The sequence below is a fragment of the Ranitomeya variabilis genome, chromosome 4, assembly GCF_051348905.1.
Source record: "Ranitomeya variabilis isolate aRanVar5 chromosome 4, aRanVar5.hap1, whole genome shotgun sequence".
In the NCBI taxonomy this organism is placed as follows: Eukaryota; Metazoa; Chordata; class Amphibia; order Anura; family Dendrobatidae; genus Ranitomeya; species Ranitomeya variabilis.
The window spans coordinates 696,278,352-696,422,530 of record NC_135235.1 but is presented as its reverse complement, the minus strand read 5'-3'; the positions used below and the strand labels follow the sequence as shown (position 1 = coordinate 696,422,530).

At 43.7% G+C, this 144,179-nt stretch overlaps 2 protein-coding genes and 1 long non-coding RNA gene across 4 annotated transcripts in view; all 3 read left to right on the top strand.

Moving 5' to 3' along the window:
• LOC143766411 (uncharacterized) overlaps nt 1 on the top strand; it is a 57,813-nt gene extending 57,812 nt beyond the window's left edge. For both annotated transcript variants that reach the window (XM_077254081.1, XM_077254080.1), the window contains exon 11: nt 1. This exon is cut by the window's left edge. The gene's annotated coding sequence lies outside the window, so the exon portion shown is untranslated.
• A 55,632-nt stretch (nt 2–55,633) lies between these two features.
• Nucleotides 55,634–103,168, top strand: LOC143766410 (uncharacterized). Its single transcript, XM_077254079.1, has 7 exons — nt 55,634–55,741; nt 69,100–69,246; nt 69,376–69,555; nt 69,639–69,762; nt 69,845–69,942; nt 70,113–70,203; nt 101,373–103,168. The coding sequence occupies exons 2-7, from the start codon at nt 69,169–69,171 to the stop codon at nt 103,166–103,168; spliced, it is 2,367 nt and encodes a 788-aa protein (XP_077110194.1). The 5' UTR covers nt 55,634–55,741; nt 69,100–69,168.
• Nucleotides 103,169–143,259: 40,091 nt separating this feature from the next.
• The window catches only part of LOC143769310 (uncharacterized), a 19,634-nt gene continuing 18,714 nt past the window's right edge, over nt 143,260–144,179 (top strand). Inside the window, exons 1-2 of the long non-coding RNA XR_013214339.1 lie at nt 143,260–143,490; nt 143,725–144,114. This is a non-coding gene — a long non-coding RNA (uncharacterized LOC143769310). The remainder of the gene's footprint in view (nt 143,491–143,724; nt 144,115–144,179) is intronic.

Here is a 144,179-nt window from a genome sequence, read left to right as displayed (position 1 = left end):
ACATATGGGAAAAGCCTTCTTTATGTTCATAATTTTGGAATAGTTTTAACCAAAATTGGATCTTCTTTAATGGGTTGTCTCTTCTCATTCCTCATGTTTGCTGACAAAAGGATAAAACTAAGCTTTATTAATTTCAAATGTAAAAGTATACCGATAATTCACCCCCTGAAGGTTACTAACGTCAGTAGGTGACTAATAGAAAAAACATGTACCCCACAGTTCAGTATATAGGGTGAGGTGACGTATACACCCTCTCCAAGCCTCTAATTTCTACGGGTTTCATCGTCCTCACCAAAAGCGACTCATCAGGAGGCTATTTAATATTGATCTATATTCAAGCGAGACTAGAAAAAAAAACTAAAATCATGTATCATGTTATCCGAAACAGTCAGAAAACCATCCACATATTGGCAGATCCCAGACCTCAAACTATATACTTAGTAAGTTTATAAGCCACTCCAGTGTCAGGAATAGATAGTATGTGACAATGCAATATAATTAGATAGTATGTGACAATACAGAATAATTCTTGTGATTTTCTCCTATAGAGACTGCCCTAGTTATTGTAACAACTGTTAAATAGTAGTGCAGACAAATTGTCCTACTCTAAACTCCGTTTTCAAATGGCCCAATATGTACCACTCAGGGAAAACTTACCTGCTCCAAAGATCAATAGCAGCTTCTAATTAATGGCCATGCTGCAGTCTGTCAAGGAATGAGTGCAATATCGTTATAAAGACTAGGGATGTGTGCAACCATAATGTCTGGAAGATCTGTGCCATTATTTAGTATGAATATGGAGATTATCTCTGGAAGTTAAGTGTTCCCTGAGCGGTATATACGGTGTTTTCACATACTATCTATTCCTGACACTGAAGTGGCGCATAAACTTACAAAGTATATAGTTTGAGGTCTGGGGTCTGCCAAAATGTGGCTGGTTTTCTGACTGTTTCGGATAACATGATACATGATTTTAGGGTTTTCCTTGTCTAGTCTCGCTTGAAAATAGTTCAATATTAAATAGTCTCCTGATGAATAAATCCAATGAATATTCATTTCTCTTAAGTATTGGCACACGTGACCGCCAGCAGCAGCAGGAAACCGGTGGCTGGCACTGCACACTACTGAAGAGCACTGAATACTCACTGATCTCTGTGCTCACAGTCCTGGCGAGTACTCCAACACCTGTGCTCTGCTTGTGACGTCCCTGCCATGAGCAGGATGCTGGGAGGGAGTGCCAGGTAGGTAAATATAATGTTTTGTTTGGTGCAGATACGATCTTTTGATCACCCATTACTGCATTATAATGCAATGTTGCGGGGACCAAAAAATGTAATTCTGGCGTTTTTACTTGCATTGCGCCGTTTAGCGATTGGATTAATTATTTTCTTATACTGATAGATCAAGCGATTCTGAACGCGGCGATACCAAATATGTGGATGTATGATTTTTTTTTGTTTTATTTTGAATGGAGAGAAAGGGGGTGATTTGAACTTTTATTTTTTTTATTCTTTTAATATTAAAAACTTTTTACTTTTGGCAATGTGAAGACATACAGCAGTGTATCTTAATTAACCAGACGACGATTTTTTGCAAACAAAGAATAATAGAATGACAATAGTAAAAATAATGAAGTAATGCTACTTGATCTCATCTCCATTCTTACCCTTTATGTAAATACTGAATGAGAGACATTTGTTAAGTCTAAAAATAGATTACATGCCTCTGTATAAAGAGACTCAGAGAGAGAAACAGCCAGAGAGATTCTGCCAAGACATCCATACATCTCACAAGGACCAGAGACGACAGGACAGCAGCCATTTTACATCATGACTCCATTAAGAGAGACACGGATCTATCATTCTATAAGAAACAACCTAGGGGTTTTCAGCCTCGGTTGGAAGAATACAGATCTGCTCCATTTACAATCGCTGAACCATGGATATGTTTGGAGAAGCCAGGTTGTGATCCTCAGATCAATTGGCCTTGTACCTTGTATGGACTCAATGGACTGTCATCTTCCTATACTTGTTACCTCCTCTCTGTATGCATGCCACAGGTGGAGTAACCAACCCTGGAACATGAAGCCAAGTTGTGATCCTCAAACCAACTAGCCTTGTATGGACTGTCATCTTCCTACGCTTGTCATTACCTCTTCTCTGTGTGCGTGCCACAGGTGTAGTAAACGACCCTGGAAGATCTAAATACAACAACCACTGATGCATGTCATTTGCAAAGCTCCTACCAGGAATACGCCCCGCAATGGACATGAGGGATAACAGGGAAACTCCACTAATGCACAAATCCTATAAAACAACTACGGAGTATAGATACCCATTAAGTCATAAGTAAAAAATGACAACTTTTATTAAGCGTAATCAAGTCACATAAATTACAAACATTACAGACAAAGTGCACGTATAATGCATGTGCGGCGGACAAACAACACTGCAGATATCACCTGGGGTATAGAAAAGGCAGAAATTGCTGACTACTCTGGGCCTGCTAGTTAATCAGTAGAGCATATTTATAAATTTAAAGGGGACGTCCCCCCGAGGAAGCCTACGCGAAACGCGCGTCGGGGCCGCCGGACACACACTGATACCAACGACATTTGGGTAAGATTGGCAGTTTTATATGATTAGCACTTATATCTATTGTGGGCTATGGAGCAGTGATATAGATGGAAGGACCAGGCACATGCTGGTTCCTAAGGAGCACTATGCACTTTAAATTTATAAATATGCTCTACTGATTAACTAGTAGGCCCAGAGTAGTCAGCAATTTCTGCCTTTTCTATACCCCAGGTGATATCTGCAGTGTTGTTTGTCCGCCGCACATGCATTATACGTAAACTTTGTCTGTAATGTTTGTAATTTATGTGACTTGATTACGCTTAATAAAAGTTGTCATTTTTTACTTATGACTTAATGGGTATCTATACTCCGTAGTTGTTTTATAGGATTTGTGACCCTGGAAGATCTGTAGTCACAGATGCTATTATCCTGGCGAGTCAGCGGAAGGGTGAGACTCTGTAATGTGCCCCATCTTGGGTACTGTGCTGGGACTGTTCTATGTGTTATCTGCCTGTTTTGTGGTACAATAAAGCTTTTCCACACTGTTTTGCCCTCACCCTGTGTTGCCTGAGTAGCATTTTGCCTATGTTAAAAGGAGAGCAGGAGTTCAGTGAGACGATCCCTGGTCCATGCGTTTTTGGCTAGCGGGCGGCGCTTATAGCAATCCGGCAGTGATAACCATAGCCTTCTGCTGGAGATCTCTGGTTGTCACACTGACCCATCGGTGACCCGCGATCATGTGACAGGGTCACTGATGGGTGGGATTTCCGGCGTGCTTGCTGACATGTGTCAGAAAAGATGTGGCTCAGCGCTGGAGCCCACATCAAAGGGAGGAAGTTCGACATCGGTGTACATTAATGCCTGATGTCGTAAAGGGGTGTAAGGGGATTGTTTTTACAGAGACAGAAGTGGTAATCAATCATGTATACATATATGTATGTATCAACAGTTCAATAGAAAAAAGCTGACGGCACCGCTTATGCGGCAGAGTCTTTGCATCTCAAGTGTTGAAGGCATTAACAGGCTATTAGTGATGAGTGAATATACTCGTTACTCGAGATTTCTCAAACACGCTCGGGGGTCCTTTGACTATTTTTTAGTACTCAGAGATTTAGTTTTTCTTGCCGCAGCTGAATGATTTACATCTGTTAGCCAGCATAAGTACATGTGGGGGTTGCCTGGTTGCTAGGGTATCCCCACATGTACTTATGCTGGCTAACAGATGTAAATCATTCAGCTGCAGCAAGAATAACTAAATCTCCAAGTACTAAAAAAATACTTGGAGGACTCCCGAACGTGCTTGAGAAATCTTGAGTAACAAGTATCATCACTATAGGCTATACCTTTGGATTCCGGGTGTTCTTCCAGAAAAAACATCATAGTGAATATGAGAGGTCAGCACTGGCTCGCACACTCCTTAACCCATGCTCTTGGTCATGATATTTTAAATGTTTTAATAAAGTATGGAATTTTACAAGGATCGGTGAGTGCTATCCATCTTCTCATTTCTTTATATTCACATATATGTATGTGTGTATGAAACCACGCCCACTCCACATAGCCCCGCCCACTCTGCATAGCCACATTGACCCCACATGCAAATCCCCATATAATAAATATCTAATATATCTATTTCATAGGCACATCTTCTTGACGACAACAGCTTACACTGCCTGTGTTGCCCATAGCAACCAATCACTAAGCATCTTTCAATTCACCAGAGCTGTTTAAAAGATGAAAGCCAAGCTGTGATTGGTCGCTGTGAGCAACAGTTTTCCTTGTAGACAGTTGTAACTGAGGCCTATTATTCTTCTGATTTCTATGGTGTTATCGTCCTTCTGTAAAGCTGGAAATAACACAATTTATTACCGTGCCGACACAGACCACACTCTGCCACAGACTGCAGGGGGCCCAGAATCAAGAAATTCTCTTTGTCTGGCAGGAAGCATCTGATTAAGGCTGCTTTCACACTAGCATCATACGACGAACGTCGCAATGCGTAGTTTTGGAGAAAAAACGCATCCTGCAAAATTGCCTGCAGGATGCGTTTTTTCTCCATACACTTGCATTAGCGACGCATTGACACACGTTGCATCCGTCGTGCGACGGATGCGTTGTGTTGTGGCGGACCGTCGGCACAAAAAAAGTTACATGTAACTTTTTTTGTGCGTCGTGTCCACCATTTCCGACCGCGCATGCGCGGCCGGAACTCCGCCCCCGCCTCCCCGGACATCACAATGGGGCAGCGGATGCATTGTAAAACTGCATCCGCTGCCCCCGTTGTGTTTTTTTTGCACAGTATGCGTAGGTATGTCGCATTGTGACGTGCGTCGTACGACGCTAGTGTGAAACTAGCCTAACTTCAAACACAGATTAAAGAAAGAAATACAAGATGGATTTCTCCAACCCAGGAACCATTTTACTCGGTGTAACAACGCCAACCTGACAATGCCGGGTTCACTTTATATCTATTTACAGTATACAGCTACAACTAATGCCGCTCTACATGACTCCTTCTATACAATGTCTAACTAAAAGGTATTACTGAAATGCTCTGTGCTGTGGGGACTTATCCTGCACCATGTACAGATGGGGGGAACCTGGAGACGACACAGGAATATACTATATACAGGGGAGATGACATAAAGGTATATACTATATACAGGGGAGATGCCACACAGGTATATACTACATACAGGGGAGAGGACATAGAGGTATATACTATATACAGGGGAGATAACACACAGGTATATACTATATACAGAGGAGATGACACAGGTATATACGATATACAGAAGAAGATGACATACAGGTATATACTATATACAGGGGAGAGGACAGGTATATACTATATACAGGGGAGATAATACACAAGTAAATACTATATGCAGGGGAGATACCACACAGGTATATACTATATACAGGGGAGATAACACAGGTATATACTAAATACAGGAGGAGAGGACAGGTATATACTATATACAGAAGAAGATGACATACAGGTATATACTATATACAGGGGAGATGACACAGGTATATACTATATACAGGGGAGATGACACACAGGTATATACTATATACAGGGGAGAGGACACACAGGTATATACTGTATACAGGGGAGAGGACACAGGTATATGCTATATACAGAAGGAGATGACATACAGGTACAGTATATACTATATACAGGGGAGATGACACACACAGGTATATACTATATATAGGGGAGATGACATACAGGTATATACTATATACAGGGGAGATGACACACAGGTATATACTATATACAGGGGAGAGGACACAGGTATATACTATATAAAGGGGAGATGACACACAGGTATATGCTATATACAGGGGATATGACATACAGGTATATACTATATACAGGGGAGAGGACACACAGGTGTATACTGTATACAGGTGAGATGACACAGGTGTATACTGTGTACAGGGGAGATGACACACGTATATACTATATACAGGGGAGAGGACACACACAGGTATATACTATATACAGGGGGAGAGGACACAGATATATACTATATACAGAAGGAGATGACATACAGGTATATACTATATACAGGGGAAATGACACACGTATATACTATATACAGGGGAGATGACACACACAGGTATATCCTATATACAGGGGAGAGGACACACAGGTATATGTTATGATCCGGTGGTAGGATCTCAAACTGACCTGACACATATACCCTGAATATATAGGACAAGTTCTGGGGATGTGGAAGCTATACTGACCGCAATCCTGATCCTATCCAAACACACTAAAGGCATCTGTGGAGCGTTACCTGAAAACCTAGATGCCTCGTCACAGCCTGAGAAACTGACTACCCCTAGAGAGAAAGCAAAGACCTCACTTGCCTCAGAGAAATATCCCCAAAGTTTTAGATAGCCCCCCACAAATAATAACGGTGAGTTAAGGGGAAAACACAAACGTAGAGAAGAAACACATTTAGCAAATGAGGCCCGCTAATACTAGATAGGCAGATAATAGATAGGTGTCTGTGCGGTCAGTACAAAAACTATCAAAAATAAACCACGCAGAGATTACAAGAACCCCCACACCGACTCACGATGTGAGGGGCGCACTCTGCACCCCAGAACTAACCAGCAAGTGAAAAATCACATAAAAGCAAGCTGGGCTGAACTCATAATATACTGAGAAACGTTTTCAAGGAAATAATGAGAAAATGAACAAGCAAACTTAGCTTCTCCTAGCAGGAGACTGGTCACAAGGAATATTCAGGAGAGCACAGAATCAGGACTTAATACACCGACAGCAGGCGACAAGTAAAGGTCCAGGTGAGTTAAATAGCCCAGCCTAGCAGGAAATGAAACAGCTGAGCCCAGCCAAGACCAGCCATATCGCTAAAGGCCACCAGAGGGAGCCCAAGAACAAACTCACACAGTACCACTCATGACCACAGGAGGGAGCCCGAGAACGGAATTCACAACAGGTATATACCGTATACAGGGGAGAGGACACACAGGTATATACTATATACAGGGGAGAGGACACACAGGTATATACTATATACAGGGGAGAGGACACAGGTATATACTATATACAGAAGGAGATGACAAACAGGTATATACTATATACAGGGGAGATGACACACAGGTATATACTGTATACAGGGGAGAGGACACAGGTATATACAATATACAGGGGAGAGGACACAGGTATATACTATATACAAGAGGAGATGACACACAGGTGTATACTATATACAAGTGAGATGACACAGGTGTATACTGTATACAGGGGAGATGACACACATATATACTATATACAGGGGAAATGACACACGTATATACTATATACAGGGGAGAGGACTCAGATATATACTATATACAGGGGAGAGGACACACAGGTATATACTATATACAGGGGAGAGGACACAGGTATATACTATATACAGGGGAGACGACACACAGGTATATACTATATACAGGGGGAGAGGACACAGGTGTATACTATACAGTATATAGGGGAGAATACACAGGTATATACTATATACAGGGGAGAGGAAACATAGGTATATACTGTATACAGGGGAGATGACACACAGGTGAAGAAGGCCGCAACGCGAAACGCGTGTCAGAGCTGCTATTTGTGCCTGGTCCGGTGTTCATCATCCTCCCTCATGGGTAAGAATTAATTAAACCTACCACGGCTGCTTTGCACTATTGCACTTTTTGCATTTGCACTTTTTTATGGCACTTGAGTGACCTTCTTTATAGCTAGCAGTGGATTGACGTTGACAGATATCCAGGGTCTTTTTTACCTGGTCTGTGATTTTCTGACGTCCGGACTTTGGTTTAATTGGCAGGTCCTGAGCCTTTACAATTGAGGTTACAATCTTATTACCTGCTTTTGGTAGTGATGCTCCAGTAATTACCGTGCACATTTCTCTTTTTGTTGTTCCTCTTCCTCATTTTGTACATTCGTCCATTAATTTACTTGGAATATAATTTTTGTACTGTATATGTGTGTGACGCTAATAAAATGTTGAATTTTGATTAAATTTAAAGCAGGCTGTCTCACTCAGTTTGTAAATTCATTGAACATTATCTGCATCCACTTGTGTAGACGCTGCCCTCCTATGTCAGAGACACGACGGACGTCCTGGGGAAAATTAGTGGTCTCTCCCTCGAACCAGATATGCTGCTAGCAGCGATTGACGTGGAATCGCTGTATACTAGCATAGGGCATGCGGACGGTTTGAAGGCTACTGCCTTCTATCTTCAAAACAGCAATTTGGATGCTGATTTGTGCTCCCTGATCCTGGAACTCCTGGAATTTGTACTTACACACAATTATTTCACCTTTAAAGATAGGTTTTTCATTCAACAGCGTGGCACTGCGATGGGCGCAGCCTGTGCGCCCTCGTACGCAAATCTCTTTCTCGGTTATTGGGAGAGGGAGATTTTTGGGGAGGGCGCGCGGGCCGCTTCCCAGGCGCAGTGCTGGTATCGCTACATCGACGATATTTTCGTCGCGTGGCAAGGTACTGAGCCTGGGTTTCATGGCCTCATCCGGGAGCTTAACTCTAATCCATATAACATCAAACTGACATACAAAATTGCCTCAAAGGAGATCAAATTTTTGGATATCAAGATCTTGGTAGATGTTGCGGGGAACATTCAGAGTGATGTTTACCGTAAGGAGACTTCGGTGAACTCACTGTTGCACGCTTCATCGGCACAATTGGCCTCAACAATAAAAGCGCTGCCAACTGGCCAATTTCTGAGGATGAAGAGAATTTGCTCCTCGGATGGGGCTTTTGAGGCCCAGACTCGTGATCTTTCCAGGAGATTCCGGGATCGGGGGTACAGTAATAGGAGTATCAAGAATGGATACTCTCATGCGAGCAGAGAACCACGGGATAAGTTGCTCTGTAGAATTCCGCCCAGAGTCAAGAAAGATCCACCTTTGAGATTTATCTCAACATATAATAATCAGTGGGATCTGATGCGACAAATACTTCAGAAACACTGGGCGGTTCTCAGAACAGAACCTACTTTGAGGCGTATTATCCCTGATCGACCACTGGTAACGGTTAGACGAGGGAGAAACCTAAAAGATATGCTGGTTAAGAGCCACTATGTGGCCAACCCTCCAAATTTCTTTGGGACCTCAAAGCAAAAATGGGGTTGTTATCCTTGTGGGTCTTGTTTGGCATGCCGCAATATTGACCGAGCCACGTCTTTTACAACAGCGGATGGAAGTAGGGACTATGTCCACTATATCTCATGTAGTACCACACATGTGGTGTACTACGCGGTGTGTTCCTGCAAATTGATCTATATATTGCCTTTCGCTGGCGTGTACTCCGGAGGACACAGAATGAACTTCAATCCAATATTGCGGCCAGCATGCAGCCAGCGGGTAAGGAAAGGGTGAATTAAACACCCGAAAACCCCACCCATATGACCCAAAACTGGTCCCGCCAAATTCAGGTGACAGGTTCCCTTTAAACCTTCCACGGCTGCTTTGCACTATTGCACTTTTTGCATTTGCACTTTTTTATGGCACTTGAGTAACCTTCTTTATAGCTAGCAGTGGATTGACGTTGACAGATATCCAGGGTCTTTTTCACCCGGTCAGTGATTTTCTGACGTCCGGACTTTGGTTTAATTGGCAGGTCCTGAGCCTTTACAATTGAGGTTACAATCTTATTACCTGCTTTTGGTGGTGATGCTCCAGTAATTACCGTGCACATTTCTCTTTTTGTTGCTCGTCTTCCTCATTTTGTACATTCGTCCATTAATTTACTTGGAACTTTTTGTACTGTATATGTGTGTGACGCTAATAAAATGTTGAATTTTGATTAAATTTAAAGCAGGCTGTCTCACTTAAATTATTGTATGAGTTTAGTGCTCCTTTTTCTTATGTAGGATATATGCTTCTTGGGAGATACTCATTTTGCTTAAATGCAATCTTGAGTTATTGATGTACAACCGCTATGTCAGGTGTTGTTAATTATAAACAGAAGGAGATGACATACAGGTATATACTATATACAGGGGAGATGACACACAGGTATATACTATATACAGGGGAGATGACACACACAGGTATATACTATATACAGGGGAGAGGTCACACAGGTATATACTGTATACAGGGGAGAGGACACACGTATATACTAAATACAGGGGAGATAACACACAGGTATATACTATATACAGGGGAGAGTGTTGTGAACTATACCTTTTGGCTCCCTCTTGTGGTCACTAGTGATTTGGCACTTGGATTGTCTTTTACCAGGTTGGTACTCACCTGCTTCGTTAGACCATGGGTGTTGCTATTTAAACTTCCTGGATTCTCAGTCCAGTGCCTGGCATCGTTGTAATCAGTTCACTTCTGTTTGCTCCTGTCTTTGCAAGATAAGCTAAGTCCTGCTTTCGTACTTTTGATCATTTGCATTGTTCTTATTTTTTGTCCAGCTTGTACAAAATGTGATTCCTGATATCGCTGGAAGCTCTAGGGGGCTGATATTCTCCCCCCACACCGTCAGTCGGTTTGGGGGTTCTTGGATATTCAGCGTGGATATTTTGCAGGGTTTTTTGCTGACCATATAAGTCTTCTTACTATATTCTGCTATTAGTCAGTGGGCCTCTCTTTGCTAAATCTAGTTCATTCTTACGTTTGTCTTTTCTTCTTACCTCACCGTTATTATTTGTTGGGGGCTTGTATTACTTTGGGGTCTTTTCTCTGGAGGCAAGAGAGGTCTTATTTTCCCTGATAGGGTTAGTTAGTTCTCCGGCTGGCGCGAGACGTCTAGAATCAACGTAGGCACGTTCCCCGGCTGCTGTTAGTGTTTGCGCTAGGATCAGGTATATGGTCAGCCTAGTTACCACTTCCCTATGAGCGAGTATTTATGTTTTGCAGACTTTGCGGTAATCTCTGAGGTCCCCTGCCATTGGGACCATAACAGGAGAGGACACAGGTGTATACTATATACAGAAGGAGATGACATACAGGTATATACTATATACAGGGGAGAGGAAACAGGTATATGCTATATACAGAAGGAGATGACATACAGGTATATACTATATACAGGGGAGATGACACACACAGGTATATACTATATACAGGGGAGATGACATACAGGTATATACTATACACAGGGGAGAGGACACAGGTGTACACTGTATACAGGGGAGATGACACACAGGTGTATACTGTATACAGGGGAGATGACACAGGTGTATACTGTATACAGGGGAAATGACACACAGGTATATACTATATACAGGGGAGATGACACACAGGTATATACTATATACAGGGGAGAGGACACAGGTATATACTATATACAGAAGGAGATGACATACAGGTATATACTATATACAGGGGAGATGACACACAGGTATAACCTATATACAGGGGAGAGGACACACAGGTATATACTGTATACAGGGGAGAGGACACACAGGTATATACAGGGGAGAGGACACACAGGTATATACTATATACAGAAGGAGATGACATACAGGTATATACTATATACAGGGGAGATGACACACACAGGTATATACTGTATACAGGGGAGAGGAAACAGGTATATACTGTATACAGGGGAGAGGACACACAGGTATATACTATATACAGGGGAGAGGACACACAGGTATATACTATATACAGGGGAGAGGACACAGGTATATACTATATACAGGGGAGAGGACACACCGGTATAAACTATATACAAGAGGAGATGACACACAGGTGTATACTGTATGCAGGGGAGATGACACACAGGTATATACTATATACAGGGGAGATGACACAGGTGTATACTGTATGCAGGGGAGATGACACATGTATATACTATATACAGGAGAAATGACACACGTATATACAGGGGAGAGGACGCACAGATATACAGTATACTATATGCAGGGGAGAGGACACGTATATATTTTATACAGGGGAGAGGACACAGGTATATACTATATACAGGGGAGACGACACACAGGTATATACTATATACAGGGGAGAGGACACAGGTGTATACTATATATAGGTAAGAGGACATACAGGTATATACTATATACAGGGGAGAGGACACAGGTGTATACTGTATACAGGGGAGAGGACACACAGGTATATACTATATACAGGAGGAGATGACACACAGGTGTATACTGTATACAGGGGAGATGACACAGGTGTATACTGTATACAGGGGAGAGGACACACGTATATACTATATACATGGGAGATAACACACAGGTAAATACTAAATACAGGGAAGAGGACACAGGTATACACTATATACAGAAGGAGATGACATACAGGTATATACTATACACAGGGGAAATTACACACTGGTATATACTATATACAGGGGAGAGGACACACAGGTATATGCTGTATACAGGGGAGAGGACACACAGGTGTATACTGTATACAGGGGAGATGACACAGGTGTATACTGTATACAGGGGAGAGGACACACGTATATACTATATACAGGGGAGAGAACACACGGGTATATTTTATGTACAGGGGAGAGGACACAGGTATATACTATATACAGGGGAGATGACACACAGGTATATACTATATACAGGGGAGAGGACACACAGGTATATACTTTATACAGGGGAGAGGACACACGTATATACTATATACAGGGGAGAGGACACACAGGTATATACTACATACAGAGGAGAGGACACAGGTATATACTATATACAAGGGAGATGACACACAGGTATATACTATATACAGGGGAGATGAGACAAACAGGTATATACTATATACAGGGGAGAGGAAACAGGTCTACACTATATACAGGGGAGGACACACAGGTATATACTTTATACAAGGGGAGAGGACACAAGTGTATACTATATACAGGGGAGAGGACACAGGTATATACTATATACAGTGGAGTGGACACACTGGTATATACTATATACAGGAGCAGATGACACACATATATACTATATACAGGGGAGATGACACACAGGTATATACTATATACAGAAGCAGATGACATACAGGTATATAATATATACAGGAGACGATGACACACATGTATATACAGAGGAGAGGACACAGGTATATACTATATATAGGGGAGAGGACACACAGGTATATACTATATACAGTGGAGATGACACACAGGTATATACTATATACAGGGGAAAGGACACACAGGTGTATACTATATACAGAGAAGACACACAGGTATATACTATGTACAGGGGAGAGGACACACAGGTGTATACTATATACAGAGGAGAAGACACACAGGTATATACTATATACAGGGGAGAAGACACACAGGTATATACTATATACCAGGGAGAGGACACACAGGTATATACTATATACCGGGGAGAGGACACACAGGTATATACTATATACAGTGGAGATAACACACAGGTATATACTATATACAGGGGAGAGGACACACAGGTGTATACTATATACAGAGGAGAAGACACACAGATATATACTATATACAGGGGAGAGGACAAACAAGTATATACTATATACAGGGGAGAGGACACACAGGTATATACTATATACAGGGGGAGAGGACACAGGTATATACTATATACAGAAGGAGATGACATACAGGTATATACTATATACAGGGGAGATGACACACACAGGTATATACTGTATACCGGGGAGAGGACACAGGTATATACTGTATACAGGGGAGAGGACACACAGGTATATACTATATACAGGGGGAGAGGACACAGATATATACTATATACAGAAGGAGATGACATACAGGTATATACAGGGGAGATGACACACACAGGTATATACTGTATACAGGGGAGAGGACACAGGTATATACTGTATACAGGGGAGAGGACACAGGTATATACTGTATACACGGGAGAGGACACACAGGTATATACTATATACAGGGGGAGAGGACACAGATATATACTATATACAGAAGGAGATGACATACAGGTATATACAGGGGAGATGACACACACAGGTATATACTGTATACAGGGGAGAGGACACAGGTATATACTATATACAGGAGGAGATGACACACAGGTGTATACTGTATACAGGGGAGATGACACAGGTGTATACTGTATACAGGGGAGAGGACACACGTATATACTATATACATGGGAGATAACACACAGGTAAATACTAAATACAGGGAAGAGGACACAGGTATATACTATATACAGAAGGAGATGACATACAGGTATATACTATACACAGGGGAAATTACACACTGGTATATACTATATACAGGGGAGAGGACACACAGGTATATGCTGTATACAGGGGAGAGGACACACAGGTGTATACTGTATATAGGGGAGATGACACAGGTGTATACTGTATACAGGGGAGATGAGACAAACAGGTATATACTATATACAGGGGAGAGGAAACAGGTCTACACTATATACAGGGGAGAGGACACACAGGTATATACTATATACAAGGGGAGAGGACACAAGTTTATACTATATACAGGGGAGAGGACACAGGTATATACTATATACAGTGGAGTGGACACACTGGTATATACTATATACAGGAGCAGATGACACACATATATACTATATACAGGGGAGATGACACACAGGTATATACTATATACAGAAGCAGATGACATACAGGTATATAATATATACAGGAGACGATGACACACATGTATATACAGAGGAGAGGACACAGGTATACACTATATATAGGGGAGAAGACACACAGGTATATACTATATACCAGGGAGAGGACACACAGGTATATACTATATACAGTGGAGATGACACACAGGTATATACTATATACAGGGGAGAGGACACACAGGTGTATACTATATACAGAGAAGACACACAGGTATATACTATGTACAGGGGAGAGGACACACAGGTGTATACTATATACAGAGGAGAAGACACACAGGTATATACTATATACAGGGGAGAAGACACACAGGTATATACTATATACCAGGGAGAGGACACACAGGTTTATACTATATACCGGGGAGAGGACACACAGGTATATACTATATACAGTGGAGATGACACACAGGTATATACTATATACAGGAGAGAGGACACACAGGTGTATACTATATACAGAGGAGAAGACACACAGATATATACTATATACAGGGGAGAGGACAAACAAGTATATACTATATACAGGGGAGAGGACACACAGGTATATACTATATACAGGGGGAGAGGACACAGGTATATACTATATACAGAAGGAGATGACATACAGGTATATACTATATACAGGGGAGATGACACACACAGGTATATACTGTATACAGGGGTGAGGACACAGGTATATACTGTATACAGGGGAGAGGACACACAGGTATATACTATATACAGGGGGAGAGGACACAGATATATACTATATACAGAAGGAGATGACATACAGGTATATACTATATACAAGGGAGATGACACACACAGGTATATACTATATGCAGGGGAGAGGACACGGCTATATACAGGGGAGAGGACACACAGGTATATACTATATATAGGAGCAGATGACACACGTATATACTATATACAGGGGAGATGACACATATATAATATATACAGGAGCAGATGACATACAGGTATATGCTATATACAGGAGGAGATGACACACACGTATTTACTATATACAGTGGAGATGACACACAAGTGTATACTATATACAGGGGAGATGACACAGGTGTATACTATATACAGTGTTATGCTGTAAGAATCAGGCTGCACTCAGATGTAATCCGGGTGCAGTCCAAATGTGAGTGTGACGATTCAAAGAGGGAAAACGGAAAGTGGACCCTCTAGACCGCGACGACGAACCCCTCACGGACGAGTTGACCAGATAGACCGTCCCTATACAGGGAGAGTTAGGGGCAGGCCCATGAGGGACTATCACCTTGGAAGCTGGAGGACCAGGACGGGAGAAGACCAAGAAGAGGCGGAGGTAGTAGGACCACAGGATAGGTGAGTACCTCAGAGACACAGGACTGGTGGGTAAACTGCAGCAGTGCAGAGACTGGCGGAGGAACTGAGGGAACACAGAGGCTAGCAGGATACAGGAAAGACAGGATAAACCCAAAGTGAGAGGGAAAACGAACTTCACAGAGACTAAGAGCGGCCAGGAACACCTGAAGGAACAAATGATAACCAGGCACAGAGGGACAGCAGGAAGCAGTTTAAATACCTAAAGGCAGGGTAGCACTTCCGGGTAACAGACCTCCAGAACCATAGAGAGGACAATAAGGAGGTCCAACTTCCGGGTACTAGTCCTCCAGGACCATAGAGGAGACGCCGACAGAAGATCAGAAGTGCACACGCGCAGCACTGAACCTGGTATGTGCTGGCGCACGAGAAGCAGAGGCCGGGAGCGAGCGAGGAGGCGGCAGCATAGGTATGATAGTACCCCCGTCTTTACATCCCTCCCTCCTCTTTAGGCCAGAAAGAAACTTAGCTAAAATTCGAGGAGCCTGAATGTTCTCCCGAGGCTCCCAGGATCTCTCCTCAGGACCGAAACCCTTCCAGTCGACCAAAAACAAAGTTCTACCTCTAATTTTTTTCAGGTCCAAAATGTCCTTAACCTCAAAAACATTGTCTGCGGAAACAGGCGAAGATGAAGAAAGAGTCGAGGTATGAAACCAATTAAAAACTACAGGCTTAAGGAGACATACATGAAAGGAATTAGGGATACGAAGAGAGGCAGGTAACTTAAGTTCGTAAGAAACGTTGTTAATACGTGCCAAAACCTCGAAAGGACCAATATAACGGGGACCCAGTTTATGTGAAGGGATTTTAAGGCGAATAAATCTAGAAGAAAGCCAGACCTTATCCCCCGGATGGAACACAGGAGAATCGAGACGCCTTTTATCTGCATGCCTCTTCATCCTATGCTGAGCTAGTTTGAGAGCAGACTTGGTCTCCTGCCAAACCCTGGAGAATTCTCTAGACAGAAGATCTGCCGCCGGCACAGTAGAGACAGGAGGAACTGGTAGAGGAAGACCAGGGTGTTGTCCGTAGACGACAAAAAATGGAGATTTGGTAGAAGCTTCTCTGGTGTGGTTATTATAAGAAAACTCTGCCCATGGTAGTAAGTCAGACCAATCATTTTGATGAGCGTTGGAGAAATGCCAGAGATAAGTAACCAGGATCTGATTGGTACGCTCCACTTGGCCGTTGGACTGTGGATGATAGTTACATAGTTACATAGTTATTAAGGTTGAAGGAAGACTAAGTCCATCTAGTTCAACCCATAGCCTAACCTAACATGCCCTAACATGTTGATCCAGAGGAAGGCAAAAAAAACCATGTGGCAAAGAGTAAGCTCCACATTGGGGAAAAAAATTCCTTCCCGACTCCACATACGGCAATCAGACTAATTCCCTGGATCAACGCCCTATCAAGGAATCTAGTGTATATACCCTGTAACATTATACTTTTCCAGAAAGGTATCCAGTCCCCTCTTAAATTTAAGTAACGAATCACTCATTACAACATCATACGGCAGAGAGTTCCATAGTCTCACTGCTCTTACAGTAAAGAATCCGCGTCTGTTATTATGCTTAAACCTTCTTTTCTCCAGACGTAGAGGATGCCCCCTTGACCCTGTCTCAGGTCTGTGATTAAAAAGATCATCAGAAAGGTCTTTGTACTGTCCCTTCATATATTTATACATTAAAGTAAGATCACCCCTTAGTCTTCGTTTTTCCAAACTAAATAGCCCCAAGTGTAATAATCTATCTTGGTATTGCAGACCCCCCAGTCCTCTAATAAGCTTGGTCGCTCTTCTCTGCACCCGCTCTAGTTCAGCTATGTCTTTCTTATACACCGTCATTAATAAATACGGTATGTTAAAAAGAAGAGGGCCCAATACTAACACCTGTGGTACCCCAATGCTAACCGCGACCCAGTCCGAGTGTGCTCCATTAATAACCACCCTTTGTTTCCTATCCCTGAGCCAGCTCTTAACTTACTTACACATATTTTCCCCTATCCCCATTATTCTCATTTTATGTATCAACCTTTTCTGTGGCACCGTATCAAAAGCTTTTGAAAAGTCCATATACACTACGTCCACTGGGTTCCCTTGGTCCAGTCCGGAACTTACCTCTTCATAGAAGCTTATCAGATTAGTCTGACAGGAATAGTCCCTAGTAAACCCGTGCTGATCTTGGGTCATGGGGTTATTCCTCCTCAGATACTCCAGTATAGCATCTCTTAGAAAACCCTCCAGGATTTTACCCATAGTAGAGGTGAAGCTTACTGGCCTATAATTTTTCCCATTTCTAATGTCCTAGAAATGAAAAAAATTTTAGGACTTACATTCGCTATGGGGCTTGTTAAAAAAAACGAGCATTTGGTCCTATTGGTTCAACCACCCTGTTCAAGCCACCCCAATGTTTTCTGCCGTTCTTCCTAGGACCCATTATGAAATGCTCATGAGATTTTGACATTTTAACGACAATTGTCGATGCCTGCCTAGAAATGCCCCAGAACATGACAGACTATTCAAAATCAGACCCATCATCGAAGACTTGACAGAAAAGTACTTAAAGCTCTACACCCCAACAGAAAACATTTCCATTGATGAGTCCCTTGTAAAATTCAAAGGAAGACTGCACCTCAAGCAATTTATTCCTTCTAAGAGGGCAAGTTTCGACATAAAGCTCTATAAAATGTGCGAGAGTGCAACCGGATGCACATCAGCTTTTCGTATTTATGAGGGGAAAAATAGCCAACTAAACCCACCAGGATGCCCTACTTATCTGGAGACATCTGGAAAAATCATTTGGGAGCTGATAACTCCATTTTTACAAAAAGGCTACAATCTGTATGACAACTACTACACCACCATACCCCTATTTAATCACTTAGCGACAGAGGCAATTTGGTACTTAATGACCGAGCCAATTTTTACAATTCTGACCACTGTCACTTTATGAGGTTATAACTCTGGAACACTTTAATGGATCCCACTGATTCTGAGATTGTTTTTTCGTGACATACTGTACTTCATGTAAGCGGTAACATTTCTTTGATATTACTTGCAATTATTTATGAAAAAAATGGAAATATGGCGAAAATGTTAAAAATTTTGCAATTTTCAAACTTTGAATTGTTATGCCCTTAAATCAGAGAGATATGCCACACAAAATAGTTAATGAATAACATTTCCACATGTCTACTTTACATCAGCACAATTTTGGAAACAACATTTGTTAGGAAGTTATAAGGGTTAAAAGTTGACCAGCGATTTCTCATTTTTACAACAAAATTTACAAAACCATTTTTTTAGGGACCACCTCACATTTAAAGTCACTTTGAGGAGTGTACATGACAGAAAATACCCATACTTGACTCCATTCTAAAAACTACACCCCTCACGGTGCTCAAAACCACATTCAAGACGTTTATTAGCCCTTTACATGCTTCACAGGAACTGAAACAATGTGGAAGAAAAAAATGAACATTTTACTTTTTTTGCAAACATTTTAATTCAGAACCAATTTTTTTATTTTCACAAGTGTAAAAAGAGAAAATGAACCACAAAATTTGTTGTGCAATGTCTCCTAAATACGCCGATACTCCATATGTCGGGGTAAACCACTGTTTGGGCGCACGGCAGGGCTTGTAAGAGAAGGAGCGCCGTTTGACTTTTTCAATGCTGAATTTGCTGAAATTGATATTGGACGCCATGTCGCGTTTGGAGAGCCCCTGTTGTGCCTAAACAGTGGAAACCCCTCACAAGTGACACCATTTTGGAAACTAGATCCCTTAAGGAACTTATCTAGATGTGTGGTGAGCACTTTGAACCCCCAAGTGCTTCACAGACGTTTATAACGTAGAGCCGTGAAAATAAAAAAATCACATTTTTTTACACAAAAATGATTTTTTCGCTCACAAATTCTTATTTTCCCAAGGGTAACAGGAGAAATGGGACCCCAAAATTTGTTGACCAGTTTGTCCTGAGTACACTGATACCCCATATGTGGGGGGACCACTGTTTGGGCACACATTGGGGCTCGGAAGGGAAGTAGTGATGTTTTAAAATGCAGACTTTGATAGAATGGTCTGCGGGTGTCATGTTGCATTTTCAGAGCCCCTGATGTACCTAAACAGTAGAAACCCCCACAAGTGACCCTATTTTGGAAACTAGACCCACAAAGGTACTTACAGTATCTAGATATGTGGTGAGCATTTTGAACGCCCAAGTGCTTCACAGAAGTTTGACGCAGAGCTGTGAAAATAAATCTTTTTTTTTCCACAAAAATTATTTTTTAGCCCCCAAGTTTTTTTATTTTTGCAAGGGTAACAGGAGAAACTAGACCCCAAAAGTTGTTGTCCAATTAGTCCTGAGTACGCTGATGCCCCATATGTGGGGGTAAACCACTGTTTGGCCGCACGGCAGACCTCAGAAGGGAGAGAGCACCATTTGACTTTTTGAGCGCAAAATTGGCTGTCACATTTGGAGACCCCCTGATCTACCTAAACAGTGGAAACCCCCCAATTCTAACTCCAACACACCCCTAACCCTAATCCCAATCCGATCCATAATCCTAATCACAACCCTAACCATAACCCTAATCACAACCCTAACCCCAAAACACCCCTAACCCTAATCACAACCCTAACCATAACCCTAATCAAAACCCTAAGCCCAACACACCCCTAATCATAATCTCAACCCAAAGCTCAAATTTAACCCTAATCCCAACCCTAATCCCAATACATCCCTAACTCTAATACCAACCCTCACCTTAACCCTAATCCCAAACCGAACCCTAATCCCAAACGTAACCCTAATGCCAACCCTAACCCTAATGCCAACCCTAACCCTAGTACCAACCGTAACCCTAATCCAAACCCTAATCCCAACTCTAGCCCTAACTTTAGCCTCAACCCTAACCATAGCCCTAACCCTAACTTTAGCACCAACCCTAACCCTAACTTTAGCCCTAACCCTAACCCTAACCCTAATTGGAAAATGGAAATACATACTTTTTTAATTTTATTGTTATTTTCCTAACTAAGGGGGTGAAAAGGGGGTGGAAGAAGCTGGTGGCCAGGAGGGAACACAGGAGGACTGAGGGACATCGGTAAGTATAACAGGGTCCCCAATCCCCCTATTTTTCTGTCCTCTGATGTGCGATCACATCAGAGGACAGAGAATGACAGACATCGCTTTTTTTTTTGGTCGCCGCTAAACGGTTAATTACCGGCGATCGCAAAACAGGGTTCGGTAAAAACTGACCCCGATCATGTTCTTTGGGGTCTCGGCTACCCCAAGCATCCGAGACCCCAAAGATCTGCCAGGTGCCGACCGCCATTTTTTCCTCGGAAGATGGCGGCGCCCATCGGGAGCCATGAGGAGCACCGGGGGACACGGGTAAGTATCGGGGGGCGATCGGGGACCCCATTTCTCAGTCCTCACATCGGAGGACAGTGAAATTAAATGGGAAATCAAGTTGTTTTTTTGCGGCCACTGGTAAACAGTTAATTACCGGCGATCGCAACCCGGGGGTCAGTAAAAACCGACCCGAATCATGTTCTCTGGGGTCTCGGCTATCCCCGGCAACCGAGACTCCAGAGAAAATCCAACTCTGGGGGGTGCTATACACTTTTTCCACAGCGCCGTGAAATAACGGCACTGTGGTTTAAGTACCTTTAACTGCCGCCGTTAAAAGTCATATCGGCGGTCGTTAAGGGGTTAAAGGTCTGGTTGAACATAACATGGGGGCTTGTGAGACCATTCGCTTTACACAATGGAGAGCTGCTTGCCCTTAAGTATAAGGATAAAAAAGATATTTTATACTGCTCTCGATCCACACAGATGCCACAAGGGCCACTGCAGACCAACAGGGATACACTACTCCAAAACCTGTGTCTGTCATTGACTAAATCAAATATATGGGCGGTGGATCTTGCAGATCAGGTTCTACAGCCATACCAGGCATCAAGAAAACCGTATACCTGGTATAAAAAGTTAGTCATTTATTTGTTTCAGGTGGCCACGTATAATTCTTTTGTGTTATGCAAAAAAGCCGGAAATGCAGATACTTTCCTTGATTATCAGGAAAAGGTTATTGAAAATCTTAAGTAAATAAAAAAGTATTTTACAGCTCACCTGTCTACTGTGTGTATGGCTGCCATCCCAGGAAAATCCAACAAGTAGTAAAAAATCCAGCACCTAGAGGTTGCACTCCAATAAGCTATATTGCAAAACCTTCATTAAAAGCATGGACATCCGACAATAGAAAAATGGCATAAAAAGCAGGGGTACCAGACACCGGTTTACGCTTTTCAGGGCCAAATATGCCCCTTGGTCATAACCTAGTGTTATACCAGTGAGTCAGGGTTTATATAAAACGCCCCATCACACGGTTCAGTTATTTCACACTCACAACATTAAAACTCTTTTACCAGTACAAAAATACAAACTTAAACCCAACAATATGCTGCTGTTGTTATACACAGTCAAAAGTTCAGTGAACAGTATTAATTAAACAATATTATATCTGTGCGCTTATTTTCACATTGATGGGACGGGCGGTCTCCATCATCAGGATCCAATGGGTTTCTCGGCCAATAAGTTTTTGTCACCAAGCTCTGCCCCTTCTGGGCTTGCTGACCCTTTCCATTCCGAAAAACTGGAAACCACTCAAATCGCCGCCGTGCACCTGATAAAATGTTTGGATACATTAGAGGGATTAGGTCTCTGGTCACTGATCCCTGAGGGGCTCACTGAGGCTGCCGGAGGTCTCGTGTTGTGCAGTCGAAATAGGAGAGATCACAGATACTGCAGGTAACCATGTATATGACATATGTACTACTGCAAGTCATAAAGTCACCAATTGTAACCATTGTTTCACGCCTCACTTAACCAATTGCTTGGTATTTCCTGCATATTTACATGCTCCACATCTGCCTCTGCAGCTGAAGAAACCTTTAGTAGACAGCCAGGACATTCTACCAGGACCATCCATTACCAGACTAAGGGGTCAGCAGATTAGGAAGGGTGGAAGCTCTCATTGTGGAGAATAAGTTCCTCCTGAAGAATACTCTCCTAAACAGGATCGCTTCTCAGCATTGGCACTGACGATTCTGATATTCCCAAATTAATGAGTTATCCGAACAATAATAACTGTAAGCTTTTTTTACCCACACCCATAATAAAACGAGCATCAGTGTTTTGGACTTATTGATCTCTGTGGATGACAGGAATAAGGTAAAATCTACTTCTCACCGCAAGGAAACTATGGGCAACACCATTCTGAGAGCTGATTCCTTTCATCCCAGACATGTGAGGGTTAATATTCCAAGAGGAGATTTGTATAGGTCTAAAAGAAACCGCAGTGACCATTAATCCTATATTCAACAGACAGGAGAAATCTGTGCACATTTAAGGGAAAGAGATCATCAGAATTCGGTTTTGGAACAAAGCAAAAAATAAAACTGTGGAAAAAATTCCCAGAACTGACCTGGTAAAATTCCATTAAAAAAAGACCAAAAAAACAGGAGGATCAAAAACCCACATGTGTCACCACCTATAGCAGAGAATACAACCAAAGATGATTATCAATAAATACTCGTCAAAGCTCAGAAGCGATCCTGCTCTGGAGAGTATTTTTCAGGAGGGGGTTTGTTTTCCACAAAGAGAGCTCCCACCCTTCTTAATCTGTTAACCCCTAGTCTGGTAATGGATAATTGGTCTTCACCCATCTCTGCTCTCTATCTAACTTCACCACCTCCCCCTCTATCCGACCACCATCTGCTCACTTGCTCATCCCTGTCCTCCTCACCGGTCACCCATGTCCCATATCCAACAACATGCGCACCCCTGCAGAAACCTTGCACACTTTGACACCCACACCCTCTCTAACTCTATCCTACCACTGGCATCCACATCCTAACTCCACGAGACAGACACTGCCACTGCTTTCTACAATACCACTGTCGGGACTCTGAACATTTTTTACCTTTTGTGCATTACTGCCCTTTTCTAAGATGGTGTCTTTGGTCTCATGTGCACTGTGTCTTCCTGCTATAAAACTCCACCCCAGCCTTCACTCTGTGCTAGAGTATTCTGCCTTGCATCCAGCTCCTGACCTCTGATTACTCCCTGGCCATATACCTGCTCCTGGGAACCTGTGTGGTGATCCTGCTACTCTGCTTTGAGTTCCTGCTGCATACACCAGTTTCCAGTAATCCTCCTTCATCTGCTGCTCGTGTTTACTTCCATCTCATTTGCTGGACATGTAAGCTGTTTCTGCTCTGCAAAAACCTGAGACTATTAACCAGGCCTCCCTGGTTGAGCTAATATATGATTTGAACTGCCTTACAAGCTTATCTATCTGTGTTTGGACTAAGACAAGGATTTATTCATGTCAAGTATCCTCAAGAATAACTGTGCTTCATAGACTTTCTGCTTGATTGCATTTTCCTCTGAAGTTTCCTATAGACTGCTAAGCTGCGTTTAATATTTACACCAAGTGTTGTGAACTTGAGTTTCTCTCTGCACCTGTTTGAATCACTGTGTGATAATATAGACTTTACCACTCATAAAACTGTGTCCTGTAGTTGTCTTGTTCCATGCAAAGAGTCTCCTGAGTTATCCCCTATAATTATTACAACCACTCTCACATCAGCTATAGATACGGTTGCCCCTCTCATTCATGGCAGAGTGCGACGTATCAATAGACAACCCTGGCACAATAACACCACTAAAAAGCTTTGGCAAGTGTCCAGGGTTGCAGAGCGACATTGGAAGAAAATACATTCGCAAGACGACTTCACTGCATTCAAACAGGCAACACTCGCTTTTAAATCTGCTCTCACCTCTGCTAAACAGGCCTACTTCACAACCCTAGTATCTTATCTATCCTACAACCCAAAACAGTTATTCAAAACCTATAACTCCCTCCTCCACCCCCCCTCTGCCCCCTCCAACCTCACTTATCTCTGCTGAGGACTTTGCCACACACTTTAAAAATAACATCAACCAAACAAGGCAAGTCTTCAGTGTTCATCCACCACAACCCCTTTGTATACCAGACCAATGCCCAAACCCCATAACCTCCCTATCCAACATCACACCTCACCACCTGTGCACTCGACCCCATCCCATCCCACCTCCTCCCCAACCTCACCGCCACTCTTATCCCATCCCTAACCCACCTCTTCAACCTATCACTAACTTCTGACACCTTCCCTTCTGCCTTCAAACATGCCACAATCACGCCTATCCTTAAAAAGCCAACCCTTGATCCAACTATGTCCAGCTATAGCCCAATATCACTGCTCCCATTCGCTTCCAAACTCCTGGAGCAGCACATCCACGCTGAACTTTCCTCCCACCTCTCATCTAACTTGCTCATTGACCATCTACAATCTGGTTTCCGCCCCATCACTCAACTGAGACAGCCCTGACCAAAATTACTAATGACCTACTTACAGCCAAAGCTAACGGAAAATATTCTGTACTCCTCCTTCTAGACCTGTCCTCTGCTTTCGACAGTTGACCACTGCCTCCTGCTACAGATTCTCTCCTCCTTTGGCAACAAAAAACCTTGCCCTATCCTGGATCTCCTCATACATTTCCGACCGCACATTCAGCGTCTCCCACTCCCACACTACCTCCTCATCCAACCCTCTCTCTGTTGGAGTCCCCCAAGGCTCTGTTCTAGGACCCCTACTCTTCTCAATCTATACACTTGGCCTGGGACAACTCATAAAGTCCTATGGATTCAAGTACCACCTTTATGCTGATGACACTCAGATCTACCTTTCTGGCCAGACGTCACCTCTCTGCTGTCCAGAATCCCGGAGTGTCTATTAGCCATATCCTCCTTCTCCTCTCGCTTCCTCAAACTCAATGTGGACAAATCTGAACACATCATCTTTGCTCCATCTCATAGATCTTCCTTACCTGACCTTTCTATCTCAATTAATGACATCACGCTTTCCCCCGTACCAGTAGTCCGCTGCCTCGGAGTAACCCTTGACTCTGCCCTGTCCTTCAAACCACACATCCAAGCTCTTTCCACCTCTTGTCACCTCCAGCTCAAAAATATCTCCAGAATCCGTCTTTTCCTCAACCGCCAATCTACTAAAATGCTTGTGCATGCCCTCATCATCTCCCGCCTTGACTACTGCAACATCCTTTTCTGTGGCCTCCCTGCTAACACCCTTGCACCACTCCAGTCCATCCTTAACTCTGCTGCCCGACTAATTCATCTCTCTCCTTGCTACTCTTCCACGTCCCCCTCTGCAAATCTCTTCACTGGCTCCCATTCCCTCAGGGTATCCAGTTCAAATTACTAATACTAACCTACAAAGCCATCCATAACCTGTTTCTCCAATATATCTCTGAACTAATCTCCAGATATCTTCCCTCACGTAATCTCCAGTCCTCCCATGACCTCATTCTCTCCTCCAATCTTATTCGCTCCTCCCCCAACCACCTCCAAGACTTCTCTCGAATATCCCCCATCCTCTGGAATTCTTTGCCCCAACACATCTGACTATCAACCACATTCGGATCCTTCAGACGGAACCTGAAAACCCACCTCTTCAGGAAAGCCTACAGCCTGCACTGCCCCCGCTGCCTCCTCACCACTACCAGAGCTACCGCCTCACCAACACCGGAGCTCCTGCAACCCTCAATCTATTGTCTCCTTCCCCACTATTCTGTCCTCGTCCCTCTGTATCAGTCTGTAATTGTTAGTTTGCTTACTGTAAGTAATATCTGTAATTTGTATTTAACCCCTTCTCATGTACAGCACCATGGAATCAATGGTGCTATATAAATTAATAATAATAATAATAATAATAATAATAATAATAATAATCCTGGTAGAATGTCCTGGTTGTCCACTAAAGGTTTTTCCAGCTGCGGAGGCAGATGTGCAGCATGTAAATATGTAGTAAATACTAAGCAATTTGTTAAGAAAGTGAGGTGTGAAACAATGGTTATTGGTGACTTTATGACTTGCAGTAGAACATATGTCATACACATGGTTACCTGCAGTATCTGTGATCTCTCCTATATCGGCTGCACAACACGAGACAGCCTCAGTGAGCCTCTCAGAGATCAGTGACCAGAGACCTAATCCCTCTAATGTACCCAAACATTTTATCAAGTGCACGGTGGTGATCTGAGTGGTTTCCAGTTTTTCAGAATGGAAAAGGTCAGCAAGCCCAGAAGGTGGCGGAGCTTGGCAACAAAAACTTCTTAGCCGAGAAACCCATTGGATCCTGATGATGGAGACTGCCCATCCCACCGGTTTATATAAGTACACTGATAGAATATGGTTTTATTAATATTGTTCACTGAACTTTTAACTGTGTATAACGACAGCAGCATATTGTTGGGTTTAAGTTTGTATTTTTGTACTGGTAAAAGGAGTTTTAATGTTGTGGGTATGAAATAACTGAACCATGTGATGGGGTGTTATTTTTTTTTTGGTATATAAACCCTGACTCACTGGTGTAACACTAGGTTATGACTAAGGGACATATTTGGCCCTGAAACACGTAAATCTGTGTCTGGGACCCCTGCTATTCATGCCATTTTTCTACTGTCGGTTGTCCATGCTTTTAATTAAGATTTTGCAATAAAGCTTATTGGAGGGCAGCCTCTTGGTATCTCATTGAAATTCTTGTTTTTGAAAATGTTGTCCCCACCAATCCTTTAGAATCTGAAGATGTCAGAAGGCTCACTGAGCGACATTTTATTGCAGTCATTCCAGCAACTGAAATAAGAAAGAACCCCAGAGAAGATGTCGTGTATGTTCCAAGAGAGGAATGAGGCATGATACCCGCTATTATTGCCCACAATGCCCATCATTGCCAGCCTTATGCCTCCATGACTGATTTACAATCTTCCACACAGAACTACATTTTTAAACTGTTTTGACATACAAGCATTATTATTATTATTATTTATTTATATAGCACCATTAATTCCATGGTGCTGTACATGAGAAAGGGGTTACATACAGAGTTAAACATTTGGTTTATTTAGTGACAGACACATCTGAGGAGACCTTGCTTAACAATTTCCAGGGGTAGGTGGAGAGATGGGCACAATATATTGGGCACTACAATTAAATTTTTGCAATTTTTGCTCTAAAACTTCCTCTACGTGTTTCTGGAAATCATCCATGCAGTGAAAATTGTCATAATATCCATAATAACCAGAGGGGTGTAATTTCCAAAATGGGGTCACTTCAGGGGGGATTCTGTTGTTCTGGCACTTAGTGGCTCTCCAAAGTGCCACAACTGCAGAATCCCCCTGAAGTGACCCCATTTTGGAAATTACACCCCTCTGCGAATTCATCTAAGGATGTAGTGACCATTTACCTATCTAGCTATTTTCCAATGTAAAACTGGGGTTAAAAACAACATTTTAGTGGTAAAAATGTGATTATTTTTTCTTCACTGCCCAATGGTATAATTTTCTATGGAACAGCTGTGGAGTCAGTATGCTCACTGCACCACTAGAAGAAATCATTCAGGGAAGTATTTTGTGAAATGCAGTCACTTTTGGGGCTTATGCTGTTCTGGCACCTCAGGGGCTCTGACAATGTGACATGTCACCCACAAACAATTCCAGCAAAATCTGCTCTCCAATAGGGCGCTCCTTCCATTCTGAGCTTTGCAATGCACCCAAACAGTGGTTTATCCCCACATATGGGATGTCAGCATACTCAGGACAAATTGCACAACAACTTTTGGGGTCCAATTTCTCCTGTTACCCTTGGGGTCCAACGTGGCCCCGGCGTACGCAAACCTGTACATGGACCACTTCGAGAGGGAGCATGTATATGCCAACCCCAATTTTCAACAACACGCATTAGTTTGGTATAGATTAGTGTTGAGCATTCCGATGCTGCAAGTATCGGGTATCGGCCGATACTTGCTGTATCGGAATTCCGATACCGGGATTCCGATACTCTTGTGGTATCGGGTATCGGGTATCGCAACAACATTAATGTTAAAATGTGTAAAAGAGAGAATTAAAATAAAAAATATCGCTATACTCACCTGTCCGACGCAGCCGGGACTTCAGCGAGGGAACCGGCAGCGTTGTTTGTTTAAAATTCGCGCTATTACTTGGTTACGTGAATTCCCGGCTTGTGATTGGTCAGGTCGGTCACGTTGCCGGGACGCGGACCAATCACAGCAAGCCGTGACGAAATTACGTCACGGCTTGCTGTGATTGGTCCGCGTCCCGGCAATATGGCCGCCCTGACCAATCACAAGCCGTGACGTCACGGGAGGCTGGACACGCGCCCATTTTAAAATGAGCGCGTCCAGCCTCCCGGCTTGTGATTGGTTGACCGCGGCGCAACCAATCACAAGCCGTGACGTCACGGGAGGCTGGACACGCGCCCATTTTAAAATGAGCGCGTCCAGCCTCCCGGCTTGTGATTGGTTGACCGCGGCGCAACCAATCACAAGCCGTGACGTCACGGGAGGCTGGACACGCGCCCATTTTAAAATGAGCGCGTCCACCCTCCCGGCTTGTGATTGGTTGACCGCGGCGCAACCAATCACAAGCCGTGACGTCACGGGAGGCTGGACACGCGCCCATTTTAAAATGAGCGCGTGTCCAGCCTCCCGTGACGTCACGGCTTGTGATTGGTCAGGGCGGCCATATTGCCGGGACGCGGACCAATCACAGCAAGCCGTGACGTAATTTCGTCACGGCTTGCTGTGATTGGTCCGCGTCCCGGCAACATGGCCGACCTGACCAATCACAAGCCGGGAATTCACGTAACCAAGTAATAGCGCGAATTTTAAACAAACAACGCTGCCGGTTCCCTCGCTGAAGTCCCGGCTGCGTCGGACAGGTGACTATAGCGATATTTTTTATTTTAATTCTTTCTTTTACACATTTATATGGTTCCCAGGGCCTGAAGGAGAGTTTCCTCTCCTTCAGACCCTGGGAACCATCAGGAATACCGTCCGATACATGAGTCCCATTGACTTGTATTGGTATCGGGTATCGGTATCGGATTGGATCCGATATTTTGCCGGTATCGGCCGATACTTTCCGATACCGATACTTTCAAGTATCGGACGGTATCGCTCAACACTAGTATAGATATATCGATGATATATTTTGTATATGGCAGGGGAACCACACCAGTCTTCAGGAATTCTATAACGACATCAATACCACCAGACCAGAACTTACTTTCACACTTTCATACCATGACAGTGAAGTCACCTTTTTGGACACCAAAGTCCTCAAAGACTCCCTGGGCAACTTGAATACGGACATATATTCTAAACCAACTGATTGTAATAGCCTTCTGCTCTACAACAGTTGTCATCCTAAGTCCACGAGAAACAGCCTCCCAAGGTCCCAGTTCAAGAGGGTATCAAGAATTGTTTCTGACCCAGACGTAAAAGCAACCAGGCTACAGGAAATGTCAGACAAATTTAGGGTCCGTAATTATCCCGCTGACCTTCTCAACACTGAGTCCACCAGGGTTATTAATGAGACGGGGAATGGAGTAATAAAATCCCAGAAGAACCCAAGACTTCCATTTGTACATAGTCACCATCCCACAATGCGTAAAGTGCACAACCTGATTCGGGCACACTGGCCACTTTTGAATAGGGCATATCCAACCATTCCCATATTCAAAGAACCCCCACTGATGTGTACCAGAAGGCCCAGGAATATAAGAGACAGGGTCGTCAGAGCGGACCTAGGTACGCAAAAAACGCTAGCAAACAGAACACTCTCGGGACACAAACAAACAGGGACCTTTCCTTGTTTGGGCTGTATGAGCTGCTCTAACGTGATTAAGGGCAGTGAAATAGTACACCCACGGACAGGCAAGTCATACAAAATTAAGGACTATTACACTTGTGAAACGAATTTTGTTGTCTACATTATAAAATGCCCTTGCGGGCTATTATATGTAGGGGAGACCACCCAAGTGGTTAGAGACCGTATATCTAACCACAAATCGACAATTCGATGTGGCAAGCTATGGCTCCCCCTCCCCCTGCATTTTAAAGAAGCCAACCACAATGTAGCACAACTAAGGTTCCAAGTTATAAAAAAGATTTCCCATCCCAGGCGAGGAGGCAATCATGTAAAATTACTAAAACAGCGTGAGACTTTCTGGATATACACGCTCGATACCCTACATCCACGTGGCTTGAACCGCGAGATAGATTGGCTTGGCTAACTTAATTTTATCTCCCATATAGATCCATTGACTTCTTGCACAAACAACCTCTGTGATATACGCACTCAAGCTGGTAAGATGAATACCCGACTAGTTCCTACTTAAGTTTAATTTTTACAGTTTTTTCATTTTTTGCATTTTTTTAAAATTTTTTTCAATTTATCATCAATTTATTTTTTTCTGCTGTTTATTTTGTCATTAGAATTTCTTATCAACATAATTTTTCCGTTTTTTCATTTTATTATTTTTCTCTTTTCCCCATTTTTTTCATTTTGTTCATTTTTTTCTTTTCTTTCTTTTTTTCTTTTCTTTTTTTCATTTTTTCAATTTTTTTCCCCGTTTTTTCTTTTTTTCTTTCTTTTCATTTGCTTCAGTTCATTTTCAGTTTTTTTCATTTCTTCATTCCGTTTCATTTCATCTTATTTCATTTTATTTCCAATTTTCTTTTACTTTATCTTCCTTTTTTCAGTTTGGACTCCTACCATTGTAATTGTTTATGCACTATAACATGATTTGTTGTATTTACTGTGGTCTTAGGGTTTTATTTTCAATTGCAGACTTATTACAGCTAGGGTCAGATCCTGCAGTATTGTACTGGGACATTGTACCTGTGGACAATCAGGCTATTCCCTTCCCCCCCCCTGTTCTCAGGCACAGTGCTGGCCTATTTGTATATACACAACATGTATAGGCACACTCAAACTTCTGTAGGCTCTTCTGAGTCAGTTACACTACGCCAGTACCGACCACTGAACATAGAGCGCAGGCGCCTATAACACAGCACCTTGTAATCCAGCGCGCAAGCGCCGATCACTGAGGGCATCAGACAAGCGCTCAGCTCAGTATCTAGTGCGCAGGCGCCGGTACTATGGTATACTCACACCGGTAATAACACACGTGCGCATGCGCCGGCGTTCCCCTGCTCATCCGGTCACATGACCGACCGGGGAGTCTCATATACGCCGGGAGCCATGACTCATATTAAGCCTATTCACCGCCGTGACACAGGATTGTGTCGGCTTCCTCCACTTCGCCACCAACGCTTGCCCCCTGCCTGCACAGGAGACAGAGACGTGAGGCTCCAGCACAGCATTCAGATAAGTGTATCACCACCCTGACTATTTGATTGAGCCTGCATTATCCTCTTCTTAACAGGGACGCTATTCCCAGCTCCACCTGCAGCACACTACACCAGACAGGTGGTTCACTATCGCAACTGTATCCCCAAATACGTCTGTGCCCCTGAATGGATAGGTGATACAGGTACCCACAGTAATTCAACTAGCATACATATTACTATCTATCATTTAAATACTTCTCCTGGGAGTTTCAGCCATATATCACCTTCTTGCCCACAGCATTATATTTCCATGTTCCCTCCGAGACATTCCAGAGAACGCAGAAAGGACACAGCCTGATTTGTATCTCTCATCCTACAACAACATATAGATGAGCGGGCGCCATCCACCTTATAATAAAATAAGGGGATCACCATATGCATACTCAATATAGTATACCAAACAAGAAAACGTGTATGCACACAAGTTGGGATCACCACAACAATATTGGAAAAATATAAACAATCTTTATTTTGAAATAGTACACACAAGAAATATTAAAAACATTTAAAAACCCATAACATAGTTATTGGGTACTGGGTCCACATCAAATAACAGATAAATATCCAAAATAAGTATAAATCACAAAAACAGCCAGATATTTAATATGGTACAAATGCACATAAGCAGATCACATATACCAGTCCATACAAAAAGGTTGCATATCTAATAGCCCTATGTGCCAATATAATTGGCAGGTACATAAATGCCACTGTATCCCAGACTCCTGCCTATAAGTACCTGCAGGGAAAAGAGGGGGGACGGACAAAAAGTGTCTGTCCTAGATACTGAAAATATACGGGCAAAATGCCTTCCACCCACTCCAACCCCTCAACAATAGGAGGGCTCTTACCTAACCTTCCAGGGTAAAAATACCCTGCAACCCTAAGATGTCTGGTCTATCCGATCAAGAAGGCTGCGTACATACAAAGACCCACGCGTATCGACGCTGCAAGCGTCTTCCTCAAGGTCAGTATTGTTAAAAGTGATACAATTCCAAGTTTAAATAGAAACAAAAAGTGTTATAACACATACCAGGTGTGTATAGCAATGGTGATACCGGTTCATCTTATCGGCGTATCCAGGATCTCTCTGCGCAGGCGTTAAAAAGTTTCCCCTGCTCCCGATTTAGACACAGTGCGCATGTGTTAAGCACCATTCAGGTTCTCCCCATGGAGCTGGTAAGTATCTACTTCCGCCCACACATACGGTATCCTCTTAGGTTCAGGAAGGGCGGTAACACACAGAGTCAGTGCGTGATTCTTATCCTGGAGACATCAGTCAGACATTCTGCGCAAGCGCTCATCACGCTTGCCCTGGCCAGGGCACACACCTCCAACGCATACACTCGCGCTTCAGATAGTCATTCGCTACGTATTCATATGCTATTGAGCTACAACAGGGGATTCTCCCATGGACCAAAAACTGTACCTACTAAACCCCGAGATAACCACAATGATAACATCAATTATTGTGACTTGCATATCGTAATAAAAAAAGGGGCAACATGTTGCTAGTAAGATATTATAAACATACACTCGAAACAGTGCTATTAAAAAGCACCTTCACCAGCTAATGTGTCCATACATTGTTGTAAATGCTGCAAATCAGGTAATAATCTTAAAGGCGCATAATGATAGGAATTCTCCTACATAATATTGGCAATCTAAATGTGCCTGTATTGTCCAGGGGATAGGACCTCTGAGACTCCCAGTAGATTTTCCGAGTAATTTTTTCGGATATTATTCTTCTCTTCGGATAGTCCAATCTTGCCCATCTTCCCGTAAAACTGCATGTTGTGAGTAGCAACCCGAATTTCCTCTAGGGGCTGTCTAGAATGTAAAAAGCAAGATAAGGGGCAAAATAGAACAAAATACCACAGTAACACACAAACTAAGGCAGTGCGAATTCCACCCTTATTATGCAGGTGGTGCTATACATGGTTATATTCATGGCCACCCCAAAAAGAACATAGGAACAATTGCCTAAAGCTTTTTGTAGAAGCCCGTGTATAGCAACTCCTCGTTCATGCCTCCCGGTGTCAAGCTTTTAAGTTCATATATTAAGCGAGACTCCCTTCTCAGTAGTTCATCTGTTATCCTACCCCCCCTAATGTTGGGTGTCACTCCTTCCAGGCCCATCACCCGAAGGGTCCTATGGCTACCATTATGGGATTCCAGAAAGTGGGCTGCTACGGACATAATCTGTTTCCCCTTTTCCTTGTCTGTTTTTGCTGTGGTAATGTTTGAGATATGTTGTTGTACCCTCCGGCGCAACTCCTGGGTAGTTTGCCCCACATAGATTTTCTGGCAACCACAGATAAGGGCATACACCAAATTCCGTGTGCGACAATTAAAGTACGCTTTTGATTTCACCTGAAAAGTCAAAGATGGAACAAAGGTCCCCAAACTAGCTAGCATGAATGGGCATACAGAACAGCTACCACATGGAAAGGAGCCAATAATAGTTTTACCTGAGCCTGTTCTTATAGTCGGCCGTCTGTAGTGACTCCTTGATAAACAGTCCTTCAAATTCATTGCTCTCCTGGCCACCACTCTCGACTTCTTCGAGATCATTGTCCTTAGTCTTGCATCACTTAATAAGATTCCCCAATTTGATTCCATAATGTGATGGATATCCCTCCATTGATTGTTGAATTTGGTCACAAGGCTTAGTTGATTTTTATTATTATTCCTCTCTTGTGTTTTCAGGACCTCCTCCCTCGTTCTCTGTCGTGAAAATTCAAACGCCCTCGAGATCACCCTCCGTGGGTATCCCCTTTCTTGGAAGCGATTTGTAAGTGATTTTGACTCCTCCTGAAAGTTTGTCATGGTGCTGCAATTTCTCCTGACCCGCAGGAACTGCCCCTTAGGGATGCTATTTCGTAGGTGATGTGGATGAAAACTGGAGTAGTGCAGGATATTGTTGGTAGCCGTTTTCTTGCGGAAAAGGGTAGTATTAATACGGTTATCTTCAATCATGACCTTCAGGTCCAAAAACTCCACAAAACTCCTGGAGTAACATGATGTTAACCGGATGTTGTAACAGTTAGTATTCAGTTCCTTAACAAAGTCCTCCAATGCTTCCGCCGTGCCTGTCCACAAGACAATGACATCGTCAATAAAACGGTACCACTTTAAAACATGTTCTTGAAAATAACGGTTCTTGATCACCTGAGTCTCCTCCCACCACCCCATAAAGAGGTTTGCATATGGGGGCGCACATCTGGCCCCCATAGCTTTTCCAGACACTTGCCTATAATAGACCCTATCAAAAATAAAATAGTTTTTTTCCAAAATAATTCTGAGAAGGTCCAAAATAAACGAGTCATTACCCCTATTACCGGTTGTATATTTGTCCAAGAAGTATCCCACCGCTGCAATACCTAGGTCATGGTTGATGTTGGTGTACAACGCCTCCACGTCAAATGTGGCCAGAATAGTGTCATCAGGTAACCTCAGGGGGTCCAGCTGTTGGATCAAGAAAGATGAATCCCGTATATAAGAGTCAAGTTTTAGGACCATGGGCTGCAGAAAAAAGTCCAAATAAATACATGATCTTTCATAGAGTCCCCCAATCCCCGACACTATGGGTCTGCCCGGTGGTTCCAACAACGACTTATGTATTTTTGGTAACATATAGAACGTTGGAACCACCGGGTGTTTCACTGTAACGAAATCCAGTTCCTTTTTGTTAATAATACCGTGCACAAAAGCCCCATCCAAGAGTCTATCCAAACTGGGAAATCCAGTTCCTTTTTGTTAATAATACCGTGCACAAAAGCCCCATCCAAGAGTCTATCCAAACTGGATTTAAATACTAGTGTCGGGTCCGAAGGTAGGGCAACATAGTGCTGCCGATTATCCAATTGCCTTCTGGCCTCTTTACAGTACATGTCCTTAGGCCACAGCACTATGTTGCCCCCCTTATCTGCCTCCTTTTCTTTCAAAACACTCATTGGATCTCAGCCCTTTAAGTGCTTGTCTTTCCTCTTTAGACAAATTATTCTGTCCAAGCCTGTCCAATCTGAGGTCCTGGATATCCCTGCTTGTCTTTTCAAAAAAAATTTGAATAGCGGGAAATAGGGTAAATGATGGAGTGGCCTGAGATGGTATCCTACCCATAAATTTACGCCTACCTTGGTAGTTCTCACTTTCCTCCAACAAGTCTGTTAGATCACGTAATAGTTGTCTATCCGTGTCCGTTAAATCATCCAATACTGAGGGATTTTGATACAATAGCCAAAAGGTTAATTGCCTGCAGAATAAATACAGATCTTTTGTTAATTCGAATTTATCAAGAGTGCTTGTTGGAGAGAAAGACAAACCCTTAGACAATAATTTCTTTTCTTTTTTTTTTTCAACTTCAGAGAGATTATATGAAGACAGATTAATCTGTCTTCATATAATCTCTCTGAAGTTGAAAAGAAATTATTGTCTAAGGGTTTGTCTTTCTCTCCAACAAGCACTCTTGATAAATTCGAATTAACAAAAGATCTGTATTTATTCTGCAGGCAATTAACCTTTCGGCTAATGTATCAAAATCCCTCAGTATTGGATGATTTAACGGACACGGATAGACAACTATTACGTGATCTAACAGACTTGTTGGAGGAAAGTGAGAACTACCAAGGTAGGCGTAAATTTATGGGTAGGATACCATCTCAGGCCACTCCATCATTTACCCTATTTCCCGCTATTCAAATTTTTTTTGAAAAGACAAGCAGGGATATCCAGGACCTCAGATTGGACAGGCTTGGACAGAATAATTTGTCTAAAGAGGAAAGACAAGCACTTAAAGGGCTGAGATCCAATGAGTGTTTTGAAAGAAAAGGAGGCAGATAAGGTGGGCAACATAGTGCTGTGGCCTAAGGACATGTACTGTAAAGAGGCCAGAAGGCAATTGGATAATCGGCAGCACTATGTTGCCCTACCTTCGGACCCGACACTAGTATTTAAATCCAGTTTGGATAGACTCTTGGATGGGGCTTTTGTGCACGGTATTATTAACAAAAAGGAACTGGATTTCCTTACAGTGAAACACCCGGTGGTTCCAACGTTCTATATGTTACCAAAAATACATAAGTCGTTGTTGGAACCACCGGGCAGACCCATAGTGTCGGGGATTGGGGGACTCTATGAAAGATCATGTATTTATTTGGACTTTTTTCTGCAGCCCATGGTCCTAAAACTTGACTCTTATATACGGGATTCATCTTTCTTGATCCAACAGCTGGACCCCCTGAGGTTACCTGATGACACTATTCTGGCCACATTTGACATGGAGGCGTTGTACACCAACATCAACCATGACCTAGGTATCGCAGCGGTGGGATACTTCTTGGACAAATATACAACCGGTAATAGGGGTCATGACTCGTTTATTTTGGACCTTCTCAGAATTATTTTGGAAAAAAACTATTTTATTTTTGATAGGGTCTATTATAGGCAAGTGTCTGGAACAGCTATGGGGGCCAGATGTGCGCCCCCATATGCAAACCTCTTTATGGGGTGGTGGGAGGAGACTCAGGTGATCAAGAACCGTTATTTTCAAGAACATGTTTTAAAGCGGTACCGTTTTATTGACGATGTCATTGTCTTGTGGACAGGCACGGCGGAAGCATTGGAGGACTTTGTTAAGGAACTGAATACTAACTGTTACAACATCCGGTTAACATCATGTTACTCCAGGAGTTTTGTGGAGTTTTTGGACCTGAAGGTCATGATTGAAGATAACCGTATTAATACTACCCTTTTCTGCAAGAAAATGGCTACCAACAATATCCTGCACTACTCCAGTTTTCATCCACATCACCTACGAAATAGCATCCCTAAGGGGCAGTTCCTGCGGGTCAGGAGAAATTGCAGCACCATGACAAACTTTCAGGAGGAGTCAAAATCACTTACAAATCGCTTCCAAGAAAGGGGATACCCACGGAGGGTGATCTCGAGGGCGTTTGAATTTTCACGACAGAGAACGAGGGAGGAGGTCCTGAAAACACAAGAGAGGAATAATAATAAAAATCAACTAAGCCTTGTGACCAAATTCAACAATCAATGGAGGGATATCCATCACATTATGGAATCAAATTGGGGAATCTTATTAAGTGATGCAAGACTAAGGACAATGATCTCGAAGAAGTCGAGAGTGGTGGCCAGGAGAGCAATGAATTTGAAGGACTGTTTATCAAGGAGTCACTACAGACGGCCGACTATAAGATCAGGCTCAGGTAAAACTATTATTGGCTCCTTTCCATGTGGTAGCTGTTCTGTATGCCCATTCATGCTAGCTAGTTTGGGGACCTTTGTTCCATCTTTGACTTTTCAGGTGAAATCAAAAGCGTACTTTAATTGTCGCACACGGAATTTGGTGTATGCCCTTATCTGTGGTTGCCAGAAAATCTATGTGGGGCAAACTACCCAGGAGTTGCGCCGGAGGGTACAACAACATATCTCAAACATTACCACAGCAAAAACAGACAAGGAAAAGGGGAAACAGATTACGTCCGTAGCAGCCCACTTTCTGGAATCCCATAATGGTAGCCATAGGACCCTTCGGGTGATGGGCCTGGAAGGAGTGACACCCAACATTAGGGGGGGTAGGATAACAGATGAACTACTGAGAAGGGAGTCTCGCTTAATATATGAACTTAAAAGCTTGACACCGGGAGGCATGAACGAGGAGTTGCTATACACGGGCTTCTACAAAAAGCTTTAGGCAATTGTTCCTATGTTCTTTTTGGGGTGGCCATGAATATAACCATGTATAGCACCACCTGCATAATAAGGGTGGAATTCGCACTGCCTTAGTTTGTGTGTTACTGTGGTATTTTGTTCTATTTTGCCCTTTATCTTGCCTTTTACATTCTAGACAGCCCCTAGAGGAAATTCGGGTTGCTACTCACAACATGCAGTTTTACGGGAAGATGGGCAAGATTAGACTATCCGAAGAGAAGAATAATATCCGAAAAAATTACTCGGAAAAACTACTGGGAGTCTCAGAGGTCCTATCCCCTGGACAATACAGGCACATTTAGATTGCCAATATTATGTAGGAGAATTCCTATCATTATGCGCCTTTAAGATTATTACCTGATTTGCAGCATTTACAACAATGTATGGACACATTAGCTGGTGAAGGTGCTTTTTAATAGCACTGTTTCGAGTGTATGTTTATAATATCTTACTAGCAACATGTTGCCCCTTTTTTTATTACGATATGCAAGTCACAATAATTGATGTTATCATTGTGGTTATCTCGGGGTTTAGTAGGTACAGTTTTTGGTCCATGGGAGAATCCCCTGTTGTAGCTCAATAGCATATGAATACGTAGCGAATGACTATCTGAAGCGCGAGTGTATGCGTTGGAGGTGTGTGCCCTGGCCAGGGCAAGCGTGATGAGCGCTTGCGCAGAATGTCTGACTGATGTCTCCAGGATGAGAATCACGCACTGACTCTGTGTGTTACCGCCCTTCCTGAACCTAAGAGGATACCGTATGTGTGGGCGGAAGTAGATACTTACCAGCTCCATGGGGAGAACCTGAATGGTGCTTAACACATGCGCACTGTGCCTAAATCGGGAGCAGGGGAAACTTTTTAACGCCTGCGCAGAGAGATCCTGGATACGCCGATAAGATGAACCGGTATCGCCATTGCTATACACACCTGGTATGTGTTATAACACTTTTTGTTTCTATTTAAACTTGGAATTGTATCACTTTTAACAATACTGACCTTGAGGAAGACGCTTGCAGCGTCGATACGCGTGGGTCTTTGTATGTACGCAGCCTTCTTGATCGGATAGACCAGACATCTTAGGGTTGCAGGGTATTTTTACCCTGGAAGGTTAGGTAAGAGCCCTCCTATTGTTGAGGGGTTGGAGTGGGTGGAAGGCATTTTGCCCGTATATTTTCAGTATCTAGGACAGACACTTTTTGTCCGTCCCCCCTCTTTTCCCTGCAGGTACTTATAGGCAGGAGTCTGGGATACAGTGGCATTTATGTACCTGCCAATTATATTGGCACATAGGGCTATTAGATATGCAACCTTTTTGTATGGACTGGTATATGTGATCTGCTTATGTGCATTTGTACCATATTAAATATCTGGCTGTTTTTGTGATTTATACTTATTTTGGATATTTATCTGTTATTTGATGTGGACCCAGTACCCAATAACTATGTTATGGGTTTTTAAATGTTTTTAATATTTCTTGTGTGTACTATTTCAAAATAAAGATTGTTTATATTTTTCCAATATTGTTGTGGTGATCCCAACTTGTGTGCATACACGTTTTCTTGTTTGGTATCTCTCATCCTACACGCAGGACAGGTATTCCAGCGACTCTATATGTTTCTTCAGTCAGGCTAATTCATATATTTCTTCCCTGATCCTCATATATATATAAACATGTATTTCAGCCACAAGTCTCTTCCCAGCCGGAACTACGGCTATAGTGCCTCGGCAAACGCTCTTTACGATTCCAATTTGGTCAGTACATTTATGGCATGTTATTCACCTCGTTGGTATTGATATATATATATATATATATGGATATAACCAGGCACATACAAGGGGGACTAAAGTAGACGTGTCCATGTGATTTTTTGCTCTAGCTCCAGTTTGTCTGGTGTGTTTTTATTTAATACTCTACCCTATGGGTAGATTGCTGCTGCATGGTCCTATGGGCATGATTCAGATCTCCAGTGGGATATATGTGTATATACAGTCTCAATCACATTCTTACGCTATATTGTTCCTTCCAGGGTATGCAACTACATCCCTTTATTTGACTCACCGATCACACAGGGTCCTTTCTTTACAAATAACAGAGTATCAACGGGGTATGTCCTTCTTTCCACATTTATCTGAATTATTCGTCATAACTTTCTCCTTTGAACTCCTTTCCATTTGTAACTTTTTGGGAACCTTACCCTTGTGGATGCAGTGTATAGTCTTTATCTTGATGAAGTATGTCCTAATATGGCAGCTAAATTCTCTTGACATGTATTCTTTTATGTAAATATGTAAATATGTATATACACCTGTCTGTTAGTAATATTATGTTGTCTTTTGCTTGTTACAGCGATTTTGTGATCAAGGCCACGGGTTGGCCGAAACGTCAAAATAATTTGCCAAGTACCTCTTTTCACTGAGTCAAGACTAATAAACTTTTGATAAATGCAATTTGAATATATATGAGTGCAGTGATTATTTATACTTTATGACTTGTGGGATCGAGTATCCCATTCACTGGCACCGTGAACCATATTGATTGAGTGCTAGCTTTCAATATTCTCCATAGCAACTATTTTCGTAAGTTATAAGCACCAATCGAATCCATGTCAGCCGAGACATACGTCTATGATGAATCTACAGGCTCTACCATCTTATCCAAGATAAAGACTAAGACTGACTTCCTTCATCTACCAAGTAAAGATGTAAAATCAAGAGATTGGGAGAAGGAGAGGAAGAAGCTCATCAGCTAAGATCTACATTGTGCAACATTGGGAGAATACCATCGACAGGCCAGAATACCTCGAGGTTTACGCTGTAACTTACGTCCAACATTATTTTCGGACAATGAGAAGTATTGTGCCACATTTTAAAAAATTTTGAATAAATTTTCTTTCGATATAATACTATTGACCATTGAATACCTACAAGAGGCTATAAAAAACACCAAAGAAACAATCGAGAGTATTGAAACGCAACTAACAGCTACTCTAAGTACTACCGAACTTTCTACGCTTAAAAGTAAAATAGACTCAAGCCTTGTTTCCTACCAACGGTCCCTAGAGGAAAGGAAACGTACAAAATTCCAGAGGGACACCGAGGACTATTTATCCAATAAAGTGTACCGATGGGAGGATACAGCTCCCCGCCGAGCAAGATCAAGATATCGACGCACACCAGGAGGGAACTACCCCTCAGGGGGCTCCTTGCCGGCCGGGGGCTCATCTGCAGGATCCGGCAGCGAGACTGGTGGGGCCCAAGCCACAGGACCGCGTTTTTTAGGACAAGCCGCGTGCCCACAAGGAGGGGAAGGAAGAAGAAACGGGGATCGCCACATGACATTGAGATCACAAGTAGGAATCCAAACTCTGTAGTAAACATCTCTGACTACACCCTTTCTCCTCTAGAGCTTAAAGTCTTGAATATGGGCCTATCTTTTTGCCCTACTCCCAAATGGGACTCGTTCCAACTAGAAAGAGATCTTCAACACTTCTATAGGAACATAAGACTAAAAGTACACTTTGAAGAACCCCCAAATTCAGTAGTCAATAGATTAGGCACAACACGGAGTCAGAGAGAGGATGCTAAAATCACCTTAGGGTCACTAGGCTTAAGAAATCCTAGCACTTTTGTCCCGCCTAAATCTAACCATGCGGTAGAAACTTTCATTACTCTCCTAGATAGAGACATCAAGGGGACCATACATGAACAGCGCCTTGGTCTCCTCCCAGTCCGCCATAACCTCAATCCTTTAGAAAAACAAGCACTAGACACATTGAGTGAAAACAGGAGCATTGTAATCAAACCAGCAGACAAGGGGGGAGCCATCGTCATTATGAATAAACACCATTACGTCACCGAAGTGAGGAAACAGTTATCTTATACAGAGACCTACAGAAAACTTCAAGGTGATCCCACATACTCCATAAAGCGGAAAATCAATACTGTGATTGACAAATATATGGGCTTAAGAACTATTGACAGTAAAACTAAAACCTATCTCATTAATCATCATCCAGTTACTCCAGTATTGTATATTCTCCCTAAAATACACAAAAATCTCCAGAATCCCCCTGGCCACCCCATTGTAGCCTCGACTGACTCAGTACTCAACCCCCTCTCCAAATTTTTGGAGAAAATACTCACACCATACACCCGGTTGACGAAATATTTTATATACCCAAGAGAGCAGGCCCCAACCACAGATCTCCGCGCTGAAGATCTGGCCAATTACTTCAAAGAAAAAATTGACCACATTCGACAGGAAATCATCTCCCAATCTCTTCATACCAGGCACTGTCCTCCCTCCCCCACTGCATCTAGTTCACTCTCTGACTTTGAACCAGTTACTGAAGAAGAAGTAAGCAGGCTCCTTGCATCTTCTCGCCCGACCACTTGCACCAGTGACCCCATTCCATCACATCTCCTCCAGTCCCTTTCCCCGGCTGTCACCTCTCACATAACAAAAATATTCAACCTTTCCCTCACTTCCGGTATTTTTCCCTCCTCATTTAAGCATGCCATCATACATCCATTACTTAAAAAACCCTCCCTCGACCAAAACTGTGCCGCTAATTATAGACCTGTCTCTAATCTTCCCTTCATCTCTAAACTCCTGGAACGCCTGGTCCACTCCCGTCTTACCCGCTATCTCTCAGATAACTCTCTTCTTGACCCTCTTCAATCTGGCTTCCGCTCTTTACACTCTACTGAAACTGCCCTCACTAAAGTCTCTAATGACCTACTAACAGCTAAATCTAATGGTCACTACTCCATGCTAATTCTATTGGATCTTTCCGCAGCATTCGACACTGTGGATCATCAGCTCCTCCTCACTATGCTCCGCTCCATCGGCATCAAGGACACCGTTCTCTCTTGGTTCTCCTCCTATCTCTCTGACCGATCCTTCACTGTATGTTTTGCTGGTTCCTCCTCCTCTCACCTTCCTCTTACTGTTGGGGTTCCTCAAGGATCAGTCCTAGGCCCCCTCCTCTTCTCTTTGTATACTGCCCCTATTGGACAAACAATCAGTAGATTTGGTTTCCAGTGCCATCTCTATGCTGACGACACCCAATTATACACCTCTTCTCCTGCTTTCACTCCGACCTTCTTAGAAAACACCAGTGATTGTCTTACCGCTGTCTCTAACATCATGTCCTCCCTCTATCTGAAACTGAACCTGTCAAAAACTGAACTCCTCGTGTTCTCTCCCTCTACTAACCTACCTTTGCCTGACATTGCCATCTCCGTGTGTGGTTCCACCATTACTCCAAAGCAACATGCCCGCTGCCTTGGGGTTATCCTTGATTCCGAGCTTTCATTCACCCCCCACATCCGATCACTGGCTCGCTCTTCTTATTTGCATCTCAAAAACATTTATAGAATTCGCCCTTTTCTTACTTTCGACTCTGCAAAAACTCTTACTGTTTCTCTTATTCATTCCCGTATGGACTATTGTAACTCTCTACTAATCGGCCTCCCTCTTACCAAACTCTCCCCGCTCCAATCTGTCCTGAATGCTGCTGCCAGGATCATATTCCTCACCAACCGTTACACCGATGCCTCTACCTTGTGCCAGTCATTACACTGGCTACCCATCCACTCCAGAATCCAGTACAAAACTACTACCCTCATCCACAAAGCACTCCATGGCTCAGCACCACCCTACATCTCCTCTCTGGTCTCAGTCTACCACCCTACCCGTGCCCTCCGCTCCGCTAATGACCTCAGGTTAGCATCCTCAATAATCAGAACCTCCCACTCCCGTCTCCAAGACTTTACACGTGCTGCGCCGATTCTTTGGAATGCACTACCTAGGTTAATACGATTAATCCCCAATCCCCACAGTTTTAAGCGTGCCCTAAAAACGCATTTGTTCAGACTGGCCTACCGCCTCAACGCATTAACCTAACTATCCCTGTGTGGCCTATTAAAAATAGAAAAAAAAACAAAAAAAAAAACAAAACAAAAAAACAAAACACATAATCAGGTTCCTTGCATCGTGTTCTCATACACCTTATGCAGTTAATAGCACTCTGTGTCTGTACTGCTACATACTTAGGCAGTTAACTGGTTCATGCAGCTTTACATGAACACCCGAGCCTTACACTATGGCTGGTCCAAATAACTAAAGCAATTGTTACCATCCACCTCTCGTGTCTCCCCTTTTCCTCATAGTTTGTAAGCTTGCGAGCAGGGCCCTCATTCCTCCTGGTATCTATTTTGAACTGTGATTTCTGTTATGCTGTAATGTCTATTGTCTGTACAAGTCCCCTCTATAAGTTGTAAAGCGCTGCGGAATATGTTGGCGCTATATAAATAAAAATTATTATTATTATTATTATATTGGACATCAGTGATTTTTTATCCAAACTCCATAATATCTCGAGCATCCCTCCTGACAGTCTTTTATGCACGTTGGACGTCAACAGTCTGTATACCTCTATTGTACACGATAGGGGGATTGCAGCTGTTTCACTCACATTACAGGAAGCAGAAATTTACATTAATACACACGACCTTTGTATAGACCTCTTGAACCTGGTGCTCAGGGAAAACTTCTTCCTCTTCGAGGATGACTTCTTTGTGCAGAAGTGCAACACCGCCATGGGGTCCAACGTGGCCCCGACGTACGCAAACCTGTACATGGACCACTTCGAGAGGGAGCATGTATATGCCAACCCCAATTTTCAACAACACGCATTAGTTTGGTATAGATATATCGATGATATATTTTGTATATGGCAGGGGAACCACACCAGTCTTCAGGAATTCTATAATGACATCAATACCGCCAGACCAGAACTTACTTTCACACTTTCATACCATGACAGTGAAGTCACCTTTTTGGACACCAAAGTCCTCAAAGACTCCCTGGGCAACTTGAATACGGACATATATTCTAAACCAACTGATTGTAATAGCTTTCTGCTCTACAACAGTTGTCATCCTAAGTCCATGAGAGACAGCCTCCCAAGGTCACAGGTCAAGAGGGTATCAAGAATTGTTTCTGACCCAGACGTAAAAGCAACCAGGCTACAGGAAATGTCAGACAAATTTAGGGTCCGTAATTATCCCGCTGACCTTCTCAACACTGAGTCCACCAGGGTTCTTAATGAGACGGGAAATGGAGTAATAAAATCCCAGAAGAACCCAAGACTTCCATTTATACATAGTCACCATCCCACAATGCGTAAAGTGCACAACTTGATTCGGGCACACTGGCCACTTTTGAATAGGGCATATCCAACCATTCCCATATTCAAAGAACCCCCACTGATGTGTACCAGAAGGCCCAGGAATATAAGAGACAGGGTAGTCAGAGCGGACCTAGGTACGCAAAAAACGCTAGCAAACAGAACACTCTCGGGACACAAACGAACAGGGACCTTTCCGTGTTTGGGCTGTATGAGCTGCTCTAACGTGATTAAGGGCAGTGAAATAGTACACCCACGGACAGGCAAGTCATACAAAATTAAGGACTATTACACTTGTGAAACAAATATTGTTGTCTACATTATAAAATGCCCTTGCGGGCTATTACCGTATTTTTCAGACTATAAGACGCACCGTACTATAAGATGCACCCCAAATTTGGGGTGAAAAATGCAGAAAAAAAGATTTTTTATAAGATGGGGGTCCGTCTTATTGTCCGAATTTAAGATCTCTTACCTGAGGGCAGGCAGTGGCAGAGCAGGGTCACAGGAGGCATGGTGGTGGCAGAGGTGAGGTGATGCTGAGGTGCGGTGGGCGGAACGGCGTGCACCTGAGCAGGGTCCCATCCTGCTTAGGTGGGCGACGCCATGGCCTGGTGTCCATAGGGAGGTTGCTGTGGCGATGGCAGACGTGCGGTCACTTCCTCAGGTGGCAGCGGCCAGGGTCCCTTCCACATTTGAGGTGACGCCACAGAAGTAGTGAAGGAGAGCAGCAGAGCTGGGTGGTTTTCCTGGTGGCGGCGGGCTTACCGGCATTGTGGTGGCGACAGAGGTGCGGGCATGATGTGGCACGGTGAGCTGTATGGCGTGAGCAGGTCCCATCCATATTTGAGGTGAATCCGCGGCCCGGTATTGATGGAGAGCAGCAGCGCTGGTGAGTTACAGTATTTTCCGGTGGCGGCGGCCATCTTGCTGAAGCCGCGCGTGCGCAGATTCACTACTCTGCGTCCCAGGGCTTCAGGAAAATGGCCGCCGCGATCTCCATCTGCGCACGCGCGGCCTCCTGTGGCCATTTTCTATCAGCCTTTCTATCAGCTCGAACCAGTCTGCCAATCCGACCCATGACACCTATGTGGCGTCATGGAATGATCGCGTCCCTGCAGATCGGGTGAAAGGGTTAACTCCAATTTCACCCAATCTGCAGGGACAGGGGGAGTAGTACTTCAGCCCATGGGGGGTGGCTTCACCCCCCCATGGCTACGATCGCTCTGATTGGCTGTTGAAAGTGAAACAGCCAATCAGAGCGATTTGTAATATTTCACCTAAAAAACTGGTGAAATATTACAATCCAGCCATGGCCGATGCTGATGCTACAATATCATCGGCCATGGCTGGAAACACTTATGTGACCCCCCCACCCCACCGATCGCCCCCCCAAGCCACCGATCTGTGCTCCGCTCCCCTCCGTCTTGTGCTCCGATCCCACGTCCTCCTGTCCGCTCCCCCCGTGCACCTATGCCACCCCCCCGTGCTCCAACGCCCCCCCCCGTGCCCCGATCTCCCCCCCTTATACTTACCGAGGCTCCCGGTGTGCATCCGTCTTCTCCATGGGCGCCGCCATCTTCCAGCCGGCAGATTCGTTGCAAGTACATTTTGATCGCTGTAATAGGTTCTATCACAGCGATCAAAATAAAAAAATAATAATAAACCCCCCCCTTTATCACCCCCATAGGTAGGGACAATAATAAAATAAAGAAAATATTTTGTTTTCTTTTTCCAGTTTGTTAGGGTTAGAACTAGGGTTAGAACTAGGGGTAGGGTTAGGGGTAGGGTTAGGGTTATGGCATGTGCACACAGTGCGGATTTGGCTGCGGATCCTCCGCGGATCCGCAGCGGATTGGCCGCGGATCCGAAGCGGATTGGCCGCGGATCCGCAGCGGATTGGCCGCTGCGAATTCGTAGCAGTTTTCCATCAGGTTTACAGTACCATGTACACCTATGGAAAACCAAATCCGCTGTGCCCATGGTGCGGAAAATTCCGTGCAGAAACGCTGCGTTGTATTTTCCGCAGCATGTCAATTCTTTGTACGGATTCCGCAGCGTTTTACACCTGTTCCTCAATAGGAATCCGCAGGTGAAATCCGCACAAAAAAACACTGGAAATCCGCTGTAAATCCGCAGGTAAAACGCAGTGCCTTTTACCTGCAGATTTTTCAAAAATTGTGCGGAAAAATCTCACATAAATCCGCAACGTGGGCACATAGCCTTAGGGTTAGGGTTGGAATTAGAGTTAGGGTTGGAATTAGGGCTAGGGTTGGAAATAGTGTTAAGATTAGGCTTGTGGTTAGGGTTACGGATAGGGTTAGGGGTGTGTTGGAGTTACAGTTGTGGTTAGGGTTGGGATTAGGGTTACGGTTGGGATTAGGGTTAGGGTTGGAATTAGGGTTACGGGTGTGCTGGGGTTAGGGTTGTGGTTAGGGGTGTGTTGTGGTTAGGGTTGTGATTAGGGTTATGGCTACAGTTGGGATTAGGGGTGTGTTGGGGTTAGTGTTGAAGTTAGAATTGAGGGGTTTCCACTGTTTAGGCACATCAGGGGTCTCCAAACGCAACATGGCACCACCATTGATTCCAGCCAATCTTGCGTTCAAAAAGTCAAATGGTGCTCCCTCCCTTCCAAGCCCCAACGTGCGCCCAAACAGTGGTTTACCCCCACATATGGGGTACCAGCGTACTCAGGACAAACTGGGCAACAACTGTTGGGGTCCAATTTCTCCTGTTACCTTTGCAAAAATAAAAAATTACTTGCTAAAACATAATTTTTTGAGGAAAGAACAATTATTTTTTATTTTCACGGCTCTGCGTTATAAACTTCTGTGAAGCACTTGGGGGTTGAAAGTGCTCACCACACATCTAGATAAGTTCCTTGGGGGGTCTAGTTTCCAAAATGGAGTCACTTGTGGGGTGTTTCTACTGTTTAGGCACATCAGGGGCTCTGCAAATGCAACGTGATGCCCGCAGACCATTCCATCAAAGTCTGCATTTCAAATGTCACTACTTCCCTTCCGAGCCCTGACGTGCACCCAAACAGTGGTTTACCCCCACATATGGGGTACCAGCATACTCACAATAAACTGGGCAACAAATATTGGGGCCCAATTTCTCCTGTTACCCTTGTGAAAATAAAAAATTGCTTGCTAAAACATCTTTTTTGAGGAAAGAAAAATGATTTTTTATTTTCACGGCTCTGCGTTGTAAACATCTGTGAAGCACTTGGGGGTTGAACGTGCTCATCACACATCTAGATAAGTTCCTTGGGGGGTCTAGTTTCCAAAATGGGGTCACTTGTGGGGTGTTTCTACTGTTTAGGCACATCAGGGGCTCTGCAAATGCAATGTGACGCCCACAGACCATTCCATCAAAGTCTGCATTTCAAATGTCACTACTTCCCTTCCGAGCCCTGACGTGTGCCCAAACAGTGGTTTACCCCCACATATGGGGTATCAGCGTACTCACAACAAACTGGGCAACAAATATTTGGGTCCAATTTCTCCTGTTACCCTTGTGAAAATAAAAAATTGCTTGCTAAAACATCTTTTTTGAGGAAAGAAAAATGATTTTTTATTTTCACGGCTCTGCGTTGTAAACTTCTGTGAAGCACTTGGGGGTTGAACATGCTCACCACACATCTAGATAAGTTCCTTGGGGGGTCTAGTTTCCAAAATGGGGTCACTTGTGGGGGTTTCTACTGTTTAGGCATATCAGGGGCTCTGCAAACGTAACATGATGCCCGCAGACCATTCCATCAAAGTCTGCATTCCAAAATGTCACTACTTCCCTTCCGAGCCCCGGCATGTGCCCAAACAGTGGTTTACCCCCACATATGGGGTATCAGCGTACTCAGGAGAAACGGGACAACAACATTTGGGGTCAAATTTCTCCTGTTACCCTTGCAAAAATAAAAAATTCTGGGCTAAAAAAATATTTTTGAGGAAAGGAAACACATTTATTATTTTCACAGCTCTGCGTTATAAACTTCTGTGAAGCACTTGGGGGTTCAAAGTGCTCATCACACATCTAGATAAGTTCCCTTGGGGGTCTAGTTTCCAAAATGGAGTCACTTGTGGGGAGTTCCTACTGTTTAGGCACATCAGGGGCTCTGCAAACGCAACCTGACGCCCGCAGAGCATTCCATCAAAGTCTGCATTTCAAAACGTCACTACTTCCCTTCCGAACCCCGGCATGTGCCCAAACAGTGGTTTACCCCCACATATGGGTTATCAGCGTACTCAGGACAAACTGGACAACAAAATTTGGGGTCCAATTTCTCCTATTACCCTTGGAAAAATAAAAAATTCTGGGCTAAAAATCATTTTTGAGGAAAGAAAAATTATTTTTTATTTTCACGGCTCTGCGTTATAAACTTCTGTGAAGCACCTGGGGGTTATAAGTGCTCACTATGCATCTAGATAAGTTCCTTGGGGGGTCTAGTTTCCAAAATGGGGTCACTTTTAGGGGAGCTCCAATGTTTAGGCACACAGGGGCTCTCCAAACGCGACATGGTGTCCGCTAACGATTGGAGCTAATTTTCCATTCAAAAAGTCAAATGGCACGCCTTCCCTTCCGAGCCTTGCCCTGCACCCAAACAGTGGTTTACCCCCACATATGAGGTATCGGCGTACTAAGGAGAAATTGCCCAACAAATTTTAGGATCCATTTTATCCTGTTGCCCATGTGAAAATGAAAAAATTGAGGCTAAAATAAATTTTGTGTGAAAAAAACTACTTTTTCATTTTTACGGATCAATTTGTGAAGCACCTGAGGGTTTAAAGTGCTCACTATGCTTCAAGATAAGTTCCTTGGGGGGTCTAGTTTCCAAAATGGGGTCACTTGTGGGGGAGCTCCAATGTTTAGGCACACGGGGGCTCTCCAAACGCGACATGGTGTCCGCTAAAGATTGGAGCCAATTTTTCATTCAAAAAGTCAAATGGCGCTCCTTCCCTTCCGAGCCCTGCCGTGCGCCCAAACAGTGGTTTACCCCGACATATGAGGTATCAGCGTACTCAGGACAAATTGGACAACAACGTTTGTGGTCCAGTTTCTCCTTTTACCCTTGGGAAAATAAAAAAAGTGTTGCTAAAAGATCATTTTTGTGACTAAAAAGTTAAATGTTCATTTTTTACTTCCATGTTGCTTCTGCTGCTGTGAAACACCTGAAGGGTTAATAAACTTCTTGAATGTGGTTTTGAGCACTTTGAGGGGTGCAGTTTTTAGAATGGTGTCACTTTTGGGTATTTTCAGCCATATAGAACCCTCAAACTGACTTCAAATGTGAGGTGGTCCCTACAAAAAATGGTTTTGTAAATTTTGTTGTAAAAATGAGAAATCACTGGTCAAATTTTAACCCTTATAACTTCCTAGCAAAAAAAAAATTTGTTTCCAAAATTGTGTTGATGTAAAGTAGACATGTGGGAAATGTTATTTATTAACTATTTTGTGTCACATAACTCTCTGGTTTAACAGAATAAAAATTCAAAATGTGAAAATTGCGAAATTTTCAAAGTTTTTGCCAAATTTCAATTTTTTTCACAAATAAACTCAGAAATTATCGACCTAAATTTACCACTAACATGAAGCCCAATATGTCACGAAAAAACAATCTCAGAATCGCTAGGATCCGTTGAAGCGTTCCTGAGTTATTACCTCATAAAGGGACACTGGTCAGAATTGCAAAAACGGCAAGGTCATTAAGGCCAAAATAGGCTGGGTCATGAAGGGGTTAATACTTTACCCTATGGGTAGATTGCTGCTGCATGGTCCTATGGGCATGATTCAGATCTCCAGTGGGATATATGTGTATATACAGTCTCAATCACATTCTTACGCTATATTGTTCCTTCCAGGGTATGCAACTACATCCCTTTATTTGACTCACCGATCACACAGGGTCCTTTCTTTACAAATAACAGAGTACCAACGGGGTATGTCCTTCTTTCCACATTTATCTGAATTATTCGTCATAACTTTCTCCTTTGAACTCCTTTCCATTTGTAACTTTTTGGAACCTTACCCTTGTGGATGCAGTGTATAGTCTTTATCTTGATGAAGTATGTCCTAATATGGCAGCTAAATTCTCTTGACATGTATTCTTTTATGTAGATATGTAAATATGTATATACACCTGTCTGTTAGTAATATTATGTTGTCTTTTGCTTGTTACAGCGATTTTTTGATCAAGGCCACGGGTTGGCCGAAACGTCAAAATAATTCGCCAAGTACCTCTTTTCACTGAGTCAAGACTAATAAACTTTTGATAAATGCAATTTGAATATATATGAGTGCAGTGATTATTTATACTTTATGACTTGTGGGATCGAGTATCCCGTTCACTGGCACCGTGAACCATATTGATTGAGTGCTAGCTTTCAATATTCTCCATATTACCCACATCGTGCCCGTGCCCCGTTCCACCAGCCACAACACTTCCAGCGTTCCCGTGCCCCTTCCCACCAGCTACACTACCTGCGTCCCGCCCGTGCCCCTTCCCACCAATATGATGATCCCGACCCATACCACTTCCCATCCACTTCATCCGCGCCTCCTCTCCCTGGCCACTACCACCAGCCTGTTTCACCTCCTTCCCAACCCTCTTCTCCACCCATCACTGATTCTGCCTCCCAATCCTCCCAAAACATCACCTTCACCCCTCCATCCTACCAAATTCCTAACCCCAATCCCACTTTCCTGTCCACCCGCTCAATTGCCTTCTCCACTCCTTCACCACTACCTATTGATCCTTCCCCACCACCAACACATTCCTCTCTCCACACTCCCACTGTCGAAGTGTCCCTATTCGACAGCCCCTCCAGCACTATCTCCACCCCGACTTATTCAGATCTATAGTTCTGTGTTCAGCAGAATAAAGTTTATTTTTGTGTTGCAAAATAACATTATTTTTTTGTTAAAAAAAAAAATTGCAATAAAACTGTGTTGTTTAAAGCTATTTTGTATTTTCTTTATAAGGTATAGATAATACTTTGGTTAAAGAAGGTTTATTGGTCAGAGGTAAAATACTTTGGGTACAACCCAAACAGGCACACAACTTGGGTAAAAGGTAAAATCAAACAGGTACACAACTTCGGTAAAAGGTAAAACCAAACAGGTACACAACTTTGGTAAAAGGTAAAACCAAACAGGTACACACAACTTTGGTAAAAGGTAAAATCAAACAGGTACACAACTTGGGTAAAAGGTAAAATCAAACAGGTACACAACTTAGGTAAAAGGTAAAATACTTGCTTTACAAGGAAAAAGACAAATAGTTCAAACTCTCTCATCCTGCCAGTCTATTCTTCCTTCGGGTGAAATAAAATATTCTGCAAATTTATCTCGAGTTCGGGAAACAGTCACAGAACTTCTATACGTTTGGTTGCTATAATCAGCCAAGGTGGTTTGTTCAGACTGGTCCTCAATGGAAAGCTGTTCCTTGGATATTACATAATTGTGCAGGACAACACACGCTTTCACTACCTCATCCACAGTGTCTGTCTTCAAGTTCATAGCTGTCAGTAGAACTCTCCATTTGGCGATTAAGATCCCAAACGCACAATCCACCATTCTCCGTGCACGTGTGAGTCAGTAGTTGAAAATTCTTTTAGTATTGTTTAAACCATGGCTGGAGTAGGGTTTCAAAAGATGTTCTGAAAGCTGAAAGGCTTCATCCCCAACACAAACAAAAGGCATTGGTGGCTCAGAGGTTTGAGGCAGTGGTCTTGGGGGGGGGAGGGGGGAATTGAAAGTTTTTTTTCATACAAATGCCGCCCCATAGAAGACAGTTCAAAAACTTGCGAATCATTAGATGACCCATACGCCCCAATATCCACTGCTACAAATTTGAAATTTGTAATCCGCATTGGCGATGGCCATCAGCACGATGGAAAAGTACTTTTTATAATTAAAATATTCTGATCCAGAACCAGCCGGTTTCACGATATGGATGTGTTTCCCGTCCACCGCGCCCAAGCAGTTGGGAAACTGACACACTTCCTGGAATCTGTCTGCTACTTCCAACCAAGTCTGCATTGTGGGATGTGGAATAAAATCATCGTACAGAGAGTCCCAAAGTGCACGGCAAGTGTGCCTCACTATTCCAGATATGGTTGAAATTCCCAGTCTGAACTGGAAATGTAGTGAAGACAGGGATCCCCCAGTTGCTAGGAATCTGTGAACAAAAGCAAGGCAGAAATTACTGCAAATTCAAAATATCAATCAACGAAAGAGCCCTACAAGAGTACATCCAAAAAGAATGCTTACCGAAGAGTGACCATCAGACGCTCAGCCGGTATAATGGAGAATCTGCAATAGGTATCACTCCTTCTTATTAGATGTTCAACCTGCTCCACCAATATATCAAAGTTCTCCGCTTTCATCCGCACATAGCTAAAAAACTTCTCTGGGTCTCCTCGTAGCTCAATGTATAAAGTGGAAAAGACTTCCCGCGTCATTCTCTGTGCCGTGATGGGGTGGATCCACAAACGGCACAGACGCATGACACGCTGTCTCTCTCACTCCTTCTCAAGAACTATTGTTTTCAATCGATTCGCCTGCACGATGAAATCCACGTTGTTCTGCAGAATCTTCGCAATAATGCCGTCCATCTTGCTCTGTATCTTGCTCCTCTCAAACCTGTCACTGATGGGCTGTAGGAACACTGTACATATAGTTTTCAGGGGGCCAATCACATGTCAGGGGGCGTTTTTAAAAACCGGATCCGTCGAAAAACGGATGGAAAAATGGATGCCAACCGGATGGGACGGATCCGGTTTTATGCCGGATTCGGCTGAATACCGGATCTGTCCCATCTGGTTTTCACACAAAAAGCCAGATCCAGTGCTGCGACGCGACACCGGAACCGACATGCGGCGAAAAACCTGATGTGTGAAAGTAGCCAAAGCCTAAACTGGAGAGGTGGATGGCCGTATATGACCCTTAGCCGGACTCTTCTGAATATAGTCTGTGAAGCAGCCCTCCCTGGAAGGGGTTAAATAAATGAGATTTCGGCATTTTAGCTCCTGGTATGGAGTCGGTAGCACAATCATATGCCGCCATATAGTAGACGTCCGGTAACTGGTGATAATTCCCTCGTGTGGGGTCTATTTGTCTCCAGAGAAATCACACGTTACATCCCACACATAACACTGTGTAGAAAAGGCGGCGCGGGGTAATTGTGCCAGTAGTGAGGGGAAATAATGGCGGGAATGTCACTGACTGAGGAGAAGTTTCCATGTAGCGTCTGCACTGCGGATATCATTCCCTGAGGCCCCTGATCATGTGACCCCCTGACTCCTCCCCTCCTGTGACCTCATCACAGGTCCTGTGCGCACAGAGCAGCCATATATGTGGAGTGCGGCTCTGCAGGTGGAGGTAGGTGCTGGAGATTCCCCATTACTGGGCACAGGGGGACATTAACCCCTTCTGCACTGAGACTCTTGGGGGGGATTTGTTGCCACTTTATAAGAATCGTTGCATTTTTGTTCTGTTTCCTGTAATAGATACATAGGACCCAACTATGGGAGACAGGAAGTGAGGGAACGGATTGTTCTCCTAGTACAGGGCCCCTTTCTTGGCCCCACACAGTGTAATGCCCCCATTATGCCCCTTATGCAGTATATATGATGCCCCCACACAGTATAATGCTCCTGTTATCCCCCTGTAATCAGGTGACCGGATACAAAACACAGACAAACTGGAAGTAACAAATATAATTATTAATTTCCCTGATAATGGGAATTGTGATCACTATGGTAACAGTGAATAATGCAGAACATGGTGATTACGAGGTGAAATATGCAATATCAGATATACAATGAATTCTCTGGCTCACTCTCACTGTAAGGCTGCCGTCACACTATCAGTATTTGGTCAGTATTTGATATCAGTATTTGTAAGCCAAAACCAGGAGTGGGTGATAAATACAGAAGTGGTGCATATGTTTCTATTATACTTTTCCTCTAATTGCTCCACTCCTGGTTTTGGCTTACAAATACTGATGTAAAATACTGACCAAATACTGCTAGTGTGATGGCAGCCTCTAACCACGTTACGTTAGCTACTAAAAAGGGTGATTTTCCTGACAAATATAGTCGACAACACTGTCTCTTCTGCAAACACAGGCCATAGCGGGGTCTCCATCTCTTCCTGTTAAGTCATAAGTCTTAACCAAGTCTATCAAGGCTCGCTGGGCCGCCTTCACTTCAACTGACTTTTGCCTTGTCTGTTGTACTACCCTGGACCAACACCTGTACTGACATCACTGCTGGAAGCAATGACCAGTCTCACTCGCGCCTCCTGCTCTTCTCTGCAGTTGTATACTACTGAGCGGAATCTCCTCACAGATCTTTTGTACTTGACCAACTGCGGTTGTCTCTTGTACCAGAAGAAATAAGAGCTGTGACTCTGCTCTTGCCGTAGTTTGGACTCTGGGTCTTGACTGGTGCAGGTCTGGTTCTCAGGCCTTGGCAGGCATAGTCTGGACTCTGGGTCTTGACTGGCGCAGGTCTGGTTCTCAGGCATTGGCAGGCGTAGTCTGGACTCTGGGTCTTGACCGGCGCTGGTCAAGTTCTCAGGCCTTGGCAGGCATAGTCTGGACTCGGACTCGTCTGGTGCCGCCTGGGTACTGACACCACAACCAGCTGCCTCGGGCACTTTGCCATGGCCTGGTTCCTCAGATTCTTCCCGGGCACCCCATTGTTTTGCTTGGTGACATCAGTTCTGGCTTTGGAGCTATGACCTTTTATAATAACAGAAAACTGCGTCATCAAGGTCACCTCAACTGGTGGACCATTTAGACCCTTTCTTCATGAAACTCTCCCTTTTCCAATTTATTCCGTAGGGTCCCATCTGGACTGCAGATGGCAGTCTTTTTGTACAAATGCCACACAGCCCTGAGGATTCATTCTTATCACACTCCTTTTTACACTCCTTATGCAATATACACTCACCGGCCACTTTATTAGGTACACCATGCTAGTAACGGGTTGGACCCCCTTTTGCCTTCAGAACTGCCTCAATTCTTCGTGGCATAGATTCAACAAGGTGCTGGAAGCATTCCTCAGAGATTTTGGTCCATATTGACATGATGGCATCACACAGTTGCCGCAGATTTGTCGGCTGCACATCCCAAAGATGCTCCATACAAGGCAGGATGGATCCATGCTTTCATGTTGTTTACGCCAAATTCTGACCCTACCATCCGAATGTCGCAGCAGAAATCGAGACTCATCAGACCAAGCAACGTTTTTCCAATCTTCTACTGTCCAATTTCGATGAGCTTGTACAAATTGTAGCCTCAGTTTCCTGTTCTTAGCTGAAAGGAGTGGTACCCGGTGTGGTCTTCTGCTGCTGTAGCCCATCTGCCTCAAAGTTCGACGCACTGTGCGTTCAGAGATGCTCTTAGGCCTATCTTGGTTGTAACGGGTGGCGATTTGAGTCACTGTTGCCTTTCTATCAGCTCGAACCAGTCTGCCCATTCTCCTCTGACCTCTGGCATCAACAAGGCATTTCCGCCCACAGAACTGCCGCTCACTGGATTTTTTTTCTTTTTCGGACCATTCTCTGTAAACCCTAGAGATGGTTGTGCGTGAAAATCCCAGTAGATCAGCAGTTTCTGAAATACTCAGACCAGCCCTTCTGGCACCAACAACCATGCCACGTTCAAAGGCACTCAAATCACCTTTCTTCCCCATACTGATGCTCGGTTTGAACTGCAGGAGATTGTCTTGACCATGTCTACATGCCTAAATGCACTGAGTTGCCGCCATGTGATTGGCTGATTAGAAATTAAGTGTTAACAAGAAGTTGGACAGGTGTACCTAATAAAGTGGCCGGTGAGTGTATATGATGCCCCTCACACAGTATAAAGTTTCTACAGTACTGGCATCTCTCACACAAAAGATATTTCCACAGTATCACTATACCCCCACACATAGTATAATCTCACAGTAACGAAGTTCCCTCCACACACAGTATAATCTTCTCACAGTATCACCATCCTACCACACACGGAATAATCTCACAGTCCCACCATTCTCTCCACACAGTATAATGTTTCCATTGCACCATCATCCCACCACACACAGTGTAATGTTCCCACAGTACCACCATCCCCCTACATAGTATAATGTTCCCACAATAGCAGCTTGCCATACAAAAAGGATAAATGTTTACACTGGACTGGCATCCCCCTCACACACAGTATAATGTTCCAACAGTAATGCCTTCCCCCCACTTTCTAATATTCACACAGTACTGCCCCCTACTTGAACAATATGGTACCATCCACCCCACTGACAACCTCACAGGTAATTAAGAAATTCTCACTTAGCCTCATTCTTGGTGCAGATACTAATGAACCCAGGATCTATGAGATATTTACCATACAATAGTTGGATAGCAGGAGTGCATCATCCATAAAGGTAGCTCACTCGGTTGCTATGATGCCTATGAATTGAGAGGGCTGGTGGAGTTTAGTATTTGTCAACCTCTCCTTCCCATCATCACAATTTCAGAGATATCCACATTCCCATGACAGTGATATCATTGAATAGAGAAGTGAATCAGGGAGTCAAAAGCTCCTGATCCACCATTCAGCCTTCGCCTGTGAGTCTGAGACTCTGCGCCTTGCAGGCACAATGACGTCACTACATCACACCTGTAGTATGGAGCTTCAGTACTCACTTCACAGACTGGAGCAGCGCACCTCGGGAACTGGGTTGGGTAGGTAGTGTGTTTTTTTTAAATATCAGGAATTGTGGTGGCTAATATTAAGAGAAGAACTGTTGTGACTTATACTGAATGTGTGGATGGTAGGGGCCATTATACTGAGGGGTTGTGGTGGACTGTAAGGGACTTCATACTGACTGTGGGTTCTTATTTTCTGTGGCAGGTTGTGGTGGCCATAATACTGTGTGAGGTGATGTGGGGGCAGTCATACTGTGTGGGGGCCACCATACTGTGTGGGAGCCCTCATACTTAGCTACATGGGCACACAGGCGATCAAATTCCTTGTGATGAGTGAACTTTGGTCTTTCTGATTGCAGCCCTGAATTGATATAGTGTTGTGTGCCAGCATGGAGACATCAGATAGTACGTTCTGAAGGAAAGCAAACATATAATGGCAGCAGGAATTCAGATTCTAAGCATGTAGACTAACGGAGAAAAAGGGTGGGGCGAGGTCCTTAGCTTAGGTTTGCTGGACTGTTGTGGCTTGTAACAAAATTATGTACCACCACATGTAACCGGAAAGTTCCTGACTCTGCATAATGCAGAAGAAGCATTCATAAAGTGTTGTGCCAGGTATATGAAGTATATTCTTCTCATCAAGCTCTTGTTAAGTAAAGGAAAGTTTATTTTTGAACGTTTGGCCTCCCTCACTCATCTCCATACCATCTGGTCAGGGCTTGCCAATTACATCAGCATCATGCGATCTGCAGAGTCGGGAGATATGACTCAGCCATATCTATCTATCTATCTATCTATCTATCTATCTATCTATCTATCTATCTATCTATCTACACTGGTCAAAAAAATAAAGGGAACACTTAAACAACAGAATATAACTCCAACTAAATCAAACTTCTGTGAAATCAAACTGTCCACTTAGGAAGCAACACTGATTGACAATCAATTTCACATGCTGTTGTGCAAATGGAATAGACAACAGATGGAAATTATTGGTAATTATCAAGACACACTCAATAAAGGAGTGGTTCTGCAGGTGGGGACCACAGACCACATATCAGTACCAATGCTTTCTGGCTGATGGTTTTTTTTTTTAAATTCGTTTATTTTCAAACGCAAATAAAGCATAGCATACATGTTTGTCCTTATCATTAATCTGCATGGTTACATTTACAAAGAAAGGTAAAGACAGCACATACATATGCCAATCATTTCACAGGAGGAAAACATAATTGTATAATTATAAAACAATCAAAACATAAAGTTATAAACATAAAACTTTAAAACTACAACCAAACTAAGCCTCTGAAACTATTAAGCCGCCATTTAACGATAGCGGAATATTATTTTTTCCCTCCACTGCACAGTACTTGCAGTACAAAATCAGATAAACCACGTCTTTTTCTATTAGTCATGTCACAGGGTGAGATGAGAGGTGTTCCATCTATCCCAGATTTTGTTGAACTTACCCGGGCAACCCCTGTTTTGATAAAGAGTACGCTCATAAGGCACAACCACATTCACCAACTCGACCCAGGACCTAATGGAAGGGGGCGAGTTCCCCATCCATCGCAGAGCTAACAACTTCCGCGACAAAAACAGGGTTTCACGTAGAAAAATCCTCGTCCCATACTCCAAACAGGCAGACTAAAGGCTCAAGAGGAATCGGGATTGACAGTATGGAAGCCAATAGTGACGTTACCTCCCTCCAATAATTAAGAATAATGGGACACTGCCATACCATATGTACAAAGTCAGCGTCTGGTGAGTGGCAACGCAAACACTCCGACGTCGAGTATCGACCCATCCGAAAGAGTCTCAGTGGAGTCAAATATGACTGGTGGATTATATATAATTGGGTCACCCGATTATTGACCGACGGGGAGACTTTGAGAGGGGAGTCCAAAATATCCTCCCATTCCTCACTCTGCACATTAGTGATAAGCCCCTCCCATTTACCTCTTACTGAGTCTATAACAGAATTCGCTCCCGTTGATAGCAGATATGTGTATAGGGACGAGATAAGACCCTGAGGTCCCTGTGACTTAAGGATACCTATTAAGGGCAGAGATGAAATGTTCCGGTTTGTTCCCACACTCCTAACAAATGACTGAATGGCAGACCTGAGTTGCAGGTATCGGAAAAATTGAGATCTTGGAAGACCACATCCAACTTGTAGTTGCTCAAAGGATTTAAAGACCCCCTGATCATACAAATCCCCTATTGACAGGACTCCGTGGGAAACCCAGAAATTTGCAGACGGGTGATTCATCAGTGCAGGGAAATAACCATTATCCCATAGAGGCATCTCAGCTACAATGTCCCCAAACCCAATGACCTTTTTAATTTTCTTCCAAGTGGATCGCGCCAATCGTATCATGGGCAACAATCGGGGGGCATTTATTTTTTCCGACTCTAGAAGACCCAGTGGACACTTAGCCCCAACAGAATTAACCAGGTGGCTTTCAGAATTAGGGAGATAATTATGAGGCATCCATTTACAAAGTGCCCTGGCCTGTCCCGCCAGATAGTATAAAAGGAAATCCGGCAGTGCCGCTCCTCCTCCCTGCTTAGGCCTTTGCAAAGTCGTCAGTTTAAGTTTGGGTCTGCCCTTCCCCCACACGAATGAGGCAACATAAGAATTTAAGTTAGTTAAAAAGTATTTTGGTACAGTTACCGCGCTATGCTGAAGGCAATAGTTGAATTTAGGGAGCAGAATCATTTTTATGAAATTAATGCGGCCTGCTACAGACAGTGGAAGTTTACTCCAAGATGTGAATTTCGACTTAGCGTATTCCAGCAGGGGAAAGATATTAAGTTGTAGATCCGATCCGCTACATCGGGACATATAAATACCCAAGTATTTAAATTCAGACACTACAGGTAACAGGGAAAGAGTGTTGAGGTTAGATATTGGGGATTGGGTCAGAGGCAATAGGGCAGACTTATCCCAATTAATATATAGGCCTGAGAACCCACCAAATTTATCTATGATAGTGATTACCTTTGGCAACGTTTCCTCTACCTTATCCATGAATATTATTATATCATCAGCATATAGACCAATGATGTCGGTGCGATCCGCTATCGTAATACCATCAATATCGGGGGCAGAACGTAGACGTATAGCCAATGCCTCTATCGCTAGAGCAAACAAGGCTGGGGAGAGGGGACACCCCTGCCGGGTTCCCCTATGTAGTGAAAATGGCTCAGACATGGAGCCGTTTACGATTATGCGGGCTTTAGGTTTCAAGTATAATACGCCAACCCATTTCAAAAAATTTTCCCCAAAGCCATATTTCTGCAGACAAGCAGATAAAAAGGGCCACTCAAGAGAGTCGAACGCCTTAGCCGCATCCAGCGACGCCAGCGCCCAACTGTTATCTGGTAGTAAAGAGCTATACTGAATCACTGATTGAACCCGTCTAATGTTTATAGATGTACTCTTACCAGGCATGAAGCCTGTTTGATCTGGATGTATAATATCTAAAATAATGGAGTTCAACCTGGTCGCCAGTATTTTAGTAAAGATCTTATAATCCACGTTTACCAGCGATATGGGACGATAGGATCCGCATTCCAAAGGATCTTTCCCCTCCTTCTTAAGTACGATAATATGTGCCTCATAAAAAGTATCAGGTAGACATCCACCCTCCCATATCTCTTTAAATACTTTCAGCAAAAGCGGAGCCAGCGTCTCCCGGTATTTCCTGTACAGCTCTACAGGGAAGCCATCCGGTCCAGGGGCCTTCCCAGAAGCCATATCCGCTAAATCCTGCTCCACTTCCTCCAAAGTAAACTCAGCATCCATAAAGGCCTGCTGGGTGGGGCTCAGTGTGGGGAACGCTATATCGGACAAATAATCTAGACAATCGGAAACGCCAAAACCACTCTTAGATTCATACAATCCTCTATAGTAATTATAAAAACATTGAAGAATTTCCTCAGTAGTGGAATTTAATGAGTTATCTGGTGAGCGAATTTGTATTATCATATTAGATGCGTTGTGCTGACGCACCAAGTAGGCAAAAAATTTCCCCGACTAATTCCCCATTTCAAAATATGATTGCCGCGTAAAAAAAAGTTTACGCTTAGATTTAGTGTCCAAGTGTTGGGTATACAGTCTTTGTAAAGTCAGCCACTCAATCCTATTGCTGTTAGTCTGGTCAGCTGTATACGCGGCCTCAGCATCTCTCAAACGCTGCTCAACCTCATCGTCCTCCCGTGACGTTACCCTTTTAATATAAGAGATCGTAGAAGAGAGACAGCCCCTTAGATATGCCTTAAGTGCATCCCAAAATAAATTAATATTCTGAAGATCTGAATGGGATTGGATGTAGCAGTTCAACTGGTCAACCGTCCTATCATCTGAATCTATTAGTTTGAGCCAGAAGGGATTCAATTTCCATATTCTACCATTATTCATTCCCCCAAACACGAGTTTAAGTGAAATCGGGCTGTGGTCTGAGATTCCTCTATTACCGTGCTCCACACTATCCACCCACTGTACCAAGTTGTCTGATCCGAAAATATAGTCTATACGTGAGAGAGAACGTTTAGTGGATGAGTGGCAGGTATATCCCCTCTCCCCCTGGCGGCGCATCCTCCACAGGTCCACCCAGCCGCTATTTTCTATGAACAGGGCCAGCTGAGTCGGGGCTGAAGAAGGGGAGGAGGGCAAGGGTTCCCCAAGAGATTCATCTCCCAGTCTCATTCTATCAAGATCACTGTCCATAACTAGGTTGAGGTCACCCATACAAATAACATGCGCGTCTGGGTAATTTAACGCAAAGCTCATTGCCATCTTAAGTATTGAGGTACTGGCCGGAGGAGGGTTGTAGATACACAATATGACATATTCGCGGGAATTAATTAATGCATGGACAAAAACAAAACGTCCCTCCAAATCCCGCCGAGTCGTCTGGGCTTCCCATCGGACATCTCTATGTACTAATAATGACACCCCTCTCGAGTAGCTAGTGTGAAATGCGTGAGCATGCCATTGTACCCAAGGCTTCTCTACACAGCTGGCCGTATCTCTGGTCAGATGCGTCTCCACCAGGACCACAATATGAGGATGGTACCGCCTTATCTGAGAAAACACCTTAATTTTCTTCCGGGGTGTCTTAATTCCCCATATGTTCCATGCCATACATATTAGCTCAGACCCCATATCCACCTGTTAAAGACATGATATGCATTGATAGTAATAAAAATCCACAGATTACGCATAGAGGGTTGTAACCGTGTCGAAGGCGGCTTTTACCTAAATACCTACTGAGGCTAGTTAACTTTATCAAGGAAAAAAACAACAACTTAACAAGATCTGAATAATCCAGGAGCTTAATTCAACGCTCCCATCCTCAAGTAAACCTGGGGATACCCCCGCTGATTCCAGCGTCCGGTATTATTGGTATATCAAACGCTCGCAGGGAGAGCTCCAATTCAACAATTGAATAGTTGCAAATCAGCTGAGAACCTATCAGGGTTCTGCTCCATTAGACTTCCCTCGAGAACGCAGCCAGTCCGCTGCCTCTGACGGGTCAGTGAAGAACAGGGAAGAGCCATTGCTGACAACCCGCAGACGCGCCGGGTAGATCATGGAGTAGATAATGTTCTTATCTCTAAGTTGCTTCTTGACATCCACAAATCTTGCCCGCTGTTTCTGGAGCTCAACGGAGAAGTCTGGAAATATCGAGATTGTAGCACCGTCGAACTTAATGGGACTCTTTTGTCGTGCCAGCCGCAGGATACCGTCTCTGTCTTTACAGTTGAGGATACGTGCCAGGAAAGGTCTGGGCGGAGCTCCAGGAGGGAGGGACCTAGTGGGGACTCTATGGGCTCTTTCCACCGAGAACATTGGGGAAAATGCATCTCCCAACGAGGACTTAAGCCAATCCTCCAGGAATTTTTCAGGCAGCTGGCCTTCCGCACGTTCCGGGAGACCTATGATGCGAATGTTATTGCGACTCATTCTGTTCTCAAGATCGTCAGCCTTTTGTTTCCAGGCATTCGTGGAACCAGCAACTTTTGCCAATTTTGCCTCCATAGGTTTAATGGTGTCTTCTACCTGGGACACCCTTGTTTCCACTTCCGCCATACGTCCCTTCATAGCTTGCATGTCTTGTCTTAGATGTCCCACCTCAGTGTGCACATCCTCTATTTGCTCAGAAAGGGACGTTCTAGTCAGAGATATAGCTTGCATTAATTGTGCAGATGCTTGCGTAAGAGTCAGTTCATCTTGCTCAACCTCGTCAATATTATCAGAAGGACGGTTTTTCCCCCACTGGGCTTGTGAGGAGCTATTCCTAAGAGATCTTGCACTATCTTGGGCATCGCCCCTAGCAAACTCTCTTAGCTTGTCAGCTGCAGATGTATTCTTTGTACGCTGCATGATTGACAGGTGAGTGACACAGCAGGGTGTTCCAAATCAGAACCGCAGCAATATTTAGTGGCCACACCAAAGTTATTGTATATAATGTGCAGTGTTGCTCGGAGCCTTTATAACCAGGAGGCGCACTGATGTCTCATCAGGAGATGCAGGCTGAAAATCAATGGCAGTCCCTGCAATAGAGAAAGTCTAAGTAACGGTGATAGCGGTGAGAGGGGGGCCCCAAAAAGTCTCCAATTAGAAGTACAGCCGGCCGAGTTATTACTTATGGGAGAACGTGGGGCTCAATCTTTCAGAGCTCACACCACATTGTCCCTGAGTTTATGGAGAGCAGATATGTGCTGCTCAGCCGCGCTGTGGCAATGGAAGCTGCGCTGCACTCCTCTGCTGCCGGAGCGCGCGCTTTAATAATGGCCGCCACACACAGCCACCCCCGTCACCAGGATATCGTCCTCTTCGCTCCCGCCGGGCCAGGGACCCGCACCTCTCACCTGCAGGCGTCCGCCGCCCTCCAGAGGTTAAGGAGGATCTTCAGCCGCCGTTACCTGCAGCGCCGTGCCCTGTATCGGAGGAGCGTCCTCCTGGAAGATGGCCGCCGTCACATGCAGGTCTCACCGCACCGCCGACCTTCCTCTCTCACCGACGCTCTCCGGTCACCGCTTCAGCCCTCTCCAGGGGCCAGCAACCTCTGTACCTCCAGGGGTCTCAGCAGCGGTGGGGTATGTATTTATAAAGGGGTCCAATGTGCAGGATGGCAGCAGGATATTGAGGAGCTCTCCCTGAATGCGTCCTTCCTCACCTACTCCATAGCCACGCCTTTCTGGCTGATGTTTTGGTCACTTTTGAATGTTGGTTGTGCTTTCACACTCGTTGTAGCATGAGACTGACTCTACAACCCACACAAGTGGTTCAAGTAGTGCCTCTCATCCAGGATGGCACATCAATGCGAGCTGTGGCAAGAAGGTTTTCTGTGTCTGTCAGCATTGTGTCCAGAGGCTGGAGGCGCTACCAGGAGATAGGCCAGTACACCAGGAGACGTGGAGGGGGCCGTGGGAGAGCAACAACCCAGCAGCAGGACCCCTACCTTAGCCTTTGTGCAAGGAGGAACAGGAGCACTCCCAGAACCCTGCAGAATGACCTCCAGCAGGCCACAAATATGCATGTCTGCACAAAAGGTTAGAAATCAACTCCATGAGGATGGTCTGAGTGCCTGACGTCCACAGGTGGGGGCTGTGCTTACAGCCCAACACCGTGCAGGACACTTGGCATTTGCCCCAGAACACCAGGATTGGCAAATTCGCCACTGGTGCCCTGTGCTCTTGACAGATGAAAGCAGGTTCACACTGAGCACATGTTGCAGACCTGACAGAGTCTGGAGACACCATGGAGAGTGATCTGCTGCCTGCAACATCCTTCAGCATGACCGGTTTGGCAGTGGGTCAGTAATGGTGTGGGGTGGCATTTCTTTGGAGGGCCGCACAGCCCTCCATGTGCTCGCCAGAGGTAGCTTGACTGCCATTGGCCCTGGGTTCCTCCTTATGCAGAACAATGCCAGACATGGCTGGAGTGTGTCAGCAGTTCCTGCAAGATGAAGGCATTGAAGCTATGGACTGGCCCACCCATTCCCCAGACCTGAATCCGATTAAACACATCTGGGACATCATGTCTCGCTCCATCCACCATCGTCACGTTGCACCACAGACTGTCCAGGAGTTGGTGGATGCTTTAATCCAGGTCTGGGAGGAGATCCCTCAGGAGACCATCCGCCGCCTCATCAGGAGCATGCCCAGGCATTATAGGGAGGTCATACAGGCACGTGGAGGCCATGCACACTACTGAGCATCATTTTCTTGTCTTGAGGCATTTCCACTGAAGTTAGATCAGCCTGCAATTTTCCACTTTGATTTTGAGCATCATTCCAACTCCAGACCTCCATCGGAAATTAGTTGTGATTTACATTGATCATTTTTCGGTTTTACTGTTCTCAACGGATTCCACTATATAATGAATAAAGATTTACAACTGGAATATTTCATTCAGTGATATCTAGGATGTGGGATTTTAGTGTTACCTTTATTTTTTGAGCAGTGTATATATAATTTTATATATAAAATCAGAAAAATACAGGCAGCACTGCAAAAATCAAAGTGAAGAACCGTGTCTTTACTGGTCCATTAGCAGCAGCGTTCTGTCACATTTCTCTGCCTTTCTCAAGCCTTATACAGTATATACAACCCCTGGCAAAAATTATGAAATCACCGGCCTTGGAGGATGTTCATTCTGTTTTCCCTATAGTAATGGATATTTCTTGTTGCTAAAACTGTGATTTTTTTTTTTTCTTCACGTTTAACCATTTTTTAAACCCCTCCGATTAGTGCGATTACACAACATACAAGCCTCTGATGGCTCCGGTGATGCACTATACTACTGTAGTGCCGTGTATCATCACTGCCTGTCAGTGTAATACTAACGGCCCCATACACATGAGATAAGTGTTGGCTGAACAGTCATTTGGCAGACGGCCATCTCTCCCGACTTCCCCATACACACAAATATTCCAGTGGTCCGTATGAGAGAGTCGCCTCCAGACTCCTCTAGCGGAGGATTATCTACAGGAAGAGCAAATGGATTAGCCTCTGAAATTCAGGATGCCAGATCCTTCTCTGCCCTGATATCATCTGTCGAGAGGCCCCCAAATTTATTATATAGCCGCCTAAACTCCTGAAATCAGTGATTTCATGTAACTTTACTCTGTTTGGGGGCATTAAAAGGTAACTTATTGGACGCTGCCTCTGGCCCGGCCTAAGAGACCTTTGTACATAGCAGGCCCTTTTCTGGTGTTTTTTCTTGTAATATAGGAAAGCCTAAGGCAAGAAATAATCCCCATAAAACACTGTACATGGAGACTTTGGGATCAGATAATTTCTGATTGCGGTGTTTGTGCAAACAAAAAAGCTTTTATAAAAGCCTCGAATGTCTGTGTGTGAATCAGACCTGAGATCTAACGTGATAGAAGATTCCAGTGTGGGGAAGACGGGAAACCTTCATATAGATGGCCGGTGGGGATGGAGTCCGTGACGGACTCTGGAGAAATATGTTTCTAGAGCCGTAGTAGAAGATGAAGATGTCGTCCTCATCATGAATTAGTTATTTGTCCTGTCACGTGTAATGAATGTGTTGCTAATGTCGATTCCAGTGTCGGTAAATGAGACGAGAATTAGCGTTATGGAAGATGAGTCTATGAGAAACTTATTCAGCTGCCGACTCCGAGGAAGAAACTGCTTGTTGTCTGTGGCCTAAAATATATAGGTTTTACTAGTAGATGTCAAGAAGAAAACTAAATACTGTAAAATAATAAAAATACAACTGCTGCTTGGGTCCCCGCCTGTCTCTGTATTTTCTGGTCAGTCCCAACGATCTTGTGTTTCCTACAGCCAATCAGTTGACAAAGCAGTGAGTAACATAGCCAGTGATTGGGAAAATGGAGGAGATGTCTTAGTCAGCAATTCCAATTATGCTCCAGTCCATACAAGACTAGAAAATAGAACATCTACACATTCTATCTCCTGATGTTTCCCTTACTATCTCCAGTAATTGTATTATTACACAGGATTTTTGTGATGTTACATTGGCTCATCTTCTTCTCATTCAGGTCTCTACAATATCAGATCCTCTCAGTGAAAATCTATAGAAGAAAATTTTCTTGATTTACCCATTAAGGATGGATATGGACAGAGAAAAGATGGCGGAGAGGATATTACACCTCACCCTAGAGATCCTCTTTCGGCTTACTGGAGAGGTGAGAGATTCTGATGACGTCACATTACATCATTCTTATCTATGGGAATAACAGATGGACAGAACTGGAGAGGTTAGGACTCTGGAAATGTCTGTAGTGAGATTTATTATTGTGTCTCTCAATAACCAGGATTACACAGTAGTGAAGAAGACCTCTAGTGAGCACTGTCAGGACCCTGTGTCTGAGGGATGGGGAAGACCTCTGAGTCCAATCATGGGTCCTCCTCCTCACCCCTTAATAAATGAGGACATCAATGACCAGAAGATCCTAGAACTCGCCTACAAGATGATTGAGCTGCTGACTGGAGAGGTAACACTGCTGGGAATGCTGGGACATTATGCAGTAACACTTTGAAGGGATCATGGGGATGACTGTATTATTGTATGTGTCAGGTTCCTATAAGGTGTCAGGATGTCGCAGTCTATTTCTCCATGGAGGAGTTGGAGTATTTAGAAGGACACAAAGATGTATACAAAAACGTCAAGATGGAGGTTCCCCAGCCACTCACTTCTCCAGGTAATACAGGACTTAAATGCACACGGCCTATAATTATATGTATGTAAAGAATGAATTCAGTCACTGTATGTGTTTCCTCTAGATCATTCCAGTAAGAGGACAACACCAGAGAGATGTATCCGTCCTCTTCTTCCACAGGACTGTAAACAAGAAGATCCCAGTGTTCCTCAGGATCATCAGGTAGATGGAGAGAAGGTGTCATGAAATCTTTACAATGTGGCTGTGGAGGTCTTGCATTCAGTCTTGTTTTATCCTCCAGTATTATATTTTTTATACTTGTGTAATGAAAACGGTGGAGATGGCAGGATTAGAGCTGATCATAGATGTGATTTTTGCAATATTTGTTTCAGGGTGAAGATCTGACCCATATTAATACTACAGAAACATATGTGAGGGGTGATGAGTGGCGTAAAGAGGAGATTCCTATTTATGACTACCCAGGTGAGTAGTAACCACTAAATACAGAGAAGTCATAGATTCTTCTCAGGCATCGGCTGTGGCTGCTTTGTTGGTGGTGTAATCCATATCACAATCGTGAGAACACCACTTTGTCACTACACCATAACATTTTCCTCCACTCAAAACTATTCAAATAATTTTGGTCATTTGAAAGCCCTTTTCTATAGAACTTACAACTAGAGATGAGCGGTGTTCGAGTCAAACTGTTCGCCAATTTCAAATTCGAGCTGTTTTGGGCGGTGTTCGAGTCGTTCGACGAACTCGAACAATTTGCTTAAAATTCGGCTGTTCGAGTTTCTGTTCGATAACTGTTCGTTCACCAAAAGCCTAGCTTGATTTGCACATTAAAACTGTTTATCATTGTTAATGGACTGTTTCAGTGTATAGTGGTCGGGGGATAGATCTGTGCTGAAATAACGCCGATCTCCTTTTTTTTTTTTTTTTTTCTTTCCCGCATTTACAGAGGGGCGGTGCAGTCTCTCAGCCTATCAGCAGTGCGCACACACACAGCAATGTGCATGTGATGCACACAAGCAAGGGCATGTGTCATTGGCTGTGTATGTCACATGTCCTTGCCCTATAAGAACCAGCCATTTGCCCCGACGCCACCATTTCCTCGCTGCTGCCGTGGGCGCTATACAGACTAAGAGTATTTTTTTGGAGCAAATTCTTAGAGAGATAGGTTTAGGGAGTCGGGACTAGTTGTAATATCAACCCTTTTCAGGGTAGGTTACAGCAGTTCATAGCACTGTTTGCCAGGCAGGTCTCAGCCAGTGCTGTGCAAGTGTTAAGGCCCCGTCACACACAGCGACGCTGCAGCGATACAGACAACGATGCCGATCGCTGCAGCGTCGCTGTTTAGTCGCTGTGTGGTCGCTGGGGAGCTGTCACACAGAGCGCTCTCCAGCGACCAACGATGCCGAGGTCCCCTGGTAACCAGGGTAAACATCGGGTTACTAAGCGCAGGGCCGCGCTTAGTAACCCGATGTTTACCCTGGTTACCAGTGTAAAATGTAAAATAAAAAACACTACATACTTGCATTCGCGTCCCCCGGCGTCCGCTTCCTGCACTGACTGAGCGCCGGCCCTAACAGCAGAGCGGTGACGTCACCGCTGTGCTGTGCTTTCACTTTCACTTTACGGCGCTCAGTCAGTGTGGGAAGCGGACGCCGGGGGATGCGAAGGTGAGTATGTACTGTTTGTTTTTTTTACATTTTACACTGGTAACCAGGGTAAACATCGGGTTACTAAGCGCGGCCCTGCGCTTAGTAACCCGATGTTTACCCTGGTTACCAGTGAAGACATCGCTGAATCCGTGTCACACACACCGATTCAGCGATGTCAGCGGGACCTCAATGACCAAAAAAAGGTCCAGGCCATTCCGACACGACCAGCGATCTCGCAGCAGGGGCCTGGTCGCTAGTACGTGTCAAACATAGCGAGATCGCTACTGAGGTCGCTGTTGCGTCACAAAACTTGTGACTCAGCAGCGAACTCGCTAGCGATCTCGCTATGTGAGACGGGGCCTTTAGTCACAGCATTTGGTGTAATCTAGCTCAGCCAATCCTTTTGGGCTAGTAGCATTGTCTGATAGTCATCTGAGTAGCCCGCCTGTGAAGCTAGCTACACCGCCTGTGTATCTCAATTTTTACTGCATCTAACCCAGTTAATAGTTTTGGGGTTTTGGGCCTAGGAGAAGTGTCTGCACGTCAGCAGAGTAGCTCGCCTGTGAAACAAACTATACCGCCTGTGTATCTCAATTTTTACTGCATCTAATCCAGTTAATAGTTTTGGGCTTAGTAGCAGTGTTTGCACGTCAGCAGAGTAGCCCGCCTGTGAAGCTAGCTACACCGCCTGTGTATCTCAATTTTTACTGCATCTAATCCAGTTAATAGTTTTGGGGTTTTGGGCCTAGGAGCAGTGTCTGCACGTCAAGCAGAGTAGCCCGCCTGTGAAACAAACTATACCACCTGTGTATCTCAATTTTTACTGCATCTAATCCAGTTAATAGTTTTGGGCCTAGGAGCAGTGTCTGCACATCAGCAGAGTAGCCAGCCTGTGAAACAAACTATACTGCTTGTGGATCTCAATTTTTACTGCATCTAATCCAGTTAATAGTTTTGGGCCTAGGAGCAGTGTCTGCACTGTCCGACGAGCCCTGGTGCAATACGTTATGACGTATAGCCTGAGCCAACGAGCTCAAGAGATGGGGCAAATCATGCTGCAGGAGTGGTCTCAGATCAGGGACCTATGCACCCTTCTGCACAGTTTTGAAATGGCAACAAAGATGTTTAGTGCTGACGATGCCATTATCAGCATGACCATTCCGGTGATTTACATGCTGGAGCACACTTTACACAGTGTTCGGTCAGGTGGTGGAACGAGGAGGAGGAGGAACAGGAGGAGTCGTATGCGGAATGGACCACATCTCCAAGGTCAAGAAGGTTGGCAGCACCAAGGTGGCTGATATTGGAGGCTGGGGGAGAGGGATTACCGAGGGCCCATGGTAGCAGCCAAACTGTTGAGGAAGGTGCAGGAGGTGAGGAAGAAGTGGAGGACGAACTGGCGCTGGGCATGGAAGACTCATCAGATGAGGGAGACCTTGATCAAATTTCTGTTGTGCGAGATTGGGGGGAGAGGGCAGACGAAGGAAGCATGATTCTCACATCGCCACCACCAAGACAACAAGGACTTGGTCCTCCTGGATGCGCAAGACACATGAGTGCCTTTTTGCTGCACTACCTGCAACATGACCCTCGGATTGTCAGAATCCGAAGTAATGCCGACTACTGGGTTGCCACACTCTTTGATCCCTGATACAAAAGCAAATTTGGGGAAATAATTCCTGCCATAGAAAGGGATTCACGCATGCAGGAGTATAAGCAGAGACTGTTACAGAATCCAACATCTGCTTTTCCACAAAACACCAGTGGTGCACGTAGTCAATCTCTGAGTTCTAACTTGCCAACCATGGGACTATCGAGTCATCACTCTAACCGTAACAGTAACATCGTTTCTGGTGGTAACAGCAATTTTTTCCAATCGTTTCAAGATTTTTTTAGACCATCCTTTGCAAGGCCGCAGGAGACAAGAAGTCTGACGCACAGCCAACGCCTAGAAAGGATGGTACAAGAGTATCTCCAAGTTAACATCGATGCCATGACTGTGGAACTGGACCCTTGCTCATTTTGGGCTTCCAATCTTGAAAAATGGCCTGAGCTCGCCACTCACGCCTTGGAGATCTTGTCGTGCCCCGCAGCCAGCGTTCTCTCTGAACGTGTGTTCAGCGCTGCTGGTAGTGGACAGATAAGCGCACGCGGCTGTCCAGTGACAATGTAGACAGACTAACGTTCATCAAGATGAACAAATCCTGGATCCGCAAGGACTTTTCTACCCCTGTGTCATCTTGGGAAGACTAAAAGCTTGATGATTTTTGAAAATCACCTCACCAACCGTTTTAAAAAACTCTGGTGAAATTGATGCCACTTAACTGGTGTCTGTGGCTGAATGTTTTGAAAAAATGGAGACTCTTTTATTTAGTCCCCTTGCTGAGTTTTGCATGACGTTGCCATCATCAATTCCAGGTGGGTGGGGTCGTCTGCAGAGTTGTTTACTCATACTATGGCCTGGGATTCAGAGGTCTGCTCCAAAGCTTCAGTGGTCTGCTAGTCAGCAGAGTAGCCCAGCTACCCACCGCCTGTTTACCTAAGTACTATTTTTTTAATGGCATCTAGCCCAGGAAATCCTTTTGGGCTACTGTTTAGGCACATCAGGGGCTCTGCAAACACAACGTGACGCCCGCAGAGCATTCCATCAAAGTCTGCATTTCAAAACGTCACTACTTCCCTTCCGAACCCCGATGTTTACCCCCACATATGGGGTATCAGCGTACTCAGGAGAAACTGGACAACAACTCTTGGGGTCAAATTTCTCCTGTCACCCTTGGGAAAATAAAAAATTCCGGGCTAAAAAATGATTTTTGAGGGAATAAAAATTATTTTTTATTTTCAAGGATCTGCGTTATAAACTTCTGTAAAGCACCTGGGGGTTTAAAGTGCTCACTATGCATCTAGATAAGTTCCTTGGGGGGTCTAGTTTCCAAAATGGGGTCTTTTGTGGGGGAGCTCCAATGTTTAGGCACACAGGGGCTCTCCAAACACGACATGGTGTCTGCTAACGATTGGAGCTAATTTTCCATTCAAAAAGTCAAATGGCGCGCCTTCCCTTCCGAGCCTTGCCGTGCGCCCAAACAGTGGTTTACCCCCACATGTGAGGTATCGGCGTACTCAGGAGAAATTGCCCAACAAATTTTAGGATCCATTTTATGCTGTTGCCTATGTGAAAATGAAAAAATTGAGGGTAAAAGAATTTTTTTGTGAAAAAAAAGTACTTTTTCATTTTTACGGATCAATTTGTGAAGCACCTGGGGGCTTAAAGTGGTCACTATGCATCTAGATAAGTTCCTTGGGGCGTCTAGTTTCCAAAATGGGGTCACTTGTGGGGGAGCTCCAATATTAAGGCACACGGGGGCTCTCCAAACGCGACATGGAGTCCGCTAAAGATTGGAGCCAATTTTTCATTCAAAAAGTCAAATGGCGCTCCTTCCCTTCCGAGCCCTGCCGTGCGCCCAATCAGTGGTTTACCCCCACATATGAGGTATCAGCTTACTCAGGACAAACTGGACAACAACATTCGTGGTCCAGTTTCTCCTTTTACCCTTGGGAAAATAACAAAATTGTTGCTAAAAGATCATTTTTGTGATTAAAAAGTTAAATGTTCATTTTTTCCTTCCATGTTGCTTCTGCTGCTGTGAAACACCTGAAGGGTTAATAAACTTCTTGAATGTGGTTTTGAGCACCTTGATGGGTGCAGTTTTTAGAATGGTGTCACTTTTGGGTATTTTCAGCCAAATAGAACCCTCAAAATGACTTCAAATGTGAGGTGGTCCCTAAAAAAAATGGTTTTGTAAATGTTGTTGTAAAAATGAGAAATCACTGGTCAAATTTTAACCCTTATAACTTCCTAGCAAAAAAAAATTTGTTTCCAAAATTGTGCTGATGTAAAGTATACATGTGTGAAATGTTATTTATTAACTATTTTGTGTCACATAACTCTCTGGTTTAACAGAATAAAAATTCAAAATGTGAAAATTGCGAAATTTTCGCCAAATTTCCGTTTTTTTCACAAATAAACTCAGAAATTATCAACCTAAATTTACCACTAACATGAAGCCCAATATGTCACGAAAAAACAATCTCAGAATCGCTAGGATCCGTTGAAGTGTTCCTGAGTTATTACCTCATAAAGGGACACTGGTCAGAATTGCAAAAAATGGCCAGGTCATGAAGGGGTTAAAAAGCGGTCTCCATTGCGTCTTGCAAATCCCCAAGATCTAAATTTAAGACACCTCAGTTGGACACTATTATAAAAAGTTATTTTTGAATGTCTAATATTTCTCCTTGAAACTCATCTGATAGAAAATATTGTCCCTTGTTAAAGGACAGGGTTACCGCCACAATTACTAAAACTTATGGATACCAAATGGGGGAACCCTCCTGGCACCTCTATTGAGGTCTGATATTAACTATTATCACCAAACTTGACTATTAATAATTAATATCCACCTAATAATGCCTCAACGTTATCTTTTCCTTATACTATATACTGAGACAAAACAGTGTAACAATAAAGGATATTTATTACACACACACTGCAGTCTATAACATACATATATATTTATACCCAAACTGGCGACTATAAATAAATAAATAAATATATATATATATATATATATATATATATATATATATATATATATATATATATATATATATATATATATATAAAATATGTGTGTGTGTATATATATATATATATATATATATATATATATATATATGTGTATGTGTATATATATATATATATATATATATATATATATATATATATATTTACACACACACACACACACACACACACACACACACACACACACACACACACACACACACACTACAATTCTAATACGGTAATATCATTACAGTATACAGTGTTATCTCTACAATATCACACAGTAATAACCCACAATAACCAGTAGCATCACAACAATGTGACACAGTAAAAACCCACAATTAACTGTTCAAATCGCCCAAATCAGACATACAATATCAGCCCTCCCACCTATGGCTCATCTATCCCTAAGGCCTAGTAAGTAGAGTGTATAGTATATAGAGTCAGCCATGGCCATGTGTGTCCATCCCAGGAAGCAAGAGGTAAGAGAGGGCTCCAAGCACATGTGTTGTCCCTTTTATGTCCAGCCAAGAAGAGGTGTGTTTAGCCCCAGGTGTGTGGGGATGAGGTCACAAGTCTATTGTCCACTGGCAAAGGTACATCCCCTCAATCCTGATAGCAGCACATGGTGTATGGTGGAGGAGGGGCTGCTTCGCTTTGCTTCTACAATCCCCCTGTTGTCGAGAACATGACAATGACATTTCAGGGAAGTGTTGTACTGGGATTATTTGCCTACTCAACCCCATTTATAACTAGTGACAGTTCAGGATGGAATGAAGCATAATTCTGCACTTAGGTACCTAGACATCATCCACAAGGCCATCAGCTCTTCCCTGCCGTTCACCGTAACCCACATCTCTATCCACAGAGTACACCTTCTTCTTCTTGTCTGGAATCTTATTGCAGTCTTCAGTCCCTGTTCTGGTCTTTAATTGTCAATCTTCAGGTATCGACCTATCTCAAAGCCATCTTTCTCCAGTAGTGACTGGTCAGACTCTGGAACGGCTTCACCCTCACAGTCCATAGGTCAGTCAACATCATCCTGTTTGCACCTGTCACCTTGCCAGACGTCATGTTACTCTCCTATAGCTTGATTCAGCAGGATTTTGAGTATGTCTGGCATGATGAGACTGCTGGGTATCACAGGTTTTTTTTTTCTGGGCCTCGCGGCCTCAGGCCCTACAATCGACTGGACTCAGGCACTGGAATCGACTTTCATCAGACATGCATCAGACACGACTTCCATCAGGCACTTCTCCTGTAATCTTGATTGAAGATCATTGATGAGGTTCCTCTATGAATAGATATGCAGATCTTTACTAGGCAGGTCAGAATTTCTGAAGTAGGGAGTGAGGTCACAGTACGTAAGTTGACTGTGGGAGGAACACCGTCTAATTCTGACATTCAATCCATCCCTTACGAACTTCACCATTGCTAGGGTTAAAGTGGCAAATAACTTAGATGCTGTCCCTAGAGAACCTTGCTCTTTTTTTCCCATTCACACAAAACACAAATTACAATTACATAATGCATATAGAGACTTAAGCTAAAATAGCATGGCTGCTAATGATCCATAATGCACTTGCAGATCATTGATCCATGTACAGTTGGAGTTATCTACTGGCCTTAAATGCATGAACACCTTCACATGAACACACTTACTGAGTTGGTCCATGTACAGGTAGTCCTGCACTTACACCTAAAGTGTCTATATGCACACATATGGAATTACTACACAATAACACGACAATGAATATAACATCAATATATATATATATAAATATATATATATATATATATATATATATATATATATATATATATATACACTCACCGGCCACTTTATTAGGTACACCTGTCCAACTTCTTGTTAACACTTAATTTCTAATCAGCCAATCACATGGCAGCAACTCAGTGCATTTAGGCATGTAGACATGGTCAAGACAATCTCCTGCAGTTCAAACCGAGCATCAGTATGGGGAAGAAAGGTGATTTGAGTGCCTTTGAACGTGGCATGGTTGTTGGTGCCAGAAGGGCTGGTCTGAGTATTTCAGAAACTGCTGATCTACTGGGATTTTCACGCACAACCATCTCTAGGGTTTACAGAGAATGGTCCGAAAAAGAAAAAAAAATCCAGTGAGCGGCAGTTCTGTGGGCGGAAATGCCTTGTTGATGCCAGAGGTCAGAGGAGAATGGGCAGACTGGTTCGAGCTGATAGAAAGGCAACAGTGACTCAAATCGCCACCCGTTACAACCAAGGTAGGCCTAAGAGCATCTCTGAACGCACAGTGCGTCGAACTTTGAGGCAGTTGGGCTACAGCAGCAGAAGACCACACCGGGTACCACTCCTTTCAGCTAAGAACAGGAAACTGAGGCTACAATTTGTACAAGCTCATCGAAATTGGACAGTAGAAAATTGGAAAAACGTTGCTTGGTCTGATGAGTCTCGATTTCTGCTGCGACATTCGGATGGTAGGGTCAGAATTTGGCGTAAACAACATGAAAGCATGGATCCATCCTGCCTTGTATGGAGCATCTTTGGGATGTGCAGCCGACAAATCTGCGGCAACTGTGTGATGCCATCATGTCAATATGGACCAAAATCTCTGAGGAATGCTTCCAGCACCTTGTTGAATCTATGCCACGAAGAATTGAGGCAGTTCTGAAGGCAAAAGGGGGTCCAACCCGTTACTAGCATGGTGTACCTAATAAAGTGGCCGGTGAGTATGTATATATATATATATATAGGATTCAGGGTAAAGGACTGGATTTTTCTTATGTCCTTAACCCCCATCACCGGCTGACTTCCGTGCAGTTGGGTGTCCAGTCTTTTAGTCCTCCTGCAGATCATAATCAGTCCAATATATATAAAAAAATGACAGGACGAAGTGGCGTTAGGTTTTATTACAGTCTCATCCTCATGGCTGAAATCTGAGAGGAGATCACCCGTCTGAACTATCAGCGCTCTGAATGCACAGAATTACACAACAGTTCACCCTGTATCAATGTAATCTGGCCATGTCCCTCCGGCCTGATCAGTTCACAGACGATGACCAGAAATTCATACAGCAAAACATGGAAAACAAAATCTAAACAGTGGGCCTGTAGCTCGCCATTGTAAATGGACGGGGATTCCTCCACAAAATACTAAACTTATAGTTGCCAAAAGGGGGAACTCTCTCTAAACCTCTATTGAGGTCCGATATCAACTATTAAATTGACTACTAATAATTAATATCCACTTAATACCACAGCGTTATCTTTACCTTATACCATACACTAACTATTATCTATTTCTTATACTATATACTAACTGAGACAAGACCGTGTATCAATAAAGGGTACACACACACACACACACGTCTGCAGTTTATAACATACATATATATTTATACCCAAGCTGACGACTATAAAAAAAAAAATATATATATATATATATATATATATATATATATATATATATATATATATATGTGTATATATATATATATGTGTATATATATATATATATATATATACTGTGTATATATATATATATGTGTATATATATATATATATATATATACTGTGTATATATATACTGTGTATATATATGTATATATATACTGTGTATATATATGTATATATATATACTGTGTATATATATATATGTATATATATATATAAATATATATATATAATATATACTAGATGGTGGCCCGATTCTAATGCATAGTACTAGTACGTACTAGATCTAATGCATCGGGTATTCTAGAATATGCATGTCCACGTAGTATATTGCCCAGTGAGGTAGTATACAGCACAGAACCACATAGTATATTGCCCAGTGAGGTAGTATACAGCACAGAACCACATAGTATATTGCCCAGTTGCATAGTATATTGCCCAGTGACGTAGTATATTGCCCAGTGACGTAGTATATTGCCCAGCCACGTAGTATATTGCCCAGTTACATAGTATATTGCCCAGTGACTTAGTATATTGCCCAGTGACGTAGTATATTGCCCAGTGTCGTAGTATATTGCCCAGTGTCGTAGTATATTGCCCAGCCACATAGTACCGTATTTACTCGAGTATAAACCGACCAGAGTATAAGCCGACCCCCCTAATTTTGCCACAAAAAACTGGGAAAACGTACTGACTCGACTATAAGCCTAGGGTAGGAAATGCAGCAGCTACCGGTAAATTTCAAAAATAAAAATAGATATATAAATGCGCCATACAATTCATTATTGCCCGATAGATGCTCCATACAATTCATTATTGCCCCATAGATGCTCCATAATACAATTCATTACTGCCCCATAGATGATCCATACAATTCATTATTGCCCCATAGATGCTCCACACAATTCATTATTGCCCCATAGATGCTCCATACAATTCATTATTGCCCCATAGATGCTTCATACAATTCATTATTGCCCCATAGATGCTCCATACAATTCATTATTGCCCCATAGATGCTCCATACAATTCATTATTGCCCCATAGATGCTCCATGCAATTCATTATTGCCCCATAGATGCTCCATGCAATTCATTATTGCCCCATAGATGCTCCATGCAATTCATTATTGCCCCATAGATGCTCCATGCAATTCATTATTGCCCCATAGATGCTCCATGCAATTCATTATTGCCCCATAGATGCTCCATGCAATTCATTATTGCCCCATAGATGCTCCATACAATTCATTATTGCCCCATAGATGCTCCATACAATTCATTATTGCCCCATAGATGTCCATACAATTCATTATTGCCCCATAGATGGTCCATACAATTCATTATTGCCCCATAGATGGTCCATACAATTCATTATTGCCCCATAGATGCTCCATACAATTCATTATTGCCCCATAGATGCTCCATACAATTCATTGCCTTTTAGATGCTCCATACAATTCATTATTGCCCCATAGATGCTCCATACAATTCATTATTGCCCCATAGATGCTCCAAATAAAACTGTGCCACATTTAATGCTGCTGCTGCTGTAATAAAAAAAAAAAAGTGACATACTCGCCTCTCTTGCTGCCCGCTGCTCCTCGGCGTCCCGTCTCTCCGCACTGACTGTTCAGGCAGAGGGCGGCGCGCACACTAGTACGTCATCGCGCCCTCTGACCTCAACAGTCACAGCAAGAGGACGGGAAGACAGAGCGGCGCCCGGCGGGTGGAACGAGGGAAGGTAAATATGAAATACTTACCTGCTCCGGCGCGGTCCCTGGCTCCTTCTCCCGGACAGATGGTGTCCGGGCACGGCAGCTTCTAACTCTGTCAGCGGTCACTTGTACCGCTCATTACAAGGAATGAATATACGGCTCCACCCCTATGGGGGTGGAGTCCATATTCATTACTTTAATGAGCGGCATCATGTGACCGCTGAACAGAGGAAGAGCTACGGCACCCGAAGACCGTGGGACATGAGGGGACCACATCAGGAATGCCAGGAGTAGGTGAGTATGTGACAGCCTCTCTCCCCCTCACCCACCGCCGACCATGACTCGAGTATAAGCCGAGAGGGGCACTTTCAGCCCAAAAATTTGGGCTGAAAATCTCGGCTTATACTCGAGTATATACGGTATATTGCCCAGCCACGTAGTATATTGCCCAGTGACGTAGTATATTGCCCAGTGACGTAGTATACAGCACAGAGCCACGTAGTATATTGCCCAGTGACGTAGTATACAGCACAGAGCCACGTAGTATATAGCACAGAGCCACGTACTATATTGCCCAGCCACGTAGTATATTGCCCAGCCACGTATGTCACAGGTTAAAAAATAAACATATACTCACCTTCCGAGGGGCCCCTTGTAGTTCTGTCGCCTGTGTTCGGTTCAGGCTGCAGCTTCCGGTCCGAGGGTGTGATGACGTCGCGGTCACATGACCGTGACATCACAGCAGGTCCTTCTCGCGCAGGCGCACAGGGCCTGCGATGACGTCACGGTCACATGACCGTGACGTCACGGCAGGTCCTGACGTCGCGGTCACATGACTGTATCAGAGGAGAACAAGGCTGTATATGACAGCTGCTGGCAATATGCTTTGAGCTTTAGTAGGGTGTGGTGCTTTCTAATTGGCTGAAGCAGGGAGCAGATTACTACAGCTGGATAGCACACATACCCAAACTGCCAGACTCTGGATGGTATTACAGGCACCCTAATCTTAGTGGCTGGATAGAAGCTGTGCCACCCATAGCTTCTGGTTCCAACGTCTCCTCAATCACCAGCGCTGCCTGCAGAATGAATAAGGCTGAGCCTGGTGATAGAAGCAGATGGCACGGGAGCATATCCCAGAGAATACGGGACGCAACATTTGCACAAGCCTTAATATTACACAATGGCAGAAAACCAGAGCAGTAGAAATCCCCATAAAGTGACTCCATTTTGGAGATTATATCCCTCAGTGAATTAATCTATAGGACTATTTTGACTCCACAGGCACATTCTGGAAATTAGCAGGCAGTGGATGTTGGAAAGTAAAAATTTAAAATATACCATTTTATTACCCAACACACAGTGCCCAGATTGTGCTCCAGGAGACACCCACAATGCAATTTAAGTGGGTTCTTCTTACTATAGTAATGGCAAATACATGGATGCTAAATGTAGTTTGGGCCCATTGCAAGGCTCAGAAGCGAGGGGAAGATTTGACTTTGGCAGATGGGATATTGCTGGATTGGTTTATGGAAACCATGTTACTTTTCAAGAGCCTTTGAGCAACTAATGTGGAAACCTCTGTGTCACATGGATACCGCAACAAAGAGGGGCCAAATGATCATGGCTTCTGGTTTCACAAACTCCTACACTGGTTAAAAGTACATCACCATCTTATTAAATCATGCAGTTTCATTGCTTAATTTATTCAGTTGAAGCTCCTGGAGCTTTCCTATCTGGATTGTAGCAGCTGTTCAGTTTCTGCCACTTCCCTCTACTATGTATGCTCACCTCTGTCACTTAGGAGTGCCAGTGTTAGCTTTTACTGCCTGGGGTGGAGTTGCAGATGTGGTTGAAGTTGGCGGTTTGATCAGAAGATCGTTCCTTGTAGTTTTGTTTGCGTGCGCATCCCCATCTTCTCCTATTTGGTTTCTCCTTTCTTTATAGGGAACCTGTCATCAGTTTTGGCCGATATAAGTTATGACCATCACCTTTCAGGGCGGATATACAGCATTCTATAATGCTGTATATCAGACCCCAACCCAACCTGTAAGAGCAGGAAAATAACTTTTATTATACTCACCTGTGGGGTGGTCCGGTCTGAGGGGTGTTGCTCTTCTTGGTCTGGCGCCTCTCATCTTCATGTGATACCGTCCTCCTGCTTACTTTGTGTCGTGCTCCTGCGCATGCTTACTTCTCTGGTCTGTTGACGGCAGAGCAAAGTAGTGCAGTGTCCAGGGGCTGGGAAAGGTCAAAGAGCTCTGATGCCTGCGAACTGGAGTACTTTGTTCTGCCCTCAACAGGGCAGAGAAGTACGCATGAGCGCGATGCTGAGGAGATTGTGTGGATGACGCAGGGCTGCATCCTCCACACGAAGCAAGAAGGAGGACGGCATCACATGAAGATGGGAGGCGCCGGACTAAGACCAGTGACACCCCTCGGACCAGACCATTCCGCAGGTGAGTATAATAAAAGTTATTTTTATTCTCTTTCAGGTCAGGTTGGAGGCAGATATCAGCATCATAAAATTCTGTATATCATCCCTGAAAGGTGGTGGCCGTAACTTATATCAACCAAAACTGATGACAGGTTTCCTTTAACTGTCATATGTTCCCTTCTGTTGTTTTGTGAGTGTATTTTATGCAGCTCTGGCAAAAATTAAGAGACCACTGCAAAACGTTCAGTTTGTCTGATTTTTCTCTTTATAGGTATATTTTTGAGTTTAATGTAAATTGTTCTTTTAGTCTATAAACTTCTTACAACATGTCTCCGAATTTCCAAGCAATAAATGTTGTATTTTTTTTCTGACAAAGAAAATTGGTCAAAATTAAAAACAAACAGTGCTTTCAAACCTCAAATAACGCAAAGAAAATAAGTTCATAATCATTTAGAAACAACAATACTAATGTTTTAATTCAGGAAGAGTTCAGAAATCAATATATTGTGGAATAACCATGATTTTTAATCACAACTTTTATGCGTCTTTGCATGCTTTCCACCAGACTTTCACACTACTTCTGGCACAAAAATATAAGCAGTTCTTTTGTTTGATGGCTTGTGAATATCCATCATCCTCTTGATTACATTCCAGAGGTTTTCAATGGGGTTCAGGTCTGGAGATTGGGCTGCCCATGACAGGGTTTTGATGTGATGGTCTCTTAATTTTTGCCAAAGCTGTATGATTGTTGTTTTCATTTATCCCTGTTTGTTTACCCCTTGGTTGTCTGGTTAATGCATTCCTATACACTTCAGTTTCCACCCTCCCTGGGGGATAGAAGGTACAAAAGCGGTTAATTTAGGTGCTTAGTAAGGTACGTGATCTCGGAATCTCCACCTTCTGGAGTAATGCAGAGGACAGGGACAGACCAGGGTGCGCCTAGTTCTAGTGACCTGGTTAGCACCCACAGTTCCTAGGAATTGCTTGACATTATTTTTCCACTGACAGATGATAAACTTGAATGGGGACTTGTTTTTTTAGATGGATAGAAGTTTATATTACTATTTTTTTTCCCTCTCCCATGAGAGCACCATCTGAGAGAGGGTATCCGCCCACCAGGACAGGAAACCTACTGAATAAAAAGGCCGTACCTCTCCTTCGCATCAGTTCGGTGTCCTGTCCTCGTGGGAGCCTACAGAAGCAAGTGGTACACTTACCCAGGAGGGTGTGCGGGAATTCACGCGCAACGCCATGCAGGAGGAGACCACTTGGGTAAATGTCTCCTGCCTGCACGGGTCCTGGGCAAGGGAGATCTACATAGCTCTTATCATAAGAGGCTTTACCCGGAGTGTATTCAGCAGACAATCTCAGATTAGACACCTGGGTTTTAATGGATCTTAAGTCCATCATCAGATCAGAGGTCCAGGAGTCCTTAAAGGACCTGATGGGGCAAAAAGGGAAAGGGAAAGGGAAGCCAGAGCCACTGAATTCAAGAGTCTGAGGGATCAGTGCAGCTTGGGGAGAGTTCGGACCTGGATTCATCCTCCTCTTCCGAGGAGGAGGAGGATACGGGGGATAGGCCCTTCTTCCCAGCAGAAGATACTGACAAACTGGTTAGAGCCATAAGGTCCACTTTGGGCATCTCGGATCCTAAGTCAACCAAGTGAGTTCAGGACATTATGTTTGGGGGCTTGGATCAGAGGAAGAGACATTCTTTTCCAGTTAATGAGAACATCAAATGCTCATCAACAAGGAATGGAAGAAGCCAGAGAGGAAAGGGCCACTACCATCTTCTTGAAAAGGAGATACCCTTTTGAAGAAGAGGAGGCAGTCTTATGGGAGAAAAACCCAAAGATTGACATTGCAGGGGTTAAATCAGTTAAGAAATCAACATTGCCCTTTGAAGACCTGGGGAGTCTAAGAGATCCTTTAGACTAAAAGGCTGATACCTTTCTAAAGCAGGCATGGGAGTATTCGGTAGGTACATTAAATGCGGCAATAGCAGCAACCTGACGGCAAGATCATTGAAAGTGTGGCTACAGCAATGACCGTCTGAGAGACAATACCCCAAGTTAAGAGATTCTGGCAGATCTTCCTCTGTTGCAGGAAGCAGCTTCCTTTCTGGCCGATGCCTTGGTGGACTCCGGTTAGCAGCAAGATCAGCAAACCTCTCTAACACTGTTCGGAGAGCTCTATGGCTCAAAAGCTCGCCGGTGGATGCTCAGTCCAAGACTAGGCTGTGCTCAATTCCATGTGAAGGAAAATATCTTTTTAGTCAAGATTTGGACAATATTCTTGATAAGGCAGCAAACAAGAAGAAGGGTTTCCCTACTGTATCACATTCACAATTTAAATGTTCCTTTTGGAGGAGAAGATATGGCAGGAGCAAACCACCCAAGGAACAGGATGACTGTAGAGATAAGAAGCCAAAGAACAAAGGTTTCATGTTTGGGGGTTCCTCGTCAAGGAACCAAAAATCCTCCAAGTGATGGGTGGAAGGCTGTCCCACTTCTGAACTGCCTGGGAGAAGATCTCGGCCAATGTCTGGGTGCTCAGTATACTAAAATCAGGACTGAAACTAGAGTTCGCATATATCCCAAGGCACATAAGGATCTCATCCCCCAGATCCTGGAAGGAACAACAGGCCCTGGAAGCAGAGGTGCTGCTCTTGCTACAAAAGAGGGTGCTAGTGGAGGTGCCCATTCAGGAGCAGGGGAGGGGATTTTATTTTCCCCTGTTTTTGATAAAGAAACCAGACCTGTCATACAGGACTATCATCAATCTGTGTGGCCGTAATAGTTTACTGGTCTACAGACCATTCAAGATGGAGTCCATAAACTCAGCAATCAAGATCTTTTTCCTGGTCTGTTATAGGAGTGTCTTAGACCTAAAAGATGCATATTACCATGTCCCCATTCACCAGGAAGACCAGCAATTCCTAAGAGTACATAGTGAAAAAGTCCAGCACCAAAATGTTGCACTCCAACAAACTTTATTCCTTCTTTGTCAAGGAAGTAATGGGACAGACAATATCAGAAAAATTTCGAATGAAGCGTCTGTAGAAATTTGCAAAACCAATAAAACGTTGGACCTCCTTAATGTTCTTGGGCAAAGGCCAGTCAAGGATAGCCTGAATCTTACCAGATTCCATGTTCAGCCCCTGGGGAGAGATGATATAACCTAAGAACTGTATCTCAGAACGATGGAACTCGCATTTCTCCAGCTTAATATACAGATGGTTCTCTTTCAGACGTCTTAAAACAGTTTTGACATGTTCTTCATGTTCCTGTAGAGTCAGAAAAGATTAGTATATCGTCCAAATAGGTCATCACAAACTGGTCCAACAAATCTCTGAAAATGTCATTAGCAAGGTGTTGAAACGTTGCAGGGGTGTTACAAAGCCCAAAGGGCATCACAAGATATTCAAAGTGTCCATACCGTAATGTGAATGCTGTCTTCCACTCATCCACTGGACGAATACGCACCAAATTATAAGCCCCACGAAGATCCAGTTTAGAGAACACCTTAGCATGGCGGACTCTTTCCAGTAATTTGGGAATCAGAGGCAAAGGGTAACAGTTTCGTATGGTTACCTTATTGGGTTCCCGATAGTCAACACAGGGTCTCAGGGTCCCATCCTTCTTTTTTACAAAAAATATAGGTGCCCCTGCTGGTGAGGATGAAGCCTTTGGCCAGATTTTCATCAATATACTCCTTTAAGGCTTGAAGCTCACGTGCCGCCAAAGGGTATATGTTACCAAAAGGAATAGCTGCCCCAGGAAGCAGTTCAATGGGACAGTCATAATGCCTGTGTGGAGGAAACTGATCTGCATTCTTCTTGTCACAGATGTCAGAACTCTTTATATGCTGAAGGTAAAGTAAATACCTGTACAGGTGGTTCCGTAGCCGTGGACTCAGGGACAGCTTCTGTTAACGCTGAGTTGCTCCTTGTTGGAAAGATAATCTCCTTGGTCTCCCAGTTGATAATTGGGTTCTGAGAATGCAACCAAGGAATGCCTAAGATCACAGGAAAATGAGAAGAAATCGGCAAGAAAGTAAGTTGCTCCTGATGATTAGGCTCCAACAAAATTTCAAGGGGTACGGTCTCCTGATCCACAGGCCCTGAGATTAAAGGTGACCCATCCACTGTTTCCATGGTAATTGGAGAGGCTCTTTGCTGAATTTTAATACCATGTTCCTTGGAAAATGCGATATCCATGAAATTGCAACCTGCACCAGAGTCAATCATAGCTGCACTGGAAATCCACTGTCCTGAACACAGGATCTTAATAGGGAGAGAACAGTGAGAGTTCTTCTCCTTCAGCTCCTTGGGGAGTGAAGTCATAGAAAGTAAATGGAATACAGCGTTTAAAGGCAGGCTACTTTCAGAGATGTCAGACTCATCATCACAGTTGTCATATTCCCCTACTGCTGCTAGCACCTTGTTAGGCCGCTTGGGACACTTGGGACAGTTAATTAAAAAATGGTCAGACTGCCACAGTAGAAACATAGACTTTCGCGAAGGCGATGCTCCCGGCACTCATTAATCTCGCGCCTCTGAATGGAATCAATTTGCATGGGCACCTCCTCCACCTCCCGAGAGGTTTTATCTGCAGGCTCTTTGGAAGGAAGGGCAAAGTTAGAAATACGGTTATATGCAGCAAAATTCTCCTGCCTACGCTCAGTAAGGCGAATGTCTATGTGCACACAATGCTGTATAAATGTCTCTAGCTATTGTGGTGACTCAGAGCGAGCTAGTTCATCTTTTACAATACTAGACAGACCCCTTTTAAAAATAGGCATTTGTGCATACCTGTCCCAATTGGTATCTACCGCTAATCTCCTGAATTCAGTGGCATACTCAATAACAGAACGTTTAGCCTGGCGTAAAGACAATAAAGCAGATTCAGCGGTTGCACGGCGATTAGGATCATCAAAAATTAATGCCATAGTGGCCAAGAAATCATCCAAGTTATTTAACCGTGGGTCACGAGACTCAATCATTGGATTCGCCCAGGCAAGCGCTCGTGAGGTCAGCAGCATTATTACACACAATACTTTGGATCTATCAGTAGAAAAACGGTCAGCATGCACATCAAAATATAGCATACATTGATTCGCAAAGCCACGAAATTTGTCGCGATCACCATTAACCCCTTCACCCCCAAGGGTGGTTTGCACGTTAATGACCGGGCCAATTTTTACAATTCTGACCACTGTCCCTTTATGAGGTTATAACTCTGGAACGCTTCAACGGATCCCAGTGATTCTGACAATGTTTTCTCGTGACATATTGTACTTCATGATAGTGGTAAAAATTCTGTGATAGTACCTGCGTTTATTTGTGAAAAAAACGGAAATTTGGCGAAAATTTTGAAAATTTTGCAATTTTCCAACTTTGAATTTTTATGCAATTAAATCACAGAGATATGTCACACAAAATACTTAATAAGTAACATTTCCCACATGTCTACTTTACATCAGCACAATTTTGGAACCAAAATTTTTTTTTGTTTGGGAGTTATAAGGGTTAAAAGTTGACCAGCAATTTCTCATTTTTACAGCACCATTTTTTTTTAGGGACCACATCTCATTTGAAGTCATTTTGAGGGGTCTATATGATAGAAAATACCCAAGTGTGACACCATTCTAAAAACTGCACCCCTCAAGGTGCTCAAAACCATATTCAAGAAGTTTATTAACCCTTCTGGTGCTTCACAGGAATTTTTGGGATGTTTAAATAAAAATGAACATTTAACTTTTTTTCACAAAAAATTTACTTCAGCTCCAATTTGTTTTATATTACCAAGGGTAACAGGAGAAAATGGACCCCAAAAGTTGTTGTACAATTTGTCCTGAGTACTCCGATACCCCATATGTGGGGGTAAACCACTGTTTGGGCGCATGACAGAGCTCGGAAGCGAAGGAGCGCCATTTGACTTTTCAATGCAAAATTGACTGGAATTGAGATGGGACGCCATGTTGCGTTTGGGGAGCCCCTGATGTGCCTAAACATTGAAACCCCCCACAAGTGACACCATTTTGGAAAGTAGACCCCCTAAGGAACTTATCTAGAGGTGTGGTGAGCACTTTGACCCACCAAGTGCTTCACAGAAGTTTATAATGCAGAACCGTAAAAATAAAAAATCATATTTTTTCACAAAAATTATGTTTTCACCCCCAATTTTTTATTTTCCCAAGGGTAAGAGAAGAAATTGGACCCCAAAAGTTGTTGTACAATTTGTCCTGAGTACGCTGATACCCCATATGTGGGGGTAAACCACTGTTTGGGCGCATGGGAGACCTCGGAAGGGAAGGAGCGCCGTTTGACTTTTCAATGCAAAATTGACAGGAATTGAGATGGGACGCCATGTTGCGTTTGGGGAGCCCCTGATGTGCCTAAACATTGAAACCCCCCACAAGTGACACCATTTTGTAAAGTAGACCCCCTAAGGAACTTATCTAGAGGTGTGGTGAGCACTTTGACCCACCAAGTGCTTCACAGAAGTTTATAATGCAGAACCGTAAAAATAAAACAAAAATTTTTTCCCACAAAAATTATTTTTTTAGCCCCCAGTTTTGTATTTTCCCAAGGGTAGCAGGAGAAATTGGACCCCAAAATTTGTTGTCCAAGTTGTCCTGAGTGCGATGATACACCATATGTGGGGAGAACCACTGTTTGGGCGCATGGGCGGGCTCGGAAAGGAAGGAGCGTCATTTGGAATGCAGACTTAGATGGAATGGTCTGCAGGTGTCACATTGCGTTTGCAGAGCCCCTAATGTACCTAAACAGTAGAAACCCCCCACAAGTGACACCATTTTGGAAAGTAGACCCCCTAAGGAACTTATCTAGATGTGTGGTGAGCGCTTTGACCCACCAAGGGCTTCACAGAAGTTTATAATGCAGAGCCGTAAAAATAAAACAAAATTTTTTTCCCACAAAAATTATTTTTTAGCCCCCAGTTTTGTATTTTCCCGAGGGTAACAGGAGAAATTGGACCCCAAAAGTTGTTGTCCAATTTGTCCTGAGTGCGCTGATACCCCATATGTGGGGGGGAACCACCGTTTGGACGCATGGAAGGGCTCGGAAGGGAAGGAGCGCCATTTGGAATGCAGACTTAGATGGAATGGTCTGCAGGCGTCACATTGCGTTTGCAGAGCCCCTAATGTACCTAAACAGTAGAAGCCCCGCACAAGTGACCCCATTTTGGAAACTAGACCCCCCAAGGAACTTATCTAGATGTGTTGTAAGAACTTTGAGCCCCCAAGTGTTTCACTACAGTTTATAACGCAGAGCCGTGAAAATAAAAAATCCTTTTTTTTCCCACAAAAATTATTTTTTAGCCCCCAGTTTTGTATTTTCCCAGGGGTAACAGGAGAAATTGGACCCCAAAGGTTGTTGTCCTATTTGTCCTGAGTACGCTGATACCCCATATGTTGGGGTAAACCCCTGTTTGGGCACACGGGAGAGCTCGGAAGGGAAGGAGCACTGTTTTACTTTTTCAACGCAGAATTGGCTGGAATTGAGATCGGACACCATGTCGCGTTTGGAGAGCCCCTGATGTGCCGAAACAGTGGAAAACCCCCAATTATAACTGAAACCCTAATCCAAACACACCCCTAATCCCAACAGTAACCCTAACCACACCTCTAACCCTGACACACCCCTAAATCTAATCCCAACCCTATTCCCAACCGTAAATGTAATCTAAACCCTAACCGTAACTTTAGCCCCAACCCTAACCCTAACTTTAGCCCCAACCCTAACTGTAGCCTTAACCCTAGCCCCAACCCTAGCCCCAACCCTAACCCTAGCCCTAATGGGAAAATGGAAATAAATACATTTTTTTTATTTTTCCCTAACTAAGGGGGTGATGAAGGGGGGTTTGATTTACTTTTATAGCGAGTTTTTTAGCGGATTTTTATGATTGGCAGCCGTCACACACTGAAAGACGCTTTTTATTGCAAAAAATATTTTTTGCGTTACCACATTTTGAGAGCTATAAATTTTCCATATTTTGTTCCACAGAGTCATGTGAGGTCTTGTTTTTTGCGGGACGAGTTGACGTTTTTATTGGTAACATTTTTGGGCACGTCACATTTTTTGATCGCTTTTTATTCCGATTTTTGTGAGGCAGAATGACCAAAAACCAGCTATTCATGAATTTCTTTTGGGGGAGGCGTTTATACCGTTCTGCGTTTGGTAAAATTTATAAAGCAGTTTTATTCTTCGGGTCAGTACGATTACAGCGATACCTCATTTATATTATTTTTTTATGTTTTGGCGCTTTTATACGATAAAAACTATTTTATGGAAAAAATAATTATTTTTGCATCGCTTTATTCTCAGGACTATAACTTTTTTATTTTTTTGCTGATCATGCTATATGGTGGCTCGTTATTTGCGGGACAGCGGTACCATGGTTATTTATATCTGTCTTTTTGATCGCGTGTTATTCCACTTTTTGTTCGGCGGTATGATAATAAAGCGTTGTTTTTTGCCTTGTTTTTTTTTTTTTTCTTACGGTGTTTACTGAAGGGGTTAACTAGTGGGCCAGTTTTATAGGTCGGGTCGTTACGGACGCGGGGATACTAAATATGTGTACTTTTATTGTTTTTTTTTATTATTTAGATAAAGAAATGTATTTATGGGAATAATATTTTTTTTTTTTTTCATTATTTTGGAATATTTTTTTTTATTTTTTTGTACACATTTGGAAATTTTTTTTTTTACTTTTTTACTTTGCCCCAGGGGGGGACATCACAGATCGGTGATCTGTCAGTTTGCATAGCACTCTGACAGATCACCGATCTGAGAGAAGTGCAGGCTGCTTCACAGTGCCTGCTCTGAGCAGGCTTCTGTGAAGCCACCTCCCTCCCTGCAGGACCCGGATCCGTGGCCATCTTGGATCCGGGTCTGGAGCAGGCAGGGAGGGAGGTAAGACCCTCGCAGCAACGCGATCACATCGCGTTGCTGCGGGGGGCTCAGGGAAGCCCGCAGGGAGCCCCCTCCCTGCGCGATGCTTCCCTGCACCGCCGGCACATCGCGATCATGTTTGATCGCGGTGTGCCGGGGGTTAATGTGCCGGGAGCGGTCCGTGACCGCTCCTGGCACATAGTGCCGGATGTCAGCTGCGATAGGCAGCTGACACCCGGCCGCGATCGGCCGCGCTCCCCCCGTGAGCGCCGCCGATCGCGCTGGACGTACTATCCCGTCCGTGGTCATGGGGGCCCACCCCACCTCGACGGGATAGTACGTCCGATGTCAGAAAGGGGTTAAATCTGAATGGGGGCAACTTAGGTAGGCTAGCTGGTGGCAGTTTTTCTGAGGGTAAAGTCGCTTGTGCAGCTATTTGCCTGCTTATGTCCTGAAAAGCCCGTCCATACTGGGACTCTATTCCCGCAAGTTTGTTTTCCTGGGCTGCCATGCGATTGCTTAAGTCCTGCAAAGTTTGTCCAAACACTTGTTGATTGTGTTCAAAGCTTCCAAACTTCTTTTGCAGACCTTCCACATCTTTCTGCAGTGATCTAATTATGGAAAACACCTGCTCTAATCTGCTTTCTGCAGTCATTGTTCCAGCAGTCTCCTCTTTTCTGGCTAGAGTATCCTGTCATAATTATAGGGGATAACTCAGGAGACTCTTTGCATGGAACAAGACAACTACAGGACACAGTTTTATAAGTGGTAAAGTGTTATGACCTGGTGGTTAAGGAACCTCATGAGTTGTGACCTAGTGGTTAAGGAACCACATGAGTTGTGACGTAGTGGTTAAGGAACCACACGAGACAAGCTCTGGGGAGGTGGGAACTATACAGACCGCAGTCCCTGATCCTAACACCAACACTAGCAGTAGCTGTGGGATGTTCCTGTCACTCCCTAGACACCTCATCACAGCCGGAGATCTAACTACCCCTAAAGGTAGAAAAGGAAAGCTAACTTGCCTCAGAGAATTTCCCCAAAGGAAAGACAGCCCCCCACAAATAATGACTGTGAGTGGAGAGGGAAATGACATACACAGAAATGAAATCAGAATTCAGCAAAGGAGGCCACGACTAACTAAATAGACAGAACAGAATAGGATACTGTGCGGTCAGTATTAAAAGCTAAAAAGCCAAGCAGAGATTGCAAAAACTCCACACCGGACTAACGGTGTGGAGGGCAAATCTGCTTCCCCAGAGCTTCCAGCTAAACTGAATAAATCATACTGATAAGCTGGACAAAAACAAGCACCAAATGAACTGAAGGATTATGTCCACAACCAGTGGACAACAAGAGCAAACATGGACTTAGCTTTGCAGAAATGGACAGACTATCAGAGAAATCCAAGGAGAGATCTGACTCCAACCAAATAACATTGACAGCTGGCACGGACTAAAGACCAGAGCCAGACTAAATACAAATCCAAGAGAGGCGATCAGTGGATACAGCTGCAATGCGAAGTCCAAAGAGCAGCAGTTCCACTTAAGACCACAGGAGGGAGCCCAAGGACCGAATTCACAAAAATACCGTTTACAGCCACCGGAGGGAGCCCAAGAACGGAATTCACAACAGTAAAGTCTATATTGTCACACGGTGATTCAAACAGGTGCAGAGAGAAACTGAAGTCCACAACACTTGGTGTGTCATGATTTCCCCAATGGCAGGGGAATCAAAAATAACGAACGGACTAGCTCTCGGGTGATGGGAACTAAAGTGACCGTGACCTGAACCTGACACAACACTGGAAGTAGCCGGGGAGTGTTTCCTACGATGCCCTAGACACCACGCGCCAGCCGGAGATCTAACTACCCCTATCAGAGGAATATACAGGCCTGCCTTACCTCCAGAGATGAACCCCAAAAGGAGATAGCAGCCCCCCACAAATATTGACGGTGAGTCAAGAGGAAAAGACATACGTAGGATGAACAGCAGATTTAGCACAGTGAGGTCCGCTTTCTAGATAGCAGAAGTACAGGAAAAAGTTACTTCACGGTCAACTTCAAAACACTACTCAAAAACACCATCCTGAAATTACTTTAAAACTCCAGTGACAACTCATGCCACTGGAGTGGCAATTTCAGTCCACGAGAGCTTCCAGCTACAGAGAGTCACATTGCAGATAGCTGGACAAAAATAGCATAAACAAGAAACAAAATTCAACTTAGCTGAACAGGAGCTTGAGGCAGGAGAATGCAACAGAATGCTACTGATACATTGTTGGCCGGCATAGGACCAGCAGCCAAGCAGCCTTAAATAGGAAACTCCCCTAATGGGTGGCAACAGGTGATCAAGGATAGAAGGCAAATAAGTGGCACTACCATAAAACACCACCGGGGGAGCCCACAAACAGAATTCACAACAGTACCCCCCCCTTAAGGAGGGGGCACCGAACCCTCACCAGAACCACCAGGGCGATCTGGATGAGCACTATGAAATTCACGAACCAAATCAGGAGCATGAACATCAGATGCTGTCACCCAAGAATTATCCTCCTGACCATAGCCCTTCCACTTAACCAGATACTGAAGCTTCCGTCTGGAAACACGGGAGTCCAAGATCTTTTCCACCACATACTCCAATTCACCCTCAACCAGCACAGGAGCAGGAGGATCAGCAGAAGGAACAACCGGCACCTCATACCTCCGCAATAATGACCGATGAAAAACATTATGAATAGTAAAAGATGCTGGGAGATCCAAACGAAAGGACACAGGATTGAGAACCTCCAGAATCCTATAAGGGCCGATAAACCGAGGCTTAAACTTAGGAGACGAGACCTTCATAGGAACAAATCGAGAAGACAACCAAACCAGGTCCCCAACACAAAGACGAGGACCAACACGCCGATGACGATTAGTGAACTGTTGAGTCTTCTCCTGGGACAACTTCAGATTGTCCACAACCTGTCCCCAAATCTGATGTATTCTATCAACCACAGCATCTACTCCAGGACAATCCGAAGACTCCAATTGACCGGACGAAAAGCGAGGGTGAAACCCTGAATTACAAAAAAATGGAGAAACCAAAGTGGCAGAACTAGCCCGATTGTTAAGGGCAAACTCTGCCAATGGCAAAAAATCAAGCCAATCGTCCTGATCAGCGGACACAAAACACCTCAAGTAAGTCTCCAAGGTCTGATTAGTACGCTCAGTCTGGCCATTAGTCTGAGGATGGAATGCAGACGAAAAAGACAAGTCGATGCCCATCCTGGCACAGAACGCCCGCCAAAATCTAGACACAAACTGAGTGCCCCTGTCAGACACTATATTCTCAGGAATACCATGCAAACGCACCACATTCTGAAAAAATAGAGGGACCAGCTCAGAGGAGGAGGGCAATTTGGGCAAAGGTACCAAGTGAACCATCTTGGAAAAACGGTCACACACCACCCAGATGACGGACATCCTACGAGAAACAGGAAGGTCAGAAATAAAGTCCATAGAGATGTGCGTCCAAGGCCTCTTAGGAATAGGCAAGGGCAACAACAACCCGCTGGCCCGGGAACAACAGGGCTTAGCCCGAGCACAAACATCACAAGACTGCACAAAAATACGCACATCTCGAGACAAGGAAGGCCACCAGAAGGACCTAGACACCAGATCCCTGGTGCCAAAAATTCCAGGATGACCTGCCAACGCGGAAGAGTGAACCTCCGAAATAACTCTACTGGTCCAGTCATCAGGGACAAACAGTCTACCAGGCGGACAGCGATCAGGCCTATCCACCTGAAACTCCTGCAAAGAGCGCCGCAGGTCTGGGGAGACAGCTGACAATATCACCCCATCCTTCAGGATGCCAGTAGGTTCGGAATCACCAGGCGAGTCAGGCTCAAAACTCCTAGAGAGGGCATCCGCCCTCACATTCTTAGACCCAGGCAGATATGAAACCACAAAGTTAAATCGAGAGAAAAACAACGACCAGCGCGCCTGTCTAGGATTCAGACGCCTGGCTGACTCAAGATAAATTAGATTCTTGTGGTCAGTCAAGACCACCACCTGGTGTCTAGCACCCTCAAGCCAATGACGCCACTCCTCAAATGCCCACTTCATGGCCAAAAGCTCCCGATTTCCAACATCATAATTTCGCTCAGCGGGCGAAAACTTTCGAGAGAAAAACGCACATGGTCTCATCACTGAGCAGTCAGGACCTTTCTGCGACAAAACTGCACCTGCTCCGATCTCGGAAGCATCTACTTCAACCTGGAACGGGAGCGACACATCAGGCTGGCGCAACACAGGAGCAGAAGAAAAGCGGCGCTTAAGCTCCCGAAAGGCCTCCACAGCCGCAGAGGACCAATTAGCAACATCAGCACCCTTCTTGGTCAAATCAGTCAAAGGTTTAGCAATGGCAGAAAAACCCGCTATGAATCGGCGATAGAAATTAGCAAATCCCAAGAATTTCTGAAGACTTTTTAGAGAAGTAGGTTGTATCCAATCACAAATAGCCTGAACCTTAACAGGGTCCATCTCCATAGATGAAGGGGAAAAAATATATCCCAGAAAGGAAATTCTCTGAACCCCAAAAATACACTTTGAGCCCTTCACAAAAAGAGAATTAGCTCGTAAAACCTGAAAAACTCTCCTGACCTGTTGAACATGAGATTCCCAGTCCTCCGAAAAAATCAAAATATCGTCCAAATACACAATCATAAATTTATCCAGATATTCACGGAAAATATCGTGCATAAAGGACTGAAAAACGGAAGGGGCATTCGCGAGACCGAAAGGCATTACCAAATACTCAAAATGGCCTTCAGGCGTATTAAATGCGGTCTTCCACTCATCCCCCTGCTTAATCCGCACCAAATTATACGCACCACGTAGATCGATCTTAGTGAACCATTTCGCCCCCTTTATGCGAGCAAACAGATCAGTCAGTAAAGGTAACGGATACTGGTATTTAACTGTAATCTTATTCAGAAGTCGATAGTCGATACAAGGTCTCAATGAACCATCCTTTTTGCCCACAAAGAAAAACCCTGCCCCCAGTGGAGACAAAGAGGGGCGAATATGACCCTTTTCCAAAGATTCTCTGATATACTCCCGCATAGCAGTATGTTCAGGTACAGACAAATTAAACAAGCGACCCTTAGGAAATTTACTACCGGGAATCAACTCAATAGCGCAGTCACACTCTCTGTGAGGAGGGAGAGAATCAATTTTAGGCTCCTGAAAGACATCATAAAAATCTGACAGAAATGCTGGGATCTCAGAGGGAGTAGATGAAGAAATGGGAACCAAAGGTGCATCCCCATGAATCCCCCGACATCCCCAGCTCAGCACAGACATTGATCTCCAGTCCAAGACTGGATTATGAATTTGTAACCATGGTAATCCAAGTACTAACACGTCATGTAGATTATATAACACAAGGAAACGAATAATCTCCTGATGGTCTGGGGTAAGATGCATAGTCACTTGTGTCCAATATTGTGGTTTATTGCTAGCCAAAGGTGTAGAATCAATACCCTTTAAGGGAATAGAAACCTCCAGAGGCTCTAAATCAAACCCACAACGCTTGGCAAAGGACCAATCCATGAGACTCAGAGCGGCGCCAGAATCCACATAAGCATCCACAGTAACAGATGATAAAGTACAAATCAATGTCACGGACAAAAGAAATTTAGACTGCAAGGTACCCATAGAAAAAGATTTATCAACCTTTTTATCAACCTTCTTTATGCGTTTAGAGCATGCTGATATAACATGAGCTGGATCTCCACAATAGAAGCACAACCCATTTTTGCGCCTGTAATTCTGTCGTTCGCCTCTAGACAAAACACTATCGCATTGCATATGCTCTGGTGCCTTTTCAGAGGTCACCGCCAAATGGTGCACAGGTTTTTGCTCAGAAGATACCGCCATATGGTGCACAGGTTTTTGCTCAGAAGACACCGCCATATGGTGCACAGGCTTTTGCTCAGAAGATACCGCCATATGGTGCACAGATTTTTGCTCAGAAAATACCGCCATATGGTGCACAGCTTTGCGCTCCCGTAAACGCCGATCAATCTGGATAGCCAATTTCATGGCATCATTCAGACCTGTAGGCACAGGGAACCCCACCATGACATCCTTCACGGCATCAGAGAGACCTTCTCTGAAATTAGCTGCTAGTGCGCACTCATTCCATTTAGTAAGCACCGACCATTTACGAAATTTTTGGCAGTATATCTCAGCTTCATCTTGCCCTTGGGAAAGAGCTATCAAGGCTTTCTCAGCCAAAATCTCTAAATTAGGTTCTTCATAAAGCAACCCCAGAGCCAGAAAAAACGCATCTACATTTAATAACGCAGGATCCCCTGGCGACAATGCAAATGCCCAACTTTGTGGGTCACCCCGTAATAGAGAAATAACAATTTTAACCTGTTGTGCAGGATCACCAGCAGAGTGAGATCTCAGAGACAAAAACAATTTACAATTCTCTCTGAAATTCAAAAAACGGGATCTGTCTCCGGTAAAAAATTCAGGCATAGGGATCTTAGGTTCAGACATTGGAGCACGTATAACAAAATCTTGTAAGTTCTGGACCTTTGTAGCCAGGTTATTCAAACCTGCAACCAAACTCTGTGGATCCATGATTCAAACAGGTGTAACCAAAGCCATTCAGAGATTAAGAGGAGAGGAAAAAAAAAGGCTGAAGACTGCAGTTTAAGCAAGGAGTACAAATGAGCACATTCCAAACACAGAAGGAAAAAAAAAACCTTTTCACATCCTTTCCAGCTTTAGTGCATAGTTTTAACACATTTGGCCGGCCAAACTGTCATGATTTCCCCAATGGCAGGGGAATCAAAAATAACGAACGGACTAGCTCTCGGGTGATGGGAACTAAAGTGACCGTGACCTGAACCTGACACAACACTGGAAGTAGCCGGGGAGTGTTTCCTACGATGCCCTAGACACCACGCGCCAGCCGGAGATCTAACTACCCCTATCAGAGGAATATACAGGCCTGCCTTACCTCCAGAGATGAACCCCAAAAGGAGATAGCAGCCCCCCACAAATATTGACGGTGAGTCAAGAGGAAAAGACATACGTAGGATGAACAGCAGATTTAGCACAGTGAGGTCCGCTTTCTAGATAGCAGAAGTACAGGAAAGAGTTACTTCACGGTCAACTTCAAAACACTACTCAAAAACACCATCCTGAAATTACTTTAAAACTCCAGTGACAACTCATGCCACTGGAGTGGCAATTTCAGTCCACGAGAGCTTCCAGCTACAGAGAGTCACATTGCAGATAGCTGGACAAAAATAGCATAAACAAGAAACAAAATTCAACTTAGCTGAACAGGAGCTTGAGGCAGGAGAATGCAACAGAATGCTACTGATACATTGTTGGCCGGCATAGGACCAGCAGCCAAGCAGCCTTAAATAGGAAACTCCCCTAATGGGTGGCAACAGGTGATCAAGGATAGAAGGCAAATAAGTGGCACTACCATAAAACACCACCGGGGGAGCCCACAAACAGAATTCACAACAGTGGTGTAAATAATAAACGCAGCTGGACAGTCTATAGGGAACTTCAGAGGAAAATGCAATCATGCAGAAAGTCTGAAGCATAATTATTCTTGAGGATACTTGACACGAATAAGTCATTGTTTTAGTCCAAACACAGATAGATATGCTTATAAGACAGTTCCAGCAATGTCTTATCTCTACCAGGAAGGCCTGGGTGATAATCTCAGGTTTACACATGCACATGAGACCAAAGACGCCATCTTGGAAAAGGGCAGTAATGCACAAAAGGTAATAAAAATGTTCAGAGTCCTGACACTATCGTCTCAAACTGTCCCCCTCTGTTGACCTGTCCTTTGAGAGGAAGGTATTGCAAGTGGTGATCCCTCCCTAGTGTGCTTTAATCTATATAAATCTCTCAGGTAGTGCTGTCATGGGAGGAGGGAAAAAAATCGAAGTTACCTACTGTTGACGGGATTTTACAGAGCACACAACAGCACCTTTTATATTCCCTCCCCCGCCTTTTCACTTTGGTGTGCACTATTAAGGGTGTTAAGAGAAATGTATTTGGTGATGGTTATACTACTAACTGTCTGGATGTCTTCTCGTGCTCTGAAACCAAACTGATGTGGAGGAGAGGTACTGACTTTTTATTCAGTAGGGTTCCTGTCCTGGCGGGCGAATACCCTCTCTCATGTGGTTCTGTCATGGGCTCTGTAAAATCCCGTTAACGGTAAGTAACTTAGATTTTTCACCTACATAACATTGGTGACTTTATTTAATATTTTGGAGGCAGAATGGACAAACAGTCGAACGCCATGCTCCACTGGGTCATGCTATGCATTTTTCTATTATAGTGCAGCAAATGTGAGTTTTAAGGATAGACAAAACACCAACATACGTATTTGCTCCTTTTTGCACTGTGTCTCTTCATGGAACACACAACACATGGATACCAATTTTGTGACATATTGCATTTACTGAGATGCATATATGATTGACTACCACTTCTGTCGCTGTATAAATTGACCCCCTTTATTCTAGATTTTTAACTGTATGTTTTATTATGATGTATTTACCGGTAATAAAGATTAAAATATTTTTTTATTATTTTTATTATTGTTTGATTATTTTTCATTGATTATTTGGGTAGTTTAATTTATGTTGGTGTACAGTTTTCTATTAGACTATTATCTGGCAGTGTCTTGATGAGAAATTTTTTTTACGCAACTTGCCATTTTTATGAACAGTTTAAGTAGAAATGTTAAACAAAAAAAATCAAGGGTATTTTATCCAAAATAATAATAATTGGTTTTATTTTTGGCAGATAACTGTACCAAGAAATCAGAGGGACAGCTGACAACTTCAATTTTTAAATCCGATAATCTTGAGATCACACAGGATTCAATTGAAGTGAATGCCATTACTCTAGATATACCATCATCTCTTTACAGCAAAGATCTGTCATCTTATTGGTCGAGAAAGGTCCTGCCTTCTGATTCATTACCGACTACTAAGGAAATTCAAAGTCACAAAATAAGCATTAAAAAACAAAATGCTCTTAAAGCAAATAATCCATTTTCAGGTTTAGAATATGGCAATAGTCTTCGTCTCAAAAATTATTTTCTTAAATATCAAAAAATTCACAGAGCAGATAATGGATTTTCTTGTTCCAAGTGTGGGAAATGTTTTAACCGGAAATCAAATCTTGTCCGTCACCAGAGAAATCACACAAGGGAGAAGCCATATTCATGTTCAGAATGTGGGAAATGTTTTATTCATAAATCAGTTTTGGTTAGCCACCAAATAATTCACACAGGAGAGAAACCTTTTTTATGTTCAGAATGTGGGAAATATTTTAAGCTAAAAGGACATCTTGTTGTACACCAAAGAACTCACACAGGAGAGAAGCCTTTTTCATGTTCAGAATGTGGGAAATGTTTTAACCGGAAAGCACATCTTGAAAGCCACCACCGAACCCACACAGGGGAGAAGCCTTTTTCATGCTCAGAATGTCTGAAGTGTTTTAACCAGAAATCAGATTTGGTTAAGCATCAGAGAACTCACACAGGGGAGAAGCCATTTTTATGTTCAGAATGTGGGAAATATTTTAAACTAAAAGGACATCTTGTTGAACACCAAAGAACTCACACAGGAGAGAAGCCTTTTTCATGTTCAGAATGTGGGAAATGTTTTAACCGGAAATCGAATCTTGAAAGCCACCAGAGAACCCACATGGAAGAGAAGCCTTTTTCGTGTTCAGAATGTGGAAAATGTTTTAAGCAGAAATCAGATTTTGTTAAGCATCAGAGAACCCACACAGGGGAGAAACCTTTTTCATGTTCAGAATGTGGGAAATGTTTTAACCGGAAAGCATATCTTGAAAACCACCACCGAACCCACACAGGGGAGAAGCCTTTTTCATGCTCAGAATGTCTGAAGTGTTTTAACCAGAAATCAGATTTGGTTAAGCATCAGAGAACTCACACAGGGGAGAAGCCATTTTTATGTTCAGAATGTGGGAAATATTTTAAACTAAAAGGACATCTTGTTGAACACCAAAGAACTCACACAGGAGAGAAGCCTTTTTCATGTTCAGAATGTGGGAAATGTTTTAACCGGAAATCGAATCTTGAAAGCCACCAGAGAACCCACATGAAAGAGAAGCCTTTTTCATGTTCAGAATGTGGGAAATGTTTTAACCGGAAAGTGCATCTTGAAAGCCACCACAGAACCCACACAGGGGAGAAGCCTTTTTCATGCTCAGAATGTCTGAAGCATTTTAACCAGAAATCAGATTTGGTTAAGCATCGGAAAATCCACACAGGGGAGAAACCTTTTTTATGTTCAGAATGTGGGAAATTTTTTAAACTAAAAGGATATCTTGTTGAACACCAAAGAACTCACACAGGAGAGAAGCCTTTTTCATGTTCAGAATGTGGGAAATGTTTTAACCGGAAAGTGCATCTTGAAAGCCACCACAGAACCCACACAGGGGAGAAGCCTTTTTCATGCTCAGAATGTCTGAAGTGTTTTAACAAAAAATCAGATTTACTTAAGCATCGGAGAATCCACACAGGGGAGAAGCCTTTTTTCGTGCTCAGAATGTGTGAAGCGTTTTAACAAGAAATCAGATTTGGTTATGCATCGGAGAACCCACACAGGGGAGAAGCCTTTTTTATGTTCAGAATGTGGGAAATATTTTAAACTGAAAGGAAATCTTGTTAAACACCAAAGAACTCACACAGAAGAGAAGCCTTTTTCATCTTCAGAATGTGGAAACAATTTTAACCAGAAATCAGATTTTCTTAAGCACCAAAGAACTCACACAGGGGAGAAGCCTATTCATGTTCAGAATGTGGGAAATATTTTAACCAGAAATCGCATTTTAAAAGACATCAGATATGCCACACATGTGAGAAACTTTTTTTCATGTTCAGAATGTGAGATATGTTTTGCCGAAAAATCAGTGCTTATTAAACATCAGAGAACCCACACAGAAGAGAAGCCTGTTTCATGTACAGAATGTGGACAATGTTTTGTGAAGAAATCATCTCGTCTTAGCCACCAGAGAAGTCACACAGGGGAGAAGCCTTTTTCATGTTCTTAATATGGGAAATGTATTGCAAGTAAATCAACTTTAAATAAACATCAGAGAAGTCACATGGGAGAAGTCTTTTTCATGTTCAGAATGTTGAACATTTTTTAACCAAAAATGTTATCTTTGAAAAGGGGTTGTCCACTAGTAGGACATATTTTTATCATACCTCATGTTTGGCCAGTGTCAGCAGTGCCTTTCCAGCGGGGTCAGCAATTGCTTTCCCGGGGTTCATGAGAGGTTGTTGCATCACACAAGCCCTGTAGCTAGTCGGCACCATCTTCACTGTCCCTGCCTTCGGATGTATGCTTTCTGACTTCCTCTTATTATTTGATGTGTGCAAATGTGGGGATATTAATGCCAGGGCAGGCATGAGAGGTTTGAGTAAGGCCAGGTTCACATTGGCGTATGTGTGCGAAGCGTATCCCTGCGTACTGATCCGCATGCATCTTGCGTACATATATTTAACATTGTGTATGCAGGGACATGCGTTTGCATGCGAATGAGTACGCATGCGTCATTTCGTGGTGTGTGGTAAACGCACCATGTTGCATTTTTTGAGGCATCAATTTAGTGCAGACATACGCATGTGGATGAGTGCATCAAAACAGCACATTACTTTCTATGGGAACGCATTGATACGCAAGGACATGCGTACGCATGCGTTCGATACACATGCGTACGTCACACTAATCATGTCCAGGAAATTATGTCACCACCTACAAAATCCCTGATGTATAAAAGGGGGTCTGGAGACAGGAAGTCCATTACTCTCAAGACTTTGGATGCAAGCACAAGTCTCTGGATGTAAGTATGGAAGCTTTGAAAATGTACGTCTGTCACTGCATTCTGTACTTAAGTTTTGTTTTCTGCTCCTTATTTTAAAGTATAAATATATGACGTGACAGTACAAAGACCTTTCTGATGATCTTTTTAATCATAGAACTGAGACAGGGACAAGGGGGCATCCTCTACATCTGGAGGAAAGAAGGTTTAACCATAATAACAGACGTGGTTTCTTTACCATAAGAGCAGTGAGACTGTGGAACTCTCTGCCGTATGATGTTGTAATGAGTGATTCATTACTTAAATTTAAGAGGGGACTGGATGCCTTTCTTGAAAAGTATAATGTTACAGGTTAAGGTACCGTCACACTAAACGATATTGCTAGCGATCCATGACGTTGCAGCGTCCTGGCTAGCGATATCGTTGTGTTTGACACGCAGCAGCGATCAGGATCCTGCTGTGATATCGCTGGTCATTGATTAAAGTTCAGAACTTTATTTGGTCGTCAGATCGCCGTGTATCGTTGTGTTTGACAGCAAAAGCAACGATACCAGCGATGTTTTACAATGGTAACCAGGGTAAATATCAGGTTACTAAGCGCAGGGCCGCGCTTAGTAAGCCAATGTTTACCCTGGTTACCAGTGTAAAATGTAAAAAAACAAACAGTACATACTCACCTTCGCGTCCCCCGCCGTCCGCTTTTCGCACTGACTGACTGCCGGCCGTAAAATGAAACCACAGCACAGCGGTGACGTCACCGCTCTGCTGTTAGGGCCGGCGCTCAGTCAGTGCAGGAAGCGGACGGCGAGGGACGTGTGACAGACATCAGAGGGTGAGTATGTACTGTTTGTTTTTTTACATTTTACACTGGTAACCAGGGTAAACATCGGGTTACTAAGCGCGGCCCTGCGCTTAGCAACCCGATGTTTACCCTGGTTACCCAGGGACCTCGGCATCGTTGGTCGCTGGAGAGCGGTCTGTGTGACAGCTCTCCAGCGACCAAACAGCGACGCTGCAGCGATCGGCATCGTTGTCTGTATCGCTGCAGCGTCGCTAAGTGTGACGGTACCTTTATATAAGATTCCTTGATAAGGCGCTGATCCAGGGAACTAGTCTGATTGCCATCTGTGGAGTCGGGAAGGAATTTTTTTCCCCAGTGCGGAGCTTACTCTTTGCCACATGGGTTTTTTTTTGCTTTCCTCTGGATCAACATGTTAGGGCATGTTAGTTTAGGCTATGGGTTGAACTAGATGGGCTTAAAGTCTTACTTCAACCTTAATAACTATATTCTAGACTGTGTGTTTTTCCTGTCCTGGACTTCTTGCATGGCTTGATGATTCCTTTTCCGTGATTACCTGTTGTGGATTGCTCCTGTGGCCCTGTGTAAGTATGAGTGTGTGTACTATGTTGCTCTCCCCAGTTTCACACCCTTCATCACTTTGTGTCTTTATTTCTTCCTTTTTTTCTGGTTGACTGTGCAATGCTGCTGTCCCCAGTTTGAGTTTTTTTTCCAGTGCGGTGCTGCTGTCCAGTGTTGAGCTTCTTTTCCGGTACGGTGCTGCTGTCCCCGTGTTGATAAACAAAATGCGGAATGACACCCCTTGGAAGCCGCAGTTAAATATCCAGATAGCATTAAAATTAAAATCAATTTTTATTATGATATATTAAAATTAGAAATACAAATCTAAAAATATATACAGCTACCCCAAATAGGAGGGATTCTGGAACTAATGGTACATACATCAAAAAAATGCAAATTCAATAAGGAGCTTGAAAACACTTAACCACAGCCGAGCACAGTATCAAATCCAAAAAAGACCCTATTTAGTACAAGGAAAGAAAATTAGCATACCATCCATATCAAAGTCATGTGACCTAATGGTGCTCCAAACAATCCCAACTTATGCTGAAGGTAAGAAACCTTTGGCAGTTCCGGGGGCGGAACGAAACAATTACCTACCCATTCCACTGGTTCATGATTGTGTAGCGTTGTGGGACCCCATGATCATAATCATTCCGACTCAGTATTGATTTGACGACTCTGAGAAGAAGTGGCCTGATTGCTGTTGGATGATTGGGACCATGCAAGGCCAAAAGTCAGAAAGGATTTTCGTAAGTATTGCAATGTGGTCTCAGTTTTGATGTAAATGTCTTTTTTTGCAATTTTTTTCCTTCCCCCTTCACAGGGAAGAGAGTAAAAGTTTGTTGGCATTCGATGAAGGATCGCTCCAATAAGGATATCAGAAAGGAGATGCGGGTTAAAAGTGGTGCTGCTCCAAAGCTTTCGAAGTACAAATACAACCATATGCTGTCTTTTCTGAGGCCTGCGCCTGCTTATCAAACGTGACTATATTTTCTGTTGTCTATTATATAAACTTTAAAAAAAGTTTTAGTAATATTTTTCTTTTATTTTCCACACAGAACCTGGAGCAGCACTATAGAACCTGGATTTTCCTCTGAGCGTTCCCTCATCGACCAGCCAACGAACAGTCTCAACAGTCCTAATCATCCATTATCGATGTAGCAATCGGGCAGGCTTCACAGGCTGGGTAACAAGCAGCCGATCTATCAGGTTTTCCCCTCTCCCAGCCCTCTGCCACTGCTTTTGTTGGGATTTCTCATCAGGGGCAGAGGGCCTGGGAGGGGTTAGTCATGCCCGAGTTTATTCACTTAAGCTTAGTCTTCCAGGATTGGATGAAGGTGATTGGAGATAGACTGGACAGTGGGTTCACTCAGGTGTACACACTTTTCCAGGATGTCCACAGACGCCTAGACCTCCTGGAAGCCAACCTTCAGAGGCCGGCGAGACATTTTTTTTCAGCAATAGAGTGGGGCGTGTCAGAAAAACTTATGCCTGAACTCCAGCTGAACATCATGCAGGCCTGGCAGGCTGCTTACAGCCAGGCATTACAGCCTCAGCAGTCCCAAAGCTATCAGACGCAGGCCGGAATTTAGCAACATCACCAAGCACAGCATCCCTGGCCTGTTCCCCCAGTTTACAGCTACACCATGCTCCAGAGTGCAGCATCCACCACGCTCCAGAATGCAGCAGCTTTGCAGCAAGCAGCATCCACCACGCTCCAGAGTGTAGCATTCACCATGCTTCAGAGTGCAGCAACCTTTCAGTAAGCAGCATCCACCACGTCCCAGAGTGCAGCATCTACCATGCTCTAGAGTGCTGCAGCCCTGCAGCAAGCAGCATCCACCACGCTCCAGAGTGCAGCATCCATCACACTCCAGTGCAGCAGCCCTGCAGCAAGCAGCATCCAACTCGCCGCACAGTCCAGCATCACATGCTGCTACAGAGGCCGGAGACATCAAGTTTAGATTTCAGAAAGGCAGATTTTAAGGGACTCCAAAAGAGAATCAGAGGGATCCAATAGCTGGATATCCTTAACCCATTACTTGCCAAATTTAAATTTTTACAAGTACGGAAAAGGGCGTCCCAATATTCATTTAAAAATGACAATGACATGATTTCCTATTTTGAAAACATTCATTTTACAAACACAACACAAAAAATTGGACCCAATTATAAAAATTATAAAATCTTAGTTGCTAGAAGCTAAAGATTAGGCATCCCAAAAAAAGGACATTGGTAGATAATGGGGTAAGGACAAAAATGTCCAGGAAGGATGGGAAATCTTGAAAAATGAGATTGTCAAAGCACAATCGTTAACAATTCCGAAGAGGGAAGAATAGGAAGCATTTAAGGAAACCAGGATGGATGAACACAGAACTTAAACAAATGCTAAAAGGAAGAAAGAAATGCTTATCAAATGGAAAGAGGCATATCTAAAGAAGAATATAATGCTGTCTGCAGAACCTGCAGGGCTAGAATCAGATTAACCTAAAGCTGACAATGAATCGACGTCAAAACCAATTAAAAAGGATTTTTGGGGATATGTAAAAAGTAAAAGAAAAGTCAAAGATGCTATAAGATCTTTACAGTATGGAAATGATGAAATGGTAAGAAAGGTTGAACTTTTAAATTCCTATTTTGCATCTGTTTTCTCTCAGAAAGGAAATGTAACATTAACTGATTTTCACTGTCCTGTTAAGGGAATAGAAGAATCCAGGATATCTATAAACAGAAAGATAGTGAAGAAACACTTAACTAACAAATGAATTCAAGTCTCCGGGTCCAGAGTAAGGAATGAGATAGCAGAAGAAATTTTTGAACCACTCTCCATAATCTTTGAGACGTCAGGAGACGTCCCAGAAGACTGGAGAAGAGCAAATGTTCCTATCTTCAAAAAAGGGGAAGAAGGTGGACCCAGGGAACTATAGGCCAGTGAGTCTGACGTCTATGCCAGAATGGTGACTGGTCTGCAAACCATGTCCTATGAGGAACGTTTACAGGATTTGGGAATGTTTAGCTTGCAAAAAAGAAGACTGAGAGGAAGCTTAATAGCTGTCTACAAATATCTCAAGGGCTGTCACATTGTAGAAGGATCATCTATATTCTCATTTGCACAAGGAAACACTAGAAGCAATGAGATGAAGCTGAGTGGGAGGAGACCCAGATTAGATATTAGAAAAAACTTTTTGACAGTTAGGGTGATCAATGAGTGGAACAGGCTGCCACGAGAGGTGGTGAGTTCTCTTTCAATGGAAGTCTTCAGAGGCTGGACAGACATCTGTCTGGCATGATTTAGTGAATCCTGCTTTGAGCAAGGGGTTGGACTCCTAATGTGTCGTCTACTTCTAATGTGTCCAGTCCCATCCAGGATCCTATCCTTCAATTGCCCCTTCCCCTGTAACCCCTTCATCATCAAAAATTAACCAATCATCCCTGCTCAACACCCCCAAGGTCCACTATATATCACCGGCCTACAGGCCCCGAAAATAAAACCCATTGTTTGTTAACTAAAATTTGTATTTTGTTTGCACAATCCGTGTTTTCTTTGTCTCTTTATGCGAAAACACACTTGTGTATTGTATTGTTGAGTCAAGTTGTAACGGGTGTTTAACTGGAGGTGTTTTATTAGTAAAGTCAGCAAAAATATGTAGTAAGTCAGCAAACATAACATTTAATTAAAGTGTTTTAAACCATATTGTCTTGCCATGCAAGACGTCCAATGTCCAAAGTAATCAGCAAACTTGTCCATCATGTGGGCAACTTCCACTGTAGTCCTCAGAGGGTGAACACTGTAATCCTGCAAAGTGGTATCAAGGGGTTCGTCAAGTTCTAATTGTAGTCGCTCTTCTTCCAGGTTGAAATTGTGCATAACAACACACGCTTTGACCACCTCATCAATTGTCTCAGTTTTTAGATTGGTGTTACCAAAACACGCCATTTTGATGCCAGCAAACTCCACTGTCCTTCGTGCCCTTGTAAGTCGGTAGTTGAAAACCCTTTTGGTGTAATTCAAGTCCTGACTCGAGTAGGGTTTTACAAGGTTGGCACACATTTGAAATGCCTCATCCCCAACCGCAACAAACAGCATTGGCAGTCCTTCTGTGTTTGGAAGATGTGGCAGTGGAAAATTAAAATGATTACCATAAAAACGTCCCATGTCAGAGTTTTTGAAAGACTGAGTCATTTCCTCATCCAAATAAGCCAGTCAACTGCGACAAATTGACACTCAGCATCTGCAATTGCCATGAGAACAATCGAAAAGTATTTTTTGTCATTGAAATATTCAAAGCCACTTCCAGCAGGTTTCAGAATCCGAATATGTTTGCCGTCCACAGCCCCCACACAGTTAGGAAACTTACAAATGTCATTGAATTTTGCTGCATTTTTCAGCCACAGTTCAGTTGTGGGTTGGGGGAGGAATTCTGAATGAAGAACATCACATAAAGCACAGCAGGTTTCTCCAACAATCCCAGAATGGGTGGACATTCCAATCCAGAATTGGAAATGTAGAGATCTTAAGGTCTCTCTGGTAGCAAGGAATCTGACAAACAGAAAATGGGGGAAAAAATCAGTACATGGCTTTTCTATCAATAATACAAATGACTTGTTTATTTTTCAAAATTACATACCTCAGGGTTACCAACAGATGTTCCTCAGCAGGGGTTGCTCTGCGGAGTTGCGTGTCCTGCCTGGTGATGGATCCTTGCACACGTTGCAGTAATTCATCGAAGCTCTGTTCAGACATCCTCATGTAGTGGAAAAACTTCTCTGGGTTTGCCCGCAGCTCGGTGTACAACGAGTGGTAGGCTCCACGGCTCTCTGATTTCAACAATGGGGTGTTGACAGTAGCAACAACAGCATCTTCTCCGTCTTGCTCATCTTTCTTCACAAGCCACAGCAAAGGCAAAAGCCAATTTCAATTCCAAATCCAGATTACGATAGAAGCTCTCCATGGCAAGATCCATCTTGTAGCTGTATACAGCAGCAAAAGGTGAGGATTTAATCTGTGTAGGGTCTACATATGCAGAATCCCCATGAGACATGCCCATTGGGTGTGGTTTTTGTCAAGGAAATTCCCCTGGAACAGCATTTGAAACTTCGAACGCATGCGCTGAAAAAAAGCAAATGCATGCAAGAACTCCTACTAATGCATGCACAAGCAATGTTTTTTGGGTGTCATGCAGAAGCAGATGTGGATAAAAAAGGCAGGGTAGCCATGCATTTGAATGCGTTTTGGCAAGCATTTGCACATGCAGATGATAAGCTGTGCACCAAGACGCTAGTGTGAACTTAGCCTAAGTGTTTTTATTTAAGTTTCACCAAAATAAGGAATGTTAAGGGTTTGTCTAAGTAGTGGACAACCCCTTCAAAGATCACAAATCCCACACAAAGAAAAGGTTATTATCATACCTAGAGTATGAAAAATGAATCTCTGGAAAATCAATTTTTGTTAACCATCAAAAATAACTCAGATGAGGAGAAATTATATATGTTATTGACAGATTGTGCAAAAACATATCACAGTCGTATAATTAAATGAGAAAAGGAAATTACTTTAGAACTTAAATCTTGCTAATAATTGAGTGCATCTTATAGAGAGCTTCCTGTGACAGAGGAAAATGCTGAAACACTGAGATCCTGATCACTGAGAGAACTCTCCGGCCCCACATTTGTCCAAGTGATTAGTGGAGAGAAGAAGGTATTGGACCTGCACAGAGGCTGCACATCCTAATCAAGCAGCTGAAGAACCTTCCACCTTATTAGCTGAAGGAACTTTCAGATCATGTAATCAATCACAGGAGCTGTAAGGAACTGTGAAATGGGGTAATGTATATAGGGTATGTGTATGGAAATGTGCATATGTAGTAGATCTGTGTGTATGTAAGTGTGTGTAACCTACGTGGTAGTGTAACCACTGTGCCGCGGACCAATGAGAGCTTGGAGGGGTGTGAATAGGCGCACACCTGACTCTTTGTAGTCCCTGATGGTGTGGTTAGACTTGGCTCTAGGTGGATGCCAGGTGCTACTCCAGGACAGACCTCGGACACATGGCAGCTGACCCCCAAAGAGGTAGGAAGCTGGAATGGCCAAGAATTAGAAGGCATGGCTTGTGTAGGCAGGCACGACTGGTATCCAGGAACAGCAGGTGCAGGCAGGCTCAACTGGTATCCAGGAATGGCAGGTGCAGGTTGACACGGTATAAAGGCACAGCAAGTACTGGCAGGTACAGATTGTATACAGGTATTGGCAGGCAAGGCTGGCATACAGTAACAACAGGTACTGGCAGTTTCAGGCAGGCATGGCTGGTAGACAGGACCAGCAGGTACTGGCAAGCACAGCTTGTATACAAGAAGGCAGATACAGGTAAACTGGGAACCTGATAACTACCAAGCGTACAAAATGAAAGAACATGTTGCTCAGGCACCTCACAGCAGGTAGCACTGCCTTTATTAAAAAGTGTCTCCCAACCTTAGGTTGGAGACACTATAGGACTGTGCATTCTGACCTAAGTGCACTGCCTGGGGATCTGCCAGATGTGTGCAGACCCCGAGAGACCACAGTAGCAGGACGAAATGAGGGCTGGTGTGAGTCGGCATCTCTGCCAGGGAGAGCAGGATGGGAATCACACAGGGACGCCAACACTACTGTATCCCTTTCTTTGATCCCCTTGTTTTCAAGTTCACAAGATATCTCTCCATAATGGATGTTCTCCTTGGGCTCACACAACCTCCCTTCCAATCCACTAGAAAAATGTTTTTTCATCTTACCCTCTCAGTGGCCAGAATATTCTCTTCTCTACCTCGAAAATATCTTCAGATCTTACTGGACCAGGAGTGGTATTCCAAGTCCTTGAAGAAGGATATGTGGAATGAGTTGGGATACATAAAAAGGCAGGGAGCTTGTAGGATACGGCATCTATGAGAATCTCGAAAGGACATATAAAACAAGGATCCAATTTGTATGAATATTCACAAAACCGGTCACAAATACATGGCTCTCCAGTGATGTTAAGGGATGTTTCGGATGTGGCCACTGCGTGGCCTGTTCAAATGTCATGCGCCATACCTAGTAAGGTCTTTGTGAATAATGTCACAGGTAAACAATGAGATATCAGAGAATTTATCAACTACAGTAGCAGAGGTGTGGTACACAAGGCTATGTGTGCATGTGGCATAGGATATGTAAGAAAGACGATCAGGGAATTAAAAGCAGGATATGTGACCACTTGGGGACATCCAACACAATGGGGATACATCCACATCATGCCATATTAATAACTGCCGCAGTGGCAAAGTCAAATTTATTAAATTTATGGGTATTGAGAGAGTCCCTAAACAACTCAGTGGAGGCAACTGGGATAGATTGGTCCTGCAAAAAGATGGATCTACCTCAAAACTCTTGTCGCCGGAGGCCTGAATGACCAACTTAATTATGGATGATTTGTCTGAATATCTCTCATCTACAACAATCATATTGACCAACTGAAAATAGTTCTAACAATCTTCCTTTAGCTAATATTGCTGCTTATCAAGGAGGTATTGCAACTATTCTTTACCTCTACTGGGTGTGTAGTATGTGATATATTTTTATAATGATTTCAACACTCCAATTAATTAATATGAATGATAGAGATATTGATTGGTTTTATTATATAATATACAGTGTATATATATATGTACTTTCAATGGAGTCCACAAAAGGTTACATGTCAATTGTCCAGAATGTAAATGACCCAGTAATTTACACTTATCTTCAAAGATGAGAACCAAGGGAAAATCATGTAAATGCTAATTAGGCAGATACTTGTTAAGCCCTGAGGGATGCCAGGTGGTGTTCTTATCTATTTGGCCTTAAGGCTTCAGTACACTTACCATGATATAGAACAAAGCCCTCAGATAACCAAATGGACAGTTTTTTAACATAAGGGTATGTGCACACGTTGCGGATTTCTTGCAGAAAATTCCTGAAGAAAACCGGAAATTTTCTGCAAGAAATCCGCATTTTTTTTTTTGCGTTTTTTTTCCGTTTTTTTCGCGTTTTTTTAGCATTCTGCAAGCGTAATTAGCTTGCAGAATGCTAAAGTTTTCCCTGCGATCTGTAGCATCGCTTGGAAAACTGACTGACAGGTTGGTCACACTTGTCAAACATAGCGTTTGACAAGTGTGACCAACTTTTTACTATAGATGCTGCCTATGCAGCATCTATAGTAAAAGATAGAATGTTTAAAAATAATAAAAAAAATAAAAAAATGCTTATACTCACCCAGACATCTCACCGGCGTCCGTTCCGTATAGCTGGTCTGTGCGCACAGGACCTCCCGTGACGTCACGGTCACGTGAGCGGTCACATGACCGCTCACGACCAATCACAGGACAGTGACGTCATTCGGCGAGGTCCTTCAGCGCACACCAGGTACAGAAACCGAACGGCAGCGTGCGAGGAGGCGGCAAGACATCGAGGGTGAGTATAGGACTGTTTATTATTTTATTTCTTATTTTTTGACCACTTATATGGTGCCCAGTGCGTGGAGGAGAGTCTCCTCTCCTCCACCCTGGGTACCAACCGCATATAATCTGCTTACTTCCCGCATGGTGTGCACAGCCCCGTGCGGGAAGTAAGCAGATCAATGGACCCCTAGGTGTGCGGAATCCCTGCAATTCCGCATTTTTAATGAACATGTTGCTTTTTTTTCCGCTATGCGATTTTTTCGCGGAAAAAATCGCAACATTTGCACCAAAAATGCGGAATACCCTGTAAATAATAGGAGGCTTATGTAAGCGTTTTTTTTCGCGTTTTTATCACGTTTTTATAGCGAAAAAACACGAAAAAAACGCTAACAATCCTGAACGTGTGCACATGGCCTAAGGGTATGTGCACACGTCCGGATTTCTTGCAGAAATTTCCTGAAGAAAACCGGAAATTTTCTGCAAGAAATCCGCATTTTTTTTTTGCGTTTTTTTTCCATTTTTTTCGCGTTTTTTTTTTAGCATTCTGCAAGCGTAATTAGCTTGCAGAATGCTAAAGTTTTCCAAGAGATCTGTAGCATCCCTTGGAAAACTGACTGACAGGTTGGTCACACTTGTCAAACATACTGTTTGACGAGTGTGACCAACTTTTTACTATAGATGCTGCTTATGCAGCATCTATAGTAAACGATAGAATGTTTAAAAATAATAAAAAAAATAAAAAATGGTTATACTCACCCAGATGATGTCAGCGGCGTCCGTTCCTCTTCCTATAGCTGGTGGGGGGCGCGCAGGACCTTCCATGACGTCGCGGTCATGTGAGCGGTCACATGACCGCTCACGACCAATCACAAGACAGTGACGTCATCACAGGTCCTTCACCGCACACCAGCTATAGGAACGGAAGAGGCAGCATGCAGCGGTGAGGCGGGAACACTGCGGGGGACATCGAAGGTGAGTATAGGACTATTTTTTATTTTAATTCTTTTATTTTTGACCAATTATATGGTGCCCAGTGCGTGGAGGAGAGTCTCCTCTCCTCCACCCTGGGTACCAACCGCACATAATCTGCTTACTTCCCGCATGGTGTGCACAGCCCCGTGCGGGAAGTAAGCAGATCAATGGACTCCTAGGTGTGCGGAATCCCCGCAATTCCGCATTTTTAATGAACATGTTGCTTTCTTTTCTGCGATGCGATTTTTTCGCGGAAAAAATCGCAACATTTGCACAAAAAATGCGGAATACACTGTAAATAATAGGAGGCATATGTTAGCGTTTTTTTCGCGTTTTTATAGTGAAAAAACGCTAAAAATCCTGAACGTGTGCACTTGGCCTAAATGTGGTATGCGGGAGACAGATGGAAGAGAGAGGACACAGAGAGATGGCTGATTGACTCCTACCATTTCAATGTAATATATGACTTGATTATTTGCTATTTTAGTGATTGTTTATATATATTATCTTTTATTATGTAAATTCATTTTAGTTTATTCAATTTTTGTGTGAGCATTTATTTATTCATCACAATTTTTTGAACCGTAACAAAACAAGTGTCAGCAAGTGGGAATTGTGTCTTGCATAAAAATGTTTGCAAAATTAAATAAGTTTGTTAAGAATAGGAAAACAATTTAGAGTAGTGTCAGATCCTTGCTGGAATGGGTGTTGTCAGGACCGTGGAACCCAATGGCACAGGAATATGATAAGTATATGGAGGGACAGCGTTTAGCAAATCCCCAGGATGTGGCTGCAAAATTTGATCTCTCAAGGTATGATGCTGTTGAGGGAGGATCTAAATTGATCCTTCACGGTTAACTCAGTGATTTCCAATTTAATCTACAGGGCATTGCCGGCAACTGAAAATGACCAGACGGAGACGTGTGTCTCTGTTTGGGGGGATCAAGCAGATCCCTGAGCCCAGTTTATTGTGTATCACTTTTCATAATCATGGAAATTATAATTCAACCAATCAGCATAAGAACACGCTCACAGTTCTTAACCTATAAGAATGCAGGAACAGTCTGTACGTCAAAGTCTCATAGAACAATACACCCTCAGTCTCATGTCCTGTACAGATTGCAACAATCAAGGTCTCATAACAGCTGTGAACTTTAGCCTAGTAACAAAATTTATCTTAAAACAGCAAGATGGAGTCGAAAAGCACAAAATGGATAATCTTTCTTAATTTGTTCCTACACATTCCCCCTAGCTAATTTTGTTAATTAATGTCCACCATCAGAGGTACTATCCCAAGCTATAAACTCGAGGGGTACTGGTCTTCGCATGACTGGTGCCATGTTACCAGCCATGGCTGTTGCAGCGCACCCATCCCCCTGTATACTAGAAGTTACAAATAACAATTATTGATAACAGTAGTGGGGATATTTTGAAGATAGCCATGTGCTTGGCTTCAACATCTTCAGGTAACTTTTTGAAATCGGTGTAGAGAAGAGCAGGGTTGGCAACGCTTTTGGTATCATCAGTTGTCCTAGTGCAGAATTTCCTAATACATACAGAAATACACCAAAGAACAAGTTTTAGTATTACATACATGACAAGGATAAAGGCAGCGATGTGTAACAAACTTTGCAAGATTCCAGCTATCCAGCCCCCAAGTCCCTTAAACCAATTTGCTGTCATTGTCTTTGAATGTCCTCTAACTTTAACTTCATAATGTTATTGGGATCTGTATAATGACAGCATGTGGGTCCAATAACCTGACACATACCACCCTGTGCTGCTGGTAAGTAATCCAATACTACAGTATATTAATCAGTGACTATGATAAGTTGGTTTTGGACAACAACAGTAGTAAGTATATCCAAAATTTGATCATCTAGATAATCTGTGGCCCTAAGCAATTTATCCCACATTTGTGTAATCATAGGGTAAATGAAAATAGAACTGACAATTTTATTGGTTATATCCATCTGTACTACTAATCTTTCATGATATTGTACAAACTTATTATTCAAGGATTGTAGCAAGAAAAAAAGAAAGAAAGAAGGTTCGCACATACAGCTTATGTGATCAGGATAACTGGGTATCAACGCTGCTTTTTGCGTAGGTGCCGCTCGGGCTGCAGGGCGGGGTGCTCCTCAGCTGAAAAACAGTCCATAAATAATAAAAAGAAAAAGAAATGAGGGCACTCACCGTCCACAGCCTTATTAGTCCTTTATTGTGGCTTAAAACATGTTTGTAGTGAGGTCTTACGGGAAAACGACAGGTGTCATGAGACGACGGACCGTTTCGCACTTGTGTGCTTCTACAGGACATGAGCAACATTATTAAGTCCACAGAAGTGGACCACAAATGAACAAATAAGGACTTAACTTTGCTGAAATGGACAAGCTATCAGAGACATCCAAGAAGAGGTCTGAATCCAACCAAGGAACATTGACAGCTGGCACGGGCTGAAGACTAGAGCCAGGCTAAATAGCAGAGCAGGAGAGACGATCAGTGAAGGCAGCTGCTACAGCCAAACTCAGGGAGCAGCAGTTCCACTTGAAACCACCGGAGGGAGCCCAAGGGCAGAATTCACAAAAATGCCATTTACAACCACCGGAGGGAGCCCCAGAACGGAATTCACAACAGTACCCCCCCCTTGAGGAGGGGTCACCGAACCCTCACCAGAGCCCCCAGGCCGATCAGGACGAACCAAATGAAAAGCACGAACCAAATCGGCAGCATGGACATCGGAGGCAACAACCCAAGAATTATCCTCCTGGCCATAGCCCTTCCACTTAACCAGATACTGAAGCTTCCGCCTCGAAAAATGAGAATCCAAAATCTTCTCCACCACATATTCCAATTCCCCCTCAACCAACACCGGAGCAGGAGGATCAACGGAGGGAACCATGGGCACCACATATCTCCACAACAAAGATCTATGGAACACATTATGAATGGAAAAAGAAGCTGGATGGGCCAAACGAAAAGACACCGGATTGATAATTTCAGAAATCTTGACCTGAAATACCATCCTGACCTGCTTCACATGAGACTCCCAATCATCGGAAAAAAAACAAAATATCATCCAAATATACAATCATGAATTTATCCAGATAATTCTGGAAGATATCATGCATAAAGGACTGAAACACAGATGGAGCATTAGAGAGCCCGAATGGCATCACAAGGTATTCAAAATGGCCTTCGGGCGTATTAAATGCTGTTTTCCATTCATCACCCTGTTTAATACGAACAAGATTATACGCCCCTCGAAGGTCGATCTTGGTAAACCAACTAGCCCCCTTAATCCGAGCAAACAAATCAGAAAGCAAAGGTAAAGGGTACTGGAATTTGACCGTGATCTTATTGAGAAGGCGATAATCTATACAAGGCCTCAAGGAGCCATCCTTCTTGGCAACAAAAAAGAACCCCGCTCCCAACGGTGACGAGGACGGGCGAATATGCCCCTTCTCCAAAGACTCCTTTACATAACTCCGCATAGCGGCATGCTCTGGCACAGACAGATTGAAAAGTCGGCCCTTAGGGAACTTGCAGCCAGGAATCAAATTAATAGCGCAATCACAGTCCCTATGAGGAGGTAGTGAACTGGACTTGGGCTCATCAAATATATCCTGGAAATCCGACAAAAACTCAGGAACTTCAGAAGAAGGGGAAGAGGAAATTGACATCAAAGGAATATCACTATGTATCCCTTGACAACCCCAACTAGTCACAGACATAGATTTCCAATCCAGCACTGGATTATGTACCTGTAACCATGGAAAACCCAGCACAACAACATCATGCAAATTATGCAACACCAAAAAGCAAATATTTTCCTGATGTGCTGGAGCCATGTACATGGTCAACTGTGTCCAGTACTGAGGTTTATTCTTGGCCAATGGCATAGCATCAATCCCCCTTAAGGGAATAGGGCTCTGCAAAGGCTCCAAGGAAAAACCACAGCGTTTGGCAAATTCTAAGTCCATTAAGTTCAGGGCAGCGCCAGAATCCACAAATGCCATAACAGAAAAGGATGACAAAGAGCAAATCAGGGTAACAGACAAGAGAAATTTAGGCTGTACAGTACCAATGGTAACAGACCTAGCGACCCTCTTAGTACGCTTAGGACAATCAGAAACAGCATGAGCAGAGTCACCACAGTAAAAGCACAGCCCATTCTGACGTCTGAATTCCTGCCGTTCTGCTCTAGTCAAAATCCTATCACATTGCATAGGCTCAGGACTCTGCTCAGAAGTCACCGCCATATGGTGCACCACCTTGCGCTCGCGCAGGAGCCGATCAATCTGAATGGCCAGACACATTGATTCATTCACACCAGCAGGCGTGGGAAACTCCACCATAACATCTTTGAGGGCTTCAGAAAGACCCTTTCTGAAAATAGCTGCCAGGGCATACTCATTCCATTTTGTGAGCACAGACCACTTTCTAAATTTCTGGCAGTATACTTCTGCTGCTTCCTGACCCTGACACAGAGCCAGCAAGGTTTTTTCTGCCTGATCCACAGAATTAGGCTCGTCATACAGCAATCCGAGCGCTTGAAAAAATGCGTCTACATTGAGCAATGCAGGATTTCTTGGCTCAAGGGAGAATGCCCAGTCCTGCGGGTCGCCATGCAGCAGAGAAATGACAATCTTCACCTGCTGAATGGGGTCACCAGAGGAATGGGGTCTCAGAGCAAAAAACAATCTGCAGTTATTTTTAAAGTTCAAAAATTTAGATCTATCCCCAGAAAACAAATCAGGAATAGGAATTCTAGGCTCTAAAACCGGAGTCTGAACAACATAATCTTGGATACTCTGTACCCTTGCAGCGAGTTGATCCACACGCAAGGACAGACCTTGAACCTCCATATCAGCACCAGAATCCTGAACCACCAAGAGATTAAGGGGAAAAAAAAGACAAAACAAGCTGCAAAGGAAAAAAAAATGACTCAGAACTTTCTTTTCCCTCTTTTGAGATGCATTCAACACATTGTGGGCCAGCTGTACTGTTATGACCTGGTGGTTAAGGAGCAACACTGATATGACCTGGTGTGTTGTGAAATTGGATTCTGGGCTCCCCCGGTGGCCACTTGTGGAATTTAACTTGTGTGCATCATCCCCTCTGTTCACCTGCTCCTATCAGGATATGGGAGTCGCTATATAACCTTGCTCCTCTGTCAGTTTCATGCCGGTCAACAATGTATCAGTAGCCTTTCTGTGCATGTTCCTGCTACTAGACAACTCCCAGCTAAGTTGGACTTTTGTCCTTGTGTGTTTTTGCATTTTGTTCCTGTTCACAGCTGCTGTTTCGTTACTGTGTCTGGAAAGCTCTTGTGAGCGGAAATTGCCACTCTGGTGTTATGAGTTAATGCTAGAGTCTTAAAGTAATTTCTGGATGGTGTTTTGATAGGGTTTTCTGCTGACCATGAAAGTGCCCTTTCTGTCTTCATGCTATCTAGTGAGCGGACCTCGATTTTGCTAAACCTATTTTCATACTACGTTTGTCATTTCATCTTGAATCACCGCCAATATATGTGGGGGCCTCTGTCTGCCTTTTGGGAAAATTTCTCTAGAGGTGAGCCAGGACTGTCTTTTCCTCTGCTAGGATTAGGTAGTTCTCCGGCTGGCGCTGGGCATCTAGGGATAAAAAAACGTAGGCATGCTACCCGGCCACTTCTAGTTGTGCGGCAGGTTTAGTTCATGGTCAGTATAGTTTCCATCTTCCAAGAGCTAGTTCTCATATATGCTGGGCTATGTTCTCTCGCCATTGAGAATCATGACAGTTTGACCGGCCCAAAAAAAAGGGTTAAATTACTGGCTGAGAAAGGAGAGAAAAAAGAAGTCTGCTACAATTTTTTTTTTTTTTTTTTTGTTTTTTCCCTCTAGTTCTGAGTGTGCTCTTAATTGAATCACTTGCTAGTCTGCCTATACTGCAGCCTTCCTCTCTTCCTCTCCTTCTAATCCTTGAATGGCTCTGTGTTCACCTGTTTCAAATGGATCTTCAGAGTGTAGCTACAGGTTTGAATAATCTCGCCACAAAGGTACAAAATTTGCAAGATTTTGTTGTTCATGCACCTATGTCTGAGCCTAGAATTCCTTTGCCTGAATTCTTCTCGGGGAATAGATCTCACTTTCAAAATTTTAAAAATAATTGCAAATTGTTTTTGTCCCTGAAGTCTCGCTCTGCCGGAGACCCTGCACAGCAGGTCAGGATTGTAATTTCCTTGCTCCGGGGCAACCCTCAAGACTGGGCTTTTGCATTGGCACCAGGGGATCCTGCGTTGCTCAATGTGGATGCGTTTTTTCTGGCCTTGGGGTTGCTTTATGAGGAACCTCATTTAGAGCTTCAGGCGGAAAAGGCCTTGATGTCCTTGTCTCAGGGGCAAGATGAAGCTGAAATATACTGCCAAAAATTCCGCAAATGGTCTGTGCTTACTCAGTGGAATGAGTGCGCCCTGGCGGCGATTTTCAGAGAAGGTCTCTCTGATGCCATTAAGGATGTTATGGTGGGGTTCCCTGTGCCTGCGAGTCTGAATGAGTCCATGACGATGGCTATTCAGATCGATAGGCGTCTGCGGGAGCGCAAACCTGTGCACCATTTGGCGGTGTCTACTGAGAAAACGCCAGAAAATATGCAATGTGATAGAATTCTGTCCAGAAGCGAGCGGCAGAATTTTAGACGAAAAAATGGGTTGTGCTTCTATTGTGGTGATTCAACTCATGTTATATCAGCATGCTTTAAGCGTACTAAGAAGCCTGACAAGTCTGTTTCAATTAGCACTTTACAGTCTAAGTTTATTCTATCTGTGACCCTGATTTGTTCTTTGTCATCTATTACCGCGGACGCCTATGTCGACTCTGGCGCTGCTTTGAGTCTTATGGATTGGTCCTTTGCCAAACGCTGTGGGTATGATTTGGAGCCATTGGAGGCTCCGATACCTCTGAAAGGGATTGACTCCACCCCATTGGCTAGTAATAAACCACAATACTGGACACAAGTGACTATGCGTGTTAATCCGGATCACCAGGAGGTTATTCGCTTTCTGGTGCTGTATAATCTACATGATGTTTTGGTGCTGGGATTGCCATGGCTGCAATCTCATAACCCAGTCCTCGACTGGAGAGCTTTGTCTGTGTTAAGCTGGGGATGTAAAGGAACTCATGGGGACGTACCTTTGGTTTCCATTTCATCATCTATTCCCTCTGAGATTCCTGAATTCTTGTCTGACTTTCGTGACGTTTTTGAAGAACCCAAGGTTGGTTCACTACCTCCGCACCGGGAGTGCGATTGTGCCATAGACTTGATCCCGGGTAGTAAATACCCTAAGGGTCGTTTATTTAATCTGTCTGTGCCTGAACACGCTGCTATGCGAGAATATATAAAGGAGTCCTTGGAAAAGGGACATATTCGTCCTTCGTCATCTCCCTTAGGAGCCGGTTTTTTCTGTGTGTCTAAGAAAGACGGCTCTTTGAGGCCGTGTATTGATTATCGACTTTTGAATAAAATCACGGTTAAATATCAATATCCGTTACCACTGCTTACTGATTTGTTTGCTCGTATAAAGGGGGCCAAGTGGTTCTCTAAGATTGATCTCCGTGGGGCGTATAATTTGGTGCGAATCAAGCAGGGGGATGAGTGGAAAACCGCATTTAATACGCCCGAGGGCCATTTTGAGTATTTGGTGATGCCTTTTGGTCTTTCAAATGCCCCTTCAGTCTTCCAGTCCTTTATGCATGACATTTTCCGCGATTATTTGGATAAATTTATGATTGTGTATCTGGATGATATTCTGATTTTTTCGGATGACTGGGACTCTCATGTCCAGCAGGTCAGGAGGGTTTTTCAGGTTTTGCGGTCTAATTCCTTGTGTGTGAAGGGTTCTAAGTGTGTTTTTGGGGTTCAGAAGATTTCCTTCTTGGGATACATTTTTTCCCCCTCTTCCATCGAGATGGATCCTGTCAAGGTTCAGGCTATTGGTGATTGGACGCAACCCTCTTCTCTTAAGAGTCTTCAGAAATTTTTGGGCTTTGCTAACTTTTATCGTCGATTTATTGCTGGTTTTTCTGATGTTGTAAAACCATTGACTGATTTGACTAAGAAGGGTGCTGATGTTGCTGATTGGTCCCCTGATGCTGTGGAGGCCTTTCGGGAGCTCAAGCGCCGCTTTTCTTCCGCCCCAGTGTTGCGTCAGCCTGATGTTGCTCTTCCTTTTCAGGTTGAGGTCGACGCTTCTGAAATCGGAGCTGGGGCGGTGTTGTCGCAGAGAAGTTCCGACTGCTCCGTGATGAGACCTTGTGCTTTTTTTTCCCGTAAATTTTCGCCCGCCGAGCGGAATTATGATATTGGGAATCGGGAGCTTTTGGCCATGAAGTGGGCTTTTGAGGAGTGGCGTCACTGGCTTGAGGGGGCCAGACATCAGGTGGTGGTATTGACTGACCACAAAAATTTAATTTACCTTGAGTCTGCCAGGCGCCTGAATCCTAGACAAGCGCGCTGGTCGTTGTTTTTCTCTCGGTTTAATTTTGTGGTGTCTTACCTACCGGGTTCTAAGAATGTTAAGGCGGATGCCCTTTCTAGGAGTTTTGAGCCTGACTCCCCTGGTAATTCTGAGCCCACAGGTATCCTTAAAGATGGAGTGATATTGTCTGCCGTTTCTCCAGACCTGCGGCGGGCCTTGCAGGAGTTTCAGGCGGATAGACCTGATCGTTGCCCACCTGGTAGACTGTTTGTTCCTGATGATTGGACCAGTAGAGTCATCTCTGAGGTTCATTCTTCTGCGTTGGCAGGTCATCCTGGAATCTTTGGTACCAGGGATTTGGTGGCAAGGTCCTTCTGGTGGCCTTCCCTGTCACGAGATGTGCGAGGCTTTGTGCAGTCTTGTGACGTTTGTGCTCGGGCCAAGCCTTGTTGTTCTCGGGCTAGTGGATTGTTGTTACCCTTGCCTATCCCGAAGAGGCCTTGGACGCACATCTCGATGGATTTTATTTCGGATCTGCCTGTTTCTCAGAAGATGTCTGTCATCTGGGTGGTGTGTGACCGTTTCTCTAAGATGGTCCATCTGGTTCCCTTGCCTAAGTTGCCTTCTTCTTCCGAGTTGGTTCCTCTGTTTTTTCAAAATGTTGTTCGTTTGCATGGTATTCCGGAGAATATCGTTTCTGACAGAGGGACCCAGTTCGTGTCTAGATTTTGGCGGGCATTCTGTGCTAGGATGGGCATAGATTTGTCTTTTTCGTCTGCTTTCCATCCTCAGACTAATGGCCAGACCGAGCGGACTAATCAGACCTTGGAGACATATTTGAGGTGTTTTGTGTCTGCGGATCAGGATGATTGGGTTGCTTTTTTGCCTTTGGCGGAGTTCGCCCTCAATAATCGGGCCAGCTCTGCCACCTTGGTGTCCCCGTTTTTCTGTAATTCGGGGTTTCATCCTCGATTTTCCTCCGGTCAAGTGGAATCTTCGGATTGTCCTGGAGTGGATGCTGTGGTGGAGAGGTTGCATCAGATTTGGGGGCAGGTGGTGGACAATTTGAAGTTGTCCCAGGAGAAGACTCAGCTTTTTGCCAACCGCCGTCGTCGTGTTGGTCCTCGGCTTTGTGTTGGGGACTTGGTGTGGTTGTCTTCTCGTTTTGTCCCTATGAGGGTTTCTTCTCCTAAGTTTAAGCCTCGGTTCATCGGCCCGTACAAGATATTGGAGATTCATAACCCTGTGTCCTTCCGTTTGGACCTCCCTGCATCCTTTTCGATTCATAATGTTTTTCATCGGTCATTGTTGCGCAGGTATGAGGTACCAGCTGTGCCTTCCGTTGAGCCTCCTGCTCCGGTGTTGGTTGAGGGTGAGTTGGAGTACGTTGTGGAAAAGATCTTGGACTCTCGTGTTTCCAGACGGAAACTCCAGTATCTGGTCAAATGGAAGGGATACGGTCAGGAGGATAATTCTTGGGTCACTGCCTCTGATGTTCATGCCTCCGATCTTGTCCGTGCCTTTCATAGGGCTCATCCTGATCGCCCTGGTGGTTCTGGTGAGGGTTCGGTGCCCCCTCCTTGAGGGGGGGGTACTGTTGTGAAATTGGATTCTGGGCTCCCCCGGTGGCCACTTGTGGAATTTAACTTGTGTGCATCATCCCCTCTGTTCACCTGCTCCTATCAGGATATGGGAGTCGCTATATAACCTTGCTCCTCTGTCAGTTTCATGCCGGTCAACAATGTATCAGTAGCCTTTCTGTGCATGTTCCTGCTACTAGACAACTCCCAGCTAAGTTGGACTTTTGTCCTTGTGTGTTTTTGCATTTTGTTCCTGTTCACAGCTGCTGTTTCGTTACTGTGTCTGGAAAGCTCTTGTGAGCGGAAATTGCCACTCTGGTGTTATGAGTTAATGCTAGAGTCTTAAAGTAATTTCTGGATGGTGTTTTGATAGGGTTTTCTGCTGACCATGAAAGTGCCCTTTCTGTCTTCATGCTATCTAGTGAGCGGACCTCGATTTTGCTAAACCTATTTTCATACTACGTTTGTCATTTCATCTTGAATCACCGCCAATATATGTGGGGGCCTCTGTCTGCCTTTTGGGAAAATTTCTCTAGAGGTGAGCCAGGACTGTCTTTTCCTCTGCTAGGATTAGGTAGTTCTCCGGCTGGCGCTGGGCATCTAGGGATAAAAAAACGTAGGCATGCTACCCGGCCACTTCTAGTTGTGCGGCAGGTTTAGTTCATGGTCAGTATAGTTTCCATCTTCCAAGAGCTAGTTCTCATATATGCTGGGCTATGTTCTCTCGCCATTGAGAATCATGACACTGGTGGTTAAATAGCAAGGCCAGGAGAAACGATAAGTGAAGGCAGCTGCTACAGCCAAACTCAAGGAGCAGCAGTTCCACTCGAAACCACCAGAGGGAGCCCAAGGGCAGAACTCACAAAAGTACCATTCACAACCACAGGAGGGAGCCCCAGAATGGAATTCACAACACACCACATATCTCCGCAACAAAGATCTATGGAAAACATTATGGATGGAAAAAGAAGCTGGAAGGGCCAAACGAAAGGATACCGGATTGATAATTTCAGAAATCTTATAAGGACCAATAAAGCGAGGCTTGAACTTCGGGGAAGAAACCTTCATAGGAACATGGCGAGAAGATAACCAAACCAAATCCCCAACCCGAAGCCGGGGACCAACACACCGACGACGGTTAGCAAAACGTTGAGCCTTTTCCTGAGACAACGCCAAATTGTCCACCACATGAGCCCAAATCTGCTGTAACCTGTCCACCACAGAGTCCACACCAGGACAGTCAGAAGGCTCAACCTGCCCTGAAGAAAAACGAGGATGAAAACCAAAATTACAAAAAAAAGGCGAAACCAAAGTAGCCGAACTAGCCTGATTATTAAGGGCAAACTCGGCCAATGGCAAGAAGGCCACCCAATCATCCTGATCAGCAGACACAAAGCATCTCAAATAGGTTTCCAAAGTCTGATTGGTTCGCTCAGTTTGGCCATTTGTCTGAAGATGAAATGCTGAAGAAAAAGACAAATCAATGCCCATTCTAGCACAAAAGGCCCGCCAAAACCTAGAAACAAACTGGGAACCTCTGTCAGACACAATATTCTCCGGAATGCCATGCAAACGAACCACATGCTGAAAAAACAATGGAACCAAATCAGAGGAGGAAGGCAACTTAGGCAAAGGTACCAAATGGACCATCTTAGAAAACCGGTCACAAACCACCCAGATAACAGACATCTTCTGGGAAACAGGAAGATCCGAAATAAAATCCATGGAAATATGCGTCCAATGCCTCTCAGGGACCGGCAAAGGCAAAAGCAACCCACTAGCGCGGGAACAACAAGGCTTGGCCCGGGCACAAGTCCCACAGGACTGCACAAAAGAACGCACATCCCGCCACAAGGAAGGCCACCAACAGGACCTAGCAACCAAATCTCTGGTACCAAAAATCCCAGGATAACCAGCCAACACCGAACAATGAACCTCTGAAAATTGCTGCCAGGGCATACTCATTCCATTTAGTGAGCACAGACCACTTTCTAAATTTCTGGCAGTATACTTCCGCCGCTTCCTGACCCTGACACAGAGCCAGCAAGTTTTTCTGCCTGATCCACAGAATTAGGTTCATCATACAGCAATCCAAGCGCTTGAAAAAATGCATCTACATTGAGCAATGCCAGATCCCCTGATTCAAGGGAGAATGCCCAGTCCTGAGGGTCTCCACGCAGCAGAGAAATGACAATCCTCACCTGCTGAATGGGGTCACCAGAGGAACGGGGTCTCAAAGCAAAAAACAATCTGCAGTTATTTTTAAAATTGAAGTACTTGGATCTATCCCCCCAAAAAAAATCAGGAGTAGGAATTCTAGGCTCTAAAGCCGGAGTCTGAACAACATAATCTTGAATACTCTGTACCCTTGCAGCAAGTTGATCAACACGAGGAAATAAACCCTGAACATCCATGTCAGCGCCACAATCCTGAACCACCCAGAGAGTAAGGGGAAAAAAAGGAAAAAAAAAAAGGCAAAGCATGTTGCAAGAAAAAAAAAAAATGACTCAGAACCTTTTCTTTTTTCCCTCTTTTGAGATGCATTCAACACATTACTGGCCAGCTGTACTGTTATGACCTGGTGAATAGGAGCAACATAGGATGAGCCCTGAGGAGGAGGTATCTGTACTGACCGCAGTTCCTGATCCTAACACCAACACTAGAAGTAGCTGTGGAATGTTTCTGTCACTCCCTAGACATCTCGTCACAGCCGGAGAGCTAACTACCCCTAAAGATGGAAACAGAAAGCTATCTTGCTTCAGAGAAATCCCCAAAGGAAAGACAGCCCCCCACAAATATTGACTGTGAGTGGAGAGGGAAATGACGGGCTGAAGACTAGAGCCAGGCTAAATAGCAGAGCAGGAGAGACGATCAGTGGAAGCAGCTGCTAATGCTCAACCCAAGGAGCAGCAGTTCCACTTAAAACCACCGGAGGGAGCCCAAGGGCAGAATTCACAAAAATGCCATTTACAACCACCGGAGGGAGCCCAAGAACGGAATTCACAACAGGGGTGTCCATCCCTTATGAGGTATGGTTCGAGCACTGGGCTCCCAATGGAACTACATCTCTATATGATTCCACCCAAAAATCACCCCACCATCGGGGACAAACCTCAGATCCTCTTTGCAGTAACAAACACTGGAAAACCACACCAAACGGTCAATCTGGACAGTATAACTGCCAACTTACCGTGGTTGTTGTGGGGGATGATCAGTTGCAATTTTCCAGTGCCTGTGTCCGGTCCAAGGGTCCTTTGTCTTGTTGTCCGGGGGGCAGAGGCATTCCTGTTTGGGGCCCCACGTTCGGGCGCCAACTGTTGAGGGAGGATCTAAAGTGATCCTTCACGGTTAACTCAGTGATTTCCAAATTAATCTACAGGGTGTTGTCGGCAACTGAAAATGATCAGACGGAGATGTGTGTCTCTGGGGGGATCAAGCAGATCTCTGAGCCCTGTTTATTGTGTATCACTTTTCATAATCATAGAAATTATAATTCAACCAATCAGCATAAGAACACGCTCACAGTTCTTAACCTATAAGAATGCAGAAACAGTCTGTACGTCAAAGTCTCATAGAACAATACACCCTCAGTCTCATGTCCTGTACAGATTGCAACAATCAAGGTCTCATAACAGCTGTGAACTTTAGCCTAGTAACAAAATGTATCTTAAAACGGCAAGATGGAGTCGAAAAGCACAAAATGGAGAATCTTTCTTAATTTGTTCCTTCACAATGCAAAGGAGCAAAAAACAGCAGCGGCCGTTGGATGGGTCTGTGTCCAGGCACTGCAAAGTTTGCAAGAGGAGATTGATCATTTGTGTTTAGAGCTGCATACAGCTATAGAGCAAAGGATCAGCTTGCAATCAGCTTTGAGAAATCAAGTGAAACAGCATGATAAAATGCAAAAAAAAGTTTTGAAGAATATGTGATAAAAAATATAAATAAGAATAAGCACAGGAGGAGACAGCAGCCAGTGTCCGATAGTCATACTGCACATGTTAGAACCATGATTGCACATGAGAAATGGTCAGATTTGTTAGAATGTGATGACTTAGAAAATAAGGTAGAACTGCATGCCAGACCTATTGTAGTAACAAAGACCAGGAGAGAAGTCACTCAGCATAGGGAAGATAGGATCGATGCAGGAGATGCAGCTGTTGGCGCAGAATCCGCCATGTCAGAGGAAAGTAGAAATTATACAGCAGGGGAACTAACAATTAGCTACCAGGTATAGGCAGCAAACAGGAGAGAATTTATTAACATGGATTCTCAGGTTATAGGATTTTAGAGCAGATACAATAATCTTGAACCGTCTTGAGGGCATAGAAATTGCTAGCATTTGTATTGATACCATGGTGCGTTTAAAAATGAGACGTGCATGGGACACTGCAGAGAATTTTTCCCTATTGCATTTGGTGAGGGGTTCTGTGGCACAAGTATATGATTCTCCTATTGAATTAGTACCACAAACACGATGGGAGTCTCTTGCAGATGGAGTGCAGAGACTGAGAGAAATCGCATGTATAGGTGGTATAACTCGAAATCCTTTGCCAGATATGAATGAACATTTTGCTGTTGTCAAGGATTGGAAGGGGCCAGATGCTGCAGTGATGACAGTACTGATGAAAAATAAGTTCATAGAAGGTGCCCCAGCTGCTTATAAATCCCCATTATTCACCATGTTCAGTGGCCTCATGGGAAATTCCACTAATGTATATACAGCATGCAGTATAATTTCTCAGTTATCTACTCTAGAGAAAGCAAAAGTGTCAAGAAATTACACAATAGACAGAGTAGATCAAGAGAGAAGGAAAGGCGATAATTCCCAAGTTAGAAAAAGCAGAAAGGAGCTGTTGTGTGACAGTAGTAGAGCATAGGGACCTTTCGTCAAACTCAATTTGACAGGTGGACATGCCCCTATCAAAGTGTATCAAAGTGTGTAACCCCCTCCCCTCCCTGTCAGCCAGCTGTTCCTCCTTGTCTGGCTGTCCCCTTTTGATATAGTTTATTATTATCACAGTATTTGATGCAGTGAATGTTATCACAGTAATTGTTTTATATTAGCTGTTTATATGCTGTATTAAGATTACTCTTATTTGATAATCCGCTGATAGGGAGAGTGAGGCTGTGTTTCTGCAGTATTATCGGCTAGTGGTATTCTCATTATATGTGATTTATAATGGGCGCATTATGTATGCGGCCATATTACAACACCCACAAGTATGAAGCCTGGTGTTTTATACGTTTATAAAAAAGCAGACACGGTATTGTAAAATGTAAAAGATTTTTATTGTAAAATAAACACATCTCAAAGACATTTCGCTGCTGCATCGTACAAAATAAATAGTATCGCTTGAATATACAGCAACACACTTCTTACAAAATAAATATCAATGCTGCATCGTACAAAATAAATAGCACGTTGATTATACATCATTACACTTCTTACAAAATAAATATAGTGTTACAACAGTAATTGTTTTATATTAGATGTTTCTATGAAGCTGAGATTAGTTGTCTATGAGTTCGAGTTTCTGTTGACCCAAGCAGTAAAACAGGTGTAGAACTGAGTTTGCTCCCGTAATCAGAGCAGTGTATTTTAGACCCAGTGTTTCTGTCTGCAGCATGTAATGTGTAAGAAGTTCATCAGCACACACATGGCTCCTCAATCAGCACAGCAAAACTGTCTTCATTTGCTTCCCACGGGCGTTAAAATTCTTGCATACAAGTCATGTTCGTCATTTATCCACTATAAGATGTGTTGTGGATTCTGTTTGTGGGCTCCCTCTGGTGGTTACTGCTGGTACTGGGTGACTTTGGTGGGTTGCGGCCTTTGGTTTCCACCTGTCCATCAGTGGCTGGGTGTTTCCTATTTTACCTGGCCTTTCTGTCATTTCCCTTGCCGGCTATCAATGTATTCAGATGTGCTCTGTTTGGTTCCTGCCTACCTGCTCCCAGATCTTTCAGGATAAGCTAAGTGCTGATTTTCAGTTGTTTGGTTTTTTTGTCCAGCTTGCTTATTATGTCTCTATGCTAGCTGGTAGCTCTAGTGGACTGAGGTTCTCCCCATGTGCCATGAGTTGGCACATGGGTTCTTGTAATCTCAGGATGGTTTTTTTGATTAGGGTTTTTTGCTGACCGCTCAGTCCCCTTTTGTATCGTTCTGCTTTCTAGTTTACAGCGGGCCTCAATTTGCTAAAACTATATATATCATCTCTATGTGTGTGCCTTCCTCTCATTTCACCGTCAATACATGTGGGGGGCAACTATATCTTTTGGGGTTCATTCCGCTGGAGGCAAGTGAGGTCTTTATTTTCTCTGCAGTGCTAGTTAGCTCTTAGGCTGGTGCGTGGCGTCTAGAACCAACGTAGGCACGCTCCCTGGCTATCTCTAGTTGCGTTTGTCAGGCGTAGGGCAGCGGTCAGCCCAGGTTCCATCACCCTAGAGCTCGTCCGTAATATATTTGTACTTTGCTTGTCCTGTGCTATCCCTAGCCATTGGGATTCATGACAGTATAGCCGGCCCACAAAGTGTTAATTGTTTGGGCTGAAGCAGGAGAAAGAGAAGTGTTTAAGGGAATTTTTTTTTTTTTTTTTTCCCTTCAGAGTTTTGCTGCCTAGCCCTTAATTGCTGTCTAGCTGCTTCTTACCTCCTCTTAACCCTTGAATGGCTCTGATCTTAGCTGTTTAACATGGATGTCCAGAGTTTGGCTTCCAGCCTGAGTAATCTTGCGGCAAGAGTTCAAAACATACAGGATTTTGTTGTTCACACTCCCATGTCTGAACCTAGAATTCCTATTCCAGAGTTCTTTTCTGGAGATAGATCTACCTTCCTGAATTTCAGGAACAATTGTAAATTGTTTCTTTCTTTAAAATCTCGCTCCTCTGGAGACCCTGCTCAACAGGTCAAGATTGTAATATCTTTCCTGTGGGGCGACCCTCAGAATTGGGCATTTGCATTGGCACCAGGGGATCCTGCATTGCTCAGTGTGGATGCGTTTTTTCTGGCATTGGGATTGCTCTATGAGGAACCTAACCTGGAGATTCAGGCTGAAAAGGCTTTATTAGCCCTCTCTCAGGGGCATGATGAAGCGGAGATATATTGTCAGAAGTTTCGGAAATGGTCGGTGCTTACTCAGTGGAATGAGTGCGCCCTGGCTGCAAACTTCAGAAATGGTCTTTCTGAGGCCATTAAGGATATTATGGTGGGGTTCCCTACGCCTACAGGTCTGAATGAGTCTATGGCTATGGCCATTCAGATTGATCGGCGTTTACGGGAGCGCAAACCCGTGCACCAGTTGGCGGTGTCTTCTGAACAGGCACCTGAGACTATGCAATGTGATAGAATTCAGTCCAGAAGTGAACGGCAAAATTATAGGCGGAAAAATGGATTGTGTTTCTATTGTGGTGATTCAGCTCATGTTATATCAGCATGCTCTAAACGCACAAAAAGGGTTGATAAATCTTTTGCCATTGGTACTCTGCAGCCTAAGTTCATTTTGTCTGTGACTCTGATTTTTTCACTGTCTTCCATTTCCGTCGATGCCTATGTGGATTCGGGCGCTGCCCTGAGTCTTATGGATTGGTCATTTGCTAAACGCTGCGGTTTTAGTCTGGAACCTCTGGAAGTTCCTATTCCTCTGAAGGGAATTGACTCTACACCATTGGCTATGAATAAACCGCAGTATTGGACACAAGTGACCATGCGCATGACTCCCGTTCATCAGGAGGTGATTCGCTTCCTTGTACTTTATAATTTACATGATGTACTAGTGCTTGGTCTGCCATGGTTACAAACTCATAATCCTGTCCTGGACTGGAAAACAATGTCTGTGTTAAGCTGGGGATGTCAGGGGGTTCATGATGATGCACCTCCGATTTCAATCGCTTCATCTACTCCTTCTGAGATCCCTGCGTTTTTGTCTGACTATAGGGATGTTTTTGAGGAGCCTAAGCTCAATTCGCTCCCTCCGCATAGAGATTGTGACTGTGCTATAGAATTGATTCCTGGCAGTAAGTTCCCTAAGGGTCGTTTATTTAATCTGTCACTGCCAGAGCATACTGCTATGCGGAATTATATTAAGGAGTCCTTGGAAAAGGGACATATTCGTCCATCTTCGTCCCCTCTGGGAGCAGGTTTTTTTTTTGTGGCAAAAAAAGATGGTTCCCTGAGGCCTTGTATAGATTATCGCCTTCTGAATAAGATTACAGTCAAGTATCAGTATCAATTGCCATTATTGACTGATTTGTTTGCTCGCATTAAGGGGGCTAGGTGGTTCACTAAGATAGATCTTCGCGGTGCGTATAATCTGGTGCGGATAAAACAGGGTGATGAGTGGAAAACCGCATTTAATACGCCTGAGGGCCATTTTGAGTATTTGGTAATGCCTTTTGGACTCTCCAATGCTCCGTCAGTCTTTCAGTCCTTTATGCACAATATTTTCCGTGAATATCTGGATAAGTTTATGATTGTGTATTTGGATGATATTTTGGTGTTTTCTGATGACTGGGAGTCTCATGTTCTACAGGTCAGGAAGGTGTTTCAGGTTCTGCGGGCCAATTCTCTGTTTGTGAAGGGCTCAAAGTGTCTCTTCGGAGTCCAGAAGATTTCTTTTTTGGGGTACATTTTTTCTCCTTCTACTATTGAGATGGATCCCGTCAAGGTTCAGGCGATTTGTGACTGGACACAACCTACATCTGTTAAGAGCCTTCAGAAGTTCTTGGGGTTTGCTAATTTTTATCGTTGGTTCATTGCTAATTTTTCCAGTGTTGTTAAACCTTTGACTGATTTGACTAAAAAGGGTGCTGATGTTGCTGATTGGTCTCCTGCGGCCGTGGAGGCCTTTCAGGAACTTAAGCGCCGGTTTTCTTCTGCTCCTGTGTTGTGTCAACCAGATGTTTCACTTCCTTTTCAGGTTGAGGTTGATGCTTCCGAGTTTGGAGCGGGGGCGGTTTTGTCACAGAGAAGTTCTAATGGCTCGGTGATGAAGCCATGTGCATTCTTCTCTAGAAAATTCTCGCCCGCCGAGCGCAATTATGATGTGGGTAATCGGGAGCTTTTGGCCATGAAGTGGGCATTTGAGGAGTGGCGTCATTGGCTTGAGGGTGCTAAACATCGTGTGGTGGTCTTGACTGATCACAAGAATCTCATTTACCTTGAGTCTGCCAGGCGTTTGAATCCTAGACAGGCTCGTTGGTCGTTGTTTTTTTCTCGTTTCAATTTCGTGGTTTCATACCTGCCAGGTTCAAAGAATGTGAAGGCAGATGCTCTTTCCAGGAGTTTTGTGCCTGACTCTCCTGGAGACTCTGGGCCTACTGGTATCCTTAGGGATGGGGTAATATTGTCCGCCGTATCCCCAGACTTGCGACGTGCATTGCAGGAGTTTCAGGTGGATAAACCGGATCGTTGTCCACCAGAAAGACTGTTTGTTCCGGATGATTGGACCAGTAGAGTCATCTCCGAGGTCCATTCTTCTGTGTTGGCTGGTCATCCTGGAATATTTGGTACTAGAGACTTGGTGGCCAGGTCTTTTTGGTGGCCTTCCTTGTCTAGGGATGTGCGTACCTTTGTGCAGTCTTGTGAAGTGTGTGCTCGAGCTAAGCCTTGCTGTTCTCGGGCCAGTGGGTTGTTGTTATCCTTGCCCATCCCGAAGAGGCCTTGGACGCACATTTCCATGGATTTTATTTCTGATCTCCCGGTTTCACAGAAAATGTCCGTTATCTGGGTTGTGTGTGACCGCTTTTCTAAGATGGTTCATTTGGTGCCCTTGCCTAAGTTGCCTTCCTCCTCTGAGTTGGTCCCTTTATTTTTTCAGAACGTGGTTCGTTTGCATGGGATTCCGGAGAATATCGTTTCTGACAGGGGATCCCAGTTTGTGTCTAGATTTTGGCGGACGTTTTGTGCCAAGATGGGCATTGATTTGTCTTTCTCGTCTGCATTCCATCCTCAGACGAATGGCCAGACGGAGCGAACTAATCAGACCTTGGAAACTTATTTGAGGTGTTTTGTTTCTGCTGATCAAGATGACTGGGTTGCTTTTTTGCCACTGGCCGAATTTGCTCTTAATAATCGGGCTAGTTCGGCCACGTTGGTCTCTCCTTTTTTTTGTAATTCGGGGTTTCATCCTCGTTTTTCCTCTGGTCAGGTGGAGCCTTCAGATTGTCCTGGAGTGGACGTGGTGGTGGACAGGCTACATCAGATTTGGAATCAGGTGGTGGACAATTTGAAGTTATCTCAGGAGAAGACTCAGCAGTTTGCTAATCGCCGTCGCCGCGTGGGTCCCCGACTTCTTGTTGGGGATTTGGTGTGGTTGTCTTCTCGTTTTGTCCCTATGAAGGTCTCTTCTCCTAAGTTCAAGCCTCGGTTCATCGGTCCTTATAGGATCTCGGAGATTCTTAACCCTGTATCTTTTCGTTTGGATCTCCCAGCATCGTTTGCTATTCATAATGTGTTCCATCGGTCGTTGTTGCGGAGGTATGAGGTGCCCGTTGTTCCTTCGGTTGAGCCTCCTGCTCCGGTGCTGGTGGAGGGAGAATTGGAGTATGTTGTTGAGAAGATCTTGGATTCTCGTGTTTCCAGACGCAAACTCCAGTATTTGGTTAAGTGGAAGGGTTATGGTCAGGAGGATAATTCCTGGGTGGTCGCCTCCGATGTTCATGCGACTGATTTGGTCCGCGCCTTCCATAGAGCTCACCCTGATCGCCCTGGGGGTTCTCATGAGGGTTCGGTGACCCCTCCTCAAGGGGGGGGTACTGTTGTGGATTCTGTTTGTGGGCTCCCTCTGGTGGTTACTGCTGGTACTGGGTGACTTTGGTGGGTTGCGGCCTTTGGTTTCCACCTGTCCATCAGTGGCTGGGTGTTTCCTATTTTACCTGGCCTTTCTGTCATTTCCCTTGCCGGCTATCAATGTATTCAGATGTGCTCTGTTTGGTTCCTGCCTACCTGCTCCCAGATCTTTCAGGATAAGCTAAGTGCTGATTTTCAGTTGTTTGGTTTTTTTGTCCAGCTTGCTTATTATGTCTCTATGCTAGCTGGTAGCTCTAGTGGACTGAGGTTCTCCCCATGTGCCATGAGTTGGCACATGGGTTCTTGTAATCTCAGGATGGTTTTTTTGATTAGGGTTTTTTGCTGACCGCTCAGTCCCCTTTTGTATCGTTCTGCTTTCTAGTTTACAGCGGGCCTCAATTTGCTAAAACTATATATATCATCTCTATGTGTGTGCCTTCCTCTCATTTCACCGTCAATACATGTGGGGGGCAACTATATCTTTTGGGGTTCATTCCGCTGGAGGCAAGTGAGGTCTTTATTTTCTCTGCAGTGCTAGTTAGCTCTTAGGCTGGTGCGTGGCGTCTAGAACCAACGTAGGCACGCTCCCTGGCTATCTCTAGTTGCGTTTGTCAGGCGTAGGGCAGCGGTCAGCCCAGGTTCCATCACCCTAGAGCTCGTCCGTAATATATTTGTACTTTGCTTGTCCTGTGCTATCCCTAGCCATTGGGATTCATGACAAAGATGTGTTTCATTATCATAATATAGTGTTACAAGTTATGTACGTCATTTATCCACTATAAGATGTGTTTCATTATCAGCGAACACATTCTATAGTGAATATTGCAGAAACGACAGGCAGGAGTTGGTTCCTACATAATCACACTAACAGCTGTGATCGTGATGCTTGGGATATGTCCGCGAAGCCTGTTCATGCATTCACAAAACATCATCATACACATGGCTCATCAATCAACGCAGCAAAACTGTCTGCATTTGCTTCCCACCGATGTTTGGGGGGTCCCAGCAGCTGTTTCTCTGGTATCCCCAGTTAGCTGAGCAAACACAGAATGGTTTAAAATCTTTTATTGTTTGAAGTAAAGCATAACAGAGTTAAATGCTAGCAGCTGTCACCCTTGCAGCCCTTCTAACTAGGACCTGGACAATTATTTAGATCATCGAAGCTGGCAATAGCAAGTGCATTTTTGATTAAATTGATAATTACAATTAGAACGAGTTAAATTTGAAAATGTTGATGAAATAAAATCTGTTACGGTTCTATCGTTTTTTTTGTACATCAGAACTGAAACGTTGTAAAACATTCTTGAATGGTAATCCCCGCGCTAAATGGTGCAATACATACACGCAGTAATGACCGCATGTGTGGCTATACAGATCTTGGATTTGGGCGTTTTGATAACAATACGCGTCACAATTCTTGTTCAGGAATGACACAAAATCGCGTAGGAAGATTATATTTTCAGGGCTAAAGCCGTAACTATCAAAAAATATGCCCGTCTTATCATCGCAGAGTACGATTAATACCCAGTGACGTCCAGCTTGATTCGCCGGGTCTGTATTCACGATATATGCCGCGGGTCTCTGAGTCACCCTTTCTTCCGGAAGCAAATCACACGGAAACACACCGGCGAATATGCGATCTGTATAATTATCGGACTTCAGTATCGTTGTAAGCTGCAGACTGTCCATCGTTAATTAAAATCGTACAAGATCTCTCTCCTATTATTAATTTCCAGAATGGTGTGGTTGACTGCAAAAACAATCATATTTATCGTGTGGGGTGTCGCTAGCGCAAAGCGGACTTCAGCACGTAGGTTACCTGTTTTAATGAGCGAGAAATGTCCTCCAGGCTCTTGATCAGGCGATAAATCAAAAGCAAACAGAGTGAATCCATCCATAAATTCTTCACGATCTATCGCCATGGCACAATCAGCCTTTTGCTTACCAGATATATGGGCAAGCGCCATATACTCTCTGATGGCTAATCCATCATTAAAATTAGGATTATAAGGCCTCGCGGGTATCTGCTGACCGTCCAGATATAAGGCGGCATGGTTGATGTGGTAGTGGTGGAATTGAAGGGGATTTTTTACATAAGCCCCACAGAACGATTCATTATCCACAAAGCCCAATATAACAGTCTTTGGGATCTGGCCTAGGAAGAGGTTCTCGTGGTTCGTGATCCGTGTCCCTGCGGCGATGCTGTACACTTTCAGACATGTTCGGTCAATAGCGTACTTGGCGGTTGCGGATAGGAGGGCCTGGCTGTGGCCGATTCGGACAGCCGGAGACACCTGCACTCTTTTCACGTAGAGAGCCGCTTGCGAGATTTGCACCTTCAGCGGCTCGGCTTCTGCAGACATGAGGCAGAAAGCATCCTTATTTCTTGTTAGCTTAACCTTAAGGTCAAGTCCGTTCAATATTAACTTTGGCTGATTAAATATATCCCCAAAGATGGGCCCCAAGAGGTCGATGGGCTTTGAGCGAGAAGCCGCATCGGCTCTTTTGATAAACCCCGCATTTGCGCCATCCAAGCTCCGGTCATTATGATGGCCCGCAGTGTCTTGATAGAACAAACCGGCTGTAAATTGTGATGCCAGCGTCTGCGAGCTGTAATTTAAAAGGGTCTCTATGTACGCTCTATAGCTGTAGAGATTGTCCGATTGTGAGATAAGTCGATCTCCCAGAGTAATATCGACCTGGTTAAAAAGGGTGGCTAGAGGATAATTTATGAGAGCCACCTGGGCACCATCGCCAATAGCCGTGTTATCTTGCTTCACGATGCGACAGCTTACGTACAACAGAGTATTGTTCAGATCATAATAATAATCGCCACTCCCAGATATGAAAAATTCCAACGGCCCGTTGTCTGACAGAGCCGCAACCGGCTGTACTTCTACAAATAGAGATTTCTCTATACTTGTTTGTGTCGGGGGTACGTCAAAAATATCCAGTTCAGATTTAGCACACTCTACAGAAGCGTCATGCAGGAAAGCCATGATAACTGATTAGAAGATGTCGTCCGCAGAGCGTCTTACGCGTTTCTGACGGTGACGTCTCTTGGCGGTAGTTTTATTCATGAGCATCGGCGGTAAAGGCGGGCAAGCGCGCCTCTTTCTTTTTTGCGCTTTTTTAGCTACATAAATTAACCCAGACCCGTCTTGCTGCAGTTGTGTATTTATCCGTTTCATAAGGGCCGTTGAGGCGGTCATGACGGCGGCCGTCGCGATGTTCCGGACCGCCGTCTTTATGTGCGGTTTTACTAATTCTAAGCCTTTTCTGAAAAGCGGTACGGCGCATCGAAATAATCCTTTAAATATCCCGGCCAGGCCGGAGCCATACATGTACTCGCTCCCGCGGAATCCCTCTAGCCCATGCCCCGACTGGGCAGTATAGTAGCGGGCATAAACAGCGGGATCTCCATACACCCTTTGAGACACCATTTTATCGTGTCAATACTGTCGCGGTCTGAAATGTAATCGCACTATACACTTTCCGTATCTGAATTTAACAGGCGTAGCCTGGTCCGACATGACTGTAATGTTTATGGAGTCAAAGTGTTGTTTGCACAGCGGTATGTAATTGGGCCGCGTGTAGCGCACCGTGACAATATCATTATCATCGCCGCTAACTTCTACGGTTCGTAACAGCTGAACGTAACTATCGCCTACAAGCTGGTGCTGAATTATATCGGTGTATACAAAAAGAGAATAAAAACCAGCCTTTGAATCGGGGTAAAAGCGCCGATTCCATGGCATTAAAGCAACGGGGGAGTCATCGACGGTCTGTAGCCCAAAAATAAATTTTAGCTTAGTACCCAGAGCAAACTGTATAGGGGCCGGGTCGGGCAGGATCACCTCTCGGCGTAGCTCATCATACCGTATTCTGTAGGCAGGCGCAGATAAATTCAGCACCTCTATTCGGGCATTGACCGTGGCAACCAGCTTATGAATGTTCAAGTAAAATCCTGATTTTATGTGATAATGTTCTAACGGTTCGCCGTGTTTCGCGGCGTAGAAGTTCCTTTCAAAAGCCTCAAACGTGTTCCACGTATGGGGGTACTGTATTTCCGTTAACGCCACTTCATAAGCGTCTGAAAGGTGAACGGCCCTCGCTAACTTGGTGTTGTAATTCGATATGGTGTTATCGGGGTAGATATTAATTGACGAATTACTGGGCAGGGTCACGAAAAAGGAGCGCGCTTCCATGGCTATATATCTGACAACTCCGAAGCCGGGATCCAACTATTGAATTTTTCGGGGTACCCCAGCCATTTGACGAGGCAGTGACTCACACCCCCGACACGTTTTTTTCTCAAAATCTTTTCCACTCTGTAGACGCGATTCTCATCCACAGGTATTTTTTGCAGTTCTTCCTTATAAAATGACCCCTCTACAGGGTCGCCGGCTAAATCACTAATTTTATAAAGAGGTTTATGAAATTTACTGGAGACGCCTGTAATTAAAAAAATCTCTTCGCTGTACGTTTTCTCATACCCCTTACAGAATGTATCTTTATGGGCCGATATTCTCACATGATCTCCGACCTTTAAAGTCGGTTTAATCGGTTTATTAGTAATAGTAGAACTGTAAATATTGCGCCAGATTTGCATAGCGTTTTTCTCTGTCACTTCAGCGGGAGTACATCGTATGGTAGAATGATAAGTATGATTGTAGCTATGCACCAAATCCGGTAAAATATCAATATACCTAAAGGTATTATGCTATCGTGAGATAGCGCCACATACGAGTTTTTAATGTGCGATTAAAGCGCTCTACCATAGCTGCTTTCACAGCGTTGTTGGTAAAAAAGTGGTGAATATTATGTAAATTACATAGTTGCCTGACTGACGAATTTATAAATTCTTTGCCGCGATCCGTCTGCAATTTCTTCGGTATGCGCTTATCATTTTGAAATATTAATTCGAACGATCTGGTCACACTAGTGCCCGTTTTGTTTGACAAAGCCACACACCACGCGTATCTCGATAGAGTATCAATCACCATCAGGATGTATTTGACATTATCATTTTCCCTTGAATAGTCGATTAAACTTACGAGATCCGCCTGCCATTGCGCGTCAATGTTCGAGATGTAAATTTGATTTGTCAAAAAACGTTTTCTAATAGGCTTGTGCAGCGTATAAACGTCTTGTCTATCCAGTCACGTCAGATTTCTTTATTCCGCGGTCTCTCGTCGCTCTAAATAATTTGTCTATTCCATAGAATGATCCGGAATTGCTAGCTGTAAAATATTGTTTTTCTAATATGTGATCCCGGGTATTAGAACCCATGGCTGAATAAAATGATTGTGTCTCGGTAATCAGCAGCCTCCTGCTTTCAGAAATTCAGTTGCATAAAATTTCATATTAAACGCTGTATTTACCCCAAATATTCCAGTCCAAGATGTTATTTAGATTTTAACACAACAGCTGCGAGTCATTAGTGTAATCCGATACTGCCTGGTTGAAAACGCTGAAGAGCCGGACACAGACACGTTGTTTGTTTTCTCTTTAAATACTGGTCAGACTGCTACAGCATTGGCACAGAAGACAACTTTTCTGCGAGCCTGAATAGCTGTTATTTTAAAAGGTAAGTGCTAACTGATTTATTTGCGCCCCGATATTATCATTCATGTACAGTATATATCGGGGCGCTGCAATGTCTAGATAGTTATATTTATCTTTTTTATTATAATTCATGTACAGTATATATTTGCGATAGTCATACACTTTTAAGTTTCCTTCTGCGGTATCACACTGTCATCTAGTGGCCATCTCTTTAACTCCAGTATTTTACAATCTCTCTCTTGCTTAGCAGCAATTATTATTCCCACATTTGTGCCATTATAGAATCTATCAACACCATCACCAAAGCCATTTTTGATGTGAGGGCATTGCCATGTATATATTTATACTTCTGGTTGCCTATTTTTAGTTATACCCTTCAATCAGATATAAGACTGACATGCGGTTCTTCTAAAGAGGCGATGGAGGTCCTATTTCTTCCAACACCCTGTCTTTTAAAGATATGTAATTTTTAAAATAATATGACAATAAAGATATTTTTACTTTTATTTACTAATGTGTCACTTCATACCTTGTTAGGTAATTTTTGTCAGCACTAATTCATATATAGTATATTTGTTATATAGTTAAATCTGTATTTATCGTCGGTATACAGGCTTGTGACGGGGCGTAACTGGGGTGTGTTTCTGGGTGTTAACACTCGGCTTGCTTTCTGACCCGCAGAATAAATACAGCTGTCTGTAGTGTACAGCCACCAGAAGTCAGACGCCGTCTAATCTCTGAGCTATTCGGAAATGTAAGTATATAAGACAGTTTTCTTATTATTCGCAAATGCTTAATTATGTTTTAGAGACGCATAGTTAAATATATTTATTATTGTAACATGATTTGTGTAATACAGTAGTTAATAGCTGTTAATACATCCTAACTAGAGTATTCAGCACGTACTTATTACCTATGTTTGGTTAGTACAATATTTGTGGCGTGAAATTAATATAGACAGTACAAAAATTTACACGGATAATTTATTTTTAGATGGAATCCCAAAATTTTTCGGCTTTTTCAGGCCTACTTGAGGAAACGATATTAGGTATGTTTCAAGCTTTATATAAATGCATCTGTTAGTGTACCATTCTAAGTAAGCGCTGTTATGTATATTATATTTATTTATTTTTATTTATATTTATTTATTTTTATTTATTTATTTTTTATTTTTTATTTTTTTATTTTTTTCTTGTTTAAGATGAACTTGTCAGGAACATCCCGGATGATATTTTTAACATATGCAGCGTGCCTGCTCTGGAGTGCGATACAGCCGGAGCTGAGTATAGTATCGCTGATGAGACTAATGCGTGGGCTTTTGCCCAGGACATTATAGGTGCGTTGTGTGTCTGTGCGTGTGTGTGTGTGTATATATCTTTTAAGTATTTGGACGTGTAATCATATATTAATTCTTTACAGATGGCGACATGAATCTCTTAAGTATTTAAACGTGTAAATATATATTCATTCTTTACAGATGGCGACATGAATCTCTTTTAAGTATTTAGACGTGTAAATATATATTCATTCTCTACAGATGTCGACCTGATTCCAGAACCAGCTACCTCGGAACACAATCAGATGATCGTTGAAGACCTGTCGTACCAGACTCCTACACCGAGAAACAGCCCTGTTTCGAGAGGCCCTAAAAAACCGCGAGGAGCTGCGAGCAAGAAAGGAAAAGGTAGCAATCGTATGAAAATGTGTTTTTGCACAACCGCTCTGAGAAAATCCCCCTCGTCACTACTAAGGCCTATATCTTTATTTATAGCTTGTAAACTGAAGCCTAGAAGGATTTTCACAAAAGAGAATATACACCTGCTAGTGGAGAACCCCGCAGAAGCTCCAGAAGCCGCCACGGCAGTCATCCGCCCCATATCGCTAGCCCGTAAGTGTATGTTTTGATATACGTGCACACTCTCTGTACAGTCAATGATACACGTGCTTCTCCAATGAGATCCTGATCACACACATATCTGACACATATCTGGCACATATCACACACATATCTGACACATATCACACACATATCTGACACATATCTGACACATATCTGACACATCTGGCACATATCTGACACATATCTGACGCATATCTGACACATGTATAATCTTTCCTGCAGCTAAAAGCAAAGTCATGAGAAAAATACCTCCAACACCTCTACAGCCGCTACAGCTCTCCGAGAATGGCGCAGTACCAGTGTGGACAGCAATACAGTCATCTAATGGACCTGTTAGAGCAGCCCCGGTATCGTCGACCTGTGTGGTGCACGGCCTGGGAAACCCTGTGTCTGCGGTCCAGCGTGAAATACCCCATTCAAGTGTTGGGCAGCCATCGACCAGCAGTGTGAATGACCCCTCGCTACTATATCCAGAAGTGGTAGAGGCACCCCGAAAACATAAGCGAAAAACAAAACATATTACAGAGCCAGCAAACACAACCAGTGCCGTGGGTACCACAGCAACGATGCCTCGTGAAGAGCTTGATCGTGAGATTGATCAGCTCGCTGATGGTAAGCAATCAGCCGTGGAACCGATCATTATACGTATGTCACACACTATGCAGCCGCCAGCGGCA

What these genes read in the sequence shown, in the direction of transcription:
- LOC143766410 (XM_077254079.1), top strand. Translation starts at nt 69,169, where the DNA reads ATGGATATGGACAGAGAAAAGATGGCGGAGAGGATATTACACCTCACC. An exon ending in TCTTTCGGCTTACTGGAGAG is followed by an intron (nt 69,247 to 69,375) that starts GTGAGAGATTCT and finishes CTCAATAACCAG; the next exon opens with GATTACACAGTAGTGAAGAA. An exon ending in GTGTTCCTCAGGATCATCAG is followed by an intron (nt 69,943 to 70,112) that starts GTAGATGGAGAG and finishes TATTTGTTTCAG; the next exon opens with GGTGAAGATCTGACCCATAT.